The 103,306-nt window shown below is 42.5% G+C and overlaps 11 protein-coding genes and 3 long non-coding RNA genes across 17 annotated transcripts; 6 read left to right on the forward strand and 8 right to left on the reverse strand.

Annotated features, from left to right (window-relative positions):
- The first annotated feature begins 9,356 nt into the window (after positions 1–9,356).
- On the forward strand, positions 9,357–11,128 carry H1-2 (H1.2 linker histone, cluster member). Its single transcript, XM_014851551.3, has one exon. The coding sequence runs from the start codon at positions 9,421–9,423 to the stop codon at positions 10,060–10,062; it is 642 nt and encodes a 213-aa protein (XP_014707037.1). The 5' UTR covers positions 9,357–9,420; the 3' UTR covers positions 10,063–11,128.
- Positions 11,129–17,264: 6,136 nt separating this feature from the next.
- Positions 17,265–18,446, reverse strand: LOC106837885 (histone H3.1). The gene has a single exon (XM_044777041.2). It carries the CDS (start codon positions 18,425–18,427, stop codon positions 18,017–18,019), a length of 411 nt encoding a protein of 136 aa, XP_044632976.1. The 5' UTR covers positions 18,428–18,446; the 3' UTR covers positions 17,265–18,016.
- A 990-nt stretch (positions 18,447–19,436) lies between these two features.
- Positions 19,437–22,625, reverse strand: LOC106837829 (histone H2A type 1-E). The gene has a single exon (XM_044777047.2). The coding sequence runs from the start codon at positions 19,827–19,829 to the stop codon at positions 19,437–19,439; it is 393 nt and encodes a 130-aa protein (XP_044632982.1). The 5' UTR covers positions 19,830–22,625.
- Positions 22,626–32,206: 9,581 nt separating this feature from the next.
- LOC106837837 (histone H2B type 1-B) lies at positions 32,207–32,871 on the reverse strand. The gene has a single exon (XM_014851569.3). It carries the CDS (start codon positions 32,823–32,825, stop codon positions 32,445–32,447), a length of 381 nt encoding a protein of 126 aa, XP_014707055.1. The 5' UTR covers positions 32,826–32,871; the 3' UTR covers positions 32,207–32,444.
- Positions 32,872–33,133: 262 nt separating this feature from the next.
- LOC106837828 (histone H2A type 1-like) lies at positions 33,134–34,140 on the forward strand. Its single transcript, XM_014851559.3, has one exon. It carries the CDS (start codon positions 33,162–33,164, stop codon positions 33,552–33,554), a length of 393 nt encoding a protein of 130 aa, XP_014707045.1. The 5' UTR covers positions 33,134–33,161; the 3' UTR covers positions 33,555–34,140.
- A 395-nt stretch (positions 34,141–34,535) lies between these two features.
- LOC106837842 (histone H3.1) lies at positions 34,536–35,104 on the forward strand. Its single transcript, XM_044777039.2, has one exon. The coding sequence runs from the start codon at positions 34,552–34,554 to the stop codon at positions 34,960–34,962; it is 411 nt and encodes a 136-aa protein (XP_044632974.2). The 5' UTR covers positions 34,536–34,551; the 3' UTR covers positions 34,963–35,104.
- Positions 35,105–39,327: 4,223 nt separating this feature from the next.
- LOC106837839 (histone H4) lies at positions 39,328–40,854 on the forward strand. The gene has a single exon (XM_070515519.1). It carries the CDS (start codon positions 39,410–39,412, stop codon positions 39,719–39,721), a length of 312 nt encoding a protein of 103 aa, XP_070371620.1. The 5' UTR covers positions 39,328–39,409; the 3' UTR covers positions 39,722–40,854.
- Positions 40,855–41,252: 398 nt separating this feature from the next.
- LOC139045880 (uncharacterized) lies at positions 41,253–45,682 on the reverse strand. Its single transcript, XR_011505174.1, has 3 exons — positions 45,363–45,682; positions 42,675–42,823; positions 41,253–41,451 (listed from the first exon to the last, which is right to left on the reverse strand). It is a non-coding gene; the product is annotated as an uncharacterized lncRNA (long non-coding RNA).
- Positions 45,683–45,761: 79 nt separating this feature from the next.
- LOC106837844 (uncharacterized) lies at positions 45,762–56,044 on the forward strand. Its single transcript, XR_006532160.2, has 4 exons — positions 45,762–45,904; positions 48,437–48,587; positions 52,164–52,198; positions 53,827–56,044. It is a non-coding gene; the product is annotated as an uncharacterized lncRNA (long non-coding RNA).
- LOC106837822 (histone H4) lies at positions 45,969–46,449 on the reverse strand. Its single transcript, XM_014851554.3, has one exon. It carries the CDS (start codon positions 46,425–46,427, stop codon positions 46,116–46,118), a length of 312 nt encoding a protein of 103 aa, XP_014707040.2. The 5' UTR covers positions 46,428–46,449; the 3' UTR covers positions 45,969–46,115.
- On the reverse strand, positions 47,278–47,965 carry LOC106837826 (histone H3.1). The gene has a single exon (XM_014851557.3). It carries the CDS (start codon positions 47,833–47,835, stop codon positions 47,425–47,427), a length of 411 nt encoding a protein of 136 aa, XP_014707043.1. The 5' UTR covers positions 47,836–47,965; the 3' UTR covers positions 47,278–47,424.
- H1-1 (H1.1 linker histone, cluster member) lies at positions 50,155–51,175 on the forward strand. The gene has a single exon (XM_014851550.3). The coding sequence runs from the start codon at positions 50,301–50,303 to the stop codon at positions 51,030–51,032; it is 732 nt and encodes a 243-aa protein (XP_014707036.3). The 5' UTR covers positions 50,155–50,300; the 3' UTR covers positions 51,033–51,175.
- A 2,961-nt stretch (positions 56,045–59,005) lies between the features above and the next one.
- On the reverse strand, positions 59,006–73,265 carry LOC106837845 (uncharacterized). Of its 3 annotated transcripts, XR_011505172.1 has the most exons (4): positions 72,764–73,085; positions 65,782–65,904; positions 63,362–63,446; positions 59,006–59,155 (listed from the first exon to the last, which is right to left on the reverse strand). It is a non-coding gene; the product is annotated as an uncharacterized lncRNA (long non-coding RNA). The 3 variants fall into 3 exon arrangements; XR_011505173.1 differs by lacking the exon at positions 63,362–63,446 and having other exon boundaries at positions 72,764–72,993; XR_006532156.2 differs by lacking the exons at positions 59,006–59,155; positions 63,362–63,446 and having other exon boundaries at positions 72,764–73,265.
- Positions 73,266–81,255: 7,990 nt separating this feature from the next.
- On the reverse strand, positions 81,256–100,427 carry TRIM38 (tripartite motif containing 38). 2 transcript variants are annotated; one of them, XM_014851576.3, is made up of 7 exons: positions 99,807–100,427; positions 98,053–98,610; positions 93,931–94,026; positions 86,936–87,166; positions 85,910–85,932; positions 85,701–85,813; positions 81,256–84,518 (listed from the first exon to the last, which is right to left on the reverse strand). In XM_014851576.3, exons 2-7 carry the CDS (start codon positions 98,461–98,463, stop codon positions 83,998–84,000), a joined length of 1,395 nt encoding a protein of 464 aa, XP_014707062.1. In that variant the 5' UTR covers positions 98,464–98,610; positions 99,807–100,427; the 3' UTR covers positions 81,256–83,997. The 2 variants fall into 2 exon arrangements, with proteins under 2 accessions (XP_014707062.1, XP_014707061.1); XM_014851575.3 differs by having other exon boundaries at positions 99,971–100,397.
- Positions 100,428–103,306: the final 2,879 nt, after the last annotated feature.

Below are 103,306 nucleotides of genomic sequence, written 5' to 3' on the forward strand. Positions count from 1 at the left end.
TTTCATTTCCAAAAATATCTTGCTATCCATCAAGGAGTTTACAGTCAGGTTGAGGAGATATGCCCTAATACATTAAATATCCAAATAGCAACACCCTGGGTTTCTATTGTATCAGTAACCCACTGGAGTTATAGGTGAAGGTGTAAAGCTCCGTGAGTTTCTGGTCCTCTTGACAATTCCATTTCTTAGTGCAAATGCTATCTAGCTATAAGTCCAAAGACCTGGTTGCTTGTTCCTGGCCTTTTCCTGTACTGTGGGCTTACTCCAGCTTCTCTGAACCTCAATCTGCTCATCCATTAAATGGGGGTAATCATTTCTCACCACCAAATGATGCTTTATATGATTGACCCCTTACAACTGTTAACAGATATAGACATCACTAGAAGGTAATAATTACAGACCAGAGAGATTAGGATAAACTGTATGCAACACATGTTGGTTTGGAGTGCCATCAGAACTAATGACACACCGTCATGTAAAGGTCTGGTTCAGCTGGGAAGAGTTGGAGGCCGATGCAACAGCTACTTTTGTTAAGTGTTATTCTTCAGCTCTTTCAACAGCCTTAGAAACTTTAAGGGAAAAAATATCTTTGATATTTAATATTTTCCATTGAAAACTGTCCATATATTTTTTCATCACTGGTGAGAAAAGCAAGAGAGTCTATTCTTGTTCACTTTAGCACAACCTGAGTTTTTGTAGACTCTAATTTCTGGTGAGTATATACGTGTGCTTTAAAGGCACATTAATTATAATTAGTCTGTAAGGCTAAATTATATTGTAAAGCCACTTCAAACTCTCTAAGTCTCCATTTTCTCATTTGTAAAGAGGTGATAATAACAGCTATTTCATAAAATGATATTTAGAATTAAATGGAAAAAAATCTGATAAATGAAGGCCTCAGCACAATGCCTGGCATATAATCAAGGCTAAAGCAAGTTTATTACATATTCCAATATAATGGTAATATTATCAATGACATTATCTGACAATATTGATCCCTGCCAGGTGACTGGTCAGAGTCCTATTACAGATTGTCTATACTGTGGTTATCTCACTATTAAAATAATAATAATAAAAAAGTTGAAACATACGCAGTCCCTCCAGGTCTCTGGGGTTCTTAGGCTTAATTAGCTGCTCACATTTAAGACACAATTGAAGTGTCTTCTCCATGAGACTATTTCTACTCCTCTTATTTGGTAAAATTGTCCATTTCTTCCTTTGGTCTCTGTTCTACACTGTATGGACAGATATAAAACATTCCTGCCCATTCTCTTTCCATGTCTTACCCCCTTTGTTCTAACTGTAGGCACTACGAGGGTAGTTATCTATATGTCTCCTGCTTACTAATTGTTTGGGGGAGTGAATGGATCAACCCACGTGAGTTTCTTGTCTATGTGACAATTTAATTTTCTTTATGAAGAGTACAGACTCCAAAAGTCCTGGTAGCCAGCCCCCCTGTATTTGACTGCTCTGGGCCCTTATTCCAGTCTTACAGCTTCTCAATACTGTTGTCGTCAGTTGTGGGTAATAATCATTTCTGTTCATCAAAAGACTGTATATGAATGAGTTTTGAAATCTACCGAGTAATACAATGTCAACCCAAAGTTAATTGATGACTTAGCCAGGAAGCCAGGAGCGTCAGCTGTCCCACCAAAGACAGTTTTAATTTGGAGTGTCATCTAGTGCCTTTTGGCACAAACAGCATCCTACATTATAAGTGCCCTTGGCTGAGCAGGGAAGTGTTGAGGCCAAAGCAAATCTATTTCTTAAACTGTTATCCTTCAGCAATTCAACTAGCTTTGGAAAATTTAAAGGTTAAAAAAATAGTCTTTATATTTAATTCTTTACCTAAAACTCTTTCAAATTACTACTTAGCAATTGAGTGTTTTAACTTAATTAATTGATTAATTTATTTATGTTTAGTGTTTCACAGATGAGAAGACAATGGTGGAGGGGTCTCTTCTGTTGGACTTTAATGCAACCTACACTTCAGCAAATCTACTTTTGGGTGTGTGTGTGTTACAGTCAACGTGCTGGGTTGATCTTAGACACATTGCAAAGTCACAAGTGCCTTAAATCATTTTATCCTTATCAGCACATAGCGTTTACTAAATTTATTATTACTAATATTATCATCATAATTAATATACCTTAACCAGGAATTTCATACTTTTCTTCCCTATTAGGCAAGAGCTAGTTCCAGTGTTACTGTCTTTGCACAATGGTGTTTTCTTCTGTCATGTTCGTTCCTACTTGGTCGTTTTACTTTAAAAATTAAAAAAAAGTAATTTAGTATTTTAAAAGTTGCCCTTGGAAGACTCTGTCTAACCTGAATCCACAAGTGAAAATCAACCGTTTCCTCCTTTCATGTCTACTCTGACCTCTTTCTCATAGCCACTGTTCCCTACCTTTTCCTAGGTCCCCATTCTACAACCCCCCCCCCCCCCCGCCCCCCACCATGAGGGTCGAGCCTGCCTTATTTAGTTTCTTATTCCCTGAACCCAGCACTGTGCTGGGCTTATCGAAGGCGCTGATTAATTGTTTGTGGAATGAGTGAATTATCCAGCATGATTTTCTAGACCACTTAGACAAGACTCCAAGCCACGTCATTTGTTCCTGCCGTGTTCTTGCCTGCGTGTGGACTTACTACAGTGTTAGGGATTCCCCATGGCCTCAGGATCATCATCTGTCAAATGGGGATAATAATTTCTGTCCACCAAAACAGAGGGAAAACTGTTAGGTGTGCAACTAGAGGTTAATAATTGCACAAAGGCCTGGAGATATTGCAACATACCAGCCTCTGAAATAAGCGTCGGTTGGTTCAGAGCGTCATCTAGTGTTCATCAGAACAAACAGCAGGATGTATTGAAATCCCTTTGAGAACGTATTTGCAGGGGTGAAAACGCTTTCTACCTAAAAGTCACTAACCAGATTAGTAAGCAATTAATAGGTGGCGTGTATTTTAATTTTATGCACTTTATAGATAAAAAACAAAAGTATTATCTTCTTCGACTTTGGTTCAATTAGTATTTTAACGTGTGTGTGTGTGTAGGGGGGAGGTTACGTGAATTGTAATCAATCTGCAGGACTGTCCTAGGAGAAATCTGAGTTCTCAATTTCCATTGCCTTATTGGTGAAGTGATAATGACTGTAATGGTAGTTATAGGACGGTGGTGAAGGCGGAATGAAAACAGTGCATATAGTGCCTGGTGCACGGGAAATGTTCAGTTAACTGTTATCGTCATTAGCATTATTGACACTCTTAAACCAACAGTGGTAGAATTGTGCCATGTTGTGGTTATAAGACTATATTTATAATTTTAAAAATAATGTTTATTGTATATATAAAATATTGTACTTACAATGTAGCAGGTACTGCTCTAAGAACTATATCAATATTAACTCAACAATTCTCATAACTTATGAGATAGGTCCTAGTATTGCTACTTTATGGATGAGAAATCTGAGGCACAGAGAAGTTAATTAACTTGTCCAATGGCAAAACTGAATTTGAACCCAGGAATTCCAGCTTCTGAGCCTCCTTTTGGTAAATATACTATGCCATCTCTGTATTGTTCCTGGATTATTTTATAAAAGTAAGAGGAAAGCATAAGTGCTACTAACCATGAAAAGTATAAGAAATCTACATAGTTATGGAAACATTGCTGCAAATCCTTAAGTAAGCTAACAGAATGAGAATTTGGTCCCAATCAGAAGTTTTGTTTAATTTAGGCAAGTTTAAGTGAGTCAGTAGTACAAACTGCAGGGTGATGGAGAACCTTAGTCCCTTTTACATATTGGCAACACACAGCTCTCCCTGACAGCCGCACCTGCCTGCCATTGAAAGTATGTACACACCTGGGATGCAGGAGGCAGGACTGGGTAACTGTGTGAGTGTCATCATAATCTTCTCCCATTGAGTTTTGGGTAAGGAGTGAGCTCCAAGAACAGCAATGGGGGGTAGATTCTGAGGGACAGTGATGGTCTTGAGTTATGTGCTCACTTATCACTCCCCAACACACACACACACACACACACAATTGCATGCATGCACACACATGCTCATGCATACCACATACACACACACATCTCTGTTCTATGATGGTTCAGTTTCATCTCTTGCTAGAATCTCTTCTTGAAGTCTTCCTTGGTATAATATGTAGGTCCCATGACCTTTCAGAGCCTGCCAGGGAAAGTGCACATAATTGGAAAGAGTGAGCCAGCTTGTTGGACCTGGTCTACTCTCACCCACTCCTCCAAATCAAGGAGAATACCAGCTTTCTCAGGGTTACCCCAAAACAGGAGGACCCCATAGTGAAAGGATCTCATGGGAATAAACCTCCAAGAAGAGACTATTGTGTGCTCAGCCCAATCCCAGGAACTATATGTACGTTATGTAATTGAATTCTCACTATATCCCTGGGGAGAGTTGTTAGCCCTAAGTTACAGAGGAGGAAATGAAAGCTGGGAAAGGCTGAGAACTCGGCAAGGTCAGCCAGCTTGTGAATGGAGGAACTGGTATTGAGAACAAGAGTGCTCGCTCCCAGGCTGCTGTCTTCCCCTTCTTCTGCACTCTCAGCTCAGCTGCCTTCTCTACCTGCAGCCAGCTGGACAGGTGTCAGATTAGCCTGGGGCTGTCAGGATTTTGAATGGGCTAGGGAATGAGGAACTTTTTTGAGTTCTCCTTCCATCATTTATATACATATAATACGTGATGTTAGATAATATTATATACTAAAGATTTTATATACAAATCTAAGGTATATAATATAAGTAAATTATATGCTATATGTTAATTATATGTAATTATAAAGCAATATAATTTTACAATATTTAATAAATAATATAAAATTAAATATAAATTATTAAATGTAATACTGTTTTAACTTCCAAAGTAGTAAATACCTATATGTATGTAATCTACATTAACGAAAATTTTTGAGGGCCCTAGTAGTTTTTAGAAATGTAAAGGAGTCCTGAAATCTAAACATTTGAGAACCACTGTTCTCTGATGTTTTATTTTCCTAACTGAATTGATGAATACTTAAAGGCAAAGGTTGAACCAGCATATTAACTTCTTCTTCTTCTTTTCTTTTGCTGAGGAAGATTTGCCCTGAGGTAACATCCACTGCTAGTCTTCCTCTTTTTGTATGTGAGCCTCTGCCACAGCATGGCCACTGACAGACAAGTGGCATAGGTCTGCAACGAGGAACCAAACCCGAGTCGCTGAAGTGGAGCACACTGAACTTAACCACTAGGCCATAGAGGCTGGGCCAATATTTTTAATTTTTATTCTTTGTTCTCTCACTGGTTTATGCCTGTTCTATCAGATTTATCACACTGTATGATAATTGTGCTTGTCTGTGTCAGTCCCACCAGGTATCATTCTTTGAGAGGAGACACTTTGCTTGGCTGATCTTTGTTTTTATCTCATCTGGTATCTTTTGCCTAACAAGTACTCAGTAGGTGTGAAAAGCTCATGCATGGCATAGTGATGGACTAGGAATGAAAAAGCAATATATGTCTAATAAATCTATTGAGACTTGTATGCCCACGTTTCCTCCAAAATAGTCATTGTGTAAGGCTATATACTTATTCTGAGTAAGGCTATTGGCTAATCCATATTTACATCTTGTGCTTTACAACTGCCTTCGTTAGAGGCCTAGACTAGGAAGCTGCAAAAATGTATATATATTCTCACTATTGATAAATCCTTTTGGGGGTAGGTTTGACTTTTGAAACAGTTTAAAGTCATTTGAAAACAAGCTTGAAGGATAAGGTGGCTATTAAGGATCTAGTTTCCTGAGTCACTTACATGGTTCTAAAAGCAATCCCAGAATGTGAAGTAAATATGTTTTGCAATGTACTGTTCCTTTTGTAATACTCTCTATGTATTTATTAAGCTCCTTACTATGCGCTTTACTACTATTCTCTGTTGGTTTCTCCAATGTATTCTGAGGGTGTGTCAGGGAATAAAGATACAGAAACTTTGGTCTCAGCTCTTGAGGTGCCCATAGGCTAGTGGGGGAAATATTCTGTCTCAAGTCTAATTGCCTAATTGCTGGCCATTTACCTGCAAAGATTGAAAAAAGAACAGAAAAGTTGCTCTGGGTTATTTGTAAAAATGGTTTGTGAAGCTGAAGCAAGAAAACAGACTGGAGGGCCTGCAATCTCATTTACGCTGCTAATCTCTTGAAATTCTATCCTGCATATGTTTTCTCAGGCTGCCCTATGTTGTCAGTCTCCTAGTGGACCAAAGCCCCAGCACTTATTCTATTTGACAGGCACTCCAGTGGAGTGGCTGCTATTATTAGCCTCGTCCCCTGGTGAGTCAGGAAAAGGAAAGTTTTAATCACTCCCCGTTAGGGCCTGCAACAAGGTTTATTAATATTAGGTTAACTACCTCCAAAAGCAAACAGAACCCTATTCTGGCATGGTAGAAGGAGGAAATGAAAGAAAAATCAACTGTCAGCCCCTGATCCATACACCCGTCCCAATAACTCCTCTCACTCTCCTTTGAGTGTGTCTTGCTGTTCCAGTCTCTCTCTCTCCAGCTCCACTTGGACTTGAGATTCTGGTCTGCATATTTAACTTTGCCCACCAGCTTTCCAGACCTGAAGAACATGAAACAGAAACAGCCAACCGTAATATTCAGGATATGTGTAAATAGAAGAATACACAATTTATTGCATTGCAATATTTAACTGTCCTCAATTTTTTTTTTTTTCGCTGCAGAAGACTGGCCCTGAGCTAACATCTGTGCCTATCTTCCTCTATTTTGTATGTGGGATGCCTGTCACAGCATGGCTTGATAAGCAGTGTGTAGGTCCACACCTGGATCCAGACCTGCAAACCCAGGCCACCAAAGCAGAGTGTGTGAACTTAACCACTATGCCAGCCCCTGAGCCAGCCACTTTCCTCAATTTAATTGATGGCTATTTTGAGGCCATCAATTTTAAGTGGGAAGACCACACTGATAATCTGAATTTTCCCTTGGACCTAATTTTAACCGGCCTTTTTCTTTTTACTTTTTTCAATGTGACTACTAGAAAACTTAAAATATCGTACACGGCTCACATTCTATTTTATTGCACAGCACAGTCCTAGAGTATCAGATGACTCACAAGTGGACATAGACAATTTTCTAATACAGCTTGGAAAGACATGAAGAAATATTTTCGCCTTGTTTTTAAGTTTTGGATAACTTTTCTCAACACAAGTCACAGAGATCTGGAGAAGGGTTACTTGTTTCTCTGCCTTCTGGCCTCCACCATGTGGCCAGGAGGTTGGGAACAAGGCTAGGGGACTGGTGTCTTAATGATTTGAGATCTGGACTTTAGATTTGCTTGTAGAGAGATGCGATTTGATTGAGTCAACCTGAGTGATCCCATTAGAGAACCGAATCACAGTAAGCAAATTTACATGTTGCTGATTTATAAATCAGGACACCAATTTCTTGTGAAGGGAGGTCCAGTGACCTAGTACTCAAGACCCCACACAGCTATTTTCCTCGTGGTTACACACTCTTAACTGGGTTTCAGATCAGGAGCGGGCTCATCATACATAGAATCAGAGCGAAGTGGCAAGTTCTTGTTTTATTTTTTTACCAAAATATACTAGTATGATGAAGGTGCTTTAGTTTTTCACACACTTTCAATACTTTCTGACAATTCCTGTAGTCAGTTCATACTGACAGATGGCAGGTTTACAGCAGTTTTCTGTGGCTGCTAATTCATCTATCACTAATCTTATTAGGCTGTTAATTCCCCGAGGACGTGATCAGTAGTAGACACAGTTTACAAATGTTGAGTGAATGTTATTCAATGAAACCATGGGGCAATCCTTAGTCTAAAAAAGATGCCTCATTTTTCATTCATCACTGAACTTAATTTGCATAACCCCTTTTGACTGTTACAATCTAAGGCTGGCATCTTTAATACATATTTTTATGTAGATGTATATTTGAATGGAAATTCATGGCAACTTGTAATAATTCTTTTGTCCCTAAATACAAATGTATAATTATATTAAATATATAAGCAGAAATTTTACTTAGCCTTTTCTTTCTCAAAGAAAAAAAAAAAAGCAATGCTTGGAAGCAAAGGATGAAACATGAAGTAGCAAGCCTTACAGTAACGCAAACTTTAGAATAGAATGCATACGGCCAATTCAGAGGGGATAACAGTGAGCACATCAACAAAAACTGGTATAATAGTTTATATGTTCTAGTACTTTTCCTCTACTTCTGTTTAAAATTTTGCCGTATAAGTTTTTCTATTTCAAATCTATAATTCATCTTATAAGGCAAAAGTGTATCTTATTAAAGTCAGCTGCTTTATTTCTGTCTATATCTTTGAGCTCCCAGTTAGAGAGTGGCCTTCTATATCATGATATGGTTTAGATGTCGTTACTGGAAGCAACCTAGAATTTTCATGTGCTGAAATGCATCTCTTTATCGCAGCCTACAAAAGTAAATAAATAAATAAATACGTGTTTTCTTTGAAAACAGGTCATCTCAATGTCTCTGGCTGCCAAGTCTATTGGGGGTCCTTTGCAGGCTTAGGGGGTCTTCCTTCCTCCCTCATTATCCCTATTCTTATTATCCCAGACCCCCTGCCTTGCACAACTCAGAAGGGAACCTGAGAGCTTTTTAAAAACAGCCCAATTTCTCGCCTTTGGAGAAGTGAAAAGAGTGCCCCGCCCCCATCTATGAAAAGAGGGATTTGTCAAAGAGTTTCAGTGTTTTCAAATCAAAGATTTAAGTCTCTAACCCCCCCATCCTCCAGGACCCCCCCAAGGCTTCGGAACCCTCTCCCATCCCGCCCTAACTGCTTTGGACTGGCCCGGGAATCCTTGTCCCAGTCCACAGTTCCTGTGGGTCTGTACGCAGAATTCACACAGGACCTGTGTTACTTCCCTTGCGAAGAAACAGAATTATCGTGAAAATTTAGGTGGAAACCATTTCGTTTTTGTCCCGAAAAGAAGGGAAGGATGTGCCTAACCACCCGTGAGAAAAAGAACTTTCAGGGGCAAAGGAGCGAACAGGTAATTTAGAAGAAAAACAGAAAGTGGTCTCCGACTGCCCTGGACTTCCCTCGGAGTTGGGGGAATTGGGGACGCCTGGACGCGTTGTCTTTGGGGTTGCAGAAAAAATAAATGGAGGGCACGAAGCCTGAGGCTTCTCGGATCCTTTCCCGACCAAGCCCGGGTGATTTAGTGAGGGGCATTTTAATATTTTGCCCCTTTTGTGCAGTGGAACAAACACAACTTAGGCGCACCGCGAAGGTTCAGAGCCTGCCAGCCAGGCGGGCGACCGGAGCACCAATCAGCGCGCGCCTGCGCTCTATATATACGGCGGCCGGGCCCAGGCGCAGCTCCATCGGTGCTTTGTCACTGGTACCCGAACCTTAGGTGTTCAGCATGTCAGAGACTGCTCCCGCCGCTCCTGCCGCCGCTCCTCCTGCGGAGAAGGCCCCGGTGAAGAAGAAGGCAACCAAGAAGCCTGCGGGGGCGCGCCGCAAGGCGTCCGGGCCCCCGGTGTCCGAGCTCATCACCAAAGCTGTCGCCGCGTCCAAGGAGCGCAGCGGCGTGTCTCTCGCTGCGCTCAAGAAGGCGTTGGCGGCTGCTGGCTACGATGTGGAGAAAAACAACAGTCGGATCAAGTTGGGACTTAAGAGCCTGGTGAGCAAGGGTACTCTGGTGCAGACCAAGGGCACCGGCGCCTCGGGCTCTTTCAAGCTCAACAAGAAGGCGGCGAGCGGCGAAGCTAAGCCCAAAGCTAAGAAGACGAGCGCGGCCAAGCCTAAGAAGCCTGCGGGAGCGGCTAAGAAGCCCAAGAAGGCCACGGGAGCGGCCACCCCGAAGAAGAGCGCCAAGAAGACCCCGAAGAAGGCGAAGAAGCCGGCGGCAGCTGCTGTGACCAAGAAAGTGGCTAAGAGTCCAAAGAAAGCCAAGACTGCCAAGCCCAAGAAGGCCGCCAAGAGCGCACCTAAGGCTGTGAAGCCCAAGGCTGCCAAGCCTAAGGTTGCCAAGCCCAAGAAGGCTGCACCCAAGAAGAAGTAGGTCGAACGTCTGCTTCTACAACCCAAAAAGGCTCTTTTCAGAGCCACCACAGGTCTCAAAAAAAGAGCTGAACATTCTTTCCCTACTTGTTTTTTTGTTCCCTTTAAACTCTCCTAAAGTAAGCTTGCGCGGGAGTGGTTTGGAGTTGGAGACGGGTTAGGAGTTGGAGATGGGTGAGAAGTTCGGAAGGGTGGTTGCTGTAAGGGTGTTTGGCTGGGACCCACCCTTCTGGCTTGTCCTTTGCCCTTCGGTGCTCTTGGTCAGCGGCCTGGTCAGCTGTTTGGAGACGTCCGCGGGCAGCTGGTGTATTTCAGATCACCAGCCCCGCCTCACGCCTTTCAACAGCAAAAACGACGAGTGACACTAGCCAGTTACTTGGTCTTCCGGAGTATCCGGATTGGGCTGAAAAGTTATTCAAAAGTCCCGCCCTACTCTCGGGTTGGCCCTCTCCTGCAGCCCATGATTTTAATACTGCATTTAATTGGATAGTGGTCGGCCTGCTGTTTGTTCTGTTTGTTTTGCTTCTGTTGGGTTGAGTTTGCTCTTTTCGCCGAATATGAAAATGTATCTGGCATTTGAGACACTTTCCGTGTTTTCGAAAGTCAAGATAGGGTCTCCTGGGGGCGTTGGTAGCACCCATCCCTTGGAGGAGGATGGGTGCAGGCGCCTTTGCCCCGCATTCTTCTGTTAGTCTCCAGTTTGCCGTGGCAACAAGGGAACGCGTTTGAAAAACAACTACAGCGGCCACAACGACCCTCTCACCCAGGGCATGGCTGGATCAGGAATGTTTCTGTTCCTCGTTTCGTGTAACTTTCGACAAAGGTGTGATGGATGGATTCGGGAGCATCAAAAATAACTTTTTGTCGGCCATTTTGTCCTGGCAGGCCGGTCACCGATCCTCATTTTAGACAGACTTCAGCATTTAAAAATGGAAGATGCTTTAAACACATTTTTGCGCAGTTCAAATGTTTCTACGCGAAGGAGAAAAAAAAATATTGGGAAACTATTGGAAATGTGTATGTGGGTGGGGGTGATGTCTCCAATAAAGGGCTGTAGTTTTCATTAACAGTATCATCTGTGGATTCTTTCATATTCACGGCGTTTCTCCTGGATAAAGTCCAGCATCCTGTTTTTATTTTGGTGGACACGTTTTCTGGAGACAACTTACAGGGACGGGCTTCTGGAGACCTGCAGCGCTGTTTTTCGCCCATTGCCACAATGAGGAATCTACCCTGAGTTAATTCCCGTATTAGTAGTAGTAACCACGGAGTTTATCCCGCCCTGTCCCGCCCTGCTCCTCCCCTCCCAACTGAATTGAGATATTTTAATCTTCATTTTCTTTATGATCATGAATAGAAACTCCTTCCCTTCTTTGAGAGTGCAACACAACCCGGAAGAAAGACAATTTTCCCGTGGTTTCTTCCAGTAATTTTGTGTCGTTAATTTTACATTTATAATAATGGAGCCGTCTGATTTTGGTGTAATGTTTAATATATGGATAATTTTTTCCCCCACGACCGTTTATAAACTCTTCCATTTCTGCCTCCCCTCTCCACCCAACCCCTATTTGAGATGCCACGCTTATCAGAGGCTAAATTCCATGCATAAGTGGACTAATTCTTTGTTTTCTAGTTTGTTCCTTTGCTCTTTCTGGCCATTCCTAAGGTGGGATCACATTGCTTTAAGTATTGCTCATGGCGCTATCTTCAATGCTAAGGAAAATACTGAGCTACAGTAGGTCACGGTAGGTCACTCAAATAACGACTGAATGTTTAATAAACTGAGATGTTATAAGATGACTTTAACAGCTGATAGAGCTAATTCCTTCTCATTACCCTTCTTTTTCAGAAGATTATCCTTCTTTTCCCTGGTTATTCTATTGCTTGTTTGATTATTTTGTTTTTCCACATGTACTTTAAGATTCTCCCCCTTCACCTTTCGATTACACATGAAAAAACCTCAACATCCTATTGTTAGTTTTACTGGGATTGTGCTAAATTTATAAATTAATCTGAGAAGAGTTTTCCTATTTGAGAACATTTTATGTTTTTCCATTTGCTCAAATATTTTGTACCTGTGGAAAATGTTTTAAATTTTCTCCAAATACAGCTTCGCATTTATTACTTTTATTCCCAGATATTTTATCTTCTTTGTTGCTGTTGGAAATAGCAACCTATGAAATTTTAAATTCTTCGGGGGCCAGCATTCCATAAAGTGCACATTAAACATGCTTGGTTATTGAAGGGATCTATGCAAGAGGGAATTAACCATCTCTAGAACAGTTCTGTCCATAGCCACAATAAATAAGGGAAAAAGAAACGGGTGAAATAAATTTTAATAATATAATTTATTTAACTCAATATATTGGGGCCGGCCCGGTGGGGCAGCAATTAAGTTCACACGTTCCACTTCTTGGCGGCCCAGGGTTCACCGGTTCAGATTCAGGGTGCGGACATGGCACCACTTGGCAAAAGCCATGCTGTGGTAGGCATCCCACGTATAAGTAGAGGAAGACGGGCATGGATGTTAGCTCAGGACCAGTCTTCCTCAGCAAAAAGAGGAGGATTGGCAAGCAGTTAGCTCAGGTCTAATCTTCCTCAAAAAGATATATACATAATTTATTTAACCCAATATATCCAAAATATTATTATTCAACATAAAATCAATGTAAAAATATTTATGAGATATTTTACATTCTTTTTTGTTTCTCATGCTGTCTTTGGAATGTCTGCATCTTACTCATACAGCACATCTCAGATCAGAGTAACCCATTTCAAGAGCTCAGTTAACCACGTGTGGCTCATGGCCACAATATGGACAAAGAAACTCTAGAATGCTCTCTATTCTGAGATATCCTGGTCTTCTCTAACCTTATCTTAGGTTTAAAGCTTGAATGCCAGTATGTCTTATTGTATACTGTCCTCTGTGGACTAAAATTTGGGCGAGGAAGAGAGCCTGACCTTAAAAGATGGTTGATTGGTCCAGAGGCCATTGGACCAATTTGAACTAATCAAAAATTTTCTGTGCAAAAACTGGAATTGAGTTATAGAAACTGAGGTTACCTGATGACAGGGGCTGGGAGCCCCCATGTTAGACACTATGTAGGAGAAATCAAGAGATCTGGTGGATAAAAATGAGCAGAATGGAGCCAAAGTGCAGAGAAAAACAGAGATGAGGTGAACAGATCTGCAATGTTTGGGTTTCTGACAACTCCTGAGTTCCTAGTTCTTTGAGTCATCTGAACTGCCACTGGCACCACCTCACTTAGCTCAGGTTGGGTCAAATTGCAGCAGCCAGGAAACCTAATTAAGACACTCCAAATACAATCACAGTTAGGGCTTCCAGTAATAGCACCATGCACATCTATATTCCTTTTTTCCTTCAATATTTAGAAGTCTACCTATTTGCTTGATTTTCACATCAACTCTAAGAATTAGACATGGGAGGAATCAACACAAGCAAAGGGAGTTGATTCTCTAACTTTCCTTCAAATTTCTTGTGAATGGCCTTTGGAGGGTCTGCTTATTGGGTTTACATACTTACAGTTGAACCTAACATTGAATATCTCCTGAAAACATATTTGCATAGATGAAGGATGTCTTTTACTTTTCCTCAAAAACAAATATCATCACCCTTCTCTAGAAAGGATGAAGATTTCATTCACAGAGAGCTAAAAGTTATTATAAAAATGTCTACTTTTACCTAGCATTTAGGTACAGTCTTCAACAATATGTTTTCTCAGTTTTGTCCCTCTTCTTTCATTTTGTTCCATTTCCTCACAATTGTTCACGTGATTGACTGGCTTAAGTCTAATAAACATTCATTTGAATCTAAAAATTGACCACTTTAAGAAAAAGGTCCTTGTCTTGATTTTATGTAGTTTATGAAACCCATATTTTATTTTGACATTAATATTATAATTTTTAATATTTCATTTATTTCAAGTAAGACTGACAATGGCAATAATATATTCCATTATTTGCCCAAACATAGCTGATTAGGCAAAGATGGCAACACATACTGCAGAAACTAAACTGCTGACTGATAATTCAACAATGAAAATTCATGAACTGTCCATGTCTGATAAAAGTGTAACACAGAAATCAAAGGCTACTTGCAACTCATTATTTCAAACTTTCTTTTCTGTACACATGTACACAGTGCTCTCATGGCGGAAAGATTGAATATTCTATTACTTCCCCTAGGCAAAGCTCTAGGTATCATTTCTTCTATGCCTGAGGGAAATGTAGAAGGTAATTTTGTGGCTGAAATCCATGCCAGAGATGAGCACGTCCAGTACAAGACAGGATTACGTCATTAGAGGATTTCAGAAAAGAAGAGGGATTTAGGGCACAGTAGTAACAATAATGTTGACAGCAAGCGTTTACAACATGCCAAGCGCTGTTGCTGAGCACTCTTCATTTATTTTCAAACACATTCCTGTCATAGCACTTCAAGGTAGGTGCCATTATTACTGAGGCTGGGGGTTGATAAGGTGATAAGGACACAGCTACTTAGTTTCTGATCAGTGAGTCAGTATAATTATCTTCTATCTACTCATGCAGTTCCTCAGAAATATAATAAACACCACATAGGTAATTTAAACTTGTCTGGTAGCCGCATTTAAAAGAAAGAAACAAAACCTAGTTTCATAATATTTTAACCCACTATAATAAAAATATTATTTCGACAATAATCTAATATAAAAATATTAAGGAGACTTTTTGTTCTATTTTTCATACTAATTCTTTGAAATCTGGTGTGTATTTTACACTTAAACCCATCTCAATTTGGACTAGCCACGTTTCAAATGCTTGCTAGCTGGTGGCTACCATCTTGGACAATACAGCTCTATAGTTAAATATTGTGGGGAAGATAGAAGTGAACACTTGCTCTGGAGCAGAATCCAGATGTTTCCAAGGAACTAATTATTCTGACTTGGCCCTGAAGCAGAGAGCATTCCTAAGACCTGATGTTTCTTCTGGTCATCCTACCCACTTCGTCTCATACCAGGCCTCTGACCAGAGGACTCTGATAACAGAACTGAGCCCGGGCCAGGCCACTGCAGCTCCTCCCCATTCACCCTGAGGTGACCCAATCTCCAAGACAGAGTTATCCTAGAATAGGAAACTAGATCTTGCATCCATTTTTGAGCCATCTTATTGATCAAAATATAGAGAGAGTGTGGATTTGGTGTGAGACTGCCTGGCAACAATAGTTATTAGTAGTATGAATTTGTCCAAGTTACTAAAATCTCTTAGCCTAAGTTTCCTCCTCTGTAAAATGGGGATAGTGAGAGAACTTGCCTTTCCTTGTCGTAGTAAGAATTATATACAATAATTCAGGCCAATTAGCTCACGTGGCACTTGACCCATGGCAAACTATCAGTGTTAGTATTGGACTGACTCCTGATGAATCCATGGTTTTATTGTTTGTTCCTTCCCTGGGGCCCTTTCCAAAGGAAGATGGTATTCAGTACAGAATGGATCTATAACATCCTGCACAGTTGTCCCAGTGAACTTACCTTTACACGGAAAGTGTTCAGATTGCTCAGAGTTGACTTTATATCCTCCCTATTAAGTTTTCTCCTCCTGGTATCTCTCTCTGTAAGAATGGTACCATCATCCAAAGCATCACGCAAAACAGTACTCTATCTCAGAGGCCTGAAAGCCATCCAAGACTAATGATTCTCAGCTCCTAGGGCGCTCTGCTGAAGTGTGTTAGAATAGAGCGGTAGGAGGGCAGGGGAAGGCCATGTATAATTGAGAAAAGCATAGTCAGTTCCAAGGCAGATTTACCTTGAAACTAATGAAACTGGGGTGTCAGGCCGTGCACTTCCATGGCCACGGGAGGGGCCCCTGAGAGTGTGTTCACTTGGTGTCATGTTTTTAAAATCTACAGTGTTAAGATACTTTAATCACAGCTGGTTAAAAGCATTGTTTATTTCCACTGGATCTTCCCTTCCATTACAGTTCACCTTTTGTCTGATTATGTTGGGATGCTGATGAGCGTATTTGGGATTTGGGAAGAGAAAATTTACTTGAATATATATTTAGTTTGGGGTTAATGAGACATATAATGTGATTTGCAGATGTGCTCATATATAGTTCAGTTGTTAATAGCCAATCAGGTGTAAGAATGGCTTCAAGAACATTCCTACTGCTCTTGACAAACTCACCTGGATTTCTGGCAAGAAGATGCAGGACTAGATGTCGTATGATGACACCCACTCATTCAGAGCACACAGCACTGGAAGTGAGTGCACAGTAGAGAAGAATCAACATTTGACATGTATAGAGCCAGAAGCTAGTCCATGAAGAATTCTTCCAAATTTTTCAATTCACATATGAAAGAGGCTTCATTTCCCAAATTTGAAAACAGAGCATTTCCCAAATTTGAAAACAGTCCTAAAAAGTTACTTGACATTACCAATGTTTCAAAGTTGAAACTTTTAAGTTATCAAGAGAATAAAAAAAATTGTGAGCACCCGAGAGGAAATCTCAATTCTCTTCCCACTGTCTATATAGAAGATATTACAAAATAATTGTTTTTGAAAATGGAATCAGAATATGCAGTCAAAACTATAGGAAAGCAAGCGATTACAGTATTGTATTAAAAAGATAATAAAATGTGCTAATTTTTGAATTTTGTGATGGCTATGGTTTTGTCTGTTTTTGTAATATTAGAATTTGTTGATTTGTATTCCCGTTATAAATTAATTTCACTGTCTAGTTTTGTACTTGTAATTTTGTATCGCAGGTTTTGAGACACCAACCTGTATACACTTTAGGCCTCAGAAAAACGTGATCTACCCCGTCAGTTACATTATACTTTTATATTTGGAAAATTAACACTTAGATCAATGTTTTTATTTTTGTTAAAAGGGGCATGAGGGGACCCGCCTGGTGGCGCAGCGGTTAAGTTCGCACATTCCACTTCGGCGGCCCCGGGTCCACCGGTTCGGATCCCGGGTACGGACATAGCGCGGCTTGGCGAAAGCCATGCTGTGGTAGGCTTCCCATACATAAAATAGAGGAAGATGGGCATGGATGTTAGCTCTGGGACAATCTTCCTCAGCAAAAAGAGGAAGATTGGCAGCACTTAGCTCAAGGCTAATCTTCCTCAAAAAAAAAAAAAAGGGAGGGCATGAGTAAGAGAAGCTCTATAGGTGCTACCCTTCAGAATCTCAAAGCCCATTGATTTAAGATGTCTAGGCAAAGGAACTTTGGAGAATGATAGGCAAATCCTATCTTTCTTGTTCCATAAACTTATTTAATGGACCTCTACTGGTGAGTACTGAAGTCAGCTTCTACCACCTGAGCTACCACCCCATTTCTGATAGACCAATAACTGTATTCTAGAGCTAGTGACTATTTTGTGGCCTACTGGGCATTTTGTGTACACTGACACTGCTGTTAGACATATTTGCTTGTTTTGCTAGATGGATTAAAAGTAGGAGTGGCAAGACGTGGTCAGGGAACTCTATATAAATAGACCCAAACGCTGTTGTCTTTAACCTGACAAAGCTCAAATTATTAAATAGGGAAAAAACGAGAGGGTCAATATAAAGATGTCTGAAAATTAAAGGTCTAAGATTACAACTACTTTAGAGAAAACTGGATAATACAAAATACAATTAAAAGCTTTTTTTGGCTTTTATATCCCGCACAGGTTAAATTTTGTGTTAATGTCAGAAGGGACCAGAACTGCATTCTGCAAACCACTAGGCAGGACACACGTAGCTCTCGAGTACCTAGATCTAACGCCACGTAAGTGATCTCACTTAAATTTAGAAAGCAGCCAACTAACTTTTAGAAGGCCTACTATTAAACATACGTTTCAACGTGTAACATTTTTTCTCTCAGCGATTGAAATATACAAATTACAACTGCTTTTAAGTGAAATTGTGGGTGGCTCTGAAAAGAGCCTTTTCAGTCAGAGAGAAAAACTTGCTTTATGCTCTTTCCCCACGGATGCGGCGCGCGAGCTGGATGTCCTTGGGCATGATGGTGACGCGCTTGGCGTGGATGGCACACAGGTTGGTGTCCTCGAAGAGCCCCACCAGGTAGGCCTCGCACGCCTCCTGCAGCGCCATCACGGCCGAGCTCTGGAAGCGCAGGTCGGTCTTGAAGTCCTGCGCGATCTCGCGCACCAGGCGCTGGAAGGGCAGCTTGCGGATCAGCAGCTCGGTGGACTTCTGGTAGCGGCGGATCTCGCGCAGGGCCACCGTGCCGGGCCGGTAGCGATGGGGCTTCTTCACGCCGCCCGTGGCCGGGGCACTCTTGCGGGCCGCCTTCGTGGCCAGCTGCTTGCGCGGCGCCTTGCCGCCGGTGGACTTACGAGCCGTCTGCTTAGTACGAGCCATCACGAAAGCTCACAAAGACTGTCTTTTCAGACGCCAGTGTACAGCACGGAGCCATCCTTCTTTTATACAGCCAGGTCAGCAACTATTGGGCCCAAGAACATTCAAAAGTCCCCGCGCCCTCCCCGGATTGGTCCAGCTTCGTGCCTGGCTGCCCGGATTAAGAGTTGCTTTCAGGTTGGTCAATGCATCCGAAGCCCTGCCCTTCACCGTAGCTACACTGACGTCATTTTATTTACCCTTTCGCTTCTAAATCCACTGTGGAAAAACATCTTGCCCTGAAAGCTTCTGAGGTCTTAAAATATAAAGCAAAGTAATCACACAAAGCAACGCAGAAACCGCCTATGGATTTTTTTTAAGTAACCATCATTTTGGAGGGGTTTAGGAAAATTTATATATCGGCTGCATCTAAAATGATATCCAGTTATTTTCTTGGGTGTGGCACGAATATTGTGAACAATTAGGAAAATGCTTTGACTTACAAGAGCGAAGTGAAAAGGATCTGTTGACTTGCCCTCAATCGCTTCAGCAAATGTGTAACGCATTTAGAAAACGTTGAATCGGGATGGAGAGGATGTGGGTGTTTCTTCACATCTTCAGCATAAAACGTTGAATTTAACTTTTAAGAATCCAGGGCCTTTCACTATTATCCTTTCCTCATTCGCTAAAATGTGAAGCTTTATGACTTGTGAAGTTTACAAAACTCACCGCTTGGAACCAAGGCTGGCGGTGCCCCTTCTGCATGATTAGACGCTGAGTCACTTACACACTTAACCCGGTCAGCGCCGTAGCCGCATTTACCGTAGACTCACGATATGGCTTTCCTCCCTAACAGCTAATTTTCTGAATTTTTATGGGGGCCAAATATTCCTCGTGTAACTTACTAGTTGACATTTCGCCTTAAAAACACAATTATTTCCGTGGACATCGTAAAGTATGACAGCTCTCTCACTGAAAACAGTGGGTGGCTCTGAAAAGAGCCTTTGTAGTTAGGTTTCTAAAAGCCAAGACTTTACTTGCCCTTGGCCTTGTGGTGACTTTCAGTCTTCTTGGGCAGCAGCACAGCCTGGATATTGGGCAAGACTCCGCCCTGCGCGATAGTCACGCGCCCCAGGAGCTTGTTGAGCTCCTCGTCGTTGCGGATGGCCAGCTGCAGGTGACGCGGGATGATGCGCGTCTTCTTGTTGTCGCGGGCCGCGTTGCCCGCCAGCTCCAGGATCTCGGCCGTCAGGTACTCCAGCACCGCCGCCAGGTACACCGGCGCGCCGGCCCCGACCCGCTCGGCGTAGTTGCCCTTGCGGAGCAGGCGGTGCACTCGGCCTACGGGGAACTGCAGCCCAGCCCGAGAAGAGCGGGTCTTGGCCTTGGCACGAGCCTTTCCACCTTGTTTTCCACGGCCAGACATAACTACCCTGAAAAGCAAACACCTTCAAGAAAAAAGGCGAACGCAAAAAACACAAGCACCAGTAAGAGAACTATTTATAGTAACTGGAGGTAGGCTGCGTGAACTTCTCCCATTGGCTATTATAAAGTAACCAATGGGAAATCACAACCAGCATCCCTCATTTGCATATCATCCTTCCGTCTAGAATGAGGTTTTTGTTTGCTCCAATCTAATCTAGTCCGATGAGCCTTTACTTTAATATTAATTTAATACTTTCATACCTGAATCGATTTGGTTTACTGAAAATACTATTCCTAAAGGCAATCAGAAGCAAGATGGATTTGTGCTCATTGTTCTCACTTTTGGCTACTGGTCCTTTTCCTGCACTGTGTCTCATTATTTTGGAAAGGAGTAAACGCGGAGCAATTTCTAAATACGTAACATTTAAGAGGTATGTCTCTGCCAGGCGTTGCTTTATCCCTTTTAAATCTCACAGCAGAGAAGAGGGAGAAAGAAACAATTCTTTGTGGTAACCCAAGTCTTCTTAAATTATCTGAACGGTGAAAACTGAAAGCAAGAACTGGATGATCCATCCACCTGGATCCACCTGGATGACCGAGGCCAGCAAGTCTTCCATTTCATTCATATCCTGCATATGAGGCTTTGAGGCTTTCTGGAATTACCTTGAAGGTCTGTAGAGTGAGTACTGTTCTCATTTTAGAGATCCCAAAACTGAAAGACCCAGCTTGGTTTTTGTTTTGTTAAGTTTTTTCACCTTACCCAAGGTAACAGTGTTAATGGGACCAAGACCAGTCTCCTGGCTGGAAAAGTCTTTGTCATCATTCTATAGTGCCTTTCACAACCCTCTTACCCTCCCTCTTTTCTCAGTTGGCTACAACACACGGATTGTAGTTATTTCAGAAAACTCCTCCATCATCCTCCATATGCTACTGCTTGTTATCCCTTGCTGTCCTCTTGTTAGAGCACACAAGGGCAAGGAGTCTCGGAGCTCTTTTAGGAAATGAGGGAACAAACACCCCATAGCACAGGAATGCGCACAATGAGATTACTGTATGTATTATAAAACACTATATTAATATTACTGTAGGCTTTACGTGGTCTAAGCTCTCACATCAAGGAACGTAAAGTCAAGAGAGATTGCCAAGAGAAATCTTACTCTTTTTCCTTTTGTGGTCCATGAGCTCGAAGTGCATGAGGCCTGGATGGAGGTGGATAATTACTTCAGAAATTTGTGAAGGCTCAAGCCTAAAGGTCTGCTGAATCCCAAACAAGATGGTAAAAGGAACAAGAGCCTGAGTGAGAAAATTTACTCCTAAGCCAACTCTGTCAGAGAACCATCTTTGGATCCAGGAAACCTGGTAGGAGGGTAAAGGTGTGCTGCTTTTGTGTCTTTTTTTTTTCCCTTCTGTTGCATCTTCTGGTTCCTGTGACTTTTTCTGTTAAGAATATTTAACCTCCTTTTTATTTTTTATCATCGTCGTCATCATCAACAACAATAAACATCAATAACCACTGGCTCAGTGTCTTTGAAATGTTGCAAGACCAAAGATGGAGATGTAAAAAGATATCTCAGATGCTGCTTCAAGGACTGTCCTCTAATTTGAAAAGGGAAGGCTTGTATGCCTGAAGATTAAATAGTAGAGTATATTCTGTATCAGAAAGTGAAGGTTTTAAGCAATAAATAATGTAAGAGCACATAGAGAAGAGTAATCACTGTGAATTAGAAGGGCCGTGAGAATTCATGAGGAAGTTGAGTATCCAGCATTTATTCATCATATATTTACTGAGCACCTTCTAAGTGCCAGAGAGTGTTCCAGGTGCACGGAACATAGCAAAACAAAGCAGGAGACAACCCATGCCTTTGTGGTGATGCTCTTCTAGTCTAAAAGGCACTCAGTAAGCTAGTACATAGCAAAAGCATGGAGTGTAATTTTTGGTGGTGAGTGCTGTGGAGAAAAATAAAGTAAGGAAAGGGCATATGTGAGACAAACAGGGAGGACCAGGGAAAGAGTCACCAAGAGGGTGTCACTTAAGTTCAAACCTGAAAGAGATGAAGAAGCTAGCCAGGTAGGGAGAATAAATACTTCAATAAAAGTCCAGATGCATTCAAAGCCAGGGGAACATATGAGCCAAGGGCCACTAGGTAGAACTGTTCTAATTTCCTGAACAAACTGTAGGTCATTTTGGTTGGAGTAGTGGGTGTGTACAGGGCTAGGTAAAACAGAAGCCAAGATTAAGACCTGCTTCAAAAACCCAGAATAGGAGCAGGAGTACAGATAGTCATAACATCAAGAATCTATACTCCATTGAATCATGGATGAGAAGAAATCTTCAGGTCATCCAATTCACTCTGAGTCAAGCAAATCAACAAACACTGGCATCTGCTATGAGTAGAACAACTTGATGAAATCTTGTCAGCAAGTTCTCAAAATCAGTAAATTCTAGGCACTTAGCTTTGAAAAAAATGTGTGGGGGTAAATTTGTCCATATAAATATGAAAGGAAAAGTACTTGCTCCCCAATAACAACTCCAACTCCGGGAGCAGGACACTTTGACACCCATTGGTTTGTAGAAGCAATGGAAAAAAGTAAATATCTATTATTTGCTCAATATAGGTCTAAAAACTATAATGTGACTTGAATGCACTTGAGGAAAAACTAGCTGGCATCAAGGTTATTGTTGAAGGAATCTAAAACTCGCCATCCCTAAATATGTTTCCCTGGCATATTGACAATTTTGTGTTAAAAGAACTTGAAAAAATAGCAGCTGCAAGAAAGACACTCAGACCTTCTTTCTTTTTCTTAAAAGCAGGAGATGAAATTCCCGTGTGAAAAGTGTCCCCACTGTACCAGAAGGAAAGAGACATTCTCACCACCAAGGACAGGAATTTGAGGTTGAGAGAAATCTGTACAAACGCACTTTGTTAAACTAACCCTTATCTTCCTTATTACTACACCCAATTAACTACCCTAGCCCAATCCCTTTGCCTTGTCACATTTTCACAACTTAGTACTCTTTGTCCAATTCAGTATATAAGCACTCAACTCTCACTGCTTCTTTGGCTGTTCATTTTTCTTGTGAAATCTCCCTTGTACATTTAAAATAATAAAGCTTGCATGCTTTTATCCTTTTAATCTGTCTTATGTCAGTTCAATTCTTATGCCCAGCCAGAGACCCTAGGAGGGTAGAGGAGAATGTTTTCGTCCCCTACAAACAGTAGCATTTGAAAGATCCTGGATTTGTTTTGAGCATGTTCAGGAGTAGATTCTGTCACTCATCTGAACACTGCAAGAGTTAGAAGCATAAATGCTTTTAATGTATTAATTTATTCTGAGGGCCACCACTCCTTACCTTAAATACATTATGGAACACTGGTTGAAGACTGGCAACATAAGGATTGTAGAGGAGAAAAAAAATCTTCCTCTCCCCTTCTAGGTTCTTCTGACTGGTCTAAGAATTAAACTAGTATCAGGCAGATTAACAGGAGACAAACGAAGTTTATTAACATGTGTACATGGGAGAAACAGAGGAAAACAGTAACTCACCAATATGGCCAAAGCCACCACTTTAAATATCATCTTCAGTTAAGACAAAAGAGAATGTTGGGGGTAGGGGTTTGGGACTTCAAAGGGGAGGAAGACAATTCACATGGAGATGGGAAAGCAAATGTTTGGTAAACAAATGTTTGCTATGCCTTTCAGAGATAGTGGGACATGGAGAGGACTTTGATCAAATGGGCCTTGCTAGGCTCCCCGCTGTCTACCATACCTAGTTCATATGATACTATAGTTAGCTATGGTTATAGCTCCTTCCTGGAACAGGCCTTCTAATCTCAAATTATTTTAGACAGTTAGGGGGTAGATCAACGATTCTTCCTGAATTTTTTGTTCTTAAAAATAATCAAGCCAAAGAGACACATTTTGAGGTAGTCAATTCTGTTCCCCTACAGGAACCAACACAGTGGTATATTTCCCAGGATTTCTTTTTGCCTCATGTATCCTGGGCTTTGTACTGAAGAAGTTGGCAATCTAGAAATGCCAAAGAGAGTAAGTGAAAAACAAAAACACAAAACAAGAAAAGCCAGTTCTTTTTAACCAAAAGACCAGGAAAGGGACAACCTTAAGAAGACTTAAGAAATAACCACTGCACTCCCCATCTTCCCACCTATAGGGTTTCAATGGAGACCACATGCGGATCTTTGACTTCCACCCCTGCCCAGCAATAATGAGGCACTTTCCCCCTCTGGGCATGTCAAAGGAAGCTGAGAGGGGAACCTGGACTTTCACTCCCACCTAGCAATAAAGAGGCAGTGTCCCTCCTTCCACCTGAGGCAAGGGGGAGTCTCCTAAAACCCCAAAATTAAATAAGATCCTGAGTCTCATAACAATGCCCAAAATGTCCATGATAAGATAAAAAAGAAAAATTACTTGTCATACCAATAAGAAGGAAAATCTCCATTTGAGTGAGAAAAGACAATCAATAAATATTAAGACCAAGATGACACACGTGTTGGAATTACCCAACTGGGATTTTAAAGCAGCTATCGTAAAAATAGTTCAATGAGGGGCTGGCCCCATGGCTGAGTGGTTAAAAGTTTGCACACTCCACTGTGGCAGCCCAGGGTTTCGCTGGTTCGGATCCTGGGCACGGACATGGCACCGCTCATCAGGCCACGCTGAGGCGGCATCCCATATGCCACAACTAGAAGAACCTGCAACTAAGATATACAGCTATGTACCAGGGGGAATTTGGGGAGATAAAGCAGAAAAAAAGAAAAAAAGATTGGCCACAGTTGTTAGCTCAGGTGGCAATCTTTAAAAAAAAAAAAAGTTCAATGAGTAATTACAGACACACTTGAAACACTAGGAAGTCTCAGCCAAGAAATAAAAGATACAAAGAAGAACAAAATTCAAGTTTTAGAACTGAAAAATATAATGACTGAAATAAAAAGTCAATGGATGGGTTCAACAGCAGAGTGGAAAGAATAGAGGAAAGAATCAGTGAACCTGAAGATAAAAAAATAGAAATTACCCAATTTGAACAACAGAGAGAGAATAGACTGGGGAAAAAAATGAACATCAGAGATATGTGGGACTATAACAAAAGATCTAACATTCATGTCATTAGAGTACAAAAAGGAGAGGAGAAAAGAGGGTGGTGTTGAATAAGTATTTGAAGAAATAATGGCTGAAAACTTCCTACACTTGACAAAAGACATAAATTTACAGATTTAAGAAGCAACACAAATCCCAAATAGAATAAACCCAAAGAAATTTATGCAAAAACACATAATAAAGTTATGCAAACTAAAGACAAAGAAAATATCTCACAAGCTGCCAAAGAAACAAAACCTTGATATAAGAGAAAAATCAATTCAAATGACAGAAGATTTCTTGTCACAAAATACAGGCCAAAAGGAAAGGTCACATTTTCCAAGAGCTAAAAGAACTGCTATTGTCACCCTAACTTTCATGTCCTTTAGAAATTAGTAAGGAAATAAAGATATTCTCAGATGAAAGGAAATAAGGGGATTTGCTGCCAGCATATCTATGCATAGAACAATAGCAAAGGAACTTTTTGATAAAGAAAGGAAATAATATCAGATTTTTGGAATATTAGGAAGGAAGAAGGAAAAACAGAAATACAGGTAAATACAATCCTCTTGAGTTTTCTAAATTATGTTTAGAAGCAAAATTTCTAACGTTATCTGATGTGGTTCTCCATGTATGCAGAGGAAATATTTAAGAAAATTATATTATAAACAGGGGAGACTAAAAAAATTTAAAAGGCCTTAACCTTTGTACACTTGAACTGGTAACATGCTCCCAGTAGACTGTGATGTTATGTACATGCAATAGAGCAATCAGTAAAAAGCTATCCAAAGACAATAGATAAATCAAATTGGAGTTGTTTAAAGAAGATAATCAAGTAACCCACAGGAAAGCTGGAAATAGAAAACAGAGAAATGAATAACAGTGAGAGAAAAATAGAAAACGAAAAAACACTAGAAAACAAAAAACAAAATGGCAAATTTAAGCCCTAACATGTTGTAGGGGAGAACGTTTCCCTGAACCCTCTTAGGGTCTCTGGCTGGATCTGAAAATTAAACTAACAGAGACAGATTAACAGGAGAAAAGCCTACAAATTTTATTAAATTTTTACATATACAAGGGAGCCTTCACAAGAGCATAAAGACCTGAAGAAGTAACCAGAGAGGGAAACTTTTATACCTTTTAGACAATGAAACAATAAATTTCTAAATAATTAAAAACACAAACGGGTTTGGACCACAGGTAGCAAATGGTAGAGAAGTAACAAGGTTTGTTCACACAGCCTGTTTTTAAAAAATAATCAGCTCAAGATAATCATTGTGCCAAAAAGCTGTGGGGAGTCAGAATTTGCCACCTTAAGATGTGTCTCTATGGCATAAGGATGATTTTTGACTGGCTATTTAAAAAAAACAAGACAAAACAAAACAAAAGCTGTAGACATGGGAAAAGTTCTAAAAACCAAGTAGTAGTTACCCTTTGTAAAAGACAGTTACATTTGTAAGGGAAATCACCATTTGTAAATATATCTCCTTTTCTGTGCCAGGAAAAGGGGGATGACCTTATTTCTAGAAACTTTTATCAATGCAGAAGGCAAGGACTTAAATCTACATCATAACCTTACTCTTGTTTGCTGTGCTTTTCTGGTAATCTCCCATAACTGACTCCCCCCACCCTCAACGTCCTCCTTTATCTTTAGCTGAAGGTGGTATTTAAGGTGGCAGCTTTGGTCATTCTGGCAAGTTGCTCAGTTTTCCTGGGTTTCTCCCATGTTTACGTGTTATAAGGCTTTGTTTGATTTTCTCCTGTTATTCTGTCTCATGTCAATTTAATTAATAGCCCAGCCAGAAGGACCTAGAGGGTGGAGGAATTAATCTTTCTCTCCTACAGAGGCATATTTTGGGATGGCAAATTCTGCTCCCTTTCACTGTCTACAAGAAACTCACTTCAAATATAATTATACATACATATTGAAATTAAAGGATTGAAAAGGATAAACCATTCAAACATCAGCAAAAGGAGGAGTGCCAGTATTAATATCAGATAAGTAAAGTTAAGAGCAAAGAAAATTACCATGGACAGAAAGAGACATTACAGAATGGTAAAAGGGTCAATCCCATAAGAAAACCAAACAATTCTAAATGTATATGCACCAAATAACAGAACTGCAAAATATATGAAGCAAAAACTGATAGAACTGAAAGTAGTAGAGTAATTCACAATTATAGGTAGAAAATTCAACACTCCTCTCTTAATAATTGGTAGAATGACCAGACAAAAAATCAGCAACTATATAGAACTCAACGAGTGGCTATGCCATTTGTTTTTATCTGTAAAACAGGCATGATAATGTAGGGGCAGAAAACTTTTCCCTTCTTTCCTTCTAAGTTCTTTGGCTGGTCTAATAATTAAATTGACAAAGGACAGATTAACAGAAGAAAAACACATTTAATTTCATACATACAGGAGTCCCATAAAAATATGACACTCAAAGGCAGTCAAGCAACTGAGGTTAATATGCCATCCTGAGCTAAGGAATGGACTGGAGGCCTAGGGCTTCAAAGGCGGGGAGGGCGATTCACAGGAAGATAAGAAGAGCAGATGTTTTTCTGATCAGATGTTTGCCCTGCCGTGCAAGTAAGTCTTTCAGATGAAAAAAAGAAAGTTATCGGGGCTGGCCCCGTGGCTGAGTGGTTACGTTCGCGCGCTCCGCTGCAGGCGGCCCAGTGTTTCGTCGGTTCGAATCCTGGGCGCGGACATGGCACTGCTCGTCAGACCACGCTGAAGCAGCGTCCCGCATGCCACAACTAGAGGAACCCACAACGAAGAATACACAACTATGTACCGGGGGGCTTTGGGGAGAAAAAGGAAAAAATAAAATCTTTAAAAAAAAAAGAAAGTTATCTCTGGCAATAGCTGTCTTTCTGGTATAGGCGCCTTCTCTAAATTTTTTAGGCAGTTAATAGGGAAGTAAAAATCTTTTCCTGAGTCTGCTACGTTTCAATAGCCTTCAGCTCAAAATAATGCACTTGCTAAAGTGGCACATTTTGGGGTAGTGTATTCTGTTCCCCTTCAATAATAATAGTACTTATACTGTGCTGAATTTCCATGAAGATTTAATGAATTTATATTTACAAAGAGCTTAGAGATGTAACAGGCATATAATAAGCCCTCAGATATAATAACCTCTTCATTCATGGAAATCACCTGTTTAAAAGATAGTAAATAGACCACAACTCAAAGGAAAATGGACAAGGGACGTAAGTAATCAAACATAATAGAAAAAAGTGTGATTATCAAAATGTTCATTAATAGTAGTTGTTTTCAAAATAAAAACAACGAGATTTAATTGTTCATGTCTCAGAATTGAAAAGATTTAAAAGACTGACAACATCCACTGTTCAAGAGGACTTGTGGAAGTCAGCAAAATAATACTGTTAATAGGAATGTAAACAGTCTTTCAGGAAAGCAACTAAGGGATATGTGTTAAAAAAATAAAATCTGTATATAAGATAAATTGCCTTCAAGTCTTCTTTGTTGGATAGGGAGGTAAGCAAAACTTTCCATAACTGAAAGGAGCACTGGGGTGTAGTACAGGTAGCTTTCCTCCTGTTGGCTTTGTCACTCAGAGGCTGGAGCTCTGAAGAAGATGTGGCTGTTTATTAGGAACGGGGGTGTATATACCTTTCTAGTATTTCACTCAATTTCATGGGCTTGCCTACTGGCTCTGCTATGGGCAGAATTGGTGCCTCATCAGAATCAACTGGGGAGATTCATAAATTTTTTTCCTGGCTTCTCAATCCCCGCTACAGATCCAGGGTCTACCACTGACTTCAGGCATCTGATTTTCTTTTTTTTTAAATTCCCCACTTTCGATGAAAATAGTCCACAACCAATCTATAAATGAAAATTGGGGTGAGTTTATTATGAGCCAGATCTGAGGACTAGCTTAGCCTGGGGCCTTCTTTCCCCAAGGAAGGAAGGGCACCAAAGAAGTCGGGGTGTACAGAGTGGTTACATACTATCAAAGAGCGTGGGTCACATATGATAGAAATGTCCCTTTCACAATAGTCATGAGATTGCTCTGTTGGCAAAGTGATTGACTGACGCAGAAGGAAGTAAGTCTGTTGTCTTGACCTGGGTAGTCACAGGGTGAGCACAGCAATCAATTCTTAGCCTAGGGAGAGATGGTTATCCTTAGGCGGAGGTGGGGGGGTGTATCTTTACCTCAAGGTGATTTCTTCTTGTCCTTGGGACATAGCAAATGCTTAAAGCAGATATACAATGTATGCTCAACAGCCACATCAGGCCCTCTTGAAAGAACAAGGTCAGGCCAAATTACGTTTACACCAAATGGCTTCCTCATATGCTCCAAGATATCTTATTGCTTGCCATTTGGTTTATCACCGTTCGCTTGTTAAAGATCAGCCAGGTGTCAGAACAGATGGCAAAAAGGCCTAGCTTTGAGTTTAGGAGGTCTAGGTTTTGGTTTGAGCTTGTCAACTCAGGATATAGTTTTAGGTAAAATATCAAACATTGGGAAGAAATGAGAGTAAAAAAGGAGGAAGGAAGGAAAGAGAAAGAGAGAGAAGGCAGAAAGTAAACAGACAAGCAAAAGTCATTGATGAGGATTTTTAGGCTGCTTAATTTTAAAATGGCTTATGATGAGGATTTTTAGGCTGGTTAGTTTTAAAACTACAGATGAGATTCAGGTTCCAAGGCATGGAATTTGTTTGCCCCTTTGTTGGGAAACATTTACATTTCTAAGGGAAACCTCTATCTGTGAAGATGCCTCCCTCTCTGTGCCAGGAAGAAGGGGGGATGGTCTTAATCTCTAGAAGCTCTTAATCAATGCCAGAGGCAAGAACTTAAGTTGGTTGCTGTCTGGCAATCTCATGTAACTGGTTTAGGGTGGTGGCTTCTGACCTTCACTTAATCCGATTTGATTCTTGTCTAAAAGTCATGGGATCACCCAATGACCAGACCCCACCCGCACTGATACCATTTTAACTTTTTTTCATGTTCTTTCCTTTGTCTTGTAAAGAGATGAATCATATACCTATGCCTTATAAAATTAGCCCTAACCCTCAACTCGGGGCAGCAGCAGGAGCTCTGACTGCCCGTGGGTCCTGTCCCCACACACCAGCTCTGCCTGCCCATGGGTCCTGTCCCCATGTCAGCGGGGGCAGCAGCAGCTGCTCTGCCTGCCCGTGGGTCCTGTCCCCATGCCAGCGGGGGCAGCAGAAGCAGCGGCAGCAGAAGCTCTGACTGCCCATGGGTCCTGTCCCCATGCTATTCCACACTATTCTCTAAATAAAAGAGCACTACTGCCAGATCTTGAGAGTCTAAGAAATCTTTCTTTCGACTCCTCGGCTCACCGACCCCGCATCAGTCATGAAGAACAAGGTGAGGAGAAAATAATCGCTACCTCAGAAGATCTTTCTGAAGAGGCTAAGAAATAACATTATTACGCAGATCTCACCCCCTGGGAGACACAAGGGTCAGTGATTCTTAAACTGTAGCCTGAGTTTGCTACTAATTCTTGGGGGGAGGAGGGATCTTTTTATAATCTAAAAAACTAAAAATTGTTAATTTTTAAGCCAAATGTCTCTTTCACAATTATATTTTGCCTATACTGGGATAGGAAACATTTATGCAGCAGTCAGCTGATACGTGGGATGTTGGGAAAGATAATTTAAGTTTAAATTTTCTCTTAAAAGAGGTCCTTTCTGAGAAATTCTCCTTTAATGTTATTTCTTCATGCAAAGACACTGCTGTATGTCACCTACATGAAGCGCTCACGAACCAAAGGAAAATACTTTTGTTTTTCCTTTTTAATATGCAGTAAACAGTTGAATCTTCTCCTCGCTCTTCTTCCCCTCCCCCAACCCCGGACCTAGAACTGCCCCACTGACTCCTCTTCCTCAGCCAATGCCTTTTCTGTCTTGTTGGGATTATTTTTGGAGTCCTGGATTCTTTGAAAAAGGTTTACCCAGAAAACTAGTACATCTTCCTCTCCAAATGGGGCCCTCCCTGTCAGCCACGAGGTGGCGCCAGACGGGGCAGGGCGGGAAATTCAAACCCTTTGTCCCTCCGGGAGCTGGAGGGCCACCGTCCCCGCACTGCTGGTGGCATCCCTGAACGGTAAATGAACCAGGAAACGGGAGCCCGGATTTCTGGGATGCAAGAAAAATTGAAACGGCTTTAGATTGCATACCCTGTAGAAGTGCCCACGGGACCCACAAGTGATTTTGTTTAGTTTCCCAAATGCTCTAAGATAGGGTGAGTTCAGGCTCCGGGAAGCAACGCCCCTAACTGCCCTTTCCGCCGCTCGGACCTTACCCTTACCCCAGCCAAGGGCAGTCTGAATAGTCGCTATGATGAGGATTTTTAGGCTGCTAAATTTTAAAATGGCTTATGATGAGGATTTTTAGGCTGATTAGTTTTAAAACTACAGATGAGATTCAGGCTCCAAGGAGTGGAATTTGTTTGCCCCTTTGTTGGGAAACATTTACATTTCTAAGGGAAACCTCTATCTGTGAAGATGCCTCCCTCTCTGTGCCAGGAAGAAGGGGGGATGGTCTTATCTCTAGAAGCTCTTAATCAATGTCAGAGGCAAGAACTTAAGTTGGTTACTGTCTGGCAACCTCATGTAACTGACCCTCCCCCCCACAAATCCTCCTTTGTCTTTAGCCGAGGATAAAATTCAAGCGGTGACTTCTGCCATTTACTCAATCCGGTTTGATTCTTATCTAAAAGTTGTGGGACCGCCAAATGGCCAGACCAAACGGGCACTGATACCATTTTAACTTTTTTACATATTATTTGTCTTGTAAAGAGATGACTCACATACCTATGCCTTAAATTTAGCCCTAACCCTCAACTCGGGGCAGCAGCAGGAGCTCTGGCTGCCCGTGGGTCCTGTCCCCACGCACCAGCTCTGCCTGCCCATGGGTCCTGTCCCCATGCCAGCGGGGGCAGCAGAAGCGGCGGCAGCAGAAGCTCTGACTGCCCATGGGTCCTGTGCCCATGCTATTCTACACTATTCTCTAAATAAAAGAGCACTACTGCCAGATCTTAAGAGTCTAAAGAAATCTTTCTTTCGACTCCTCGGCTCACCGACCCCGCATCAGCTAGGCTACCTAATTCTTTGAAATCCTTAAACCGCTTTCTTTACCCAGCAGGGAAATTTCAATTTCCATCATAAACATGCAGGGGCAGAGAGGGGAGGAGTGAACACTTCCTGTACAGTTTAACAAGCACCGGGATGCTTGGTCAGGAGGAGACCGAACATGGGTTTAGAAAAACAAAGATGTGAAATAGCTGTCCTTAGGGTACTGTACCACAGCAGTGTATTTCTCTTAAAGCCAAGTTACCCACAAAGTAGAATATTGGCTCTAATATTGCCTCAACTATCAGCAATGATTTGAATAGATTCCTTAGTACTCAAACTAATCAGTAGTGTAGACCGAGTTACTCCACTAAGAAATGGCAGTCATAGCTCTCTTTCGAAAAAGTGGGTGGCTCTGAAAAGAGCCTTTGGATTAAATGGTGCCTACAGAGGCATTTACTTGGAGCTGGTGTACTTGGTGACGGCCTTGGTGCCCTCCGACACAGCGTGCTTGGCCAGCTCCCCGGGCAGCAGCAGGCGCACGGCCGTCTGGATCTCCCTGGAGGTGATGGTCGAGCGCTTGTTGTAATGCGCCAGGCGCGACGCCTCGCCCGCGATGCGCTCGAAGATGTCGTTAACGAACGAGTTCATAATGCCCATGGCCTTGGACGAGATGCCGGTGTCGGGGTGGACCTGCTTCAGCACCTTGTACACGTAGATGGAGTAGCTCTCCTTGCGGCTGCGTTTGCGCTTCTTGCCATCTTTTTTCTGAGCCTTAGTGATAGCCTTCTTAGACCCTTTCTTAGGAGCCGGAGCTGACTTGGAAGGTTCAGGCATGGTTTTTCCAAAAAGCAGTAGAAACAAACACCAAAATCCCCCCCAACAAAAAGTAACGTGATAAGTCCAGAGCCCATTTATTTATAGTTCTTAAATGCAAAGGAAGGTTCAAGACCTCTCAGTTCTGATTGGACAGAAGCAGCATACTGAGAGGAGATGTTTATGCAAATAAGGGACTCACATTCTCTTTTCCCATTGGATATGTAAACAGCCCATTTTGACCAATCGGATAGCAGACTGGCACATCCCTGCGCTGTCTATAAAAGGATTTCTACCCGCGTTTTAGGTTTTGTTGTTTTGTGCTAAGTTTTGGTCTTTGAGTCTTGTTCGCTTACTATGTCTGGTCGTGGGAAACAAGGAGGCAAGTCTCGAGCTAAGGCTAAAACCCGGTCTTCTCGAGCTGGTCTGCAGTTCCCTGTGGGCCGAGTGCACCGCCTGCTCCGCAAGGGCAACTACGCCGAGCGGGTCGGGGCCGGCGCGCCGGTGTACCTGGCGGCGGTGCTGGAGTACCTGACGGCCGAGATCCTGGAGCTGGCGGGCAACGCGGCCCGCGACAACAAGAAGACGCGCATCATCCCGCGCCACCTGCAGCTGGCTATCCGCAACGACGAGGAGCTCAACAAGCTGCTGGGCAAAGTGACCATCGCGCAGGGTGGTGTCCTGCCCAACATCCAGGCCGTGCTGCTGCCCAAGAAAACTGAAAGTCATCACAAGGTCAAGGGAAAGTAAAGCCTAAGCCAGGACAGCGCATAACTTTCAGTTTTTTCAGTCATATAAAGGCTCTTTTCAGAGCCGTCCACGTTTTCACAAGAAAAGCTGGTAACCAGGCTGTTTCGTCGGTAGTATTAGTTTCAAACGTGTTTGTAAAGTACAGTTAGCCGTAAACCGTTATGTTCCAGGAATATACGCGGTTCACAATAAGGACTATAAGTACATTATATGGGGAATTTAGGACACCAAGAAGTTTCTAAAACAAAGGCAGAGTGGGGATGTTACGCGGACTCGAGAATAGCAAGGAGCAGGGAAATTTCCCATTGGCCAATAATACAGCTGGGGCTTCTGAAGTTTTCAATTTAAACAAAAACCATTCGTCCCACATGAGTCAGTGGACATTTGCGGCGGTCCATCGTGTTATCTCATTAACAGACCAGGGGCTTTACATATGATCTCCCAAGTAATCCACCCAGGGGCCCTAGTGCCATGCAGTTTGATACAAGAGAAAATAAACTCGAGAGTAGGGGAGCTATAAAGACCAAGAGCTAGGAAGCAACAGTCCAGGCGATTGGAGACTTACTTTTTAAAAAGCTAACCTGTCTGGGGGAGAAGAAAGAGATTGAATTTAGTGTGCAGACCGGCAGGATTGAGAAACCTGCCATCGTGTCAAGAATTGAGCATATCAAGTCTCACTCAGATTAACTGAATCAGAAGTTACATTTAATGTGGTCCTTAGATGGCTCGTTAAGCACACGTTCTTGGTAACAGGATGAACTAGAACGTTTGAAAATTCCTTCAGATGTCAGACAAAAAAAAGAGGATGGACGGTGACGTAATTCATCCAATCAAATTCTCTAGTAATTAACCACTCCTCCTGGTTCCCCTTGGGCCAATGGTTTTATCGCGCGGGACTTTTGAAAACTGGCAGGGCCAATCAGAATGCTTCCAACTATATTTAAAGGCAACTTGGGTTGTGGGTGCCACTGACTCAGCGTGTCCTCAGGCACTCCCAATGGCTCGCACTAAGCAGACAGCTCGTAAGTCCACCGGCGGCAAGGCGCCGCGCAAGCAGCTGGCCACTAAGGCGGCCCGCAAGAGCGCGCCGGCCACGGGCGGCGTGAAAAAGCCCCACCGCTACCGGCCCGGCACGGTGGCCCTGCGCGAGATCCGCCGCTACCAGAAGTCCACCGAACTGCTGATCCGCAAGCTGCCCTTCCAGCGCCTGGTGCGCGAGATCGCGCAGGACTTCAAGACCGACCTGCGCTTCCAGAGCTCGGCCGTGATGGCGCTGCAGGAGGCGTGCGAGGCCTACCTGGTGGGGCTCTTCGAGGACACCAACCTGTGCGCCATCCACGCCAAGCGCGTCACCATCATGCCCAAGGACATCCAGCTTGCACGCCGCATCCGCGGAGAGAGGGCATAAATTGTCTTCTTAGTCTGCGAACCCTGAACCCAAAGGCTCTTTTCAGAGCCACCCAATGATCTCAACAGAAGTAGCTGTGATAGCTCATTTTATGTGCCGCTTTATGTAAAACTACTTGACCGGGCTAAACGCTGGTGCTTTATAATCAGTTCTAAATCCCTAATAGGAATATCAGGAGCAGGCGGTATGGTCACCAGTACCAGAAGACAATATAAACAAGGCAACGTTAGATTTCCTAATGGTTTCAGCTGTACTCAAATATAATAAGTAATACTCATTTAAGGTCCTATCTCGCTATGATCTTACGTGTTTTAGACAGGATTAATTTCGGTAATTGCACTCCAGAAACACAAAGAATAGTCTGAGAAATGTACATTGTCTTGAGCTTTTTTGTAAAGTGTTTTAGGGTCCAAAATCCTCGTTTGAAATCTAGAGTTAAAATTATTTTCTTTTCAGTATATTAGAAGACTTTCACCCCAATATATATACATTGGATCTCCTCTTACCTTTTAAATTAACCTGGAAATCTGTTGTAAATGTGAGGTAAGTAATTACTTGCATATTTTAAAGCTAGCTACCTATTTTTTAATCTGTTGACCAAGCATAATTTATCCAATCCCTTTTACTTACTAAATTATTTTCTATATGTGCTCCTGTGTATTAATCTACTTGGTTGCATTGCTTTATCTCTTCTAAGGGTGTGCCCTGTGGTATGCTGTGCCACACAATTTTTTCACATTTCTTGGCAGTAGTTTCCATTCAAAATAGGATTTACAAGTTGAAACCATTTTCCTTTTAGTGATGTTGCTTTTCTATATTTGGGAGTTGCGGATTCAGTATTACAAGGAAGGTGACCCACACGGGGATAGTGTCTGAATGTGAGAAGAAAAATAACATTTACTTTAAACTTTAATTTCTGTATTTCACCCAATGATTGTTCAGACAGCAATCTTTTTTTTATTGTGTAGATTTTACACTATATTTTACAAATAATTCTTTACTTTAGAACAACACAGAATGCTGAAGAACATGACAGCCACCAATTGCAAAGGCTTTGCTGCAGTTTTCTTTTTCTCCACACCTTATTCCTTAAGTCTGGCATTCTTTCTTTGCGTCCATCTGAGATGTGAATTGATGCACCGTGGTAAAATCGTTGGAGAACTTTCAACAACAAAAACCAGAACACCCAAAAGATTAAACCTGAATTGTGTAGTTTACTTGGATTTATTTGTGTGCCAGAGTTTTAATAAAAAAAAAAACCTTTTGGTTTACAGTACAATATTTGCATTTTTTAAATGATAAGGTTGGACATTTCCGTGTGTGTGTGTTGTTTTATTTTTAATATTTCATTTTTTCAGACTCTGGCACAAGCAACTCTGCCTGGCACAAACCTCTGTTACCCATACAAGAGACCTGTCAGCGGCGTCAGTGCTCTTGGCTTAAACCAAGCCCAGCTGAAATCCAAGTGTCAAGATTTTTCTTGTTGTAGCTGTGCTGGCTTTTATGTACACTGACTTTTTCTCCTCAGATTTTGTGTATCTGTAGGAAAAAAGGTGTTTTAGGTACAGGACCTGACCAGATAGCTTTAAAAATGTAAAAATGCCCATTACTGTATGAGGGTCAGACGGACAGGAGACAGTGGCTCAGAATGGCTGCTCCTTTGCCCCACTCCCCACTCTCCAGCCAAGGAAGATGAATTTGGCTTTGTCTTCATTTATTCGAGTCCCTTGATGGAACAACTGCCAGTGGCTAGGAAAAAATGGTTAGCACCATCTTAAAACTCATAACCTTGTTAATTTTTCTACAAGCCGATGTACTCTGGGAGCTGGCAGCACAGAGCAGCATTGGAATGCCAGCTTGCCAGGGTTCAAACCCAAGCTTTACTACTTCCTGTGTCATCTTCGACAAATCAGTTTCTCTATCAGCAGAAAAATGGGGCTAACAGTACCCACCTCTGGGTTGTGATTTTTGGATGCCTAGCGTTATATAAATGCTATTAATTTTCCTGAGCTGTGCATCAGTTTCTCTTATACTCTAGGATTTTTTAAAAATTGAAATAAAGACAAACTTGAGCTTCTAAATTTCCTTTTCATTTGGCATGACTTAGTTGCATAGATTCTGCTCAGTTTAAAATAAAACTTCAGCTGATATTTTAAAATCAAAGAATGGGAAAAATTCACATTTGTAAAAGAAAATTTGCTGAATGTTTTGGACTGGAGGGTAGCACCAGTGTATATCACTGCCTTAAACATCTATTACTTTATCTTATCGGAATGACTAAGATCAGGCTGGAGACAAAAAGGGGGTGTTTAATGTAAAAATTGCATCTTTTAAATGGCTCTTGCAAGGCCTTCTGTCAAACAGGCATTTTCATCTCCAGGCACCACAGAGTGATGTTACCCGACAGGCCGAAATTTGCAGATAACGCTGTGGGAGTCTAGAACCAGTTTTGGTTTGTTAGAGACTCTCAGAGGAGAGGAGGAGGAAGTCAAAGTCAGAGTGTGTTTTTCAGACTTAAAAATTTAGTAGTAGCCCTTCCAGTTGTCCTAGTAGAAGTGACCTACTGGTCAATGAGTGTCTTAGGGAGATTTAAGACGACAGTGGGAAGTGGGTATAGACATTTGAACTGCTCTCCAGGCCTGGTTGCAGGAAAGTCAGAAGATTGAGATTCTCGATGCACCTTGGGAGAAGGTACAAAAGAACATTTCCAGACAACCATTTTTAACATGTCATGTATGAAAAACAAAACAGAATCCATCAATGTCTTGTACTTTATGAAATGCTGTGATTAGGAAAAATCCTCGCTAATATATACATACTTGTCTTCTCAATATTGTGTTGGGAGTAAAAGCCTGAAAATGAGAGCTCAGGGCAATATCCCAAGCCCAGGCAGATTCTTTAAGTACGAGTAACAGCAAAAAACAAGTCCCACTTAGGGAGGACTTCTCTGTGCCAGTCTCTGTTCTAACACTTTGCTTACATTAGCTAATTTCAAGCCTCACCAAAGTTCCATGAGTCGTATCATTACCCCAGCTTTACAGATGAAGAAAATGAAAGCAAGGTTACAAGGTCACACAGCTGTAGGGCAGGAAGAATAATTTTCCCTCTACCCTTCTGAGTTCTTAGCTGAGATCCCTGTAATAAAAGACAGATTAACATGAGAAAAACAAATAGAAGTGTACTAACGTGTACACCTCATGTGTACATGGGCGATACCCAGGGAAAAAGGAGTTATTCCCAGACATGGCTAGAATTCAGACTTAAACAACATCTTAATAGAGAAAAGGGAGGGGAAATGTAGGCCTCTTAGGGGAGAGAGATGATTTTTTGCAAAGATGAATGAACCCTTAGAATAGATGGGAGGTATGATTATTTGTGACAAGATTTGTCTGGGTGTGGTGTCAACTTTTAGTCTTTCCTGTGGTAAGTGTCACTCCTCCCATGTTAATGAAACTCTCTGGGAAGGGATTTCTGACAATTGATTTCCTTTTGGAGGATTTGTCTTTGGGTAGATAAGCCAAATTCAGAGAAAGCCTCTCTCTGCATTTGCAGTTTTTCAAAGTGCCTACAGCTGAAAATAATCAACATACCTGAAGGGAAGGAAAAATAATTTTCCCTCTACCCTTCTAGGTTCTTTGCTGAGACCTCCTATATAAAAGGCAGATAAACAAGAGAAAAACAAACAGAATTCAATAGCATGTATACCTCAGGTACACATGGGAGAGACCCAGGAAAACCGAGTGAAACTCCCCGAATTGGCCCAAGACACGGCCTTAAATACCATCTTTAGCTAAAGAAAAAAGAAAGATATGGGGGGGTGGGGAGCCAGCTATGGGAGGTGACCAGGAAAAGGACAGTAAACAACACTAAGGTTGTTACATAAAATTATGTCCATGCCTTCTCCATCGACAAGATTCTCTGGTGGTTTAGTCATTCTTCTCTTCCTGGTACAGAATGGAGACACAAAAATTGAGATTTCCTTTATAAATGTAATTGTCCTTTACAGAACAGTAAATTCTACTGTTTTTAGAGATGTCTGATGTTTCTTAAAAATAATTAACTCTAAGTAGCCCTTATGCCAAAGAGACATATTTTGGGGTGGCATATTCTGCTAATCTTCACAGCTAGCAATCACTCCCTTTTGAATGAAAAAGTACAGGACTTTGTCATAAAATATAAGCACTGGTGAAATTTTCAGCCAAAGATATTGGTTCAGATTCAAATAGCAACGGGAGCCAAAAAGTCGAAAGATTAAAAGTAAAACGATTTACTCTGTCGTCTCCGGCAGTCACTGGATCACCGCCCAGAGAGGGGGGGAGCCGAGAGTGCGATAGCAGAGCCTCGCTTCCCGCCTGCGCTTTCAGTTCTCAATTAGGTCCGATTACAGCTTATAATTACTCATGACCAACGTGCAGTGTCATCACTGCATCCCATACATTGGGCGACCATGTCTGGACGTGGTAAGGGCGGCAAAGGTCTTGGTAAGGGGGGCGCTAAGCGCCACCGCAAAGTGTTGCGCGACAACATCCAGGGCATTACCAAGCCTGCTATTCGGCGCTTGGCCAGACGTGGGGGTGTCAAGCGTATCTCTGGCCTCATTTACGAGGAGACCCGCGGGGTGCTTAAGGTCTTCCTAGAGAACGTCATCCGGGACGCGGTCACCTACACCGAGCACGCCAAGCGCAAGACGGTCACCGCCATGGACGTGGTCTACGCGCTCAAGCGCCAGGGGCGCACGCTCTACGGCTTCGGCGGCTAAGTCCTCATATTTTTTTTTTTTTTTTTCCCTTCATTTATCTAAAGGCCCTTTTCAGGGCCGCCCACTCTTTCTCAGGAAGAGCTGTACGTGGCTTTCGCAGTATAGTTGTGTTGAAGTTGGGAATAGTAATTGTGTTTAAATACGAACGCGGTCTCGCCCTTTATTAGTAACTGTAGATCGAACGGCTGGTTCCTTTCAGGACAGGCATCTCTGAGCCAATCTGTTAGTACAATAAGCAGCGTGTATCTTCGGCCAATGAGCAACGAGCAAGGGCTGTCTGATAGGTGGGACTGAGACTGAAATAAGGAACTCAAGCGAGAAGTCTCTGCACCCCTAGTGGAGGTCGGAAGGATCCGGAGTCCCCAGCTGTTTCACGTGGGAGGGATTCTGCCTGCTCCACGTCCCTTGTGAAAGTGTCAACTGCAGGCCATGGTTTCAGCGAGGAGGCAGTTTCTCTCCTGTGTGGAAGTAGCGCCGAGCTCATTTTTGGTCCTAGGATGGTTAACTATTCGTAGACATCGCGAGAGCCTGCCAGGGTGCTGCCGGCCGCTCAAAGGAATACATACGACACTGCCAGCAAGACTGGGTGTTAACTCTTAGTGTATTTGCCCTGAACAACGTCAGGAGAGATCTGCAGTTACGCCTCACACCCTCGTCCCCCGCCCCCTCCTCCTCCGCTGGGTCGCGCGCCCCAGGCCTTCGCTGCCAGTGCCTCTAGAGTTTGAGCCAGATACCGTCCTGAGTGTCGTCACGCCCCACAAAGCCGATGGTCTTGGGTTTGAAGGTACCTCCGCATTGCTGATTTGCATCCTCAGGCTGGGGGCCTTCCCTAAGCGTCTGGCTAAGCAGTTTGTAAAATCCCATTTACTAGACTAGGGCTGTCTGTGTTCTAATTCAGCTCTAATTTCCTCTGAACCCCGAGGCCTCAGGCAGGGCTTAGCTTTGAGGTTGTAGGGAAGCTCCCTCCTTCGTGGTAACGGTGGATCCCAGGAGGCTGTTTTGCACTTTCCCCCTCGTTCTCTCCCTCCTTCCAGCTCATCTCTTCTTTCCCCTGCCCGCTGTAAATTATAAGGTTTTTTTTTAATGAACCTTTCAAAGACTACTTATAAACAATATGGTTATAAAAAGTTGTTTGAAACTATGTCCTCAAATTGATAACCAACTGAATAATCTTGCATCTTTGATTTGCTTGAGAAATGTATTGATGGCTGCTTAAAACAACAACTTTGCTGCCTGAGTACTCTGCTACCATGTCTCTCCCTGACACTGGAGGAGATACTGAAAAGGAGGTTGGAAAAGTGAGATTCTTGAGTTAAGGCAAGAGGTCTGGACTAGAGATAAAAATGTGGGAATCATCAGCATTTAAATGATGAGACTGGGTGAGATTACTAAGAACCAAAACAGTATTGCAGCACACTAATAGTAAATGAGTAGAAACCATGTAAATTGTCATCAGAAGGGGCTAAAGTATTATCCATATCCATTAAATGGTTCCTTGGTTCAGGCTGCTATAACAAAAATATCACAGATGGTGGTTTACACAGCAAACATTTATTTCTCACAGTTCTGGAGGCTGGAAGTCCAAGATCAAGGTTCAAGCAGATTCGGACGGGACAGATTCAGACAGATTCAGTGTCTGGTGAGGGCCCAATTCCTGGTTCATAGACTGCTGTCTTCTTGCTGTGTCCTCACATGGCAGAAGAAAGGGGCCAGAGAGCTTTCTGGGGTCTCTTTAATATATAAAGGGTACTAATCACATTCATGAGTACTCCATCTTTATGGCCTAATCACTGTCCAGGGGCCTCACCTCCTAATATCATCATATTGACGGTTAGGGTTTCAACATATGAATTTTGGGGGAACATCAACCGTCCATAACAAATGGATACTATACGGCCCAACTAACAAATAGGAAAACTGTACTCCAGTATATACTCTCTACAGTACCTTAGGCTCAGTTCTTGGGCCCATTCTCTATTTTTGGTGACGTCATCTAGTCTCACACTCAAATATTCTGTCTTCTGTGAAATAATTTTTGTTTAACAGGATACACCATGGCCTAGCTGTCAGGTCTGCTTGTAGTTACACTAAAGCTTATGACAGTGTCAGCTTCCAACTGCTTCTCATTCTCAATGGTTGTTTGTGCAGGGTGGCCTTCATCACCTCGCTCAACTTTATCAGTTTCCTTCCACCCACCTCAAGCTTCATAATAAAACATATAATCTAAGAAAAATAGTGTTGGAAATATAAATCATCTCCCTGACCTCTCCCCTGATCGCCAGACTCATATACCCAACTGCATATTTGACATATCTACTTGAATTTCCAGTGGGCATCTCCAACTTGTCCAAAATAGATATCTTGACACATAAATACCAAATCTGTTCTTCCTGCAATATTCTCCACCTCAATAAATGGAACTCTATTCTTCCAGTGGCTCAGTTCAGAAACCTTGCATTCCTGTTTGACCTTTCTCTTACAACTGTCATCCAATCCACGCAGAGCTATCTTCAAAATCAATCAGGCCACCTTTCTCTACATTCTCTGCGGCTACCCTAGGGCAAGCCACACTCACATTCTGTCCAGACGACCCTAGTGACTCCTAACTCGTCTTTCTGCTTCCACTCGATGACTACAGTTTTTTCTCTACCCAGCAGCAAAAGTGATCCTTTTAAAGGGCATTGTGTCCACCCTTTGCTCCAGACATTTCAGTGGCTTTCCATCTTCTTCATAATAAAAGCCAGTGTCCTTACCAAAGCCTCTAAGGAAGGTGAACAAAAATTCCAGTTTGCCTGAGTTGGGAGAGTTTCTGGGAATGCAGGACTTTCAGTGCTAAAACTTGGAAAGTCCCAGGCAAACAGGATGAATTGGTCACCCTATGCATAAGGCCTCACCTGATCTAACCCCTGGTCACACTCTGACCTCATTCTCTATCACATTTGTCTTCACTGACCTTTTTCCTCCTTCTGGAATGGACCAAGCACATTCCAGTCTCAGAGACTTTGTACTTGTTTTTCTTTCTTCCTAGAAGTATCTTATCCTGATGTACGGAAGATAAAATTTGACCTCCACCTTCTTAAGGTTTTCTGCTGGGCCTAAGAACTAAATTGACATAAAATAGATTAACAGGAGGAAAGCATACAATTTACCTATTGTTTGTATATATATAGACATTGCGCTACATCAATGAGTTTTATGTGACACAGGCACCCTCATAAGGAAATGAAGACTGGAAGAAGCAGTTAGAGTTGAACACTTACATACTGAGTTAGACAGAGTGGTCAATTGTGAAAATGTGACAAGGCAAGGGGACTTGGGCTACAGGATTTAATTGTGGAGAAGTGACTAGGAAGATAAGGGTTAGTTTACAAGTTTTGTACAGATTTCTCGGCCTCGACTCCCCATCCCTAGTGATGAGAATGTTACTTTCCTGCTGGTATATGAAGGACACCTTCCATATGGCGACTTTATCTCCTGCTTTCAAGAAGCAAAGAAGAGGTCAGAGCACCCTTCTTGCACCTGCTGTTTTTCAACTGCCTTTAGTTCAAAACAATATTCATGTCAGAGGCCTATTTTGGGGTGGCATGTCCTGCCTCCTTTCACTGGATACCTGCACGGCTTCAGAACTCATTTCATTCAGGCCTCTGCTCAAACCACCAACTTATGAAAGAGAAAGGGGTATGCAAAATAATACCCCTTTCTGCTCATTTATTAAATTAGCATATGTAGCCCCACTTGTAACAATATATTTTTAATTTTTGTTTGTTGTTGTCTCTCCCCCAACTAGAATATAATTCCTTGAAAGTGGGGACTTTGTTTTATGCCTGAAGTGTCCCTGGAACTTACAATGGGGCTGACATCTAATAGGTATTCTATGAAGGTGTATTATGTAGAGGAGGAAAAATAATTTTCCTTTTCCCCTTCCAGGTTCTCGACTGAGAACACCCTATAATAAGAAAAACAGATTAAAAGAAGAAAAACAAATTTAATTACGTACATATGTACAGGAGTCTCACAAGATATGAGACTCAAGGAAGTGACCAGAGCAGGAAGCTTTTATCTCTTTTACACAAAGAAACATAAATTTCTGATGAATTGACAAGGCAAAAGGGTGTGGGCTAGGGAGAGTAAAATGAAGAAGTAAGAAGGTTTGTTCATTCAGTCTCCTGGGACGTAAATTCTCTGCCTCTGGTGACAAGGATGTCTCCCTTCCCTCTGGTACAGGGAGGGTACCTTTCACACGGGAGACTTATCACCCGCTTTCAGGGAAGAAGAGGGAAGTGAGGGGAGGTCGGAGTGACCTTCCTGCTCCTGCCATTTTCTCAAATTCCTTTGAGCTTAAGATATTTAACACACCAAGGTGCTATATTAGGTCGTAGCATGTCCTGAACACCATCAGCTGAATTAATGCATGCATGAATTTTCTACACAAGTCCCCAGGCGCCCCCACCCCCACCTGGCACACCAGAGTACTGCCGTGATTGATTGCCCATCCTCACTTCCTTGATTTGCCACTGCCTGAATCTATCAGCATGATGGTTTTCCTCCAGATCTGAGGAAAGATGTGGAAGCAGCAAATCAGGCATTAGCTTTGTTCTGAACAAGGACTTCATGAGTGTTAGGACTGAATCAGGCTCAGAGGTTTTCACCCAGGGCGGTGATGAGTATGACTGAATGTGTATTATTCTACCTCAAGGCTATGAACTAAAGAAGCCAAGCTGACCATAACACAAGCTATGTTTCTATTGCTATAGCATCCACACCTCCCCTCCCACATAGGTAATCTCTATCCAGGCACCTCTCTACATATATTCTGGGTGGAGGACAGGGAATTTTCTCTGATTGGCTCACTGATGGACCCGAATGCCTAGACAGTATCTGGCACATTACATGAGGTCAAAAAATCTCTCTGGAAGGAACACCAGCTAAGGAGGACATAAAATGACCATTCTCCCAACCAGGCCCATTTTCGCTCCTCTGGCCATCCAGGCTGCAGCTGTGAATTCTCCTCAGTAAAATAAGCTAAGCTAGGAATTTTTATCATCCCCCAAGAAATCGTGGAGAACAGTTATCAGGTGGAAAATGGAACCAAAAAAACTAGGAGAGACGCTGGCTGAAGCTAACATACTGAGACTGAAATCAGTCCTCTAAAAAAATGATACCAAAAAGAACCCAGTGACAGAGGCATTTGTGAATATCCCTTTAGATGAGAATAAGCTGTTTCTCTATTAGCCAATTTCGAGTGAAATCACATCCCTTCTCCAGCTGAGTTCTGAAGTCTAATATGCTACTGGAATACATAATTGGACCAGGGATACTCTTGCTTAAAAACCTTTGGTGGCTGCAACGGCTGACTAGATCAAGCCCATACTTCCAAGTTGAGCAGGAGAGGCCCTGCACGGACCAACCGTGCCTCCCCTACCAACCTCATCTCCTTCCTCCCTGCCTCCTATACACATATATAAAACAGCTTTATTGAGATACAGTTTACATACCATAAAATTCACCCACTTTGTGTACAACTCAATGAATTTTAGTATATTTCCTTAATTGTACAACCATCGCCACAATCTATCTAACGAACATTTCCATCACTCTTATTTTCATGCTTCTATGAAGGAAGGAAAATAAGTACGGCTACCTGCTGAGGGCTGTGTTGACACTGGAAGGGAGGTGCGTTCTCTCCATAAACCAGATTTTAATTTCCTTTGAATCCAGTGCCCTGGGTTTTCTGGCAGTCTGAATCGGGTTTCCTCCTCTGCCCACCATTTCAGGGATTGTTTTTTCAATCAAGACGAATCCATTAGCGGCAATAATTTTAGTACTGTTCTCAGGGCACGATCGAGGGACATTTAGATGTCTCTATTTCATAATCCATAAAAAGACAAATTTTAAAAATTCTCTAAACCAGTGCTTGGGCGAGAAACGCCCGCTTTCCCATCCCCCAATCTGGCTCGCCGCAGGGAACCACATGAGATCATCAGTTCTGATTGGTTGATAACCACGGATGGGGCTTGCTGATTGGGCAGTGTTTCTCTTTGTTCCTGAAAACCCAGGCAAGTTTCGTACTATACTTGGTTCTTTTCTCTTTTTCTTTCAAGTTAGAATATCATCCCTCGCCTACCCGTATCGAATGAATAAAGGAAAGTGAGAAAATACCCCATCGACCTGAAGGAGTTACGGGTATGTACAAACATGGTACTGAATTTTGCTTTCTGTCCCCAGAATCTCATAGTTCAGGATTTTCTCAATATTGTTCATTTAATTTCAGCTTTGAACTGCAAACTAAAGTCCTTGACAAATGATCAGGACAGCTCTTTTTTTGAATAGGTGGGTGGCCCTGAAAAGGGCCTTTGTTGAGAAGGGTAAGGTCCTGATGGAGAAATGAGGAAGCTTAGCCGCCAAAGCCGTAGAGAGTGCGCCCCTGACGCTTGAGCGCGTAAACCACGTCCATAGCGGTGACAGTCTTGCGCTTGGCGTGCTCGGTGTAAGTGACGGCGTCACGGATCACATTCTCCAGGAACACCTTTAGCACACCACGCGTCTCTTCGTAGATGAGGCCAGAGATGCGCTTGACGCCCCCGCGGCGGGCCAGGCGCCGGATGGCAGGCTTGGTGATGCCCTGGATGTTGTCCCGCAGCACCTTACGGTGGCGCTTGGCGCCTCCCTTACCCAAACCCTTCCCGCCCTTGCCGCGTCCGGACATGATTATCCCAGAAGCGAACCAAAGGTAAGTGACAAAGAAGAGAGAGCCGATCCTTATATAAACACTCCTCCCCGCCCCCAGCGGATATAGAGAATTGAAAGCGCGCAGGCGGGAGATGTGACGACAACAGTCTCCTCCCCTAATCCCTCCTCCAATCCCCGGGAACTCGCGGGGGGAGGAACAGGGCCCAGCTTGACCATAGGTCTTTGCTTCCTTCATTGGCTTGAAGTAAACTCCTGTTGTGACTCCAAAAATGTTCTAAATAGGAGAGGAAAAAAAAGCAAAAACATAGTTTCACAATAATAAATTTTGATACTCTTAAAAATATCAGGATCAGGGGCCGGCACGGTGGCCGAGTGTTTAAATTAGCGCGCTCCGCTTCAGTGACCCGGGTTCGCCGGTTCAGACCCTGGGGGCGGACATGGCACCGCTCATCAAGCCATGCTGTGGCGGCATCCCACAGAGAAGTAGCATTCTAGTTCTTACAACTAGGATACACAACTATGTGCTTGGAGAAAAAAAGAGAGATTGGCAACAGACGTTAGCTCAGGGCCAATCTTAAAAACTTCAAAATCGAAGAAAAGTAAGATAAGCAGTTCATAGTTAACGACAAGTTAGGGTTTTAAGATATTTTACTTTTTATCCACATCTGATCATGTTATGATAGAGCTCCTTATACTATCCCTGTTCATCAGCTTTACAACTGATGCTCAAAAAGCCATATTATAAAAGCTCTTCAAAAGCCACTTCTCTCCCGTTTTCTGAAAGCTCACTGGATCTATTAGGACCTACTCATTTGTAAAGAGGCAGTTCGCATATGCAGTTATCAGACAAAAGTAAGCACCCATAATCCGGCTGTCTCGGAGGGATATGGCTAGTTACATTAAGCCACTGTCGATAACGGGGGTTTATTTACAGCCACTTTATTTGAAAAGTTGGGTGGCTCTGAAAAGAGCCTTTGGTTAAACCGGGGTTGCCGAGAAGACCGGGAGTGTAATTACGCCCTCTCCCCGCGGATGCGGCGAGCGAGCTGGATGTCCTTGGGCATGATAGTGACGCGCTTGGCGTGGATGGCACACAGGTTGGTGTCCTCGAAGAGCCCCACCAGGTAGGCCTCGCACGCCTCCTGCAGCGCCATCACGGCCGAGCTCTGGAAGCGCAGGTCGGTCTTGAAGTCCTGCGCGATCTCGCGCACCAGGCGCTGGAAGGGCAGCTTGCGGATCAGCAGCTCGGTGGACTTCTGGTAGCGGCGGATCTCGCGCAGAGCCACCGTGCCGGGCCGGTAGCGGTGGGGCTTCTTCACGCCGCCCGTGGCAGGCGCGCTTTTGCGAGCCGCCTTGGTGGCCAGCTGCTTGCGGGGCGCTTTGCCGCCGGTGGACTTCCGAGCAGTTTGCTTAGTGCGAGCCATGACAAGCAATACGAACAAAAACAACTACTGAACACAAGGGAAACATATCGTCCACGTTCATCGCTAGAATTTATAGTACGTGAGGTGTGGTGATTGGATGAGAAAAATATTTATCACGCTGCGGCATCTGATTGGCTTACCTTTAAAACCGTGCAGTTTCATTGGCCACTAGGTTCTATCTTCGGCCGTTTTCAAATTTCTCTTTTGTTCCCTTCTTCCACATCTGAATGCAATGCTTTGTGCGTTGCTTTTTCATAAAACTAAAGACGTTTACTTCATTGATACTGTAGTTCTCCAACTATATATATTTCTTTAGTTCTTGGGGGAAAGAAATTTAAGGAATATTGCCCCCAATATTTTACACTCCTTATCGATAATCCGACATCGGGTTACAAATTTCCGAAATCTTTTGCAAAAATGAGATCCTTTTGTAATGCTTAAATTGACTGAAGAATTTCTTTGAAAACTATAAGACACACTTTCAAGCATAGTAAAGTTGAGCTAGCTTTTGCAGTAATATTTCTTGTTAGGCATCCTTTTCTTAAAAGTTCATGCTCTGACTTCTACACATGGATCTGTCTGAAATGTATGTTTCCCAAAGCCTAGAGTACATTCGGCCTGCAAAATGGAAATGACTGCGAAGTCCTCCCGCACCGCCGCTGGGAACACAAAGTACGCCAGCCCCAGCGGCTCAGAGCAGTTGCTTTGGCGCAACAGGCGATGGACTCCGCCCAATAACTAGATTCCGACAGGTAAAGAGAGTAATTTATCGTTGCTAAAATCTGATTTTATAACTTTTTTAAAAACTTCAAGCTTAAAAACAGCGAACGTGACTCCTTTCATATTGAGGAGGTAGCCCAGATCCTACCTTTTGATTGGTTGAGTCCATTTTACTGAGCAGCCATTAAGAAAGCCGATCTAGCATCCTTCATTTGCGTAGAGAGTTTTTATCTTATCTGAGGCCTGTTTAAATCAATGGACACACAGGAGGCAGAAACCATTATTTTAACGAAAAACTCCAGTATCCAGGATTTCCGTTTAAAAAACTGCGATTGATTAGACGCCTCCTTTATTACTCTAAGCAAAGTTTATGTCTTTCAAAAAGTGTTCACTTACAAAACATTCTAGTCTTGGAGGAAGATTGTCTGTGTTATAGACTGTCCTTCAAACTGAGAAGCATGGTTCCTATTGTTCTTTTCCAAATTCTTAGAAATTACGTGATGCCTTTTGAAAACATAGACAAAAAAATGGGAAATAGGAAAGGGTGGTCGACAAAATGGAGGAAGTGTGCGTCTGGGACCATTACGTTATTGGCCGCAAACTGGTAACATAGTCCTTCGTTGTTTGAGGGAAACCCGAGAAGCTCGGGTTACCTAGGTCCGTGCGGACTTGTTTGAGAACCGCAGTGGCGCGCGCGGGAATGAGACGTCACTGCCTCATTCTCCCTGCAGCTAGGCGATTGCCCAGAGCAGAGTTGAGCGGCGATGTTGGTCACCCGGCACAGGACTGTGAGAAGGCCGTTTTATTCTCGCTAGTCTCGCTCGCAATGTGAAATCGTTTTGGCATCGTTGATGCTTTTAAGTGCTGTTTACAGCCACAAATAAAGGAAGATTGCCCTAAATGTTCCCCTGGGGCTGTGCCTTCTCGCTTTCATGCTAAGGCAACGAAACCCACAGCACAATACCTGTCGGGGAACCATTTAGTCCAGCCGGCGCTTATTAGTGCCCGTCGTTTGCTAGGTTTTAAGCCATATAAATGTTTGTTGAATGCAATACGCTGACAGGAACACAGGTCACAAGCGGTAGCGCCTGTTTCGGGTATGTTGTATTGTAAGAATGAAAAGGTATCAAAGATTTATGAAGTGCAGTCGTCTAGAAATAAGGTGAATTACAGAAATTGTTTGCATATTAAGTTTTCCACACGTGGAGCTTCAATGGTAATTGCGGTGTTAGCGAGTTCCAGTTTTTTCTGTAATTCTTTGATCAATGTTTCTAAAAGGTCTTCACGAGATAGATCGCTCTTTAGCGTTTCTAGTAAAGGCAATCACATTGATGAGCTGTCCCAAGCCTGCAGACAAGGCCTTACACCCCCTTGCCTTCCTTTCTTCCCAGCCACTCAAAACACAATCTTTTACATTTATTGCAAATTAGAAACGAATGTCCCTGACAAATGTTCCTCTAGGTGAAGTTTCAGGTGAAACTCCCTGGATTCTTACATGACTGACTCATTTACAAACAGCTCTTTCTCGCTAATCCTTCCCTGCCGAGTATTTCTGTCTTTACGAAGCGAGTGGGGCTGCCGTCTGAGGGCCTTAGCGCGCGCTGCAGGGCAGCGTGACAGCAGGCCCCAGCCGCCCGCCGTTCCCTTCTGAGACAGGGAGAGCAGGGCAGCGGCCCAGGGGGCGCCAGGGTGCGAGCGGCGGGCGCCAGCGCGCACCAATCACAGCACGGCCCCGCCCTATAAATATGCTCGCGCCAGGCTTTGTGGCGTCCTTCGGGTTTGTCGGGTGCTGGTGGCTTGCTGGGTCTTTTCCTGGTCTCGCCATGTCTGAGGTTGCGCCGCCCGTTCCGGCTGCTGTTGCTCCTCCCGAGAAGCCTTCAGCGGGCAAGAAAGCGAAGAAGCCTGTGAAGGCTGCCGGTGCTGCCAAGAAAAAGCCTTCGGGTCCTTCTGTGTCAGAGCTGATTATGCAGACCGTTTCCTCCTCTAAGGAGCGCAGCGGCGTGTCCCTAGCAGCGCTTAAGAAGTCGCTGGCGGCTGCTGGCTACGATGTGGAGAAGAACAACAGCCGCATCAAGCTGGGCCTCAAGAGCCTGGTGAGCAGAGGTACCCTGCTGCAGACCAAGGGCACCGGCGCCTCGGGCTCTTTCAAGCTCAACAAGAAAGCGGCCTCTGGAGAGGTTAAGCCCAGCATCGCAAAGGTGCCAGCGAAAACCAGAGTAACGAGTGCTGCTAAGAAGCCCAGGAAGGCCACGGGAGCTGCTGCTAAAAAAGGTGTCAAGACCCCGAAAAAAGCCAAGAAGCCTGTGGTAACAAAGAAGTCTTCTAAGAGTCCCAAGAAGCCCAAGGTCGTGAAGGCTAAGAAAGTAGTTAAGAGCCCTGCCAAAGCTAAGGCTGTGAAACCCAAAGCGGCCAAGGCAAAGGTGACGAAGCCAAAGACGGCCTCTAAACCCAAGAAGGCAGCCCCCAAGAAAAAGTAAAAGTTCCGATTGGAAGTTTCTTCCAGTAACCCAACGGCTCTTTTAAGAGCCACCAACATATTTCAGGGAAAGAGCTTTATTACGCAGGTCTGGGTCATTGTAAATTGAAGCTCAAGTCTCATACAAGTGCAGGTTCTTCCCTAAGCTACTACTCCATGCTTTACGTCAGAACCACTTTTGATGTTTAGTAGGTTCTCACTGGGGTCCCAAACTCAGAGTTCTTGACAATTCTAGGTGGCTTCAAAGGCAGCCAAGTTGGGGAGCCACTTTCGTAGACCTATGTTTTACCTGGAGTCTACAACTGTACCTGGGCAGGTTTTCTGGGCTTGCCCTGAAATCTCACACTGCAAACTAAGTTATCAGTGGCAACCAGCTTGAGCTGAGATTCAACTCGTGCCCCAGCCGAAATTGAGTGGCCGTGAGAGATGCTTTTAGGTGATAAGTGAAACCTATGGCTTAACCACGCCCCCTGCAAATCTGGCGGGCAAGTTTTCCTTGGGAATGGCGGTGATTCACTCCAGATTATTATCCTCGAGAGCCCCACCAGGTAGGCTTAGCACGTCTCCTTCAGCGCGGTCATGGCCCAGCTCTGACGGTGCAGGTCGCTCTTGCCTGTGCGGCGCCTTACCCTGGGTTGATTTGTGGGCTGTTCTCTAGTTTCTGGCCAAGGTCAGGACAAAAGAACTTGGTTGCAATGGAGTATTAGCGCTAAAGCCCGAAAGCATTTACCCGGTGTCTCTGTTTATAGGACTAGAACTGCCTTGATTGGATAATATTTGAAAATCCCACTCTGTACGTAACTAGATCGTATTTCATCTCGTGCAAGGTTTTCAGCGCTGGCGGCCCTACATCACGCTAAGTCCTTGGGGACACTTTCGCAGAACTGCCCCTTTAAGCTTTTGAAATTTTAATTCGGGGTTTCAGATTCTGATAACGTTTTTTTAATCATCCGAATATATGAAGAACCAGCTTTACTTACTTTTACTTAACGCAGCTTAATTCGTTGTAAAACTGTATTTTTACACATGCGCATCAAATTCTTTAATAACTAATTGTTCTATTTTTTAATGATATTTCCTTTTTTCCGTTGGTTTTCTTGGCTCCCTTCATCCCCTAACGTCTGCCATACAGCCTCTTCACATCCCTACTCCCGCTCCCTCAAACTGGTATGTAGCTATTCATGTTTTCCTTTGAATTCAGTCTTTTACATACGCCTATCCATACTCGTGCGTGATTATTTTGTTTTTCGGTTAGGTTTGTTATTATTTACAAAGTGATGATAATATATTCACTTCTCTGCATCTTGCTGTTTTAACAAAACCTGTCGAAATTCCTTTCAAGTCAAATCATCTTTTTTTAAATGTTCTTCACGTGGAGTAGCATAGTTTGTTCACAGATTTCCTAGGGATAAGCGTTGACGTTGTTTCCATTTACCGCTGCTGACCATGGTGCAATAAATAAGAGTTCCAACGCTGAAATTGATCGAGTGTATTTTAAATTTCAGCTGGTGCTGACATATTCTGAAAATAGGTTCCCCTTCTCCATTCCAACCATCAAAGTGTGGTCTCATTAATTTCTGCTGGTCAAAATTATTTCATATTGTCACTTTCATTTGCATTGGCCACTAGTGCATCCTTTCTTTAGGTTGTTTGCATATGCTCTTCAGAGAATTCCTGCTTATATCTCTTTGCTCATTTATTGATTGAGCAATTTGTCTTTTTCTTGTCCCATTGTGCTTTTTTATATAATAAAGAAATGAACATTGTCTTTATCACCTGTGTTGCAGAGAGTTTTCTATTTTTTGCTTTTTTCTCCATATTTTCTTTCTTTATCGTGTATTTTCCATTTACATGTATTATATAAAATTTATTAGATACATACAGAATTTTGAATGTTAAATAGTTTAATGTATCTTTTCTTTATAGCTTCCAGATTTCCACTTGTGGTTAAGAAACTGAACCCCACGCCTCCGTTATTCATTCAACCTTTTAGGTTTTCTTCTAAAAAATTTTGCTTCTTAACAATTTTTAGTCTCTAATGCATCTAGAATTTATTTTATGTAGTTAAAGACAGAATCTGAGTTTAATTCTCACAGATAGATGGCCAGTTGTTCTAGCACCATTTATTAAATAATCCACCCATTTCTCCCACTGAACTCATATATCATCTTTGCTATTTATTAAATTGTTATATAATGGAATCTATTTCTGTATTCTTATTCTTTTCCACTGATCTCTCCGTATAAGTCATGTACCTTTCTTAATTCTATTCTTAATCAATTTCTATGCTTGTTTCTGTTGTGAATGGAATGCTCTTCTCATTTCCTTTTTTTAGGTCTTCCTGCTAGGAAGAAAGAAATGTAAGGATGTATTATATCCAGTGAATTTACCAGTTTCTCTAATTCTACTCTCCTTTCTTTCTGCTTAAAAACTAGAGCCCCTTGAGTTTTTCCTAGTCATCAGCAAAATAATTTTCTTTGTTTTCCTCAATGTGAATACCAAGCATTTCATTTTCTTTTTTTTACTGCATTTGCTAAGAATTTCCAAAGTAAAATTGAACGATAATTTTATCAGACATCCCTTTTTTAGTTCTTGGTTTTAATTAACATGGTATTAGGTGTTTGTTCTTTAGGATAATATTTGTTCCTAGTTTTTGGTATCTCCATTATATTTAAATGGTTACTTTCAATTCCTATATCACTTTTTAAAAAAATTTTTGAATGACTGCTAGATTTCCCTCATGTGTTAATATAATCATATGATCTTTCTCTTTTAATTTGTTTACTGCTTTTTAGATGTTAAGCCCTCAAACTCATGTGGCTGAAGAGAATGAACTAGAAGAATGAGATGTGTTTTTCTAAGATAGTCATGTGTAAGAGAGAAGCAAGTGTGCTGCGGTGGATCTGGGGGAGGATGAATCAGAAATTCTGTTGTGAAGTTTTGCAGTTTGTATGAGATTACCAAATGGACGAGGGAGTAATCCACTGGGTTCAAATGCTGCTGATAGAGTCAAGTGAGTAGAAACCTGAAAATGGTCCCCTGGCTTAGCAGTATGAAGATTACTGGTAGCTTTGACAAGAGTAGTTTTGGGGAGGAAGGAGTTGAATTGAGGTAGAGCTATAATTTAGGAAGTCACTGGTATACAGATGTCATTTAAAGCCAGGAGACTGAGTCAGGTCACCAAGGGGTGACTGAGGTAGAGAAGAATATAAAGGGGAAAGAACTGAATCCTGAGGCATCCAACATCAAGGGCAGGGGATATCTGGCCCTGCCCGCATTTATCATAGATAAATCTGGATAATTATTAGACCTCTTTGTGCTTCCATTTACTTATTTAAAGGTAAAGGGGTTGGATTAGAGACGTGTTTTTCATGGCCTGTTAGGAATAGAATAGACTAGAATATATTAGAGTATGCCATATTGTAAAGGAGAGGAGGGCTTCCTGGAGTTTAGGTTTCATGCATACACATTGTTGGGCATATGTATGCATGTTCTAGGTCGTGAAGACCATGTTTCTTATTGGGGTCACAGTCAAAGAAGCCTGAAAAACAGAGGTCAAGATGCTCCCTGTGGTCTTTTACAATTCCAAGAGTCTATTGTTTTAATAGATGTTCTGACCACAGAATTATATTAGATCTAACATCTATTTGAAAGTGTGAGAGACTTGAAATCAAGATCTCAGAGATCTTCCTGAGACAAGCAGGTAACAGTAGTGACACAAACTCCATTCTTTTTTTTCAGTTGAGATAACATTGGTTTATAACACCATATAGGTTTCAGGCATCGAACGTTATAATTCAACACCTGTATTTACTAGCATGTTCACCACCAAAAGTCTAGATTCTGTTCTTTACTAATTGTTCTGATTGTTCCTGCTAGAGGGGCTTTTTGAAAAGAAAGGAAAAAGGGAGGAGCAGAGAAAAACACAGGTTATGTGACTGCCAGGACTGATTGAAGATTAGTGGGGCCTCCTTAAAAAATTACAGTCTACAAATAATGGGTTTTGCTAAGTAAATTGTACAATAATCACACCTAGATGGGAAAAAGAGATGAAGCAGATGAAAATCTCTCATTTTAATGCTACGGGTTTTATTGTGTCCTATGTGGCCAAAGTAAAAAAGGGGAATATTGGGGGAGGGGAGGGGAATTTGTTCTTTTCTTTATACCATAATGTATTTTTCAGATCTTTGACAACGTGCACATGTAAATCTGAACTAGAAAAAAATATATTATTCTGCATATAGAAACAGAATCAGATTAAAATAGGAGTATTAATTACTAAATAGTTGTTTAGTAAAACGGCCTAGCAAGTACCCATAGTATTCCATTGTGTGTGTGCTCTATAGCTGGTGTCACCAGTCACTTATTGCTGGATTTTTAAAAATTTAACAAAAATTACATAGTCATTTTCAACTATCTCAGAATATGTTCCCAGAAGTGGGATTTCTAAATCAAAGGGTAAAAAGTAACATGATAAATTTTAGGTTGTGGTAAAATTATAATAATGTTATCTTAAAAACAAATACAAATACCTAAAGACAAAAATGTCACTAGACCTCAGCCATTATTGGTCACATCTTTTTAATTTTACTTTATTTTTTAATAAACAATGATTCAAAAGTCACAACTATATGAAAAGATATACACTGAGAATTCAAGTCCCACACCACTGTCCCATCCACACAGTTCCTCTTCCAGTGTTTCTTTGTGCAAATAGAAACAAAAAATATATATACTCTTCTTTTTCACCTTTTCACAGGATAGTGTGTACATGTTTCTCTACCACTGTTCACTAAGCAGCCTGTCCTGGAGCTGTGTCTGTAACAGGACACAGAGATCTTCCTCATTTCTCTCCACAAGTACATGATGGACATTGTGTAACAAAAATTTATTCCAGTTCCAGAAGCTCTATATATATTAGAGAGATTAGTCCTTTGTAATATGAATTGCAAAATGTGTTTTTTTCCTATAGCCATTTGTCTTTTAACTTTGCTTATGATAAATTTTGCTATGCAAACTTTTTATTTATGTTTTTATTGAGGTAACATTGGTTTATAACATTATATGAATTTCAGGTGTACATCATTAGTATTTTGATTTCTGTGTAGACTGGATCATGTTCACCACGCCAAGTGTAATAACCATCCATCAGGGTACACATGTGCCCTTTTACTCCTTTCGCCCTCCTACCTGCTTCCCCTCTGGTAACCACCAATCTATTCTCTGTATCTGTGTTTGGTGGTGATTGTTTTTATTTTTACGTAATTGTGAATTTATCAATGTTTCCTTTCATAGCCTTTGGATTTTGAGTAATAATTAGAAAGGGGTTTCCCACTTCAACAATCAAAGGAATTCAGCTGTATTTTCTTTGAGTACTTCTGGGTTTTTATTTTTTGACATTTAAATCTTTGACCTATTTGGAGTTTATCTTGGTATATGGTGTTTTGCAAATGGCCATCTTTACTTCCAATGATGAAAAATGTTTTCTGGGGGCCGGCCCCGTGGCGCAGTGATTAAGTTTGCGCGCCCCGTTTCGGCGGCTGGGGTTTCACTGGTTCGGATCCTGGGCGCCGACGTGGCACCGCTCATCAGGCCACCCTGAGGCAGCTCCCACTTGCCACAACTAGAAGGACCCACAACTAAAAAGATATACAACTATGTGCTGGGGGCGTTGGGGGAGAAAAAGCAGGAAAAAAAAAGAAAGAAAGGTTTTCTTTATTGTGTATGTGCAAAATTCTTACACGACTTGTCAATTTGTGGACTTTGCTATCCTGTTGTATCAGTCTTTCTATTCAAGAAGTCTTTCTATTTCTGTCTATTCAAGCACTAGTACCACAGTTGTTGTTTTTTCCGAAGATTGGCGCCTGAGTTAACAACTGTTGCCAATCTTCTTTTTTCTTCTTCTTCTTCTCACCAAATCCCGCCAGTACATAGTTGTAGATTCTAGTTGTGGGTGCCTCTGATTGTGCTATATGGGACGCTGCCTCAGCATGACCTGATGAGCAGTGCCGTGTCCACGCCCAGGACCCAAACCCGAGAAACCCTGGACTGCCCAAGCGGAGCATGTGAACTCACTCGGCCATGGGGCCAGCCTCACCACATTGTTTTGACTGAGGATTGATGATCCTTTATAAAATATGATAAAGATCATCCACCCTTCCTGTTCTTATTTTTCAATTTTAGGGCAATCATAGGGCAATTCCAGCTTTGCAAAGAATTGTAGAATGCTTAGAGCTAGAGAAGCATTGAAAGTCATTTAGTTTCTGTTTTCATCAGGCAAAATTCTGTAGAGACTGTCCTGCTCTCTGAACTCTGAACTCTCAGCATCTCCTATCAGCTATTAAAGGCCAACAATATCTTAAGGGCAGTATGCTTTTACCTTAAATCTATGCTGAGCCATGGTCAATGCAAACCAGTGGGAAGGAAATTGGAAAAAGTTTTATGATCTAAGAATCAGTGGGTACTCTCTGAATTAATTTATCACTCCCTCCTCCAAACTCTCTGGAGGGTCTTGGTGCTTCCCTCTCCACATGGGAACTCCTAACTACAAAGGAAATAGAAAGGAGGCAGATCAAGTATTCTCATTCTGCTGCCTAGGAACAAGACAAAATAGGTTTGATTAAATAGCCACTCTCTGCCACACTTCTGTATGTTTCTGTTTTTTAAAGGATCCTTCACTTATTTGTTGGCTCTTCAGAGAGAGTGCAAGGTTCAAGTGTGCAAGTCTAGACCTTGCCCCTAAGGAACCCAGCAGTGTTCTGCTTCTCTAAAATAAGGACCAAAGGTGTGTGAGAAGTGACCCATAAGTCTGCACTATCACGTGTCCCACAATGGGGGGAGAGGCTACTTTTTTTTCATTGGAATTAGGATTAGGTCAATGGCGGTAGCAACTCCAAAAAAATCTGGTGGGTTGATTTCATCCTTTTACTTATAAAGCTGTTATTATGCTACATGATCTTCAGTTGTGCACTAAATATATATTCGGTATTTGAATATTGATAAATGAAAAACAAAAATGAGTAGCAGTTAAGCAACCCATAAACCTACCCATAAGCAAATTGGAGATTTGAAAATTTACTCTGGATGCTTAACTCTTCCTCATTGAAAACACTTTCCTTAGTAGAAGATACCAACATATTTTAAACTTTTTTTAAAATTGGGAAACATAACATATAAAAAAATCATAACAAAACAGAAATGTAAAGTTCAACGAATGATCACAACGTGAACACCACTGCAACCATCACACAAGTCAAGAAACAGAACCTCAGCCAACTCTCCCAGTCTCCTCATATTTGCTTCCAATCAGTAACTCCTCCATCTTCCCTAAATGTAACCACTATCCTGATTTCTAACACTACAATTTAGTTTGCCTGGTTTTGAAGCTTATATAAAATGGGAATCAAACAATATATAGTCTTTTATGCCTGGTGTTTTTCACTCAAAACATGAGGTTTGACAGATTCACCTGTGTTTCTGTGTATAATTGATTCATTAATTTTTATTGTACAATATTCCTTTTTATGAATGTACCACAATTTAGGTATCTATTCCACTGTTGATGGACATTTGTTTCTCTTTTTTAGCGATTACGAACAATGCCATGAACATACCTGTGCATGTGTTTGGGTAGCTATGCAAACACATATCTGCTTTTTGTACACCTAGGAGTAGACTCACTGGATCAAATGCTAAACTCTTTCTGAAAGTAGTTGTAGCAACTTACATGCAATGGAATGAAAATTAACACTATAGTAATAAACAGATGGAGATGAACCTCAGAAACCTAATAGTAAAATCTAGATGAGAATTCCTGTTGTTCTACGTCCTTTCCAATTGTTTTTTAGTCTTTCTTAATTGTAGTGGCAGATGTGCAGTGGTATCTCATTGTGGTTTGTTTTGCATCTCTTGCCCATTTTTCTGTTGCATTGTGTATCTGCTTAGGCTGCCGTAACAAAATATCATAGCTTGGGTGGCTTAAACAACAGAGATTTATTTTTTCACAGTTCCAGAGGCTAGAAGTCCCAAATCAAAGTGCTGACAGATTTGGTTTCTGATGAGAGCTCTTGTCTTGCCGATGGACGCCTTCTCACTGTGTCCTCATGTACACTCTTCTTTGTGCATCTGGGGAGACAGAGTGGGAGGAATCTGGTGTCTTCCAGCTCTTATAAGGACACCAGCACTATCAGATTAGGGCCCTACCCATATGACCTCATTTAACCTTAATAACCTCCCAAAGGGCCTATATCTCCAAATACAATCACATTGCAGGTTAGGGTTCCAACATATGAATTTCAAGAAGAACACAATTCAGTCCGTAACAGGTTATTTTTGGGTTTTCACTGGTTTAAAATAGTTGTTTTTCTCTAATTCTGGGCACAAGCTCTTTGTCCATATATGTGTTGCAGGCATCTCCTCCTACTCTGTGACTTGTCCTTTTACTCTTTCAAGGATATCTTGATGAATAAAAGTTCATTTAATTTACTTCAACTAATTATACTGTTTCTTTATATTAGAGCTTTTTTTATGTCTTTTAAGAAATCATCCTCTATCTCAAGGGCATGAAGATCTTATTATATTCTTATGAAGTTAGAGGAACAGTACATAGTCCCCAAGACTGCCCTCACTTCTGACACCAATTGCAAATTTGGAGGCTTCCCAACTACCCTTAGGGTCAGTCATTTATTGAAGGACTCATAGAACTTTCAGTGCACATTGCAATTTTGGAAGATAATAGAGCATATTTACACATGAAGACCAGGAGCCCCAAAGTTCCCTGAGAGAAGGAAATAACCACCATCTAGAGTGTTAAGAGCTTGAGACTAAGGAGAACATGGGAAGCAGTTAGTCTATGATCTTACTTTAACACGTGGGAAATTGTATCTTCACTTCAGCACATCCTCGTGGAGAGGAAGGTACACACAGAACAGGGTGGAAGTCTCCCTGAATGTCCTTGAGAGCTTTAGCCTGCTCTCAGGGAGGCCTCCTGGGTTCACGTCCAGATGTGGTGCAGCTCCTTGCCTAAAAGCTTTGCTCTATCAATCAAGAAGGGCCTCCTTCCCCAGAACACAAAGACCTCCTTAACACAGGACTTTAGATATCTGAAGGGCACCTCTTACGGCAGTGAGACTTCCAAGGAGTGTTCTTTCTCCTATTCCCAACCCCTGGCACCAGGAGCACAGCTGCCCCTTGGCAGCTTTCAAGCCTGAGGCCTTCACTGGAATTGCAGACCAAGACCATGACTTGGGTGTCCAGCTGCACGCTGGCCTCAGCACTTGAATCTGAAAACCATCCAGGCTGGGAGCTTTCACATCGTAACACGCCCCCCACCCCAAAAAACAATCACAAATATTGTTTCATGTCACGTATTTTTGTTCTCATCTGAAATCTCTTCTCTCCTTTTCTTTAAAATCCAAAGAACTGCACATCTTTCAAGGCCCTGAACAAGTTTCATAAACATTTACTGAACCCACAGCTTATAAAACCTGTTGAATACTTTGCTATATGTTGTCATTCATTATTCACCAATTATTTATTGATCAACATTGTTTTCTTAGTGTTGGGATCATTGATCTATATTACACGTTTCTTTGGCTACATTCAGTGATAGTTCAGAAGCACACATCCACAATTTAGCTGTGGAGTGAATGGGTTGAGTGAGGCAGAACTGGAGGCAAGAAAAAGTCACAGTGATGCCAGGAAAGATGATATATGATTAGAGCAGGAGGGTAGCAGTGAACTTAGAAATAGATGGGTTTAAGAGATCATTAGGAGGTAGAATCAACAGCTTAGATGTGAGGATGATAAGGGTGGCACAGTCAAGGATAATACCATGGTTTTAACTGGAGCAAGCAGGTGATTGGAACATTCCTTCATGAAGAATGGAAACACTGAAAGAGCAGCTGATATGGAGAGCAGGGATGGTGTCAGATCATATGTTGAATGTGATTTCCTATAGAGCGAAAAGAGTAGATGGCCTGTGACAGACCCTGAGATGTCCAATATACATGGCACAGGTAGGTCTAAGGGTGTGTCGGTCTGCTGAAATTCACCATAAAGAATTTTATGTAAATGGTTGTTAATCAGTTATAAAGGACAAAAAAGGCAAAAGGGGGCCTGAAGTATCACAAAGATAGTAACAGTGGGAAGCAGCTACCACCTCTAGGGTGGAGAGAACAAAGAGAAGATTCTTTGAAAAGACTTCCAGAACTAGGACCCAAACCTCTGAGGAGCAGATGCTGGACCACTGGTGTTGGTAAGTCTGTAGAGGCACCATCAGGCAGACTTTAGGAGCACAGGTTTACAGATTGGAGCTGAGTACTGTTAATGGATTCAACTCTTGCTGCCAAGGGGAAGAACACTTGCTGTGGTGATGTCACAAACAAGAAAGTAAACAGGTAGTAAATGGGAAGTGCTATCTCCCCCTTCCAGCCCTCCAGTGTCTCCTCTTGGCAGGGACTAGCGGGAGGCTGCTGACAAAGCAGATGTGTGCTGTGCAGAGTCCTAGCTCCAGCATCACTCTGCAGAGGACAGAAGAGACTAGATCTGCATCCCCAGCACAGGGTGCTCTCAGACTGCAACTGTTGCTGGTCTCAGGCTGCCTCATCATCCCTTGTGGTCCCCTTTAGCCCTGTCCGTACCTTTGTAAATAGTCCTTTCATTATATTCTTTCCAGTTAAACCTTTTGCTTTAACTTTTTCCTGTTGGAATCCTAATTTGGCCCTCCTCCAGTTTATAGGACAATATTTCCTTTAGAAATGCTGTTAAACTCTCAATTAAAAAAAAGGGAACTTATCTTAGGGAAAGAAACTATCACTGTTTGCAGGAGCTCACCTTTCCACGGTACAGGATAGATTAAAACCCCTTTGTGCATATTCAGTACATGCTGCTTGTTTTCATCTCTATCCTCTCTGAGTTTCCAGGCAGTTTCCCTCCATCTCAGCAACCCCCTTTCTCCAGCCCACTATTGTTTCTCATCCTCTATCTCCACTAATAAATCAGAGGCCTTCCCAATTGCACCCAGCGCACCTAGAGTCTACTCCAGGATGTATACTGAGAATGATTTCAAAAGGTAAAACTCAGAATGAGACTTGCAGCTAACAGGAGCCTTCCTAGAGACAATGAGCTGATACGTCTAGACCAGAAGTGAACCAGGGGTGACACTGCAATGTCACAGTCAGGGCTTCAAGAGGGCAGAGCGTGGAAACCCAAAGGGAAGTATTCACCTAGCACAAAGAGAGAAGGAATTATGGGATGAGGATTTGTCCGTGTGTCCCCAGATTTGCCCAGCAGAGGGAGACCTGTGGCTGATGGCAGCTGCCCACAGAATTAGAGGAGGCTAAAGCTGGAATAACAATCATGTCCACTATTCCTAAGTATTTAGAGAAAAAGGCTACCATTCAAAAAACTTTTTATCTACATTAAATTCTAATTTTTATAAATCTGTAAACATATTTTCCATAGTTTGTCATAGTACATATTCAATTTTATGTTTTGCTTTTTCCACTTAACCATTTTTCCTAGATTACTATGTATTCATAATAATCATTTGTTATACTGCATAATTCTTCAAACTTCTTAGTATGACTAAATTTAGTCACTCATTTGTTTTGTTTGAAGGAATTCCAGGATATTTCAACTGACCTAATTAATTTTACAATTAATGTATTTCTGAAATTAGATATTGGCTCCTTTAGAATTGGTATCTTAAAATATGTTCCAAAGTTATGGGTATTTATGAATTTTCATTTTATTACTGTATTGATTTTATCAGAATTTCCTAATTTATAAAGCTGTAAACTATATATGATTTAAGAGATTAGCCCATAACGTTAAAGTAGTTAGTTGTGAGTAGAAATAAAATGCTCCCATCAAGTTTGTTTAAATTTTTATTTATTATATACAAGTGTAAGAAATAAAATAGCTAAGACAACCACCTGATTTTTTTTCCCCAAAATGCATGCTTTTATTTAATATCAGCAGATTTCTGTGTTGGCTAGAATTGTTAGGCTAAATATTGAAAAGTTCTCGAGCAAATGCATTTTCCTCTCATACTGTTATCCAAAAAAAAGTGAGAGCCATCCTATATTATAAATATGCTTTCTGCTTTTGTTATCAAATATGACACATTTAGGTTTCAACTCATTTGAAGGTTTGTGAAATATTATTTGAATTGTTACATAACTCACAAAGACAATGCTAGTCTGAAATACTGACAGCTCACACATTATCAGGTGAACTCAGAAAGCTTATTAAGCCTCATATTTCTTTGTCTTCCAGCTACTAAACCAAACAAAACCCTCCCAGTCCTTAAGACAGAACTTTCGTCACCTGTCTCCCATATTTCCGCAAGACGTAACAATCAATACATTGGATTCCATGTTGGTGGAGTTCCTCCTGATGGCTTTGGTTTTCTCTGTAAACAGGGAAAAGGCCCTGTGGTAAAAGTAACATCTGGTATGGTGGCAAAACAGAAAGGAAGAGGGGGAGGAGGTCTGTGGGGAATGGGGAGAGGAATGACTATAAAAACCCAGGAGGAATTCCAGGAGAGACCACCCAAAAAAGCAACTCTCTGGAGAGACCTGGGATTCCATGAAGGCCTGGGGCACACAGGAGGTGCAGGCGGAGGGAGTTTCCTTCCCACACCACACAGTCCCCACAGGTAACATGGACGCGTGTACGGCAAAGGGGATGATCCTCAGCACCTGGGGTGCCAGAGGAGGTGGCACCGAGCAGACTGTGGAGAGGACTGTGACCACAAAGGGACATTTTGGACTGTGACCAGAAAGGATCAGGATGAGAATGTACAGCTTTATCCAATTATCTGGTCTCAGGGGATCCAGAAAAACTGGTCCCAGTGGTCTCCTGGGGATGTAGGTTCTTAAGCTCCTTTTACAGAGGAGGTTTCTAGGAGAACTTTGTGCAGTTAGCAACAGGCAGCTTCCCCTCTGCACTACACCATTCTCCCCACTTCCCTTGCTTTAGGTTTTATCAGTCCAGGTAGTAATCACACAGTCACAGGGCCTTACATATGTACCTGTAAATTTCCTTAAAGACATGCCTTCTAAACCCCTTGTTCAGTAGATAAGAAAACAATACAATAAAATGACTCATGCAAGATGCCCAGGTAGTTAGCAGCTAGTAAAAACTGAATAACTATAAAATGGGAATGTTTATAAAGCTTACATTAAATATAATTTATACGCACTGCTAACTGCCTAATAACTACACAATACAATAATATTTATGTATCTTTAAATATGTATAATAGAAACTTGTAGAAGGTATATCTGAATACAACTCTGTTCTTGGCTTAGGTTTCCTAGTTCATCATATTAGGCATAGCTGCCTAAGGATTTATGCTTATAAGGTTTGTAGCCGCCCCTGACATAGGAAGGGTTAATAATCACTGGAAAAACCTTGCCAACAAACTGTGACCCGAAGGTGAGAAGGCCGGTTAGCCAATGACTGGTAAGACCCCTGGGGGGGGCAACCTAAGCCAGGGGGCGGCCGCCCAGGGGCACAGATGGAGAAACAATATCGATATCGGGAGCAGGAGGGACCGTTGCCTAAGAGGCCTTGCCTGCTCCGAGATAAAAATATAGGAGCACAGCAATAACATGATAATATCAAAACAGAGGCCAAGGGAGGGCTCCTTGAGAAATCATGAAGAATTCTTGGCATTCGCTAATTACTTCATCCAGAACACCTGTGTATGTTTAACAGCTGTAAGCTATGTATATATTGAAACGCTGGTTATAATAAACTCAGAGTGGCCATCAGCCCTCTCCGCATCTATCCCGATGTGTACATTGGACTGCGACACTGACAAGGTTAAAAAACTTGAGAAAAAATAGAGAGGACATATGTGGATAGATAATAGGAGGGAGAGGATGGGAAGGCAATGGCAGGAAGGAGAAGGGAGAGGGCAAAACAACAGTTAGGGATAAGCTCTATTTAAAAGGTGACTTGTGAACAGGAGAGTGTAGGAAGGGATTCCACACAACTGAAGCTCATGGGGGACAGACGGATGACATCATCGTGTGAACTGGGTGAGTGATAAGGCAATAGGGAGTGGTAGGGCCTAGGGAATACCAGAAAGCACACTAACATTCAAACTTTTTAAAACATTGCACCCAACCACAATGTGTCTGTCCTGGGTACCAGTACCATACCCCTCTATATACCACGGAATGGGTAAATTCTCAATCCCTGATAGAAGGCATAAGCATTAAAAGTCTTAGGCCCTTCATTCAACAAATATTTATTGTGCATCTACTATGAACTAAGCACTGTATTACGTACAAACATTCTAATCTCCATAAAACTTAATTTCCTTATCAATAAATGGAGACATTAATCCTCAATTTATCCGTGATTCTGAGCCTGATCCTTTGTGACTGCAGTAGGTACAGCTTTCTATCAGTTTCTCTAAATAGCTCTGCCAGAGTCTGGTGGATGCTGACAGACCCTGAGGACCCATCCTGATGGCACTACTCCCCTCCCTCGGCTACCTGCCTCCGCAACACCACTCCGTTCTTCTGCAGGGCCTTCCTTACCCTGAGGAGCCTTACCCCCTCACCCTGCTCTGCTTTGCCTCACATATATGGAAAGGCCCTTTCCTTATCATCCAAGACCAAGATATGAGAATCTAGAATTTCCCCTAAACCACACTGAGTGCTGCGAGAATGAAAGGAGTGGATTATAATCGGGACTTAAAAGTGGATATCAGAGAAGACTTCTCTCCAAACCCATTGAGGGTGACTGTTCTTCACTGGTGACTTAGAGATGCAGCTCCTTCCATCCTGTGGCTTGTCCACCTTCAGGTCACAGCTTCCAAGGATGCCCTGTGGATGGTCTCTAATGCAGGGAGTCTGAAGAGAAAAAAGGCATGGAATATTGTGAGTGGTAGGTGTTATGGGCCAAGTCTGGAAGGATACACATCACTTTTGCCCACCTTCTACAAACCAGAACTCAGTCACTCGACCACACACACTGACAAGCAGGGATTAGCAGGAGTCTAACTCTGAGTCCACAAGGAAGAGAAAAGGGATTATAGTAAACATGTAATAGTCTCTGACACAGATGCTTTGCTCACTATCACTATGCCTGGCCCTGGCCTGTCTTCCTTTCCTGCCAGGTCACAGGAGCCAGCATTTATTCCTGGATTGGGTTCGTGTGGGGATATTAAGACAATAATGAACCAATGCAGGCTCTTGAGCACAGAACCAACTGATAAAACAATGCACAAATCAGATGAGTCTGATGATTATGAATCATGTCAATGAAAGCAAAGAAATATAATAACTGAGCTAATTTTTGCTTTTTGGATCAATTTCATTGGAGTCTCTTATACACAGTAAACTATACAGAATTTAAATGTACAGCTTGATGATTTTTGACAAACATATATTCCCATGTTACCACCACCCTAACCAAGATACAGAATATTTCAATGGCCCTAAAAAGTCCCCTTATGCTTCTTTGAGTTCAGTAAGACCTAAATAAATGGAGACATACTATATTCATGGATTGGAAGGCTTAAAATTGTCTCAAGATGTCAATTTTCTCCAAATTGATATATAGCTTTAATACAATTCCAATAAAAAATACAGTAATTCCAGTAAAAATACAATTCCAATAAAAAATACAGTAGAAAAATATAGTAATCAAGACAGTATGTCAGTATGTTTTGGTATAAGGATAAACAGAAATATCAATGGAACAGAATAGAGTACTCAGAAATAGACTCATACATCTATAGTCAATTCATTTTGACAAAGGTGACAAGGCTATTCAATAGGGAAGGAACTGTCTTTTCAACAAATGGGTCTCAAGCAACTAGAAATCTCTGCAGGGAAAAAAAAAAAGAAACTTCAAACCTTACACAAAAATTAACTCAAAATATATCACAGATTTAAATGTAAAAACAAATACCACAAGACTTCTAAAAGGAAATATAGAAGAAAATCTTCAATACTTTAGCAGAGGCAAAGATTCCTCAAAAAGATATGAAAACCATGAACCACAGAAACCATGAACCATAAATGATAAAATGACAGACTGTACTTTATCAAAAGTAAGAATTTCTGTCCTTCAAAAATCAGTTAAGACAATAAAAAGAGAAATCACATTGAGAGGAAATATTTATAATATATATATATGAAAAAGGAGTTGTACCCAGAAAATATAAAGAACCTTACAACTCAATAAGAAGACAAACAAGAAAAAAAAAAAAAGGTAAAAGTTTTCAACAGACATTTCACAAAAGATGTGCACGGAAAGATGCTAAACATAATTGTTATTAGGGAAATGCAAATCAAAACCACAATGAGATACCACTTCACACCTAATAGAATGCCTGAAGTTAAAGACACTGACCCAGTGTTAGCAAGAGTGTGGAGGACCCAGCACTCTCATACATTGTGGACAGAAGTGGACAATGTTACAACCACGGTGGAAAACAATTCAGCTGCTTTTTATAAAATTAAACAAACATTATACAGCCCAGTGATTCTACTCAAAAGAAATGAAAACTTGCCCACACCATGACTTGTATACAAGTGTTTATACCAGCTTTTTTCACAATGCTATAGGAAAAACCCAAATGTCATCAACAGGTGAATGGAAAAACAGATTGTAATATATCCATATAACAGAATACTAATCAGCAATAAAAGGGAACAAACTACTGATATATGCAATGACATGGATGAATCTCAAAAATATATCAAGGAAAATAAACCAGACTTAAGAATACATATGATATAAATTCCATTCATGTGAAATGGGAAAATAAGCTGTAATGACAGAAAGCAGATCAGTGGTTGCCTGGGTCCAAGGGTATAAGGGCTGGGAGAGAGGGGATCATGTACAAAGGGGCACAGGAGAACTATCTAGGCTGATGGAGATGTTCTGTGTCTTGATTATGGTGGTAACTACATGGATATATAAAATAACAATCATATAAGTGATACACGTGCATTTTATTGTGAATAAATTATTCATCAATAAAGCTGATTTTTTAATGAAATATATTATTGGCTGGAATGGGGAGGGTGACAATTATTATCAGGATACCTAGCACAGTAAAAATTAAAGAATACTATAATCAACTCATAATTATGGAAATTAAAGGGGAGAAATAACAGCATGATTAATTAAAATAAAAAACTTCTAAATTTTAATTTAGCCCATGCTTTTAAAAGCTGATCTCCCTAACCAAGGCCACCCTTGAACCTTACATGTTCTACCATTCTGGTTGCTTCATATTGTCCTAATTTACCTGTCACGAAAAAGCTATCAGATAAACTTAATCATATGAATATATAAAGATATTGTACATTAAGCTTTAACGAACACTTTAATTTCTAAAGAAGATACTGTTTACAAACAAACAAAACCACAAAAAAAAAAATTAACACTTAATAGTAAGAGTCCACATACAAGAAGAGATGAATGGGGAAATCTGGAGGATAGGCCCTTTCTGGATTCTCCCTTCACCACCCCCCATCAAACACATACACACACAGGGCCTCCATACAAATGGGACCACCAACTCTAGCTATCTGGTCTAATTAAGGCTCCTGTTAAGTAGCTGAACAACCAGGGTGTAAGGACTCTAGGACCTGAATCCTGGGTTATGCCCTAGTGACATGTTCTCTCTCTCACTATGCCACATCAGACTTCCCCACTGATGGGGTGGTTATGAGGACTCAAACAGGTCTTTGGTTGGGAGGACTATTTCATTTTCCTAACAGAGAATAGCCTTGATTCAGAAATAAATGAGGAAATCAGTACAATAAAAGAGAAAGCCCAGAAACAGTACCATGCATACAATACATTAGAAGTAGCATTAAAAGTTAGTGGAGAAAGGCTGAGAACTCAGGCTAAGTAATTGGCTTTCATATGGAATCAAAAGGAAATTATAGCTCTACCCCACATCATCCACAAAAACATCCAGATCTAATGAAGATATAGATAAGACAATCTTTTAAGATTTTAGAAGAAAATGAGAATATTTATGACCTCAGGGAAGGGCAGAATTTCTTAAAGCAGACACAAAAATCATTAAGAAACGTACTATTGAATTTGAACAATCCAAAATTAATATTTCCTATACAAGAGCCATTCTAATCACAGATAAGGGACAAAAAACACAGTTGTAGAAACTGTTCACGTATCACTAAGGATTAGAATCCAAAATACAGAAGGACCTCTTAAAAATCAATCTCGTTTTTCTTGTAAAAGAAAAATAACCCAAAAGAATACTAGACAAAGATACACCAACAAATGGCAGAAAAGGAACTAAGAAATAGCCAATAGCTGATAACTTGCGAAAGCCAAAGAAATGCAAATGAAAACAGGGGCCTGCCCAGTGGTGGAGAGGTTAAGTTTGCACGCTCCGCTTCAGCGGCCCAGGGTTCACAAGTTTGGATCCAGGCAAGGACCTAGCGTGGCTCATCAAGCCATGCTGTGGCAGCATCCCACATAAAATAGAGGAAGATTGGCACAGATTCTAGCTCTGCGACAATCTTCCTCACAAAAAAAAAATAAAACAGGGAGATATCATCTCACACCCACAGTGGCAGGGATGTAGAGGGAAAAAGGACACTGCGGACAGCAATTTGGCAGTCTGGAGTCCAATTAACAATGTGCATCCTCAACAATTTCCTTCTTGGTATACACCTTGGAAAAATTACTGCACATATACACAGGAATGTGTACTAGAACGTAAGCTGCGGCACTGTTTGCAAGAGAGAAAAAAATATAAAACATCTAAATGTCCATCATTAAAGGAATGAATAAACAAAATGTTAGGTATATTCATAAAATGACAGCTAAGCAGCAGTTAAAGAATATGAATTCATTTTAATATAACTATTTGAAAATTTTATCAAAGACATAACATACATCAAGTGATAAAAAGGGGCTGTCTATGGGTAGTGGGATTAAGGTGATCTGTTTTCTTTTAAAGTGCTAGTTTTTCCATTTTTCTATAATCAATATGTTTTATCAGAATGATTTTAAATACCCTGTTTTTAAAGAGCTCTATCAATTTTTTGTTCAAGAACCACATCTGCACCCCCTTCTCTGTGAAGCCCCCCTTTGGCCCCTGACCACACCAGGCTCTAATAACCTCTTCAGGTACTAAGTACCACTTTGTGATAATTTACAACTAATCCTTCTTAATGATAATAATAATATCAACATTTATTGAGTGTTTTGTATGTGTCCTGTGTTTACTTAAAGTAATTTTTAAGTGTTCTTAAAACAATTTATTTGCATTTGTTCTTTCTGTCTCTCGGGGCAGACTGAAACCTCCGATAGCCATACCTAGAAGTGGGAGTATTCGGGAGAAAAGGGGGATATCTCCAAGAATGAAGAGGGAAAGGAACAATTTCTGAAGAGGGGGTAAGAGAGGACTAGTTACCTAGAAACACCAACCGAATCAGCCAAGAATTAATGTTACAAAGTAATTAGGCATTTGTATAACTTGATCCTTGTATATTATGTGTATAAGTACACAAACATGTTATTCCATTATGAAAGCTATAAAAAGTGAGATGGTTTAATATTAGAATTGTTACTAATATAATTCACCACATTAACAAATTAAAAGAAAAAAATCACACTGGAGTGAAGGAAGATAGTTGAAATTTGTAGGACTCGGCTCAAACCATATCTGGAAGAAATTCTGTTGCTCTAAATATATCATTAGGAAACAATTAAGTGAGCTAATTATTCAACTTAGGAAGGGGAAAAAATGAGCAAAAGCAGTAGGAAAGAAATGATAAAGATTAGGGTAGAAATCAGTGATAAGACAAACAATAACAATAACAAATAGAAGAGATTAACAAAACCAAAAGCCAACTCTTTTAAAATTAGTAAAATAAATCTCTGGCCAAAGTGACACACAGAGAAAAAACAAAGACAAGAAATTTTTTAAAATGGAGAAAAATTTGTATTTGTTGCAATCCAGGACAAAATTTCAATGGAACTGTTTTTGAAAATAAAAACATTCTAAAATTTACACGGAAGGTAAAGGCTCCCAGATGAAATTAACTTCAAAATATAGGACAAAGGGGGATCAGCCCGCCCAGATGACAAAATCACAGTAATAAAAAGAACAGAGAGAACAGCAAGATAACGCAGAGCCCTGAGACAGCGGCGGGGGGATGTGGGGATTGAACATAGGAAAATGAAACAGAGCATATCAATGGGGAAGGACAGATTGTACATGGTGGGGGGAAAACTAGCTCACTGAATGAGAGAAATTCAACTGCATCCCAACCTACCATCACCTACAAAGGCAGAATCCAAATGAACTAAGCGCCTAAAAGTGTAAGGTAAACTCTAAAGTTTGTAAAAAATAAATAAAAGAGAACATCCTGCAATCCAGGGGTAGGGAAGAACTTCTTGAAGTAAATCCCAAAGGCACAAGCCATAAGGCCACAATTAATCATTTTGATTACGTTAAAATTAAAGTTTTCTGTTCCATTAAGGATCCAGGACAAAGTTAACATAAAATATTTGTGAGAAGACATTTAAAATATCGAGAAGCAACAAAGATTAATAGCTAGACTATATCGACATCTGAAAAAAATCACCAAAAAATGTAATTGACTCAATAGGAAAATCAACAAAAGATAGCATCATCAGGCGGTATACAGATGAGAAAACTGAAATGCTAACAATTATTTAAAGAGACTTATAAACTCAGTAATCCTCCAAATAGACAAAGAAAACAACAATGAACGATCACGTTACTCCCTATTTGATTGGCACAAATAGAAAGGTAGATAATGCCAAGGGTTAGCGAGGACGCAGGCAGAAAAACTCTCAAGCGCTGGTGCAGGATTCTAGATGCTGAAGTCACTTGGAAAAGTACCTGGTAGCACTTAGTAACTGTCATAATTTGGAAGTCCTTCATTGGGAAGGTGAAAATGTACAACAGGGAGGTAGAGAGATGCACACTACGGAAAAGCACTCTGCAGTCATTACGATTTAGATAAGTTAGACATATAGCAACATGGAAGGGTCTTAAAAACATCTTAAACACAGCATGAGATCATAGTGGCAGAGCTTACCAGCTCTTCCCAAACATCTACTTTGTGGAGTATACAATCTAAATGTTTATCAATAAAGGAACCCAGAAATACATTATGACTTATTCTTCAATGGAACAGACTCAACTGCATGGATCTATATAAACAAACGAAATCAATACCACGTGGGGGAAAAAAAGCCTGTTACAAAACGTTAAATACAAAAGGTCATTGCAGCAAGACAGCACTTGATATTGCCTTGCCCGTCCTTAAACATCCTCTTAAATGATGTCATACTGCATCTAACATTTGGGAAAGTACTTTTTAATATTTTTAATAAAATCAGGTACTGGAAGAATACAGCCCATATCCAGAAGAGTGGCTGCCTGTACAGGGGATAGAGGGTGAATTCTTCCTTTAGCTTGTCACTTTTTATTTCTCTAAACACAATCCGAAGCAAATACAGTCACATGTTAACTTTTAAAAAGCAGGCGTTTGGATATGCAGGTTTACATCACTTTTTCTATTTTGAAGTCTTTCTCAGGAAAACCCAGTAACTACAGACCACAGCTACAAGGCCAGGAGGGACTGGTGATTGTCCAGCTCCGCATCAGCCTCGCCCCCGCCTTCCCAGGCTTCCCACCCCAACCTGGGTGGGGGGTGGGTGTCTCTTTACTGGACTCACCTCTTTTTATTTCCAGCCGACTCAGACCTGGAGTCTCCATCTTCATCACCTGAAGATTCCACCAGCATCAGCTCCTTTGCGGGGATCTCGCCCTTAGAGGGACATGAGAAAAGCATCAGCAAAGACCGATCGGAAGATCCTCAATGTGCTGCACATGGGCTTTAGAGCCTCGCCCAGCGAGGGAAGAGGAGCTACCCAGCAGCCGAAAGGACGCTAGTCTGCGCGAAGGGAGCTGGCCAATCAGAAACGCCAGAGAACAAGCCTCGTAGGGGGCGCGCTCAGGGCCTCTGGAGCCTGTAGGGGTTCCTGTGCCGGCGAAGGGGGCGGGGCCAGCATGTGCGGCGTGAGAGGCTGTGGCCGCAGCTAGGAGGGGCGTTCGCAACGCCGCTCACGCCGGAATCCGGCCTCGTGCGGTTTCGCGTGGTCTCCTCGGTTACGTAGCCTGGGCTGCCGCCGCGGCCCAACCAGTCCTCCAACTCTTCGCCGCGTCTGCGTCTGCGCCGTTGCTGCTGCGTGCGCGCGCGTCTCATAACCGAATTTCGGATGTGAGAGTCACAAATGTGCTTTGTTGTTTTTACGGACGCACAAAACATGAAAAACATCTTTATAGGAAATAAACTGTGGGCCGTGCCCTTTCAGAACAGTAACCTGTTTCCCAAAATATGTCGCTGACCATGGCAGGAGAAGGGTATGTAATTTAAGTGGCCCACATCCACATAGAACAGCCCCACCAGTTCTGAGATCCTGCAGAGGGCTGGACTCCAGGCCCCAACCATGGGTCCCTCGGATGTGGAAGAGGAGGTTGCGGCGCAGGCAGCCCATGGGTCCTGCTGCCCGCGCTGCTCTAGCTGGGGTTACACGCGGTCTGGGCGCCTCCCTTCCGCAGGTGGCCCAAGGCGAGACGCCCGAATCGAGTGGAACCTTGCACCCCCCAGGACCCGCCTCAGGAGGGAAGGCGAGGTGCTTTGTGGGGGGGGTGGGGTGTGTGTGTCCTGAAGTCATCCTCATGGCTCATCTGGGGTGTGGGGGTGGCACTGGGTAAGGCTGAAGAAGTGAAACCTGATGACACTGCTGGAGGAGAGGCTCCTCCAGTGACACTCCAGAACCTCAGAATGTCAGCCCTCTGTCTGGGCCCTCTCACATCCCTTTTACATTTTTCTGCAGCAGGCCAGGCATCAGTATGTTATTAAAAATCTCTCCAGAGGACCAGAATGTGCTGCAAGGGTGGAGAACCACTGATCTGGGCCGAGTCCCACACAGTAATGAGTGCTTTCTTTGTCATCTCTAAAATTGAGTCAATAGTTTTCTGGAGTAATGAAGGCCCAGATAAGGGATTGAATTATCCAGGATCTCACAAAGATTAAGTGATGGTGGCCCAAGGATTCCTCTTTAGCAGGTCATATATATGAAAGTGCTTTGTGTGGGCAAAGAAGAGAGGAATTATCGATCACCTGAAGAACTCAGACCTTGTCTTTCAGGAGAAACTGGGGCTGAGTCTGCTGAGGGTTAGGGATTGAGAATGTCTCTGAATCTCTGCTCCTCCCTTAAGTTAGACGTAGAGACTTGAAGCAGAAAGCGTCTTATGCTAGACTGGAAAAATTGCCCTAAATTCATCTCATCGCATTTCTCTTTGCACCCTATTTTGCATTGTGATTTTGCAGCTGCTCCCATCAAGAGGTGGAATTTATTTCTCTATCCCTTGAATATGGGTTAACCAATTGATTTAAGAAATGTGACCTAAACAGATGCTTGAAAAGAGCCTGGTGCATTGCAAGTTGTCCCCCTCTTGAGTCTCTCATAACCCTGAAACAACCAAGTGAAAGATGCTAAGCTTGACTGCTAGGGGATGAGGCACTCGCATCTATAGCCTGCCAACTGCCAGACTTGTAGGTAAGACTGTCCCAGATCACCCAGCGCCAGCTGACTCTCCTGTTGATACAGACACATGAGAAAGCACAGCAGAGTTCGACTGAGATAGCCCTGACTACAAGAACCACCAGCTAACCTACGGAATTATAAGTGGAATAAATGTAGCAGTTTTTTTTTTTTTTTGAGGAAGATTAGCCCTGAGCTAACTACTGCCAGTCCTCCTCTTTTTTGCTGAGGAAGCCTGGCCCTGAGCTAACATCCGTGTCCATCTTCCTGAACTTTATCTGTGGGATGCCTACCACAGCATGACATGCCAAGCAGTGCCGTGTCCGCACCCAGGATCCGAACGAGCGAACCCCAGGCCGCCAAGAATTGGAACGTGTGAACTTAACTGCTGGGCCACCGGGCCAGCCCCAATATAGCAGTTTTAAGCAGCCAGGTTTTTAGGTGGTTTGTTACTCATCAAAAATTGACTGACACACACAGTGAATGGCCATGAAATACTCTTTACAACAGTGACAACTCTGCCTGTCCTTCAGGATCGGTAACCCTTGGTTCTGAGCAAAATCCCAGATGCATCCAGCTCCTTGTCCTATCCCCTGCCCCTCCCCTTTTTTCATTTTTGTATTCCTCCATTTCTTACATGAGGAAACAGCTGTGGAGATTAATAAAGTAGTCCAGGCTCTAGTGATGTTTTCACCTCCAATTTGCAACATTTTCCACTCTCACATCCTCAGAAAGCTTTTCCCATCTGACTCGGGAGCCCGCTGAGTTTCTCAGCTCCTGGAGGGGTTGGCTGATGACCCCAGAGCTATAGAAGCCGAAGAGGGGGTGGAGGAAGTGGGGGAAGGGGAAAGAGAGGGACAAGAATATATCAACAGTCTTTTAGACAAATGTTCATATGCTGTGACTCAGGAATTTTCTTTCAAAAACCCACCCTGAGGAAAAACAAGCGAGGTAAAGACCTAGTTACACACAATGACGTTCATTTGAACATTAGTTATAATTGCAAGAACAACCTGAATATATCTGAGTCATCATGAAATTGGTGCAGTCATTTAAAATCACATATTCAAATAATTTTTACTGCTGCAGAGAAAAGCTCACAATGAGAAAAAAATGCGAGATCTAATTATATATATGGAGAAGCTGATTTACCACCACAGTAGGGTTGTTTGTTCCTTAGAACTGGGAGTATAATTTACTATATTTTACAGTATAACACAATAAATACCTATTAATTTAATCATTAGATATTTGCATCTATTTTCATATTTACATATAGAAAAAGGACACGAGAGGGGAAGGTGGCAGTGATGCTGACTCTGAAAAGTTGAGCTCAGACTGAATATTGGTAGAGGTGGCTACTAGGATGTGACCTGGGGATGGAGGGGTGCTAAAACAGGGAGACTGAGCCGGGGAAGGTGGAAAAGGCAGTGCCAGGCGCATTCCTGACCTAGTTACCACCGAGAGCACGTGCTTTCCATATCACTGGATGCCCTCTGAGGCACTGTGTTGAATAAGTCTCAGAATTGTTGCTCTGAAGGTCATTTAGCTGGAGCCTTTATCCACCCACTCCAGCCCCACTTACCTTGAAGGTTTCCTCCTGGAATGTTAATCCTCCCCACACTTCCTATCTGCCCAGCTGGTAATCAGAATGAGCACACTCAGCTTCAGAAAAAGCAGATAGGAAAAAGACTGCTCCAAGCCAAAGGTCCTTGTCCTAAATGACCTCGGCATTGTCTAGAACCAAAGAGAAGGCCACTGTATATGCAAGATGAGAAACAGGAAGAACAGATTACAGACAGTTCCCAATTTACTATAGTTCAATTTAGGAGTTTTTTGACTTTAGAATGGTGCAAAAGCAATAGGTATGCAGTAGAAACTGTTCTTCAAATTTTGAATGTTGATTTCTTTTCCCAGGCTACTGATATGCTTATGATACTCTCTAGTGATGTTGGGCAGCTCTGTCAGCCACGCAATCACGAGGATAGACAACCGATATTCAACACTTTACTATAAAAAAGGCTTTGTGTTAGATGATTTTGCCCAACTGTAGCCTAAGGTAAGTGTTCTGAGCACGTTTAAGGAAGGCTAGGCTAAGCTATGCTATTTGGTAGGTTAGGTGTATTAAATGCATTTTCAACTTGAGATATTTTCAACTTAAAATGGGTTGATCAGGACATAACCCCATCGTAAGTAAAGGAAGATCGGTGTTAATCCAGGAAGGTGAGGTCACCTGTGACCACCCAGCTCAAGACAATAGAGTTGCCTCCTGCTACGCCCTCTGAGATAGACGACCCACTACCTGCTGTGTCCATCAAGTGCTGTGCCGACAGGGCAATCTTGTGACTATTGTGGGAGGGACATTTCAATCATATGTGAAATGTCCTGTATGGGGGTATATAACCACTCTGTACACCTCACTTCTTTGGTGCCTTTTCTTCCTTCGGGAAGAAAGGCCCTGGGCCATGGTCCTCAGATTTCAGCTCAGAATAAACTCACCCAAATTTTCATTTATAGATTGGTTATGGATTATTTTCGTCGACAGAGGGATTGTCAAGAAGGTATGAAGAAGGGGCACCAGGGGGCCCCTCTTCTTTTGTTTTCTGGGTAGATATGTACCAGATGCTGCCCACAGGCCTGACCCACTGGTAAGGGAGTTTCCCAGACTGGATATATGAGACACTGGGCTGGGGGGAAGTGGGAGCTCCTGCCACACACTCACTCCCTGCAACTCTCTGATGAACCGTGCTCAGAATTTTAACAAGATCAAGCTGCCCAGGTTCATGTACTGCCTCTTCAAGGTGAACGAGAAGGAGCTCAGGGGACTACAGTACATTCCCAATCCTACAGCTGTGAGTAGAAAACACTAATAACCTTAAGTTTGTTATTGTGAGCACAGGAGCCCTACAGGGCATTCTGCATCATCAGATATTTCAACAAATTGAGAAGGGTTTATTTGAATTTATTGGAATCTGATTCTTTGAAAGTTGATAATCTAGTTTAGATCATAAATATGGTCTCACACAGAGAACAGCAACTCTAGTTTCCTTAAGCAAACAAAAAACACAAACAACAGTAAGAACAAGGAATAGATTGGAAGGATACACCAGGCAACTCACAAAAGAAATCATTGACCCACTAGGCTTCATGGCAGACAGGAGCAGGACTGCACTGTTTGATGAGGATTTTAGGCTAGTTAATTTTAAAACTGCAGAGGAGAAGAAGGCTCCGAGGACTGGAATTTGCTTGCTCTTTGATGAGAGATATTTGCATTTGTGAAGGAAGGGGGGATGCCTTATCTCTGGAAACTCTTAATGGGGAAGGCAAGAACTTAAGTTGTTTACTGTCCGGCAACCTCATGTAACTGACACCCCCTCCCCCCCAAATCCTCCTTTGTTTTTGGCTGAGGATAATATTTAAGCAGTGACTTCTGCCATTTACTCAATCCGGTTTGATTCTTAGCTAAAAGTTGTGGGACCGCCCAATGGCCAGACCCTATGGGCACTGAAACCATTTTAAATTTTTTACATATTCTTTCCTCTGTCTTGCAAAGAGATAACTCACATACCTATGCCTTAAATTTAGCCTTAGCCTCCACCCATGTTTGCAGCAGTAGCTGGGGCAGCAGCAGCGGCTCCTCCTGCCCGTGGGCCCTGTCCCCACGCAGCAGCTCTGACTGCCCGTGGGTCCTGTCCCCATGCTATTCCACACTATTCTCTAAATAAAAGAGCACTACTGCCAGACCTTGAGAGTCCAAGAAATCTTTCTTTCGACTCCTCGGCTCACCGACCCCACATCATTTTGACCACTTGGAAGGCCCCTTGGGATGGCATCTTCCTTCATATGTTATCTCCTTCCAGACCCCAACCCTTGAGAGTCAGTCTAGTTTGTCCAGTGCAAACTATGAAGAGGAGTCTCACCAGGAACCAAATCAGCCAGCACCTTGATCTTGGACTTGCCAGTCTCCAGAACTGTGAGAAATAAATTTCTATTGTTTAAGTCACCCATCTAGGGTATTTTGTTATAGCAGCCCAAGCTAAGACAGTGATCAATTAGATTAGATTTCATTTCCTTTGTGCCAGGGAGTTATCTTTGTCATGTTTTTATATCAATGAGTTTGTAGACTTTTCGTTTTTATCCATTAACTAGAACAGTTTAAATAGTATCTGAGCGTGGAGGAGACTGTTGGTCATCTACCCCACTGTCCATTCTCCCTTTCTTCCTCAATATAGAATCCCTGATTTTTAGCTGGTCACCATGAAAAAAGAGGACATTTCTCAGACTCCCTAGGTGTGACCTTGGACTAAATTCTGCCTAATGTGATGAAGCAGAAGGTTGTATGGTGGGTTTAGAAAGCTATAGTAAAGGATAGCTGTTGCATGCATGCTCTTTGCCCTACCTCTGTGTTCCTTTCTCCATCATAGAGCTTGGAATGTAGGTGTGATGGCCGGAGCTCTAGAAGGTGTGGTGAATTCTAGGGCTGGTGGAAGGGTAGCTGAAAGGAACCTGGTGATTTTGTGGTGTTGCCATACCAGCCCTGGACATCCTGCACTTCCACATCTGGACTGCCTTTGTGTGGAAAAGACATGAACTTGTTTCAGACACTATCATTTTGGGTTTTCTATTCTGTAGAACTTATTCTAATGTTTAAGAGTACAATAAGTTGCTATTCCTTTAAAAAATGCAGCCATAAAACCATCTGCTCCATATTTGTTTTGTTTTCTTTTTTTCCCCTTATTTAATTAGAAGTCTGTAACTTTCTGAATTTCATTTAGTATTAGTCTATTTATATTTATTTCCCCTTCTTGAGTCAGTTAGATCATTGAGTTTCTTTTAAAAAAGTCATTTAATCAAGGTTTTCAAATCTTTGCACATAATTTTTTAAATTACTCACAAAACCATTATTTCCAGTATATACTCTTTCATGTTTCCATTCTTTTTCTGTATTCTTTTTAAAAAATCTTTATTACAGTAACCAATGGTTTATCTAATGTGTAACATTTTTATCCCTAAGGATGAGCAGGGCTTATTTTTATTTCTATAATTTGCCTGCAGCCCAATTAATTTCTAATTTTATCTTTATTACATTCTTTCATATGCTTTCCAAAGGTTAAGTTAATCTAAAAAAAGTAATTTCTTTAGTTGAATGTTGATTTTATCTTATTGTTTCTTGTTCAGCAATCTAAGTATGTAAGGATATAGAATTCTGAGTCGAGAGCTATACTGAAGGCCCTGCCAATGTTAAGGAAGGCCGCTGCTCACTGGGCAAGACCACACTTGGAGAAGACAAGACTGTAGGACACCTAGAGGTAGAGATGAGCTTAGCGATACCTAGATTGTGCCTTCACTTATCCTGCACGAAGGTGGGGTCTCTCAGTGATCCAGTGGGTCTGAGGCTCCACAAGATGGTCAACGCACTTGGACTACAAGGATAGAGAACAAATAACACTGGGGTTCCTCGGGTAGAGGAGGAAAAACATCTTTTTCCTCTACCCATCTTAGGTTCCCCAATTCAGGCCCTGTAAATTAGACTAACAAAAGACAGATTAATAAGAGAAAAACAGACGTTTATTAACATATTATGAAATAACAGGAAATATATATACGGGCCTCTGCCCCCAGTTCCTAGCAGAGACTTCCTAAAACTCTTGTAATTTCCTAAGTTATGAGAGCACTAGGAACATCTTTGTTGCAATATTTGGTCTTTGACCTCAGTTCCTGACACACAGCTCCTAACTCCCTTGGAGTTTCCTGGGTGATAGGAGTTTGTTTTGTCCTAATGAGGCGACTCCTGGTGGGCTCCAGGATAGCTTCATGATGGGGGATGGTCACCAGAAAGACCAAGCCATGATTAGAAACTCAGAATTTTCAGCTACACTCCCCATCCTCTGAGGAGTAAGGAGGAGTTGGAGATTAAGCTCATGATTGATCATGCCTACATGATAAAGCCTCCATAAAAATCCCCAAAGTACAAGATTTCGAGAACTTACAGTTGGTGAACACATCCATGTGTTGGGAGGGTGGGGCGCCCCAATTCCATGGGGATGGAAGCTCCTGTGCTAGGGACACTTCTGAATCTCATCTTATATATTTTTTCATCTGGTTGTTCATCTGTATCCTTTACCAAATCCTTTATTGTATAATAAACCAGTAAACAAAGCATTTCCCTGAGTTCCAGAAAATGTAAACAGTTCCAGAAAATGATCAAACCTGAAGGGGGGTCATGGGACCTCCAATTTATAGCCAGTCAGAAGCACAGGTGATGACCTGGCCTTGTGTCTGAGGTAGGGGTGGATAGGGATAGTCTTGTGAGACTGAGCCCTTAACCTGTGGGGTCTGTTCTATCTCCAGTTAGTGTCAGGATCGAATTGAATTGTAGGACACCCAGTTGGTGTGGGGAAAAAAAGCCCACACCTAGTGTCAGAAGCATCCTGAAGTGTTGTTAGTGTGGTAGTAGTGTCACTGACTAGTTACTGCAAAGAACTCAAGGGTGGGTTTGGATATTTAAACTGTTTTTCAAATTGTTCCTTTTCCTTTTGTTATGTTAAGGAGATGGAAATGATGCGGGGTCGGTGAGCCGAGGAGTCGAAAGAAAGATTTCTTAGACTCTCAAGATCTGGCAGTAGTGCTCTTTTATTTAGAGAATAGTATAGAATAGCATGGGGACAGGACCCATGGGCAGTCAGAGCTTCTGCTGCCGCCGCTTCTGCTGCCCCCGCTGGCATGGGGACAGAGCCCATGGGCAGGCAGAGCCGCTGCTGCTACCCCCGCTGGCATGGGGACAGGACCCATGGGCAGGCAGAGCTGGTGTGTGGGGACAGGACCCACGGGCAGTCAGAGCTCCTGCTGCTGCTCCGAGTTGAGGGTTAGGGCTAAATTTAAGGCATGGGTATGTGAGTCATCTCTTTACAAGACAAAGGAAAAAAAGTTAAAATGGTACCAGTGCCGGTAGGGTCCGGCCATCGGGCGGTCCCACAACTTTTAGATAAGAATCAAACCGGATTGAGTAAATGGCAGAAGTCACCGCTCAAATATTATCTTCAACTAAAGACAAAGGAGGATTTTGGGGTGGGAGGTCAGTTACATGAGGTTGCCAGACAGTAAACGACTTAAGTTCTTGCCTTCCCCATTAAGAGTTTCCAGAGATAAGGCCATCCCCCCTTCCTCCTGGCGCAGAGAGGGAGGCATGGAGATTTCCTTCACAAATGCAATTGTCTCTGATCAAAGGGCAAGCAAATTCCACTCCTCGGAGCCTGATTCTCATCTGTGGTTTTAAAATTAACCAGCCTAAAAATCCTCATCATAAACTGTTTTAAAATTAAGCAGCCTAAAAATCCTCATCACAATCACCAACCACCCTGAACCAGACCAAGCCTTACCATAAGCGCTATGCCTACGATCATTTTTTAAGCTTTTAAGGCAAAAGCTATGCCTTGTGCCTTATTTTTCATGCTAAGATCTCTCCAGGGGGAGCTTAGGCCTTATTACTGTAACCTGCAGTGTATACCCACCACTCCCTTTTGAATATTCATTCCCCATCCGAAATAAGTGTCCCTGCTTCCCATTGTTTGGGGACACCATGACTCTGGAAATGATTCTTCATTGTCTCCTATTTGCTCCAAATATACTTTACTTTGTAAGACAAGTACTTCTGGTGGAGAGTCTGATTTAACTTGCCAGGAGGGAATCCACTTTGGTTTCAGTAACAGCAGTGAGAGAGTAATGGAGAAACAGGGAGTTTTTCCTAGACACATGTGCATCATGCATACACGTGGGAGCACTCAGAGATGAGTCACTTGAAGCGGTGGTTAGAACTTGGGCTTCTGTAGCATCTTAACAAAAGAACAGATTTTTAGAGAAGTGACAAGACAAAGGAAAATGACTTTCAAGGCAGCAAATTGTGGGAAGGCAAATATATGGGGAAAGTAGTGGTAGATAAGGGCTATATTAGCAAGATTTGTTATGTAGATTATTCTAGTGCAGTCTCTGGGCTGATAAGGATCTAGAGTTGTCTCTCGTGATTAACTTCTGTCCTTTCTGGTAGAGAGGGGTGGGGGAATAACTTTACAAATTTATGTCCTGCTTTTAGGTAAATAGCGGGAGGCAGAGAGCTTTTCTTGTTTCTGTTTTTCTCTATTGCCTTCAGTTCAAAATCTTTCTTATGCCAAAGTGGCATATTTTGGGGTAATATATTCTGCTACCCTTTACTTTCCAGTTACATTTAGCCTCTATCAGCATGACTAGGAGAGCTTACAATGCTGGGGAGAGTGGGTGATAGTCTCACCTCTTCTGTGTCTTCCTCTGGGTGGAGAGGAGGCCCAACCATGCCTCCAATATCCAAAAACAACTCTTCTGCTTTATTTCCCCTGTTCCTAGAAAGATAATCTCAGAAGACTTTAACATCAACAAACGTCAATTTTTATATCAACTATAAATTATCATAACATCTAGCAATTTGGTGACATTTTTTGGTCAGCATTAATGTTGTCTGTGTTTCAGCTGACTTCATCACGGTCCTGTCATTAGCCAACTCAGCTATAATAACTTAGGTTTTACATGGAATGTACTTTCCAAAATAAATCCATGTATACTTAAGGCCTATTTGATCATATCTGAATCATAATAAAGACTGCCAACAATCATGCCAGCAACAACTATTTACTGAGATGTTAAACTATTTCAAGATGGCTGACTCCAGTACTGAAAATACCAACTTCTTTTCCAGTACTGAGTCTCCCATTAAAATTCAGTTTTACTCTTAGTCTCCTCCCTATTTGAAGCATCTCACTGTAAGCCACTTTTAACTCTTCTCTCACACTTTTTTTGGTTACTGCCCAGGCAGAGCTCACTAGGTCTGGTTGCCACATGCACTTACTATGTCAGTCGCGCGGCTCAGATTATTAATCAACATGTCAGTGGTTAAAAGAGTCACTGCTATTTTGATTCTCCTGCTCTTTCCTGCAGTTGGCAGAGACAATCGCAGCTTTCCCTCATCCCCCACCCATGAGTTCAATGGCATCAAACTGGGAGAACTCAGACCTCCCGATCTCTGGGTCACTCTTCTGATCACCCAAGGACTCTTGCAAATCATAGTTCTGAATCCACTGAAGAGGGATGGACAGCGCAATGTATGATCACTGCTGTTATCTTGCTTTCCTCCAGCTCAAGCTGACCATTTGTGGTATTTTTACAGTCTTTATATCCATTAATTCAAAGCAGTTTTATTAAGTATCCACTAAAAGCCTAGCACTATTCTAGGTACAGGGAAATAACAATGAAGAAAACAGACCAAATTTCTGCCCACAGGGGATTTACATTATATTCTCCATGTTAAACCAAACAGAAGACTGCTCCTTCCCTTACTCATTCGGGGAAGGCAGGAACAAAGGAGAATATTGATAAACCTGGAAATAGGGCCGGAGAGTATCAGAGAAGGAGGTCCCTGGGAAGGTGAAGATGTGGGAGCCAGTAGTTATGTTGTAAAAGGATACAACTCCGGCCTCATAGTCCAGAAAAACCCCCACCACCAGAGGCTGCTCTTTCAGATGAAGGGAAGTTAGGGGAGAGGTAAGAGCAACATAGCCTTTCTTTTTGCACAGCCTGATGGCCCAGAATCCAGACTGAGGCGTCCGCATCATGCCAATGTCCCTCTGCACGTTTTCCATACAAAGTCCTAAATCCCACCCAGTTCCTTCTCCCACATCCACTTCAAAGTAATGTTTTCCTGAGGTGAAGCCCTCGCAGCCCAGGATACAGGGCAAGGCAGTAAATCTCCTGGAAGTGTCAAGCTTCTCCTGGGGGCATCCACGAGTCACTTGTCTCCGATCCTCAGACAGAATTAGTTCATGATGAGCTGTATCTGGATCCAGAGTCACACTGACTGAAAAAAAACAAACACACATTTTTTGGTGCTGGGAACACAGTTTGTTTTAAATAAAACCAGCCTGTGTTCAAACGCAAGCATTATTTCTTACTAGCTGTGTGAGCTTAGGTGAGTCATTCTCTGAGCCTACGTATGCTTAGTGCTTGGTAAAATTCCTGGTATATGGTGTATATACATATATATTTATATATATGTTACTGACAATAGAATATGACAAAAATGAAGGGCTGTGACTCCTATAATATATTTCATTCTATAAGACTCCATCTTGCTAACAGACTTGTTCTAGAGACTCTCTCCTGAACTCACTTTAAAGAAATAATTGGCCATATTGGGAGGCCTATGTGCACAGAGCTGAGGGGTGGCTTCTAGAAGCTGAAGGCAGCCCCCAGCCAATAGTTAGCAAGAAGCCAGTGCCCTAAGTCCTATAACCATAAAGAAATGAATTCTGCCAACAACCAGAGTGAGCTTAGAAGTGGATTCTTACCCAACCTAGTCTCCAGATGACAACACAGCCTGGCCAATACCTTAACTGTGGCTTTGTGAGACCCTAAGAAGAGGACCCAGCTAAGCTGTGCCCAGATTTCTGACCCACAAAACCTGTGACAAAAGTGTTGCTTTTAAGCCCCTAAATTTGTTTGCAGCCATAGATAATTAATATAATCACCAAATCATTCAAATTAGGTCCAATTCTGCAGCCAAACAAATCATGAAAACATTTCAGTTTTCAGAGCTTTTTTAATTTTATAATTGTGGATAAGAGACTGTGGAACTACAGCAAGCACTGATTAAGAGAATCAAGAGAGCAGGAAGCTCAGGCTTTGGAATTGGTAAAATTTGGTTTTCATATGGTTCTAACATTGACCATCTGTAATATCTGGGCCAAGGCTCTAAAACTATTTGTACCACAGTCCATAATACTCACCTACCTTTCCTGCATTGCTTTGAGAGTTGACTAAATATTAACAAGAAACATTATGTCCCAGACACTTCCTAAGCATTTTACACATGTTGATGCATTTATTTTTCATGACAATCCAATGAGGTAAGAACTGTTAATATTTTTATTTTTCAGCTGGGGAAACTGAGGAGGTTATTTGCCTGGGGTGACACAGCTAATAAACAGGAGAACAGAAATTTGAAGGGTCTGCACAGATAACCACACTGGGTATCACATACCTTGATAGCGCCTTAACATTTTCTTCACATCAAAGTAAAGCTCAGAAACATGGCACACAGTATGAACCTCCATAGAGAGGGCCTCTGGTGTTTCCAGCTTCACAGCCCAACTCCTAGAATAACCAGAGGCCAGAGACTTCTTCAGTGGGTCATTCCAGTCAGCTCTATACACCCATACCTCTTGCCTCCTGCATTCACACAGGACTTACCTGCTCAAAGTGTCTTTCACATCCTACAGAGAAACAAAGACAAAAAGTGAGCGTGGGACCATCAGTATTTCAGGGGGTTTGGCATATGGGGCTGTTCTCTATAAATGCTCCTTCCAAAGATGTAAAGAGAGTGACCCCAGCCTTAGATATTGATGGATGCACAGATAGAACGATTCTCATCCCAGCCCTTTGGGATAGTCAGCATGGTAGGATGTTTATCAACCTCTGAGTCTGTTATCTTCCTTGCTGAGGCCTGTGGGGAGCTGTAGTGTCTGCTATTGTACCAGCCTGTGGGCTGCTTGGGGAAGAGGGCCAGGAGCTTTGCCCATGCTCCCTCTGACAAGATTGGCTTTCAGTGACCTAATTTCCTTCAGCATGAGCCCATACTAGAGATTACTTATCACAAAGGTCCTTAGTGGTGAATCCACGCATGGCCCCTGACTCTGGGCCACTAAGGTAGGCAGCAGGCATCATATCGTGGTGGAGCAGCCATGCTGCATTCTTAATCTTACAGTTTAACCTCCAGTTCTATTAGTGGGAACTAGAAGAAATAGCTCCAGGCCTTGAAAGGAGGCCCCATAAGAGCTCTGGAGCAAGGGCTCTATAAGCAAATCAAGGGTAAGGTTATCACTCATTGTAGCTGCCCCACCTTATCACCCACCAGTCATCTGGAGGAGTATTTCAAGAGACAGTTTGACAGTCAGGGTTCTGTGCACATGGACCAGGGACAAATGGTAGTAAAAGTTACCCATGGTTTTGATTGGCCAAGGAACTCATTGTGGCCACCCAGAGGGAGTATATTTTTCTGAGTAGCATAAAGGCACCCTATAGACTAGTGGAGGCAACCCTGCAGATATTGATGTGTATCTAAAAGAAACATTACTTTAAATTCCCCACATTAATGTGCCATTTTTGGGTGGAGAAGGCAGGCCTTGCCAATTTTCCCATCCTTCCTCACTAGTCTGCTCTTAATAGCTCAGGAATAGACAGACACTTTCTTTCCTTCTTCCAAGTGCAGAGCCTCACCTGCAGCAAATTCTGGGCTGAGCCCTGACATTTTGCCTCTAGTTCCAGGATGTGGCTCTCAAGTTCATGGCTTTTCCGTCCCAGATTGGCCTCATTGTCCCTCAGTCTCCTCAGAATCTGCTCTTTTTCTTTCTCCAGCCTCCATAGGTAACATTTCTCCTCCTCATGCAGGAAGCTCTGGAGATTCTTAAATTCAGACTGGATTTTTTGTCTCTGAATGTTTATCTTCTCCTAGGGTCAAGAGAGTATAATCAAAAGGTGGAAACAAACCAAATGTCCATTGATGGATGAGTTGATAAACAAAATGTGGCATCTAGATACAATGGAATACAATTCAGCCTTAAAAAGGAATGGACTTCTGATACATACTACAACATGGATGAATCTTGAAGATATTATGCTAAGTGAAATAAGCCAGAAACAAAAGGGCAAAGATTGTATTATTCCACTTATATGAGATACCTAGAAGAGTCAAATTCATAGAAACAGTAAGTAGAATAGTGATTACTAGGAGTTGGGAAGAGGAAGGACTGGAGAGTTATTGTTTAATAGGCACAGAGTTTTAGTTTGGAATGACGAAAAAGCTCTGGAGATGGGTAGTGGTGACAGTTTCACTACAATGTGAAAGTATATAATGCCACTGAACTGCACACTTAAAAATGGTTAAAATGGGGACCAGCCTGGTGGCGTAGTGCTTAAGTTCACACACTACACTTCAGTGGCCTGGCATTCACTGGTTCAGATCCTGGGAGTGGACCTAGCACCGCTCATCAAGCCATGCCGTGGCAGCATCCCACACAGAAGAACTAGAAGGACTTACAACTAAGATATAGAACTATGTACTGAGGCTTTGAGAGAAAAAAGAAAGGAGGAAGATTGGCAACAGATGTTAGCACAGGGCCAATCTTCCTCACTCCCCGCCCCCAAAAAAAAGCATCACATCGAAAAAAAAATGGTTAAAATGGTAAATTTTATGTTATCTGTATTTTAACATACACATACACAAAAGAAAGTTTGTTCAGCTACCGTGACATTATTTTCCCATGAGTCATTTGAGCAGGAAGAATGAAGTTCCCTGCTGCAGAGTCAAGCATGGGAGGAGAGCACTTAGATGTGGGGGAGGCTGTCAGGATTCTCTATGGTTACCTGATTCATTTCCTTCTTCTTGAGCTAAGAGGCAGGAGAAAGGAAGGATAGGAGTGCTAGATAATTTAATCATGGAACTAGGGCTGAATTCACTTTATCAGTTACAAAGATAAAGATGAGTTTTTATATGGAAGGTAAGAAGGTATCTCTGCATCTGAGGGATTTCTTGAAGCAAAAGCTTGTAATGAACATAACCAAGACTGGTCTTTAAGACAACCAGACTGGGAGGAGAGTCCATGATGCTCAGCAGGAGGAGGTCTGGGTAGCAGGCTTTTATAGCAGTTAACAGAAATATTCATCCACCAATCCAGGGTCCAATTAATCACCCTTATGTATAAGACTGACAGAAACCAAATATATCTTATGAGAGACTCAGCTTTCACTTTGGGAGATACAGAATTGCAATTTCCATTTGCGCTTTCTCAATTCATGTAGTGTTTCAGTGACTGTGATGTTGTGGAAGAAGGGTCATTAACAGGGTTTCCATCTATATTAGTTATAATCAAGATCCTCTCCATTGCCCAAGATCCCAGAAATGAGGAAAGTAAGAATGTCCTTTGAGAGTTCAACTTCAATATGTGCACACAAAGGATCAGGGCAGAGGTTGGAAGAGACCCCTGAAAGAGACATAATAGCTCACCAGCCTGTGGGATTTGACTGCAAGCTGATGGATTACATAACTATTTCCATAAAGAAATGCATCTATGATCATGGGCAGGCTGGTCAGCCATGGAAATAGTTTTAGAGACCCCATAGTCTGCTGTTGCAAGTGTGTAGGTTCTTGCAGCAGTTATGATCCTCCTTATAAACCAAATAGATTTCCTTTATCAGCCTCATGAGCTTGAGTAATACGAATCTCAACCTGGAGTGATTCTGTTTTCTTAGTGCTCACAAAGGTTAGTTTCTGAACCCATAAGGCTGAGAGCTACATCCTGCACTGTGGTAAATGTGCCAAGGTAATAAGGTTGAGGCCTGCAAACTAGGAAGGTACTTTGAGGTATTTAAAAGTTGAAACCTAACAAAAGGATAGCTAAAGGAAGACGGCCTCTCTAGAACTAGCTTTGGAGTGAAACCTCTACAGATACAAGGTGATGTCAGCAATAAGGCAGAGTGAGCTGTTCCCTTTATCTCTCCCTCTTTGAACTACAGATAAATGGACATTCGTTGACCAGTGGAGGATACCCACACAGCACAACAGGATGCCTGAGAGACGGACATAGCTATACATCTGAAGGTGGATGGACTGGCTCCTCAGGAAATGGTGGAGATAAGTAAACTCTCCTCTACCCTCCTTAGCAGCCCTGTGCACATACCTGAACACTTTCCTAGCCCGCACAAATGCCCATAGTACTGCTGCAGTCTCAAAAGTGGGAACACACCTTGGCACAACTGTGGGGAGGGGTGGCAGAAGCCCTGGGCCTGTGTTTGGATGCTTCCCTGGCCAGTGGAAGAGCCCACACTGCCACTGTGGTCCCAGGCATGGATCCACAAAGAAGCCCAAGCTATGAAGCACAGCAGCCGGCATGACAATAAGAAGAGGAGGCAGCAGATATACACATGCACGCAAATGCTTTTCCGGCCAGTGCGAGTGCCCATGGTACTGCTGCAGCCCCACAAGTGGGAACATGCCTCAGGGTGGCAGCAGCCCTGCACCAATGTGAGAACACCTCCCCAGCCAGTGGGAGCTCCCACTGTGCCTGCACCACTTCCAGTGGATGAGCTGGGATCAGAAATACAGCTCCTGCTTCCCCTCAGTGGTAGCAGGTGGAATCTGTGACCTAATACTACTGCAAATGCAGTAGCAAAAGGTTAGCTCATCAAACAGCATCAGAAACTACAGCAACAATTCAGAGCAGAAGGAAAGTGACAAATTTCCAGAAACCAACCCTGAAGTCACAGAAATTTACAATCTAAATGACAGAGACTTCAAAATAGCTGTCATAAAGAAATCCAGCGAGTTACAAGAAAACTCAGAAAGACAGTTCGAGGAGCTCAGGAATAAAATTAATGATCAGAAGGAAAACTTCACCAAAGATATTGAAACTATATATATATATATACAAAAAAACAGAAATTCGGGATATGAAGAACACAATTAATGAGATAAGAAATAATTTAAAATCCTTTAAAAAGTAGAGCTGATATTACGGAGGAAAGAATTAGTAATTTAGAGGATAGAAATGCTTCAAGTGGAGGAGGAGAGAAAACTAATATTTTTAAAAAACGAAGGAATTCTTTGAGAAATATCTGACTCAATTAAGAAAAGAAACATAAGGATTATAGGTATTCCAGAGGGAGAAGTGAGGGAGAAAGGAGCAGAAAGCTTGTTCAAAGAAATAATAGCTGAGAACTTACCAAACCTGGGAAAGAACCAGACTTATAAATACATGAAGCAAATATGACTCCTAATTACATCAATGCTAAAAGACCTTCTCCAAGGCATATAATAGTAAAACTGGCAAAAGTGAACAACAAAGAAAAAATATTAAGGGCAGCAAGGCAGAAAAAAATAACCTACAAAGGAACCCCAATTAGGATTTCAGGGGATTTCTCAGCAGAAAACTTACAGGCTAGGAGAGAATAGAATGATATATTCAAAACACTGAAAGACAAAAATTTTCAGCCAAGAATACTCTATCCAGTAAAACTATCTTTCAGATACAATGGAGAAATAACAGCTTTCCCAGATAAACAAAAGCTGAGGGAGTTCATTGCCACTAGACCTCCCCTACAAGGAATGACTAAGGATGCCCTTATTCCTGAAACAATAAGGCAAAGGTCTACAAAGCTTTGAGCAAGGAGATGAACAGATAAACATAATCAGAAAACTGTAGCTCTTTTTCAGAACAGGGTAGTAAATACTTAATTATAACTTAAAAGATAAAGAGGAGGAAAGCATCAAAAGTAACCATAGGGGCCAGCCCAGTGGTGCAGCAGTTAAGTTCACACGTTCGATTTCGGTGCCCAGGGTTTGCCAGTTTGGATACCAGGTCCACACATGGCACCACTTGGCAAGCCATGCTGTGGTAAGTGTCCCACATATAAAGTAGAGGAAGATGGCATGGATGTTAGCTCAGGGCCAGTCTTCCTCAGCAAAAAAAAGAGAGTTGGATTGGTGGCAGATGTTAGCTCAGAGCTAATCTTCCTCAAACAAAAAATGTAACTATAAACACTTCAACTTAGTCACAAACTCACAACACAAAACAGAATAATTTGTGACAACAATAACTCAGAAGGGCAAGTAAAGGGACAGAACCTGATTAGGTTAATGGAGATAAGAGGCTATCAGACAATGGACTATCTCATCTACAAGATCTTTTATACAAACCTCATGGTAACAGCTAAACAAAAATTCAGAGCAGAGCCACAATTCATTAAAAAAGAGAAAACTGAGAAAGCCTCCAGAGAAAACCAGGAAAATGAAATGGCAGTCAGAAATACAAAGGAGGAGAAACAATGGAAATACAGAACAACCAGAAAACAAGAGATAAAATAAATGGCAGTATTAAGCCTTCATATATCAATAATCTCTCTAAATGTAAATGGGTTGAATTCTCCAATCAAAAGACACAGAGTAGTGAGATGGATTAGAAAACAAGACTCAAAAATATGCTGCCTCCAGGAAACATATCTCAGCTCTAAAGACAAACATAGGCTCAGAGTGAAAGGATGGAAGATGATACTCCAAGAAAATGGCAAACAAAAGAAAGCAGGGTTGCTATTCCTGTCTCAGACAAAGCAGACTTTAAGATAAAAAAGACAATGAGAGACAAAGAGGGGCAGTATATAATCATAAAAGGGACTTTCCACCAAGAGGATGTGACACAAAAATATATATGCACCTAACACAGGAGCACCAATGTATATAAAGCAACTATTAACAGACCTAAAGGGGGAAATTAACAGCAACATAATAATAGTAGGGGACCTCAATACCCCACTTATATCCATGCATAGATCATCCAGAACAGAAAGTCAACAAGGAAATAGTGGATTTAAATGACACACTTGATCAGATGGACTTAATAGACATATAGTGAGCATTCTATCCAAAAACAGCAGAATACACATTCTTCTCAAGTACACGTGGGACATTCTCAGACAGACCAAATGCTGGGAAACAAGGTAAGCCTCAATAAATTTAAGAAGACTGAAATCATATCAAGCATCTTTTCAGACCATAATGCTATGAAATTAGAAATCAACTACAAGAAAAAAGCTGGGGAAGTCACAAATACATGGAGACTAAACAACATGCTACTGAATAACCATTGGATCAATGAAAAGATCAAAGGAGAACTTAGAAAATACCTGGAGACAAATGAAAATGAACATACCAAATCTTGTGGGATATAGCAAAAGCAGTTATAAGAGGGAAATTCATAGCAATACAGGCCCATCCCAACAAACAAGAAAAATATCAAGTAAGTAACCTTAAACTACACTTAACATAACTAGAAAAAGAAGAACAAACAAAGCCCAAAGTCAGCAGAAGGAGGGAAATAATAAAAATTAGAGCAGAAATAAATGAAATAGAGACTAAATAAAACAGTATAAAGGATCAATGAAACTAAGAGCTGGTTCTTTGAGAAGATAAAATCGACAATCCCTTAGACTCACTAAGAAAAAAAGAAAGAAGTCTCAAATAAGTAAAATTAGAAATGAAAGAGGAGAAATTACAATGGATACTGCAGAAATACAAAGGATTATAAGAGAATACTATGAAAAACTATACGCCAACAAATTGGACAATCTGGAAGAAATGGATAAATTCTTAGACTCATACAACCTCCCAAAACTGAATTAAGAAGAAACAGAGAATCTGAATAGACCAATCACAAGAGATCAAAATAGTAATCAAAAACCTCCCCAAAAAACAAAAGTCCAGGACCAGATGGCTTCTCTGGAGAATTCTACAAAACATTCAAAGAAGATTTTATACCTATCCTTCTCAAACTATTCCAAAAAATTGAAGAATACGGAATGCTTCCTAATTCATTCTATGAAGCCAACATTACCCTGATACCAAAACCAAGCAACAACAGCACAAAGAAGGAAAATTACAGGCTAATATTACTGATGAAGATAGATGCAAAAATCTTCAACCAAATATTGGCAAATTGAATACAGCAATACATTAAAAGGATCATACACCATGATCAAGTGAAATTTATAACAGGGATGTAGGGATGGTTCAACACCCACAAATCAATCAATGTGATACACTACTTTAACAAAATGAGGAAGAAAAACCTCATGATCATCTCGATAGATGCAGAGAAAGCATTTGACGACATCCAACATCCAATTATGATAAAAACTCTCAATAAAATGGGTATAGAAGGAAACTATCTCAACATAAGAAAGGCCATAAATGACAAACGCACAGCCAACATCATACTTAAGGGTGAAAGACTAAAAGCCCATCCCTCTGAGAATAGGAACAACACAAGGGTCCCCACTCTCCCCACTCCTATTCAACATAAACTGGAGGTCTTGGCCAGAGCAATTAGGCAAGAAAAAGACAAGCTATTTTCCATCACAGAGCTTAGGCATAGGGGATGATTGGGCAAAGCACAATGAGGGTTTATTCTCACTAACCAGACCAAATGAAACCCAAAGAAGAAACCATTATTTGTTTTTATGACCCTGGTTGTCTACATCTATGAGAATTTATCTCCAACTCTTTCAACTTTTCAGTAGTAACTGACTCGGATTCCTGATACCTCAGTCAGGAGAAGCAGAATTGGTGTGCCTATTTACCTAGAGCCACTTTGACAGGGTTTCAGACTTTTTTTTCAATTATTTTATTGGAAAATAGCTTGAGATCAATAAATTCAAATTCTTACATTCCATTCGGTTATCTGCTTTTCTGTGAACACCTTCAGATTCATACATTCCTCTTCCAGTTGCCTCAATTTTGTCACAGCTTCCTGGAGCTTTTCCTGAAGGAGAAATTGGGTGAACAAGGTCTGTTTAATTCAACAACTCTTCATTAGGCACCTAAGGGGAATCCCAGCCTCCAAGACTATTAGAATAACACTGTATATTTATTGAGTCCTTACACTTTGCTGGGAAGCATGCTGAGGGCTGTATGTGCAGAAACATATTTGATCCCCGTGGCGACCCTGAGCAGTTAGATTTTTAACATCATTTCCGTGCTGTAGAAACTGAGGCTTTCGGGGACCAGCCCCATGGCCAAGTGGTTAAGTTCGCGCTCTGCTTCTGCGGCCCAGGGTTTCGCCAGTTCAGATCCTGGGCGCGGACATGGCACCACTCATCAGGCCATGCTGTGGCGGCATCCCACATAGCACAACCAGAAGGACCACAACTACAATATACAACTATGTATTGGGGAGCTTTGGGGAGAAGAAGAAAACAAAAGATTGGCAACAGATGTTAGCTCAGCTGCCAATCTTTGAAAAAAAAAGCTCCATCTTTTTTTTAAAAAAAAAGAAACCGAGGCTTAGGAAAGGATTAAATAATTTGCCGAAGGTGGTAAAACCGATAGGTGGGTGAGCCGAGATTCCACCCTCATCTGTTGACCCAGAGCCTGAGCTATACCCACCACTACAGTCTTACCAGAGAAATATTGCACATAGAACAAGATAATCATCGAAGGGAAGATTTTATAAAACAATTTGCTGAATCAAACATAATCCATGCCAGAGTGTTTGGCGCACATGGAACTTTGTATGTATTATGGTGAATCAGGAAGGTAAGACCAGGATGCCAGCTGAAGTTAGGAGAAACGGTTAATGGAGGAGGGGAGTTCTGATATGTTTTGAAGAATGGTATCATGAGGCCAATCTAAAATGACTTAGTATCCATATTAAGCTCTTAGGTTATTTTTCAAAATAGTTTCTCATATTTTCATGGAAAGCAATTTTAAGCCAAAGCAAATTGCTAGTTGAGGTCAATACTGAAAGAATTGGCTCCTGTCCTCTGTAAATCCAGTAAGAACATTCATGAATTCTCTAGCCCTCTCAAGAAAGAGCTCTATGAAGCTTGTTAGCAAAAGACTGTACTACCTTTGCTGTGAGCAAAGGACTATTCTAAGCTTTACATATATTAATGTCCTTAAAGTTTATAACAACCTCCTAGGCATGCATGTCAGGAAGGGAAGGGACTGCCATTATTCCTATTTACAGATGGGGAAACCAAGGCATGAAGACTTTAAATAACTTGCTCAAAGTTACCCATCCAGTAAGTGGCAGAACTAAGATTTCAAACCAAGCAGCCTGACTCCTGAGGCTTAGTAACCATTACCCTGTGCTGTTTCTTGTCTCACTACTTGGTGGGAAAGGAATTCCAATGGGAATATCCCCATTACAGTAATTAGCTGCTCCACAGAGTTTAAAGAAAAGCTGCCATGTGCTGAGTTGTGGTCAGTATTGACATGTCCTGATGGAGGACCCAGAACCTTAATATAAGACCACTTCTGCCTCATAGGGGAGGGAACAAGACACCTGACACTGAGGACATTTTTTTTTAAATCTAGACAGGGCAGAGAGAGACTGAGGCAGCCGGAGTATGCCCACTCCTTCATTCCACCACAGCAAAGGTCAGCCTTCCTTTACACGATTTTGAGTGAGAAACTTGGGAGTTACCCAAAACCTCTCCCTCCGCTTCATCCTCCATGACCAAATCAGTTCCAAACCCTTCAACTCCCCTTCCGGAGTCTTGCTGGAAATTGCCCCCTCCCCCCTTCTCACAGGAATAAGTGAATTTTACTCCTTCAAATTCCTTTTATTTTATCAGCGTGAGAATGCTCTTTTCACTGTCCACCTGATCCTTGCCTCTGCAGATGAAAATCCCCCAACGGCCAATACTACTCTGGGCTGGGATTTAGACTCTGAGCTGATACCAAGGTTCTGGGCCCTGACTTCCCTTCCCACGCCATCACCTGCCCTTCCCTACACACAGCCCCTGGCCTGGTCACAGCAAGTCAGGAAAGGTCCCATGCCTGTGCCTTTGCACATGTGGTCCCCTCTGTCTGGATGCCCTGTTTTTTTCCATACTTCTTTTTTTTTTTAATTTTTTGCTATGAGTTTAGTTTTTTTTTCTTAAAGATTGGCACCTGAGCTCACAACTGTTGCCAATCCTTTTTTTTTTTTTTTTGCTTTATCTCACCCAAATCCCCCCTGGTACATAGTTGCATATCTTAGTTGTGGGTCCTTCTAGTTGTGGCATGTGGGACGCTGCCTCATGACAAGCGGTGCCATGTCCGAGCCCAGGATCGGAACCCGCAAAACTCTGGACCACGGCAGCAGTGTGTGCGAACTTAACCACTAGGCCGCGGGCCGGCCCCTCCATACTTCTATATTTTTATTTTTATTTTTTTTTAGTAAGATTAGCCCTGAGCTAACATCTGCTGCCAGTCCTCCTCTTTTTGCTGAGGAAGACTGGCCCTCTGCTAACATCCGTGCCCATCCTCCTCCACTTTATATGTGGGACGCCTGCCACAGCATGGCTTGACAAGCGGTGCCATGTCTGCACCCGAGATCCAAACCAGCGAACCCCAGGTCACCAAAATGGAACGTGCGAACTTAACCGCTGCGCCACCCGGCCTGCCCCTATATGTGGTTCATTTCTGGAGCGGTGGGGAGTGGGGAAGTTGACAGAGAGGGGCAGGGACTGGGACGGCGAGCCGGGGGATGGAGGGACTGAGAGGTCTAATGGAGAGAAAGAAAAAGGAGGGAGGAGTGAAGGGCGATCGAGGAAGGGAACTGAGCAAAGAAGTGGAGAGGGAGGGACAGAGGACCGGGCGGGGAGGAGGGGGCGGGGCAGGATGACGGGGTAGGGAGAGTGGAAGAATGAGGGAGGGGGCGGAGGAACAACAGTACAGGGACAGAGCGACAGGGTGGCTGAGACTAATGGAGGGGACAGGGAGGTGGTCGGAGAACAGAGACGGGGCGGGGATGGTCCGGGAGGAGGGGGGGAGCGCTGGGTGAAGGGATTGCGCCCGGCACATCCCGCTGGAGCCCCGACGGTTCGCCGGGTAATTAGCCCTCAGTCCAGATGGGCCCCCCGGTGTCGCAATCAAAATGGTAATTGGTCCCTTGCCTCCGGCTGCGCTTCTGCCCGGCCCGCCTGGGAGGGAACAAGGACAAGCGGTTCCGCCGAGGGGGATCCTCCGTCCCCGCCCCCATTGCGGGCCTCGCCGGCTGCGGCTCTGAGATCAGGGGGCGGCCACACCCAGCCCTCCCTCCTCCCCCCCTCCCCCCCCCTCCCCCCCGCCCCTCGGGAGCAGCTGCCGCGCAAGATGAATATCCCGCCGCTGCCGCTGCCCCGGCCGCCGCCAGGAAGCCGGCTGCGGTCTCCGCCGCACCCCCCGCGCCCGGCGGGCTCGCTCACACCGGAGCTCGAGCTCTCGGCTCCTGGGCCAGGACGCGGAGGAAGTGCCGCGCGGGGCGTGCGGCGGCTGGGCGCAGAGCTCGGCACTCCCTGGGTAATTTTTTTATCTCTTGAGGAGTTACTTCTGAGAAGGCTCCTCAGATATCACTCCCTATCCGTTGATGCCCTTCCCTACCACCCAAACCAGGGGACCCTAAGACAGTCTTTTTTGCTGGTTTGTCTTCCGTACTACACTGTAGGATACCTACAAGGTGGTGTGTCTTTGTCCTCTGTTTTTAAACTATCACATAGTCTTGCACATTGTGGTTTCTCAAATTAAATACACTGTGTGAAGCCATAAAATATGTAGGTGTGGGTTTGAGCATATTGTTCCAGAGCAGGGAGAAGTTCATCATAGCAAGAGTGGATAGAGACAAGAGTTTGACCATCCCATTGAACGTCAGGATGGAGAGCCAGGACTTGACTCAGTGAGGACCCATCATAAACTATTTTTCAGAAGAACGATATGATGAAAGCTGTATTTCAGGATTATAATCTCGGGTTTGGGGCTAAGTAATCTCAGGTCTGGGGAAGCAGCACGAGACTGGGTGTTTGCCCCTGGCCCGAACACCCACCTTGTAGCCTTGGCATACATCTTCAACAAGAGCTGTGGTGTGTCCTTTGTGCTGTGGTGTCCGTTCACAGCGCCAGCAGATGAGCTGGCCCTCGTCTTCGCAGAACAGGTGGAGCTTCTCTCCGTGTTCCTCACATGACATTTCATGCTCCATCTCCCTGATGGCTTCAATGAGGGTTCCCAGCTGCTTGTTGGGCCGGAGGCTTGCCATTTGAAATGTAGCCCGACACTGGGGACAGGAGAATGTCCCCAGCCATGGTTGCAAGAGGCGTACGTTCTCAATGAAGCGTACTATGCATAAGTGGCAGTAGCTGTGTCCACAGCTGACGCTCACGGGCTCAACCATCAGGTTCAGGCAGATGGAGCAGGTGGCTTCCTCCCTCATCTTCTTGGCGTTTCCAGATGAAGCCATGGCTTTTCCTGAAAAGCTCCAGCACTGGATCTAGAGGCAGAGATGAAGCAGCCAGAATTTTCCCACAGTGATAGAAATACACCTCACCTGAGTTTCTGTTCAATGCACTGGCTGCCACTGGCCTCCACAGGTCTTGAAATCTTCTCTCTAGAGAGAAGAAATGGATTGGAATTTAGAAGATGCATAAAATGTAGCTATGTTGTGAAATATAGTGGTGAATATCACATGTGGCCACTTCAATTTAAATTAAGTAAAATCAAATAATTAAAAATTCAGTTTCTCAGTCCCACTAGCTACATTTCAATTGCTTAATAGCCCCAGGTGGCTAGAGCCCACATGATAGCCCAGCTACAGCACATTCCATCATTGCAGAAAGTTCCTTGGACCAAGTGCTAAGAGGGAGAGAGAAGCAGGGCAGGCCTCCTCAAAAAAGTTGCAGCAAGAGAGAGAACTCGGTGAGGGAGGGTGACACTCTATTCTACTCTAATGAACTTCAAGAATAATTGGTACCAGAACTACTTCTTTGTAACTGGTAGTAACTTTTAGGAAATTGGGTGGTCTGTGAAGGATTCTATTGAGACAATCATACTCAGCTCTACTGGAACCCACACCCCGAGTTCTCTCTACCCCTACTCCACAAAGAACAAAAGACACCAGGTTAATGTCTCAGTGGAGACCCAAAGAGGATGATAATGCAAGTAAACAAGACAGCCAGAAGAACCAGTTTGTCCTTTTTGCCCTCCCTGACCTGAGGGAAACAGAACTGGAAAGAGAGCTGAGAAGCTAAGGGGTTGGCCCTGAGGAGCAGAGCCCTTGGATAACTCGGGAGGTGACTGTCTCTTCTCCAGACCAGGATTCATCTCCCAGGAGAAGTTCAGGGTGACTGGGACACAGGGAGTTTGCAGAATCCAGGATGAGGGGGAGGTGGGAAGCAGATGGGTGAGGACTGGATGACCAGAGACAGCAGAGGAGTGAGAAGGAGCAAAGGAGTCTGTGCCTTCACCCACTGCTGCAGTTGCTTCCTTCAGGAACCTAGCCCTGTTCCCCCCTTCCCACTCAGGGAGGGGAGCGGAGGTGGAAGGAAGTTTAGGGGGTGACCTTTCCTTTGAACTGACAGTACCAGAATTAAAAACAAGGATTCAACTAAAGTTACCGGATAGGCTGCTTCCCTCTAATAACCAGGCCCAGTCTCTTGGAGCCATGGAGAATTCTTCAGAAGACTTCTATTCCTTGGTGGCTTATTTCTCTCAAGACATAGACTAGGCTGCTCTCTGCCAGGAGTGCTGTGCTCCTGGGGAGAAGGCCCTCCCCATCTCTGAGGCCTGTCCTGGGCCTCCACTCACCTCACATCCAGGATCTTCTGAGATCTGGCACAGAGTCGGGTGAAAGAGAAAGCAGACAGGGAGTGAGAGCTACAAAGCCAAGTCTTGAGCATTTTCAGTATTTCAGCAGGCTCTGTGATCAGGAAACAGACCCCTCGCCTTGCTGCCCACCACCACACACTCACCATATCCCTCCGCCCAGAAAACGTTGGCATAGACGTTTTCTGCTGCCTTCACCACACAGCAGGCAGTCACATGTTCGCTGCTAGTCTCCTCAGTAGCTGCCGCTTTCAGAGACCCCAGTGAGGAAGTTAACTCAAAAGTGAAACTACTCCGGGACGCCGCCCCGTGGGGTTTGAGGAGGAGACTAGTGAAATTACCCGTATCTTTTGCACTCAACTCCTCCTGAGAGGGAGGGGAGACTGTAGAAAAATGTCCTTTTACAGCAACAAAAAGAAGCAGCAAATTAATAAGCCAGTAAACTATTTTGTGACCCCAGCACAGAGTATCTAAAATCACAGAGTTCACAGACCCTGACTTGAGATATTTTTCCTTTTTCCATCAACTCCCTCGGGACCCATAAGCCTTTCTGACGGATGCTATTTTTAGGTCGCTCACTCTTATAACTGCTCTGAAGGATGTGGTGAAAAAAGGGGTGGTGACAGTAGTAGGATGCGTTGGTACCACAGAATTTGCTCAAGGCAGTCTCCCATTCTGCTCTGCCCTGTTGCTGTGTCTCATTTGCATCCTCAATGCCCCTCCGCAGGATTCAAATACTTACCAGTAGTCAGAGTTAGCTGCCCAGGACGGCAAACAGGAGCTACCAATGGCCCAGCAGTGAGTGGCCTCAGCTGGGAGCTCTGGGAGACCCGCGGGCCACCACTCTGCCCTGCCCCCTGTGGGGTCGGGGTCGATACTTAGTGGCTCAACTGCAGACTCTCCAGTTCAAAATAAGAACAAAAGTACTATCCCCACTCAATTTAGAGTCATTGTTTAATGGGAAAAAACAGATTACCACCTCAAAATAAAACCTTGCCACATTTATAGCCTGAGGAGTAAGAGGCATTCATAAGTGCACAATAAATATTTCTTTAGGAAATAAATATGTATGGTGGTCCAAGGAATCCAGTAAGGGAGGCTGAGGACACGGCCAGGGGAAATTAAACTTGGACTCTGAGAGCTGTCCGGGCCGACTCTGGGTCCCTGGCCTGGCTGGTCAGATGCTGACCCTGATAGCTGTGTGGAGGTCTGTGTTCAGGACAACAGACCTGCAGAGGGAGCCTGGGCGCAGTTCAGCCCAGCCACACGTTCTGCTGGAGGCCAAATTAGAAACAGGTTTCTCTCTTCAGCACTGCACTCTCCTAAGTGCTGTAGAGGAGGAAGAGAAGTCCTTTACCCACTCTAGGTCCTTCTGGCTGGGCTACGAGTTAAATTGACGTGAGACAGAATAACAGGAGAAAATCAAACAAGGCTTTATAACATGTATACATGGGAGAGAGTCAGGAAAACCGAGCAACTTGGCCATCTAGTCAAAGCTGCCACCTTAAATATTATCTTCAGCTAAAGACAAAGGAGGATGTTGGGGGTAGTGGTTTGGGATTTCAGAGGGGAGGAAGGCAATTTACATGGAGGTGGAAATGCAAATGTTTGTTAAACAAGTTTTGCTGGGCCAAAAATGGGCTCCTTGGTGCCTTTCTATCACACCTATTTTACATTATACTGTAACTATCTTATGGTATTAGCTCCTTCCTGGAACAGGCCTTCTATGTTAAATTCTTTTAAGCAGTTTGGAGGAAGGTCAAATGTTCTTCCTGAGTCTTCTGAGCTTTTATTGTCTTCAGTTCAAAATAATCCGCATACCAGAGTGGTGTATCTTGGGGCAGCCTGCCCTGAACCCCATCACTGCTTACACAGCCTTTGCCATTTTGCCATCCAGTGACTCATCACACCCTGGCATGTCCTGTGAACAGGGCCCCCCTGCACTACATGACATACCCACTGTTGAGGCAACCAGCACACAGACAGAAGAAAAAGAATGAGCCCCTGAATCCCTGATTTGATGATGGCTTCTTACAGATCCCCACAACTTTCATTGTTGTGGGGCAGAGCTAAACCCAGGCAGAACTCATCCCAAATTTGTCCCGCCAAGGGATCGGAAAAAGGAAGCTAGTGAAAGCCAAAAAGAAAATAAGCTGCCGTTACCAACAAACAATAAGACAAAAGCAATGACATCATGACAGGGTCTGTCTTGTGACAGCTGCCCAACCTTGCACCTGTTTCATGTGGCATGAAGGAGAGACTGGTTCATGCAGAGAGCTGCAGGTCTTAGAAGTGGGGAGAGGATGTATATGAGCCTTCAGAGATATGTCCCCCAAAGGTGGGCCTGGGAGAGACCGAGAGGAGCTGCTCAACGGGGGAATACATCACCTCCAATAAATCAGGCTGGGCTTCACCCTGTGAGTCTGCGATGCAGGAAGCCAGAGACCCAGAATGGGGAGTGGGTCACTGGAGTCTCCTTAAAAAGGCTGGCACTGTGAGTGATCCTTCTGTGGGGAGGATTGTCCCCCAAATATCCTTAGGGTGCCCTCCCTCTACTCCCTCAGGTGTCCCTTCTCAACCAGGCTTACCCTGACCACTTGTTTACTGTTGCACCCCTCCCACACTCGTGATCCCTCTTACAATGCTGTTTTTGTTCCCGTGGCACTTACTTATCACTGACTATTTTATTTATTTATGTTTCTTATTGTCTGTCTTCTGCATGAGAATGAAAGTTCCACAAGAGTGGAGATTTTTATCAGTATTTTTCACTAATGAATCCCAAGTGTCTAGAATGGTTCCAGGAATAGTGATATGTGTTAAATGAGAGAATAGCTTTCTGAGCTGCACCAAACACACGTCATAAGAGGCAGTGTGGTGTGGGTGATATGTGAGGTGTGTGGTGTTGTGTGATGCATATGTGTATGTGTGTGTGATATGTGTGATGTGGAATCTGGTGTGCATGCATGCATGAATGTGTGTGTATAGTATGTGTTGTGGGGTGTATAGTGGTGTGTGCTGTGTGTGGTGTGTGATACATGGTTTGTGTTTGTATGGTATGTGTGATGGGCTATGTCTGTGGTGTGTGTGCAGTGTGTGTGTGTATGTGTGTGTACATTAATGTGCACGTTGGAGGTGGCAGGCATGTGAACATGGCAAACAGTACCAGAAAGTACCAGAATCCATGACAACTACTGGCTTCCCAGAGAGTTTTCTCTCCCTCCTGTAGGATATATTGATGACCTCGATAAAAATAATCCATAACCAATCTATCAACCAAAATTGGAGTGTGTTTATTGTGAGCCAGATTTGAGGACCATATAGCCTGGGAGAGTCCTTCCACAAAGGAATGGAGCACTCCAAAGAAGTAGGGGTGTACAGAGTGGTTATATACTGTCAAAGAGCATGTATCACATATGATTGAAATGTCCCTTTTACAATAGTCACGAGATTCCCCTGTCAGCACAGCAATTGATGGACACAGT

This window comes from Equus asinus, chromosome 8, assembly GCF_041296235.1.
Source record: "Equus asinus isolate D_3611 breed Donkey chromosome 8, EquAss-T2T_v2, whole genome shotgun sequence".
Taxonomy (NCBI): domain Eukaryota; kingdom Metazoa; phylum Chordata; class Mammalia; order Perissodactyla; family Equidae; genus Equus; species Equus asinus.

What these genes read in the sequence shown, in the direction of transcription:
- H1-2 (XM_014851551.3), top strand. Translation starts at nt 9,421, where the DNA reads ATGTCAGAGACTGCTCCCGCCGCTCCTGCCGCCGCTCCTCCTGCGGAG.
- LOC106837885 (XM_044777041.2), bottom strand. Translation starts at nt 18,427, where the DNA reads ATGGCTCGTACTAAGCAGACGGCTCGTAAGTCCACCGGCGGCAAGGCG.
- LOC106837829 (XM_044777047.2), bottom strand. Translation starts at nt 19,829, where the DNA reads ATGTCTGGCCGTGGAAAACAAGGTGGAAAGGCTCGTGCCAAGGCCAAG.
- LOC106837837 (XM_014851569.3), bottom strand. Translation starts at nt 32,825, where the DNA reads ATGCCTGAACCTTCCAAGTCAGCTCCGGCTCCTAAGAAAGGGTCTAAG.
- LOC106837828 (XM_014851559.3), top strand. Translation starts at nt 33,162, where the DNA reads ATGTCTGGTCGTGGGAAACAAGGAGGCAAGTCTCGAGCTAAGGCTAAA.
- LOC106837842 (XM_044777039.2), top strand. Translation starts at nt 34,552, where the DNA reads ATGGCTCGCACTAAGCAGACAGCTCGTAAGTCCACCGGCGGCAAGGCG.
- LOC106837839 (XM_070515519.1), top strand. Translation starts at nt 39,410, where the DNA reads ATGTCTGGACGTGGTAAGGGCGGCAAAGGTCTTGGTAAGGGGGGCGCT.
- LOC106837822 (XM_014851554.3), bottom strand. Translation starts at nt 46,427, where the DNA reads ATGTCCGGACGCGGCAAGGGCGGGAAGGGTTTGGGTAAGGGAGGCGCC.
- LOC106837826 (XM_014851557.3), bottom strand. Translation starts at nt 47,835, where the DNA reads ATGGCTCGCACTAAGCAAACTGCTCGGAAGTCCACCGGCGGCAAAGCG.
- H1-1 (XM_014851550.3), top strand. Translation starts at nt 50,301, where the DNA reads ATGCTCGCGCCAGGCTTTGTGGCGTCCTTCGGGTTTGTCGGGTGCTGG.
- TRIM38 (XM_014851576.3), bottom strand. Translation starts at nt 98,463, where the DNA reads ATGGCTTCATCTGGAAACGCCAAGAAGATGAGGGAGGAAGCCACCTGC. An exon ending in ATGTATGCCAAGGCTACAAG is followed by an intron (nt 94,027 to 98,052) that starts GTGGGTGTTCGG and finishes TTTCTCCTTCAG; the next exon opens with GAAAAGCTCCAGGAAGCTGT. An exon ending in AGCAGATAACCGAATGGAAT is followed by an intron (nt 87,167 to 93,930) that starts GTAAGAATTTGA and finishes TCTTGACCCTAG; the next exon opens with GAGAAGATAAACATTCAGAG.